The sequence below is a fragment of the Anomaloglossus baeobatrachus genome, chromosome 6, assembly GCF_048569485.1.
Source record: "Anomaloglossus baeobatrachus isolate aAnoBae1 chromosome 6, aAnoBae1.hap1, whole genome shotgun sequence".
Taxonomy (NCBI): Eukaryota; Metazoa; Chordata; class Amphibia; order Anura; family Aromobatidae; genus Anomaloglossus; species Anomaloglossus baeobatrachus.
In genome coordinates this window covers 86,298,723-86,420,618 of record NC_134358.1, presented here as the reverse complement: position 1 = coordinate 86,420,618, position 121,896 = coordinate 86,298,723, and the positions used below count along the sequence as shown (strand labels likewise).

At 46.1% G+C, this 121,896-nt stretch overlaps 1 protein-coding gene across 2 annotated transcripts; it reads left to right on the top strand.

Annotated features, from left to right (window-relative positions):
• Nucleotides 1–526: 526 nt before the first annotated feature.
• Nucleotides 527–94,488, top strand: ERICH5 (glutamate rich 5). 2 transcript variants are annotated; one of them, XM_075316254.1, is made up of 4 exons: nucleotides 527–856; nucleotides 78,673–78,909; nucleotides 83,748–83,861; nucleotides 90,464–94,488. In XM_075316254.1, the coding sequence occupies exons 1-4, from the start codon at nucleotides 766–768 to the stop codon at nucleotides 90,484–90,486; spliced, it is 465 nt and encodes a 154-aa protein (XP_075172369.1). In that variant the 5' UTR covers nucleotides 527–765; the 3' UTR covers nucleotides 90,487–94,488. The 2 variants fall into 2 exon arrangements, with proteins under 2 accessions (XP_075172369.1, XP_075172368.1); XM_075316253.1 differs by having other exon boundaries at nucleotides 529–856; nucleotides 78,622–78,909.
• Nucleotides 94,489–121,896: the final 27,408 nt, after the last annotated feature.

Here is a 121,896-nt window from a genome sequence, read left to right as displayed (position 1 = left end):
ACCGCGAGACAAAATAAAGTTTGTGATTTAAAAAAAAAAAAAGGGCATGCGCAGTGAAATCCTGAGGATCCCGCTGCTCAAAAAACGTTACATGCTGCGTTCCTCCCGCTGGGCGGAAGCAATAGAGCGTCGCTCAGCGGTAGCAACGCAGGTCCTTTTGGCACAATGCGTCATCCATACAAGTCTATGGGAAACAGCGGAATCCGTTAACGGATTCCGCTGTTTTCCAAAAGGGCGGATTGTAACGGAAGGAAAACAACGCAAGTGTGAAAGCACCCTTAAAAAACTGTTAATATGTCAAGAATGGCTGAAAACTGTAAGAAAAAGTAAATGGCAAAATTGTTTGAATTTACAAGCACGGAGGGATTATTTAGTGAATTTATCTTTGTTCTGTAAATGCTGCTCCTGAATGCACTGGAGTACGTGTGTGCACAGAGTGACGGATCATACTGAGGTGCTGACACTAGGTGAGGGCAGGCTGTCTCCAGGTTAGAGCCCTGGCTGCAGACGCATGCGCACTGCTCGCCCCGTCCTGCGTGTACAGCAGCTGGAGGACGAGTCTGCTCTTTGCTGTTGTTCATATGGCGACCGCTGTGTGAAAGAAAACACCGAGCTGCGGAGCCGGGGCAAAACAAACTTCTGCCCCTGGGGCTGCTGCAGCGCCTCTTGTGCGCTCCTCTAAAGCCCTCCTCATCTGCTGCTGGATGTGAGCTCCGCAGCCGGAGACATACTTCTCCCATTAACCCTGTCTGCGCCGGAGGAGCCATGGGCTGTTCTAGCAGCACCCTCACTCACACTCAGGGGAGTAACCGGCCGCCTGCAAAGGGAGTGGAGACTAACGGACCCAAGAAAAGTGGTGAGTGATGAGAGGGGTCCAGACAGCTGTAGGGTGTATATTTTTTTTGAGCAGTATATATATTTATATATACATATTTATATATATATATATATTTAGATATACATCCATAAACATATACATAGACAAACAAATATGCAACAATCCATCATATATATATATATATATATATATATATATATATATATATATATATATATATATAAAAACACACACGCACCTGTATGTACAAAGATATACTATGATGTGTGTGTGTATATATATATATATATATATATATATATATACACACAATGTATTAGTGTTCCCTTTATTTTTTATTTTTTTTGAGCAGTATATATAGCATGGTGGTTTGTGTGTGTATATATATATATATATATATTATGTATATATATAGAGAGAGAGAGAGAAATGTGTATTTATGAATATGTGTGTGCGTGTGTGTGTGTATATGTGTATATATATATATATATATATATATATATATATATGTATAATGAATAGACATATGAATTGGATATGTTTATATACGGATGTGTGTATGGATGGATGTATTATATGGATAAACACTTGTATTTATGCATAAATACAATAAAATAAGTATATATATTTATATACACACACACACACACACACACACACACACACACACACACACACACACACACACAATAAATATATATATATATATATATATATATATAAAGAACAATATAATAATATATAAACAATATAGAAATAAATATATATATTTGATGACAATATTTCTATATGGATGTATTTATGGATACATGGATGTATGGATATGCTCCATGTATACAGGACTGTTCACACTTAGCCATGTTTACTACTGTGCAGCCATCAATCTCTGATTTTATGACAATTGCTGACTATATGCTGTACATCGTCGCCCTGATGTACTGTATACAGACCAGATACACTGTATAGCCACACAGTGCGGCCGTGCAGGGGTCTTTCCTGTACATCTGAGACATCAGGGGGGATAAAAAGTCACCGTGATTAAGACGCTGTTTATTTTAGATGCAGATTTACAGTGTGATGCAGCACCAAATACAGGTTTGAACATTTTGTGACTCTGCAGCACAATCTGCATGTTATTAGTTGGGTTTTACTGGATTTGACGCACATTACGTTTTTGAAGTGTTCAAAAATGACAAAGTTTTCAGTCGAAAACTATTTTATGAAATTGGCCATTTTTCCTGAGTGTTAGGCCAGGTTCACACGGCCGTATTTCCTGTCTCACTGCTGTCCGTGAAACAATGGGCAGCACAGTGACCCGGACCAATGTTATACAATGGGACAGTGAAGATGAACAATATTTTTCCAGACCGAATCTGCATGTGAAAATAATCACATCGTGCATTAGTTTCTTCTATTTGTCGGATCAGACTCGCCCATTCAAGTCTATATATGTGCAGAAAACATTATACAGATACATTGAAATTCTTTAACATGGTAGACTGTAAGGCTATGAGCGCACGTTCCAGAAAATTTGGTCACAAAAAAAATGGCACCTTGTGGCAGAAAACGCAACAAAGAAAGCATGCGTTTTTGCACGTTTTTCCATGCATTTTTTTATTAGTGAAATCATTGGCTGGAAGGGCTAAAAAACGCAGGGCAAAAACACGCTTATTGCGTTGGTGCATTTTTTCCATATGTGCTTTTTCCTGCTTTCTGTGCTTTTTAAAGTTATGGCGATTGCGAAGGTTCAGGCATTGTACCCCCATGATCACCACCGGGTCTCCGGCTTATGTTACAGCCGGGAATCAGCTCTCTCTACTCGGAGTGGTGCCTGCGCCGCCTCTGGCAAGTTTATACCTCCTAAATGCTGCGATAAGTGTGATCACAGCATTCATAAGGCCGGGAGAGGAATTGTACCGCCCCTGCAGCAGTCGAACTGCTCGGATCCGAGGTTGCTGTGCCTCGAGGATCTCTGGACCCAGGGGGGGTTTGCGGCCACTCGAATGTAAAGGGAGTATTTACAGGGGATAAATGTTCATGACGCCATCTGCGGGTTGCGGTAAGGGGAGTATCGCCGCTGCCAAAGGGAGTACCAGGGCAGATGGTGTGGGGGGCAGCAAGGTGTCAGTCCCTCCGTAGGTAGGGAAGGCCCCGGATGGTGGGGGAAAGCAGGGTTGGTGATCGGGTGGCTCGGCCTTGGGAAAGCAGGGCGCAGGCGTCAGGTTACTCAATGCAGTAGTCTTGGTGCTGGATTAGGTGGAATAAGCAGACACTCGCACACATGGTAAACCAAAGACTCTAGGTACCACAGTCTCTGCGGGGGAGCTCGTCCAGGTCCCGCTCACACCGTGTACACTGTCACTTGGTAAGTCTGGAGCCCTGCCTCCATGCACAAATTGATTGGCTGTTGTTGCCCCTCGGCTTGAAGCTTTCGGGGTCCCGCTACCCATGTGTATGGCAGATGTGCTCTTGGTGGCTGCACTTGGGATTTTAGTGGGTTGTGTGCTTTGGAGAACCCTATCCCCCGCGTTGTACTGATGCCTTTAATCTCTGAGCTCTTGGGGAAAGTTCATAAAGAGACTATCCTCCACAGGTTAATTATCAAGGCCCCTGAAGCTCTTCCCTGATCTAGGGTCCTGTACCCCGCCGGTAAGGTAATTGGGCTTTCTGATGCCAACAGTCCTCCTAGATTGCGTCTGTCACACCCCTGTCCAGTGTTCCTGATACCGGTACCTGACTCCTGTGGTCCTGGACCACCGTCTGTGACCCAACCTGTCGCCTCCCTGGAAGCTACAACTGCCCAGCTCCTTACTCTTTGAGGGCTAACTCTGTTCTCTCTCGTCCCCCCTCCCACCAGTCTACCTGACCCCTAGGTGGGTGGCCGTGCTCCAACTTGACCAACCCACTGGTATGTCTGTACAGGTCGTGGTGTGAGGTGTGGTTGGGATTTGTAGTGCGGATGTTTGTGACACCGTTGTTAGGAACCTGTAACCATGGGGGGTAGGCCCTGCACCCTGGGTGACAGGATGGAGTTCCCTGTAGCACCCTGATGTATTCACTTACCTCTCCCTGGCAATTGGGTCCCTGGAATGCGATCACAGGGACCCAATCGCTGCCATAGTAACACTGGGTAGTCACCATGAAGACTCTAGGTTACTGAGCTACGGAGAGCCTCACACATTACCTCCTGTGACTCCTCTCTACCACCTCTGATAAGCTACATTTGGATTATAAGGTGCACCCCTTATTTTCTTTCCAAATTTTTGGGAGCTAAAATGCGTCTTATAATCCGAAAAATATAGTAATATGCAGTTTTTTGTTTTTTGACCAGGCGTTTTTCAAAAGCTATTCAGAAAAATCCCTAAAGTCATGTGCACACATTCAGTATATGTAAGTCAAAACCAGGAGTGGGTGAATAATGCAGAGGGTCCTATTATACTCCGTGTGCACATGGCCTAAAAAAACCTGGTGAACAGGTGATCTCCCGTATAAATGAGAAGGAAGGGTCTTTTATGCGTTCTTGAAGTTTTGAGGACTGTAGAATGGATCTGCTCTATGTGAACAGGTTATCCATATCATACAAAAACTAAATAATAAACATTTCTCATTTCTTCTTTCTTCGGTGTTCCAGAGCTGACATTCCGGATGTTCCCCAGTCACTGTTTCTAACTGACCAGCATGTGACCGCTGCAGCCAGTCAGTGGCCATGATAGTCATGTGTTGCATCTTACTCACTTCACCGTTCAGCGTAGAGCCATGATGCTAATAGTATGGCACATGACCCCAGTGTCCACTGATTGATAGCATAGGCCACTTGCTGGCCAATTAGAAACAAAGACCGGAAGGTTTGCTGGAGTGTCAGCACTAGAAAAAGAAGAGGTGAGTTGTGTTTATTTTGTTATTTCACAGCATTTGTTGCTATTTTTCTTTTTTTTTCTTTCTTTCTCAGAAATTCTATAATTCTTTAATGAGGGTTTTAAGTTGAAAATTAGTAAATTATCTAACGTTTGTCGCTGCACTTTTTTCTGACCATATGGCAAAACTGCTCAAACTGGGGAAATTTTTTTTTTTTTCTCCATAAAGTTGTTTTACTATGAGTATTAGAATAAAAAGTTTCATGTCCAGTTCAAATTTTCCTATTTATAATTATTAAAATAAAGCAAAAAATAAATTTACTTTACTATTTTTTTTCCTATAGCATTTCCCACATCCAGTCAATAACCTTGTCCTGTAAAAGTTCAGTTTAGATTATTGGGGTGTGATTGGGGGTCACAATCTGTACATTTAGCTTCGTCACCTATTTGTAGATATTCATCTTTTGTAAAACTATAACACCTAACGTGTGCAGACAGTGTTATGACGGCACCACAGCACTGACTGTGACTGTAAATTCATCATCTTCCAGGCTGCATCTATTATGGAAGATGCTCTCGGCTTTCATTACTTGGTCCAGGCTGGAGATCATTATTACACTACAGCTGGGATAACCCATTGTGGTGTGATCCATGAGTCCATTATTACGTTGATCGTCTGATTGTCATCTATTCTCTGAGGCCCCCTTCACACATCCGTGAAAAAAGTTTGTGTTTTGCACGGCCGCGTTGAAGGTGCGTATGGCCCATCCGTGTGCCGTGATTTTGGGAACGTGCTGTCTGCTGTCCCTGTGCTATCCGTGGGACATCCAGAGAGCACACGGACAGCATAAACTTCTATACTTACCTGTCCCTAGCGCTGCTGTCTCCAGTGTTGCTGCTTCCGGTTCCATGATGCAGTGAATATTCATGGGCATAATGATCAAGACCCAGAAGCAAGTGACAGCAGCGCCAAAAACAGCAGAGACATGTGAGTATAGAAAATCATTTTATTTTAAAGATATGGGTTTCCTCCGGTACCTGTCACACTGATGTCACACAGATCACATCAGTGTGTGGTCCATGTGACTTCAGTGCTGCCGGAAAAAAACAGACTTGTCTCTGTGTGGAACACACAGACACGCATGTGTTCCATAAAGACACACGGTCCTTGTGAAAACACTGATGTGTGTCCAGACCGATTGATTTTAATGGGTCCGCGTATGTCCGTGTCTCCAGTATGTATGAAAACGGACGTCGTACGTACCGGAATCACTGACGTGTGAAGGGGGCCTTATAGGGAAAATGGTCTCAATTGCAACAAAGTAAACTTCCTTGCAATGTTTTTCAGTAATCCCCATGTACATGTAATGATGATGGCAGGAAAAAGCTTTATGCAAGTCAGATAAATCCCATCCCCCACGCAAAAAAAAATCAATAACGTCTTATTAGCAAATAGTATCTCATTTGGTCACACGTTCAGTCATTGTTTCATTCCTTATAGTGCCGGCTCTGGGATCCAGTGCAGAACCGCACTTTTGCTCTGTGGGTTGTGATCGGAGGGTGCATAGTTCTGGGAAACAGTCCAGTAATGATTTATCCGTGGCCTCACATACTCCGCTGCTCTGACTGGACTATTATTGATTACATGTTTTGGTTGTGATTAGATTTGAGTGAGTACCTAACTATTCGTACTCGCTATATTCATAGAATGGTAGGGTTGTAAGAGACCTCAAGGGCCATCGGGTCCAACCCCCTGCGAGTGCAGGCTTTCCTAAATCATTCCTGCATTATGTTTATCGAGTTTCCGCATGATATCCATTGATGGAGAGCTCACCACCTCCCATGGTCGCCTGTTCCACTCCCTGACTGCCCTCACTGTCAGACAGTTTTTCCTAATGTCTAATCTGAATCTCCTTCCTTTTAGGCTAGTTTCACACTTGCGTTGAACGGCATCCGTCACATTGCGTTGTGTAACGCATGTGACGGATGCCTTGCAAAAAGTGTGATAATAAAGGCCACGGATTCCAGTGAAATAACGCATTGCGTTAAGTTTTCTTTGGGCCGAGAGAGAGAGCACCCATCATCCCCGCACACAGCCCGACATCCCCGCATACAGCCCGACATCCCCGCACACATCCCCGCACACATCCCGACATCCCCGCACACAGCCCGACATCACCGCACACAGCCCGACATCCCTGCACACAGCCCGACATCACCGCACACAGCCCGACATCCCCGCACACAGCCCGACATCCCCGCACACAGCCCGACATCCCCGCACACAGCCCGACATCCCCGCACACAGCCCGACATCCCCGCACACAGCCCGACATCCCCGCACACAGCCCGACATCCCCGCACACAGCCCGACATCCCCGCACACAGCCCGACATCCCCGCACACAGCCCGACATCACCGCACACAGTCCGACATCACCGCACACAGCCCGACATCCCCGCACACAGCCCGACATCACCGCACACAGCCCGACATCACCGCACACAGCCCGACATCCCCGCAGCCAGCCCGACATCCCCGCACACAGCCCGACATCCCCGCACACAGCCCGACATCCCCGCACACAGCCCGACATCCCCGCACACAGCCCGACATCCCCGCACACAGCCCGACATCCCCGCACACAGCCCGACATCCCCGCACACAGCCCGACATCCCCGCACACAGCCCGACATCACTGCACACAGCCCGACATCCCCGCACACAGCCCGACATCACCGCACACAGCCCGACATCCCCGCACACAGCCCGACATCCCCGCACACATCCCGACATCCCCGCACACAGCCTTACATCCCCGCACACAGCCCGACATCCCCGCACACAGCTCGACATCCCCGCACACATCCCGACACTACCGCACCCATCATCACCGCACACACACACCGGCATTACCTCAGTGACGTCCCCGCTGACAGCGCCATTCACTTCAGTTGCTGCGTGGAGCTCACAGGAGCGGCGGTGTTCTACTGCCACTCCTGTCAGCTTCATGTAGCAGAGCTGGATGTGTTGCGGGACCTCTGGATTACGTCGGATCTGGAGGGGTATTTGGGGATTTTAATACAGTGGTAAAAGAGGGTGTTTTTTTTGTCTTTTATTCCAAATAAAGGATTTTTTCGGGTGTGTGTGTTTATTTTCTTTAACTTACAGGTTAATCATGGAGGGTATCTCGGGGAGACGCCTGACATGATTAATCTAGGATTTAGTGGCAGCTATGGGCTGCCATTAACTCCTTATTACCCCGATTTGCCAACACACCAGGGCAAATCGGGAAGAGCCGGGTACAGTCCCAGAACTGTCGCATCTAATGGATGCGACTATTCTGGGCGGCTGCTGGCTGATATTGTTAGGCTGGGGGGCTCCCCATAATGTGGGGCTCCCCATCCTGAGAATACCAGCCTTCAGCCATATGGCTTTATCTGGCTGGTATTAAAATTGGGGGGGACCGCACGCCGGTTTTTTTAATTATTTATTTATTTATTGTACTGCACGATATAGACACGCCCACCGGCGGCTGTGATTGGGTGCAGTGAGACACCTGTCAGTCAGCGTGGGGGCGGGTCTGGCTGCAACCAATCATAGGCGCCGGTGGGCGGGGAAAGCAGGGAATATGAGATTGAATAATGGGCGGCCGGCTTTTTCAAAAGAGGAAAAGCCGCCGGAGCAGTGTGACAGCTGTGCAGCGTCGCGCCCGTGATCGGTGAGTATGAGAGAGGAGGGGAGAGAGGAGGGAGAGGGGGGACAGAGACCAGGAGTGATTTTAAACGATTTCGATCGTTCTGCTGGACATGCTGAGCATGTGCAGTAGAACGTGACGAAATCCGTCAGCGGATTCCGCCGCTTAGCGCATAGCCACCATAGACAATCATTAGACACCGTGGCGGATTCCAACGGAATCCGTCATGGTGCGCTATTTTAACGCTCCAAAAAACGTTACATGCTGCGTTCAATCCGCTAGACGCAGCGTCAAAATAACGCCGCTGCGTCGTCCAGCGGATGCACACAGTTGCGTTACAGTGCGTCGTCCATACAACTCTATGGAGAATAGCGCGGTCCGTTAACGGACTGCGCTATTCTCCATAGTGACGGAATGCGCTGAACGCAAGTGTGAAACTAGCCTAAGTTTCATCCCATTGCTTCTTGTACTTCCTTGTGCTAATGAGAATGAGGTAGTTCCCTCTGCACTGTGACCTCCTTTCAGATATTTGTAGACCACTATTAAGTCTCCTCTCAGCCTTCTTTTTTTCAAACTAAACATCCCTGGTTCTTTTAGCCGTTCTTCATATGACATAGTTTTCAAACCTTCTACCATCTTGGTTGCTCTTCTCTGGACTTGCTCCAATATATCGAGTAAGTAACGAGTAACGAATAGTTAGGAATTTGGGTAAAGGCCCCGTCACACACAGAGATAAATCTTTGGCAGGTCTGTGGTTGCAGTGATATCATGGACATATTGTTCCATTTGTACACAGCCACAAACCTGGCACTGATTGTCCACAATTTCACTGCAACCACAGATCTGCCGCAGATTTATCTCTATGTGTGACAGGGCCTTTACTCATTACATTGCGAGTATTTCCCATTGACTTGCATTGCACATGCTATTCGGAACAAATACGTGAGTATTAGACAGGGCTGTGGAGTCGGAGTCGGAGCTCATTTTGGTGGAGTCGGAGTCGGTATAAAATGCACATGCTACACGAAGGGATTTGGGTGTTTGGTTTGAAATGATAGTTCGTGACGTCACCCACGGGTTGTGGTGATGGTAGACACCACCGCTGCGGTGAAGGTATGGGGACCCCTGGGAGCGGTGTAGTAGCACAGCTAGGTGTTGACCCCTCCGTGGGTAGGGGATGGTGGTCCCGGGGTCCGGCGGGCCGGGGCACGGGTGCAGGGTGTAGTGTTGCGGTGCAGCGTGGTGCCGGGTGGCACTGGTGTACTCACTCTGACACAAGACACTGGAGTCACTGGTAAACCAAACGGAGTGATGAACGGGGCCCGCAGCTGACTGCATCTTTTCCCAGGATAGGTTGATGGTGACCGCTTTTCTCCTGCACCTCTGTGTGTGAATCTTGACTCCTGTGCCTAGACACTGGTAGTCCGCTCCCCAACGTATATCTGTCATAGGAGCCCGTTTGCCCGCAGACGCTGGCCCTTTGGATCTTTTGCCCTTGGCGGTGGCACTTATCCGGAATGGTGGGCTGTTGCCTTCAATCGGGACTTAGGTGGGAATGAACCCCTGAGGTCCAGACCGCAATCAGTTAATTTGACTATGGTGGTGGCTTCTAGCCTAGTTCAAAGTCTGAGTACCCTGCCTGGTGCTCCGGTATCCAGTTGGCTCCCCGGTTCGGTTCCGGCGGGCCACTACCCTGTCCCGGTCCTTTACAGTTCCACCGGTCTTCTTCCCGGTCTCCTGCAGGCGGCCACTACCGTCTGCCTCCTTGCCAATGGTGACTGGGCTCCGACCCAGCCACCGGATAGTCTCTGGGCAGCCTGGACACAGGACTGCCCATGAACTTGTCTGCTCTCACTCTGATCTCAACTCTCTCCTTTCCTGAGCTCGACTCTACTCTGTTTTCCCGCCTCCAGGCCTGTGAACTCCTCGGTGGGTGGAGCTAACTGCCTGGCTCCACCCCCCTGGTGTGGACATCAAAACTGGAGGGTGGCGACAAGGCTTTAAGTTTGACTGATGTTACCTAACTGGGAATGGGTGTGTAGTGTTGTTGTGTCTACCTGGGACGACCTGGATAGTCCAGGGCGCCACATTCCCCCTTGGTTTAATGCACACCGTCCGCGGGCTGCCCGTCCATCACCGGTTTATTTTTGTTGTAAAACTGCAAAAAGATAAGAAACACATGAACATTTATACTTTCTCAAGATTATGTGGATTTTTCTTTTTCTTCCCTTACGGGAGGCACATCACTTTTAACGTTACGAACATTTTTAACAACGGGTCCATGTCCTTCCACTTTCCCACCCAAGCAACCTAGCCTTGATGTGGGCAGCACCCCTTTTCCCCAGTCCGGATCAGGAACTTGGCCAGGCAACCCAAGCGGGAACGGGTATGGTGCTTCGCACCCGGCAGTCACTCAGAGGTCCCACGTCCAGGGGACCCCTGACCCGGAGGATGGTCACCGGTTCCTGTGGTGACCGGACCCCAGCCTGCTCTGCTGCGGGTCCTCCCTCCAACCAGCCTCTCCGGAGACCGGCAGTTGCGGGAAGGGCAATAAGGGCACTATTTACAAGCCCCAAAGTTATTGGGTGGCTTGCTAGTTCTCAGCCGTGTTCGTGATTTCTCATGTTACAAAAGGGGGCAACAAAAGGCCCAACAGGGACGGGCGCTTCAGTAGCTGGTCCGCTACCATAAACAATATAGATCCCAACGGGGACTGAAGATGGGTCCCAACGGGGACTGTCCTTGTGGCAACGGGGATCCGCTACCACACTCTTCAGCACTTTCATCCTCCACTTCTTACTCCGCCTCCACGGTGACTCCGGGGCTGTACGGTGGGGGAGGGGTCTGGGAGCGCTCCGGGCCTTCATGCCGTGCCCTTCTTTGCACGCTCAGGGCAAACCAGCCCCTCTCTCCACAGTGGCGGGTGTATGTGACCAGCTCTCCGGGAATCAGATCACGGTCCGGGTGGCCCATAGGCAGGTAGGGGTACACGTCCTGACGGGACACAAACACTTATTTCTCCAAGCCGGGCTCAAACAGGAATCCCCACCCCCTGTCGGGGTCAAAGCGTCGGACCTGGCCCTCGTATCTCGGGCCTCGCACAAGGAAGGTGGCACACCGCAGGTTCTCTTTTTCTTTAATCGTGCGGGCTAGGACCTCGGCTCTCCTCTTCTCCCGGGCCTCAATTTCCCAGCCCAGCTGGCTCTGCTGCTGCTCCCAATACGGGGCGTCTACGTGACCCTCGGAAACGCGGGTCGGGCCCAGCCGGGGTTCCCCTGTGCCAACTACGATCGGCACCTTGTTTTGGGAACCCCGCTGTGTCGTGGCCTGGGGTGCTGCCCTGCAGCGACAACCCTGCGCCACCTCAGCCGAGGCCTGGGTGTGGGGATTGGCCAGCTTTACCTGCCGGGCGGGCCGCTGGGTATCTGGCACCTCCGTCTTGGCCGGACGGACTGCCGGGGCCGGGACCTCTTCGGGTGTGGTTGCTTCCAGGAGTAGTGGGGCCTCCTCGGGAACGGGCTTCCTCCGAGAACCCTTCTTCCACGGAAGCGGGACGGGTGCGGGCCGTGCATACGATCGCCCGCGGGCTGCCTCTACGGGCGGGTCCTTCTGAGCAACTGGGACGGGCTCCGCCGCCGGTGTCGGGGACGGCAGACCAAACGGGGAAGTGGTAGTGACTGATACGGGCAGCGGAGGGGGCGACAGGAGAATTGGGGGCAGACCGGGTCTCTCAGCCGCAGCGGCCGGTCCCTCAAGGACATAGGGGCGTGGGGCGTTTGCCCTCTCCTCCAAATTTCCCCCCATCTCGCGTGCCCGCACGGCCGCGGCTATCTCCCCCATCTCGGCCGCCTATTGCTCCATCAAGTACCTCACCTGGACCTGCAGCCGGCAGCACATGAGGGTCGTCCGGGGCTCCAGCCACGCCGATGTTCCAGGCGCGGGCTCCGGGAATTCGGGCCTCTCGGACGGGGCAGACATGTTGTATGCTCGGGTTCCAGGAACAAGACGGGTCGCAGGGTCCTGGCATCCCTGCCCTTTATCCATGCTGTCACATGGCAAACAGTCCTCACCCGCCCCCCTTGGTCTTTTCCGAGCACCTCGCTTGCTTTCTGCTCCGCTCCGCTCTCGGGGGGCGGGGCCTCCCTCGCTTTCGCTCCTTTTCTGCCCAGGGAAGACGGCTCGGGCGGGAACTCTTCGCGCTAAAGATGGCGGATTCTCAAATTTTTCAGCGGGACGCCGCTGACGGGGACGTCAAGGTGCACTGCCACTGGTAAGTGGACTGGTTCAATCCTGTTCGTAGACGCCAGAAGAGTGGATGTGTACCGCCCCGCGGACTCGGCTGCGACCACCGGGCCTCTCGGATCCGTGCTCATACTGCGGGTGGTGGCTCGAGCCTCTCACAGACCCGGGGGTCACGTCGCTCTGCAAGGGAGTTGGCGCTACACGCGGGGATTTGGGTGTTTGGTTTGAAATGATAGTTCGTGACGCCACCCACGGGTTGTGGTGATGGTAGACACCACCGCTGCGGTGAAGGTATGGGGACCCCTGGGAGCGGTGTAGTAGCACAGCTAGGTGTTGACCCCTCCGTGGGTAGGGGATGGTGGTCCCGGGGTCCGGCGGGCCGGGACACGGGTGCAGGGTGTAGTGTTGCGGTGCAGCGCGGCGCGGTGCCGGATGGCACTGGTGTACTCACTCTGACACAAGACACTGGAGTCACTGGTAAACCAAATGGAGTGATGAACGGGGCCCGCAGCCGGCTGCAGCTTTTCCCAGGATAGGTTGATGGTGACTGCTTTTCTCCTGCACCTCTGTGTGTGAATCTTGACTCCTGTGCCTAGACACCGGTAGTCCGTTCCCCGACATATATCTGTCGTAGGAGCCCATTTGCCCGCAGATGTTGGCCCTTTGGATCTCTTGCCCTTGGCGGTGGCACTTATCCGGAATGGTTGGGCTGTTGCCTTCAATCGGGACTTAGGTGGGAATGAATCCCTGAGGTCCAGACCGCAATCAGTTAATTTGACTATGGTGGTGACTTCTAGCCTAGTTTGGGGTCTGAGTATCCTGCCTCGTGCTCCGGTATCTAGTTGGCTCCCCCGATCGGTTCCGGCGGGACACTACCCTGTCCCGGTCCCTTACGGTTCCACCGGTCGTCTTCCCGGTCTCCTGCAGGCGGCCACTACCGTCTGCCTCCTTGCCAATGGTGAGAAACACTGTGGAAAGAGAGCGCAATAGGGTCTTACCCTACAAACAAATAGGGTGAAAATCACATAGGTTACTCACCAAGTGGAGTTGTGAAAGTCACAACCACTATAAGGGCATATACAATGGGTCAGCGGCAGCAGTTACCCCTTGGATGAATTGGTGTTCTTTGAAAGGAGAAGGGTATTTAGGTACCGCGCCAACGACCACTCATGCAGGGGATGAATTTAACGTAACTTTATTCCATGCTCAGGTCTACGCGTTTCAGGAGGCTCTGCTCCCTTCCTCAGGACAATACAGGCACAAGCAACATCAAAATCAACAGACACAGAATGGGCTGAAAACATATACCTTCCAGTGTGACGTCATTGATCCGCCCACTTCAACGAGAAAAAAATCGGCGGGAATTCTATACATTCACTAAGTGACGTAGTGACATGATTTGAATGCAAAATCCACTTATCTTTATCATAGACATATCTGTTAAAGTAACCATCAAAAATTCTAGTGTAATAAAAGGAAAAAAAGAAAAATTGAATGCCGTGTATTTGTAAACAGTGGCAAAAAAAAAAATATATATATATATATATATATATATATATATGGAAAAGGATAGTGGTGATACTATGTGGACCGGCAGAATGGGTCAGAATCGAACCCACAGAATCATAGAATCAGTATGTGAAGCAAGTGTGATAGAGGAAAAGACCCTTGAACCAAACGGTGCAGACAGCGGTGAACATAGAGAAAGAACTTTTAATTCCTCAAGGGAGCCTCATCTTATACAATGTAAAAATCGGGTTTATGCTCCATGGCCTATCTAGGCATATGACCATGGTTCATGACAAAAAGTTCAGCCTAAAAGTGACTCCTATTGAGCAGATACCCCCACATACCCCTAATCGTAATGAATTATTAAACAAAAAAGAAACATATTGGATTTACAAGCTTAACACGCTTAAACCGTTGGGGCTGAATGAGGTAACCGATCTTTTTCACTAGTGGGTTTCAGATTAATGATTGATGAGATGTAATTCTATGAGTACAAAAATTTTTTTTTCTCACATCCATTTTTTATATATACATTTTTTTACATAATTTTTATATATATAATAAATTTTATACTTTTTATCCTGATAATTCAGGGTTTTTAGCCTTTTGGGATCCACTAATTCTTAAAGATTTTTTATTGATGTATATGTGTAATTGCTAATTGTTTTGGTTTTATGCCTTTTTTCTGGCTTAATGGTTTTATTACAGCATATTATCAGGTCTTACCCTATATCTTAACATGGCACATACTTTATATTTATATATTTTTTTATATCATTGTATTTTTTGTTTGTATCCATTTTTTCTTTTGTATAATCACTAACATGACACAAATTTTATATTTTTATATCTAACATCAATGTATTTTTGTCTGTATCCACCTTTCTTGTGTTTAATCCTTGCACATAGTTTTTATTCAAGGATTTCACGTATATGTGTGTGTGTTATATTCACGCACGTATGTGTGAGATGGGTTCCACAGGTATATGCATATGTATGCCTTTATTTTAAATTATTTCAATTATCTTTGCCTTGGAACACCTTGCGGTGTGTTGCCGTCCTATTTCACCTTTTTAGTTCACCATTTGATTTTTGGTGTCTACAAATAGGTTGTTTTCCATCACTTTGATTTAATGCCTGCATTTTCGTCCAGGGAAACAGATAATTAGATAAATTGTTCCCCTTGGACAGTATCAAGGCATGGCACAGGCCGTACAACCTCTTGAAATTCTATCACACTTGCTTCACATACTGATTCTATGATTCTGTGGGTTCGATTCTGACCCATTCTGCCGGTCCACATAGTATCACCACTATCCTTTTCCATATATATATATATATATATATATATATATATATTTTTTTTTGCCACTGTTTACAAATACACGGCATTCAATTTTTCTTTTTTTCCTTTTATTACACTAGAATTTTTGATGGTTACTTTAACAGATATGTCTATGATAAAGATAGCATTTTGCATTCAAATCATGTCACTACGTCACTTAGTGAATGTATAGAATTCCCGCCGATTTTTTTCTCGTTGAAGTGGGCGGATCAATGACGTCACACTGGAAGGTATATGTTTTCAGCCCATTCTGTGTCTGTTGATTTTGATGTTGCTTGTGCCTGTATTGTCCTGAGGAAGGGAGCAGAGCCTCCTGAAACGCGTAGACCTGAGCATGGAATAAAGTTACGTTAAATTCATCCCCTGCATGAGTGGTCGTTGGCGCGGTACCTAAATACCCTTCTCCTTTCAAAGAACACCAATCCTTGCCAATGGTGACTGGGCTCCGACCCAGCCACCGGGTAGTCTCTGGGCAGCCTGGACACAGGATTGCCCGTGAACTTGTCTGCTCTCACTCCGACCTCAACTCTTTCCTTTCCTGAGCTCGACTCTACTCTGTTTTCCCGCCTCTAGGCCTGTGAACTCCTCGGTGGGTGGAGCCAACTGCCTGGCTCCACCCCCCCTGGTGTGGACATCAAACCTGGAGGGTGGTGACAAGGCTCTAAGTTTGACTGATGTTACCTAACTGGGAAGGGGTGTGTAGTGTTGTTGTGTCTACCTGGGACGACCTGGATAATCCAGGGCATCACATGTGCTCTACCGCTGCACTACAATCCGTCTCCACTTATATATTGTATTATATTTCCAATAGAAATTTTCTTGCTACATAAATAGGGAGATGATATTCAAGATGTTTGGAAGCTAAGTACCTTATTGACTAGCACCCACCTTTCCCACAATCAGATGTAGTAGACTACATCTGGGTGTCCACTTCCAGTAAGTATATACTCCCAAAAATGGTGCACGACAAAGCACACAGTGACTCCGTCTGCACCATTATTATAAATAGCACCTTCGGCGCATACATCCCAAACCCGTTTTGCGGGGAATTCGGACGGAAGCCCCGATGGGACCACTGAACGTGGAAAGCAGCTTTAATCTGTATAACATTTTTTGTTCTGCACTTTCAGAGGAATTTGTCATAACCGCCTGATCTAAACTGCTGGATTTTTCAATTATTAACCATAAAGTTAATGAACTGCACAGTCAGGTTGTGCAATCAGGAGTTTTCTTAAAGAGGAAAACCCATTGTCAATGAGTTAATGGTAAGGAATAGATATTCTCCTGTTCATGACAACCCTCATATAGTTAAAACCAGAGGTTTACATACACTCTAAAAAGACACATCTGCATGTTTTTCTCACTATTTGGGGCCTCTTTCACACGTCCTTGTCTCCGGTACGTGTTTGGTCCTTTTCCTAATATACCGGAGACACGGGCACATGTAAACCCATTAAAATCAATGGGTCTGCGCTCACGTGCGTGTTCTGCCATGGACCGTGTGTACGTGTGGAGCATAAGTGTGTCCATGTGCTCCACACGTCAACATGTCCGTTTTTCTCCGGCATCACGGGTGTCATACGGAACAAAAACGGACCACACGGAGGTGTTCCGTGTGACACGTGCCGGAGAAAACACGTGTTTGAGAAAATAAAAAAAAAACTTTACTCACCTTCTCCAGCCCTGCTGTCTCTGCCGCTGCTGTCACTTGCTTCTGACCGCCGCTTATTATGCTCATTGAATATTCACTTCACTGCGGCCGGAAGCTGCAGCAGCGGGGAGTCGGCAGGACCGGAGACCGAAGATCAGCACCACAGACAGTGACGCCAGGGACAGGTGAGCAGAAAGTTCCCGTTCTCCGTGTGTTATCACGGATAACACACGGAGAACACATTTAGGCCATAAACACGGCTCATGGAGGGCAAAACGCACCTCTGACACGTCCGTGAAAAACGTGCGTGGTTTTTCACGAACGTGTGAAAGAGGCCTGACATAAATCAAAATAAATGTTTCCCGTTTTAGGTCAACTAGGAACCAAAATTATTTATATTTGCCAAATGCCAGAATAATGACAGAGAATGTTTTAAGTAATTTTTATTATTTTCTGCAGTCAAAAGTTTACATACATTTCATTAGTGTTTGGTAACATTGTTCTTAAACTGTATGACATGGGTCAAAAGTTTTGGATATCCTTCCACAAGCTTCTCACAATAGTTGGTAGGAATTTGGGCCCATTCCTCCTGACAGAACTGGTGTAGCTGAGCCATGTTTGTAGGTCACCTTGCTCACACTGGCCTTTTCAGCTTTGCCCATACATTTTTAATAGGATTGAGATCAGGGCTATGTGATGGCCACTCCAAAATATTGACTTTGTTAGCCTTAAGCTACTTTGCAACCAGTTTGGCAGTATGCTTCGGGTCATTGTCCATTTGGATGACTCCTTTCCCCCCCAAGCTATAAGTTCCTGGATGATGTCTTGAGATGTTGCTTCAGTATTGCCACGTAAATCTTCTTTCCTCATGATACCATTTATTTTGTGAAGTGCACCAGTCCCTCCTGTAAAACAACCCCACAATATGATGCTGCCACCCATGTGTATCACAGTTGGGATCGTGTTCTTAAGCTTCAAAGCTTCTCCCCATTTTTCCTCCAAATGTAACAATGGTCATTATGACCAAACAGTTCAATTTTAGTTTCGGCAGACCATAGGACATGTCTCCAAAAATGAAGGTCTTTGTTCCTATGTGCATTTGCAAGCATTAATCTGGCTTTTTTATGTTTCTTTTGGAGCAATGGCTTTTCTTGGCAGAGTGGCTTTTCATCCCATGTTGATACAGCCCTTGTCTCACTGTGGATAATGACACAATCTTACTAGCTTCCCCCAGTATCTTCACAAGGTCTTTTGCATTTGTTCTTGGGTTGATATGCACATGTCTGACCAAAGCACGTTCATTTCTGGTACACAGAATCCATCAACTTCATGAGCAGTATGATGGCTGGACATTCCCATCTTGTTTGCACTTGTGTATAATTGTTTGTAAAGATGAACGAGGCACCTTGAGGTATCTGGAAATTGCACCCAAGGATGAAACAGACTGGTGCAAGTTCACAATTCTCTTCCTGAGAACTTGGCTGATTTCTTTTGACTTTCCCATGATGCTACACAAAGAAGCAGTGTTTCAAGTGTGCATTAAAATACATCCACAGGTTTGTCTCTAATTACTCAGATGTTGCCAATAAACCGATCAGAAGCTTTGGTGTTATGATCCGGAAGCATGGAAGATCACAATGTATCATTGGCAAAAAGGTGACAAGAGCATTGGCAACTAATCTGGCCGCCATCCCCTTACTAACCACCAACACTAGAAGTAGCTGAGGAGTTAACTAACATCCTATGCACCGCAAACCCAGCCGGAGAAACTAGCTATCCTAAAGGAAGGAAGGATGAATAACTCTCTGCCTCAGAGTAGACCCCCAAAGGTATAGTAAGCCCCCCACATTCAAAGACTGCAATGATATAGGAAAATACAATACACAGATGGAGGATAGGATTAGCAAAGGTGAGGCCCCACTAACTAAATAGGAAAGGAAAGGGGCTGATGGTGGCCAGAGAAAAACCCTACAAAAACCCAAATACCTGATAGTACAAAAAGGTCCTCAGATCGCACGATCTGTACTCTGTCCTATATCAGGCGCTCTTGTCAAACCAATGAACAGAAAAACAGGAACAATTACAAATTCAAGAAGAAACAAACAGATGGACTTATAGGAGCAAAACTACAAACATAGCTGCGGGGAGCTTCCCAGCTAAGCAACAAAGAGGGAAGGTTCCTGAATGCACATAAACTGACAATAACCACAGTAAATGACAAACCCAGAAAAGAACAAAAAGAACAAAACAACTAACAAAGAACCAAGCACTTATCTAGGGTAGATATAGTCAGAAGCAAGATGAAAGGGTAGGTAAGCCACAGGACAATGATAACCGGCTCAGACAGCCAGGAGGCCAAGGCTTAAATAGGCAGAAAGTTAGTAATGGAAACGCCCATTGCTCAAGAACACCTGGTCTCTGTCAAAACCATTCTTGGCCAAAAAGGGAGCCTCACAGCAGCAACAGCATAACTGACATTCACAACAGTACCCCCCCCTTGAGGAGGGGTCACCGAAGCCTCACCAACACCACCGGGTCGCTCAGGATGGGCATGATGGAAGGCACGAACCAACCTGTCTGGATGAATGTCAGAAGCAAGATGAAAAGGCAGGTGAGCCACAGGACAATGATAACCGGCTCAGACAGCCAGGAGGCCAAAGCTTAAATAGATAGTTAGCAATGTAAAAGCCCATTGCTCAAAAACACCTTGTCTCTGTCAAGACCATTCCTGGCCACAAGAGGGTGCCTCACAGCAGCAACAGCATAACTGACATTCACAACACTTTGGGTCCATTCCTCCTGACAGAACTAGTGTAACTGAGCCATGTTTTTAGGTCGCCTTGCCCGCAACGGCTTTTCAGCTCTGCCCATACATTTTCAATAAGATTGAGATCAGGGCTTTCTGATGGCCACTCCAAAACATTGAGTCATATGTAATTAACTCAGATGTTGCCAATAAACCTATCATAAGCTTACAAAGACATTACATCATCATATGGACTATCTAATATTGTTTAAAGACATAGTACTCTTAGTGTTTGTAAACTTTTGACTTTGCAGAAAGTAATAAAAATGCCTTTAAACATTCTCTCTCTCATTATTCTGGTATTTGGCAAATATACCGTAAATAATTTTGGTTCCTAATTGACCTAAAACGGGAAAGGTTTATTCTGATTTCATGTCAGATAGTGAGAAAAACATGGAAATATGTCTTTTTAGATAAAGTATGTAAACTTCTGGTTTCAACTGTATATTACTCAGAATGGTTAGACCATGAATCTAATTTTTTAGGGTTTGGCCAGTCTTTGTACTATATAATATCAGTGGGAGCTGTGTAATATATAATCTCCCCTGTGGTGGCGCTGCAGAGTAATTGAACGCTTGCTGAGGGTCTCGCTTAGGCCCCTTTCACGTTGCGTTTTTCTCTACGTCCACAGGTCCCGTCGGGGCATCCGTCCGAACCGCCCCTCCCCCACTCTGCAAAACGTGCTCCGGACGCATGCGCCCGACAGGGCCATTCACTGTTATGGAGCGCACTGCGTTAGCGTGTGCTCTGTTTTGTGCAATTTTGTGCATATATACGTTTCTGCAGACGGACACCCGAACGTTGGGCCTTACTTTTTTCAACCGATTGCTGTATAGAAATTTAAAAAAAAAGAGATTTTTTTCAATGCAAGGGAGCAAAGGGAATGTGCTCAGCAAGGTCGAGACCTCCCTCTCCCCAAGGGCCAAATAGCAGCTGCATTGGCAAACTTAAGAAATAGTTATTATATGATATTTGCGTCACTATACTTACTAAATGCACATATCAGAAACCTTGTCATACTGTTACTACTCAACCCGAGTACTTGTGCTCTGCTTTCTGCATTGCTGTGCATATGTTACTGTAATCTGCAGGTCTGGGATTTCTTATAGGACAATGGAAATTATTTGTATTTTTATTAGAAATAACAAGAGGTTCCCAGGATAGGTTACACGTATCAATCTCTGGAGTCCCATAGCTGGGGCTTCTTACTGATCATGAGATCAGAGGTCCTATACCCCTCTCATGAAGGGAGCAGGGGTTGAACACTTGTCTATGATGTTAAAGGAAAAAGCTGAGCGCTGTTCTCCATGTCAGTCCCACAGAAAATAAATGGCGTGGCAGCAACACGTGTGAGCACGAGCACTGCTCTATATAAGACCCATTCCATTACTTAATACAAATATTATAGTTCTAGCTAAAATTCTTTAAGATTGAGTCGAGTACTGTCATCATTAATACATCCCGACCGAACTGGATTCATTCCAGGTAAAATGACAGACATTACATTCAATGATTATTCTTACATATAGCAGCTTCACGCAATGATCCCTCTCCCGGTTTTGTTATGTCCCTCGATGTATGTGAAGTCTTTGACTCATGGCAATATTTGCATTCAATACTAGGACGATGCTCCATAGACTTACATAGTAAGGGTAGGATTGAGAGACTCGCGCATATCTCACATTACATTACCCAGGATGTCCTGCCTCTTTCCTGACGGGAGCATCTCAGCTGCATAGAAATACATGCAGCAGAGCCGTTCCTGTCGGGAAAGAGGCAGGCTGTTCCGGGAGATGTGTTGCGAGATACGGGCAAGTCTCTTGCAAGTGGAATCCTACCCTAAAAGTAACTTCTGGCTATTCAGGTTCACTGGGTCTGGCCAGACTATTTACCAAGTTTCTGCACGGCTGTCATACTGCTGCCGAGTTCACTCATCAAAGCTTATGAATATTCTCTTCTTCCCCTGCTCACCCTCTGTGACAGCATCTGTAACTAGTTGCAGTCAGACTGCACCCCCATCCTCTGTGCCGCCATCTGTGATTGGTTGCCCTCACACTGGCTTTCTAAGTCCCCAAAGTGGAGTGTAAAAATAAATAAAAACAAATAAATAATTGGAAAAAAGGGCATAGGGTCCCCCAGTTATGATAAAGCATACCTTTGGAGGCTGCAACCCCCAGATGTGTGTTTTATCTTGGCTGTGTATCAAAATATGAGGGACCCCATGCAGGTTGTTTTTTTTTTTTTAAATTACTTAAATAAATAATTTAAAAAAAAACAACATGGGGTCCCCCCAATTTTGATACCCAGCCAAGATAAAGCAGACAACTGGGGCTGGTATTCTTGCGGAGGCCCACGGCTATTAGACCCTCCCCAGACTAAAAATAGCAGCCTTCAGCCACCACAGAATTTGTGCATCCATTAGATTCTGTTTACCCAGCTCATCCCGATTGTCCTGATGTAGTGGCAATCGGGTTGATATATGGGGTTAAGCTGTGATTTCTCAAAAAATAACAGCTGCCACAAAGCCCTGGATTAGTAATGGGTTGGGGTCTATGAGACTCCCCCCATTACTAATTGTGTAAGTAAAAAGAAATAACACAAAAGAGAGAAAAATCATTTGTTTTAAAAAAGGAACAAAAAAACACTCTCTTTCTCCAATTTATTACACCATCCCAAAACACCCAAGCAAGTCCGACGTAATCCACATCATGACATGCCATGATGATTCTGGCTCTGCTACATCTGAGGTCGCAGTGCACGGTCACATTAGAAAACATGGCCAATCACTGCGAACACACTGATGGAGCCACTGTAGTGAGAGAGGTGACATCAGTGAGTTCACCTGAGGTCACAGCGGTTTGTTCCCACGGGACCCCAGCTGTGACGTCAAGTGAACTAACTGAGTTTAACTGAGGTGAGTTCACTTTAGGTCAGAGCTAGTGGTTCCAAGGGTATCCCAGCTGTGACATCAGGTGAACTTACCTGAGGTGAACTCATTGTACTCAGTGAACTCACCACAGGTGAACTCATTGAATTCAGTGCTGGATTACTAGATTACGGTATGTGCACACATTGAGTATTTGGATTCAGAAATTTCTACACCAAATCTGCATCTCCTGGTTGAAAAAACGCTTAAAAAATTAGTAAAAAATGCATCCCCCTAAAGCAGTGTTGTATTATCACTTATATTGTTATTTATTTTATTTATTTTATTTACTTTTTTTCAGCATGTCAGGCTTCCATGCATTAAGAATTCCCCTTTATGTTCCATGTCCTACTTGTTGTTGTGTACACATCTAAACACCATCTCTAGTTACATGATCTCCTTCCCATGTGTATATGTACATTGACCTTGTCATGTTGCCACTAAGGGTATATTTACACAGACAGGATTCTGCCATGAACCTTTAGTGAAATCAGAGATAAACATTTGCCAATTTCGCAACTTTTGTGAATTCCTTCCATGCAATTTTTGCATGATATGGTCACAGTACAATCATATGATTACACAGTATTTCCTAATGAGCTTTGTTTTTTAACTAAATGGTTAAAAAAATCTGTAATGATCAAGTTCTAAAAATACCTTGATAGTGGTCTCAGCTTAGTTTTTTCAATTACAGCTCTCCATACTATTTAGACATAGATTTTAAATACAACATTTTGGCTACCTGCGGTTCACCACTAGGTGGAGCTTAGGAGCTTGCAGTATACTGTTCTAGAAGCAAAGTATAGAGTAAGCTCCCTCTAATGGTGGATGTAGGCAGCCATCATATTATCTTTTATAGCAATTTTAGGGGATTTGGAGCTTTATCAGAAAAACTAAGCTATGACCAATTTAAAAATAAATGAATTAGCACATAATTGAAGCCTAACAAGATCAGGATTATAAAAAAATGAAGATCTACTTTTACTTTAAATAAGCTTTTATTTCTCTCTCACTGTCCATCATTGTACATAGGAGTGTGAGTGGTCATGTATACAAAGTAGACATTTGAAAAAAAAAAAAACGTTTTTATTTTGTTTATTAAAGTAAGGTAAATTGCCATATTGTACCAGAAACTCGTCCAGGTAATAGTGGAAATATATAGTATTGGATCAGTGCATGTGGCTAATTCAAGAGTTTTTTGTCTTAATAATTGTTGAGCAAAAATATGATAAATCACAATATTAGAGGCCATTTTAAAGGTGTAAAAGTATAAAATGCGTGCCACAAAAACAGGAAATTACATTAATTTGCGGAGAAGTCTAAGCAAAATGTGTTTCCTTTGGTCGATCGCAATTCTTTGTCAAATGCCTACTATAGTTACAAACTAAAGGGAACCTGTCAGGTGCAATATGCACTCAGAACCACAAGCAGTTCTGGGTACATATTGCTAATCCCTGCCTAACTGTCTCAGCGCCTAGTAGCATATATAAAGAAATCTTTATAAAAAGTATTTCTAAAGATCCTTCATGATATGCTAATGAGCGCAGGGACTAGTCACAAGGGTGTTAATTCCTGCACTCATTCCATCCTCCTAGCATGTTAGTACGCCCACAGGGGCCTGCTAACATGCTATTCAATGCCCAGCATCATCAGCTGTTATCTGTGTACCTGTGTCCGTTGTCACGACATCAGATGCCGGGCAGTGTGCATGTTCAGAAGTCCTGGCACTTCCGGTCATATGCATTATGAAGCCGGGTGTACACGTCCTGGCTTCAAAGAGGTTTAGTGCGCGTGACCGGACGTGCCGGGCATTCAGATTAGCGGTCTCAGCGGACACATGTATGTGCCTCACCGCTGATGCTTTACTTTAGGCATCACGTCACTATAGACATAAACTGAATCACCACCATGCTTCACACAAGACATCCCCAAGCCACCACCATACATCACTGTGGGTATTACTGAGCCACTATGCTTCATTTTAGGCATCACCTAGTGACCACTATGCTTCACTTTAGGCATCACCGAGCCAATGACATGCTTCACTTTAGGCATCATCGAATTACTGCCAGGCTTCACTGTAGACATCACTGAGTCACCACTATGCTTCACTGTAGACATCAACAAACTACCACCATGCTTCATTGTTGGCATTATTGAGCCATCGCTATGCTTCACTGTATGCATCATGAAGTCACCGTCATGTGTCACTGTAGGCTTTACTGAACTACCATCATGCTTCATTATAGGCATCACCAAATTATAGCTATGCTACATTGTAGACATCACTGAGCCACCACTAAGCTTTACTGTAGTCATCACCGTGTTACCACTCTGCCTCAGTATAGGCATCACTGAGCTACTGTCATGCTTCATTACAGGCATCATCAAATTACCACTATGCTTCATTGTAGGCATCACCGAGCCACCACCATGCTTCACTTTAGGCGTTACCAAGCCACCTCCATGTTTCTCTGTAGACATCACCAAACCACCGCCATGTTTCATTGAAGGCACCACCAAGCCACCGTCATGCTTTACTGTAGGCATCACCAAGCCACTGTCATGCGTCAGTGTTGGCATCACCAAGTTACCACTATGCTTCATTGTAGGCATCACCGAGTTACCACTCTGCCTCAATATAGACATCATCGAGCCACTGCCATGCTTCATTGTAGGCATCACTGAGCTACCACCATGCTTCATTATAGGCATCACCGAATTGCCATTATGCTTCACTCTAGGCATCACTAAGCCATCTTCATGCTTCAGTGTAAACTTCACCAAACCACCACCATGTTTCTTTGTATACCACTCCTCCCTTGATAAATCATCTTGCAAAACACGCATTAGGCTGCGTGTGGGGACTTCCATATGGGTGAGTTGTGCACTATATGGTCGCATTAGGTTATAATTATATGGATTTATTGTGCCTGATATATTATATTGATTACTTGTATTTAAACATCTATTCAATCACTTGCTAATGCATTTGACCTGCATTGTATGTACTTTGAAATGAATCACCATTGTCATTTGGTTGTTCTCCCGCTTGGGGTGTACTTTTGTACTCCTTGTGACCTCTATTATATTTATTTGTATGTCATGTGTTTTTTTTAATTTAGGCTAAGTTCACATTTCCGCTAAAATGTATCAGTCACAATCCGCTGCTCTTGTAAACAACAGAATCCGTTTAGCGGATTCCGTTGCTCCCATAGACTTGTATGAGCAGCGGATTGTGACTGATGATGCTGCGTTGCACCCTCTGCCCGACTGATCAGTCGTGGAACGACTGACCGCCGGGTAGGAGGAACGCAGCATGTAACGTTTTTTGAGCAGCGCGATCCGTCGGATTTCGCTGCGCATGCTCTCTGGCTCCCTGCACACGTCACCAGCTTTGGTTGGTTACCCGATATTTACCCTGGTTACGGTGCAAGGAGCCAGGGCTAAGCGGTGTAGGCCCGTAACCAAGGTAAATATCGGGTAACCAAGGTAAACATCGGGTGCTTTGCTGTTACCCGATATTTAGGCTGGTTACGTGTGCAGGGAGGCCGACACTTCCCCGCTCGGCCCCGCCCCCTCCCGCACTCCGCACATGTATGTACACACACACACACACCTGTCCCCAGCCATGCAGACAAGCACTGCCACTGACACCCTCGTCTGGCCCCACCCCCCGCTCGGCTCCGCCCCCTCCCGCACTCCGCATGTACACACACACACACACTCACACATACACTCACCTGTCCCCAGCCATGCAGACCGCAGCACTGCCACTGACATCCTCAGCGCCTGGCCCCGCCCCCCACTCGGCTCCGCCCCCTCCCGCATTCAGCATGTGTATACACACACTCACACACTCACACACACACACACACACACACACTCACCTGTCCTGCAGTCCCTGCGGCACTGATGTCCTCAGTGCCGCAGCCCCGCTCGGCTCCCCCCCCGAACTCCGCCCTCCGCACACAACGGAATCCGACAAAGAATTCTGTTCTTTGTCATCCGTTGTACAGTGTTGTACAGCGCATCAGTCACATGCGTCAAGCGACGCATGTGACTGATACAAAACAACGGAAATGTGAACTTAGCCTAACCAACCAAAGCTGGTGACGTGTGCAGGGAGCCAGAGAGCATGTGCAGCGAAATCCGACGGATCACGCTGCTCAAAAAACATTACATGCTGCGTTCCTCCCGCCCGGCGGTCAGTCGTTCCACAACTGATCAGTCGGGCGGAGGGTGCAACGCAGCATCATCAGTCACAATCCGCTGCTCATACAAGTCTATGGGAGCAACGGAATCCGCTAAACGGATTCCGTTGTTTACAAGAGCAGCGGATTGTGACTGATACATTTTAGCGGAAATGTGAACTTAGCCTTACCCGATATTTACCCTGGTTACGGTGCAAGGAGCCAGCGCTAAGCGGTGTAGGCCCGTAACCAAGGTAAATATCGGGTAACCAAGGTAAACATCGGGTGCTTTGCTGTTACCCGATAATTTAGGCTGGTTACGTGTGCAGGGAGGCCGACACATCCCCGCTCGGCCCCGCCCCCTCCCGCACTCCGCACATGTATGTACACACACCTGTCCCCAGCCATGCAGACAAGCACTGCCACTGACACCCTCGTCTGGCCCCGCCCCCCGCTCGGCTCCGCCCCCTCCCGCACTCCGCACGTATACACACACACACACACACACACACACACACACACACACATACACACACACACACACACATACACACACTCACACATACACTCACCTGTTCCCAGCCATGCAGACCGCAGCACTGCCACTGACATCCTCAGCGCCTGGCCCCATCCCCCGCTCGGCTCCGCCCCCTCCCGCATTCAGCATGTGTATACACACACTCACACACACACACTCACCTGTCCTGCAGTCCCTGCGGCACTGACGTCCTCAGTGCCGCGGCCCCGCTCGGCTCCCCCCCGAACTCCGCCCCCCGCACACAACGGAATCCGACAAAGATTTCTGTTCTTTGTCATCCGTTGTACAGCGTTGTACAGCGCATCAGTCACATGCGTCAAGCGACGCATGTGACTGATACAAAACAACGGAAATGTGAACTTAGCCTTATCTCAATAAAAATCTTGATATATTTTATTCCTTTTTGGGCTATTTGATCTAGTTGCTCTGGCCGCATATATTGTTTTCTAGTTATTTCTTTGAGCATTATAGCAGTTAGTATGGGGGGGGGTCATCTCTTTTTGAGCTGGTCTCTGACACCACTAATTTATACGTGCATCATGAATCTTGAATTGCATGTTTCTTTGCAGCTATCACCGAGCCACTGCTATGCTTCACTGTAGGCATCACTGAGCCACTACCATGCTTCATTATAGGCATCAACGAATTCCCACTATGATTCACAGTAGGCATCACCAAGCCATCTCCATGCTTAAATGTAGACTTCACTAAACCACCATCATGTTTCACTGTAGGCATCACCGAGTTACTGCTGTGCTTCACTGTAGCCTTCACCATGCTATCGCCATTCTTCTTTGTAGACATCACTGAGCCCCCACAATGCTTCACTTTAGACATCCCCAAGCCACCACCATGCTGCACTCTGAGTATTACTGAGCCACCGCCATACTTCCCTTTTAGGCCTCACCAAGTCACCGCCATGCTTCACATTTGGCATCACAGAGTAACCACTATGGTTAACTTTAGGCATCACTAAGCCAATGCCATGCTTCACTTTAGGCATCATCGAGCTACCATGCTTCACTTTGGGAATCACCAAGCCACTACCCTGATTCACTTTAGGCATCATTGTGCCACTGCCATGCTTCACTTTAGGTGTCATCGAGCCACTACCATGCTTCACTTTAGGCATTACCTAGCAACCACCCTGCTTCACTTTAGGCATCACTGAGCCACTGCCATGCTTCACTTTAGGCATCATTGAGCCACTACCATGCTTCACTTTGGGAATTACCGAGCCTCTGTCATGCTTCACTTTAGGCATCATTGAGCCACTACCAGGCTTCACTTTGGGAACTACCGAGCCAATGACATGCTTCACTTTAGGCATTGCCAAGCCACCGCCATGCTTCACTTTAGGCATCACTGACCCACTGCCATTCTTCACTTTAGGGATCATACAGTCACTACCATACTTCACTTTTGGAATCAGTGAGCCATTGCCATGTTTCACTGTAGACATCACCAAGCCACCACCATGTTTCAGTATGGGCATCACTCAGCCACTACCTTGCTTCTCTGTAGGGTGTTCTTTTCAGCGTATGATTAATACGTCTTTCTCCAGACATAACTCTGCTCCATAGGACCAACATTTGCTGTTTTCTTTCTCAAAACTCAAGGGTTTTGACCACTGACCTCCTAATAAACCTATTTGCAGTGGAGTTTGAATAAATTTGCTTGCAACATGTATCAGTTTATGTAAAGTGATTGGACAGGGTCCGATTGTGTAGGGAAATGCCCAATTGACAAGGGAATGGTAACACCCAGATGTCACTGTATTCATTTACTACCAGTAGAAATAAAAGAGAAACCACACAATGCAGATTTCTAGACTCCAATATTTTGTGTGGCATACAAGCATTTGCTAACCAGATATTTCAGGAGTGGTAACAGGTCTTCTATAGTTGTGATACATATTACTGATTTTTTTTCTCCATGATATTTTGCATATTAAACATAGAGAAGTCATCATGTTAATTGTAACCCCTCTGTACTGCTAGAGGAATCCCTAGGTGTTAGCTATTAGGCTAATTGGCTTCCCTGTACATACATATTTGTTATGTGGCAGACATAACTCTTCATGTAGATTTAGTGCTAGTTATTTTAGGCTGATGCAATTATCATGTTGCGAATACAAACAGTGTGTTATTTGGAGATGCCTTTATTTAGACACAGTGACTAAGTATTATTAGTGACACCGAGCACGCTATGGCACCAAGAAAGTAAAGGACTCCCTTAGCTAGTCCTATCTGTAATGGCTTTGTTTTGGAATTTCCAGTTTTCATTCCATCATGAAAGGTGAAATACATGTAAAGTTTTAACGACATCCAAGAGAAAATCTACATTTATTAATTGCAGATTTTACAGCAGATTTCTGCCCGTTTTTACAGTGGGATATATATGTGGACGCGTTAATATAAAATGTACTGGTTACTATGGGAAACTTTTCAGAATGTTTTTTTTGTGCGTGTTAATGAAAAATACATCATATGACTTATATTTTGAATTTATCACCAGTTTTGCCCCTGGAAGCTCTGGCTCAAATTTGTAATTGTCCCTTGTAGAGACAAGCTGCTACGATGTCTCCCATACACAGTACACACAGACATCAGGGAAGTAAAATCAGCATAAAAACATAAACACCAGTACTGAGCAGTGTAGCTGTGAATCCAGCTTTCAGGTGTCTTCATAGAAAGATGCAGCATGATTGTGAGCAAACTCACAACTCCTAATGGCTCTACATGATGTGATTGCTGGAAGCTGATGAGTTATCATGACAGCCGGTTGCTTGCTCAAGTTTGTAGTAGATGTGTTTGCAAAACCTTTACACAGTGTATACACTTACAGATTTTCCTCAGTCTATACTCAGTCAGCAGTGGCGTAACCAGAGTCCCAGATGGGCACCGGTGCAAGATTTGGACCTGGCCTCCCTCCTGCATGTTGGTCAAATGTATGGGCCTTTGTAGGATTCTAAATCCTATAAAGACATACTTGTTGTCCCTCCCCTTTATTTTGTAGCAATCTCTCCCGTTCTATTCCCCTTACAGGTATATATACACACCATCCAGGTATAAGTGTCCCTCATACTGGGCCCTTCGGGTATTTATGTCCCCGCTCCTGGGCCTCTTCCTGGTATACATGTCTCCCATCCTGGGCCCCTTCCAGGTATTTATGCCCCTAATATTTGGCCCCTTATGTGTATATATGGCCCCTTTCTGGGCCTCTTTTGGGTATATATGTTCCCATCTTGGGCCCCTTCAAGTTATTTTTTTTCCACCATCCCAAGCTCCTTCCTGGTATATATGTCCTCCATCCTGAGGTTGGCAGCTGACATGGGCAATACATGACATCACTGCTGTGTGTCTGTGACTAACAAGACAAAACAATCACTGATCTCGGGGAGATCAGCCAGAGAAAACACTGCCGGCAGCCAACGAGGGCGTTCAACACAGTGAAATCCTAGGTGCATTGCCCCCTGGGAAATAGGCAAATCAAAAAAGTCCGTGGAGCGTCTGTTAGGAACACCAATAATTAGAGGATAAAATGCATACCACACAAGATTACTAATAAATATGAAATGAAAATCATTAATATGATATTAAATCCAAGACGAGAAAAGCGGCAGCTCACTCCATCAAGTGCACAAAATTCCTTTATTCCGCGTTTATTCATATTTATTCCATCGTCTTTGAATTCCCTTTCACTATACCCCTTGCCTCATTATTACATTACATTATTGTTATGATCCCCATACGCTATGCAGGTTTTTTACGCCTTTTTCCAGTCAACAGCCGTGTGTTTTATTATGTGTATAATTTTATTATGTATTAATAAAGATTTAATATTCAAGTGACCTTCTAGTTCGGTTTTCTTCCTTTTTTGGTATAGCATCTGTTAGGAGTCTCGACACAGAAACTAGCCAGATATCCCTCTGGGACGGACCTAGCCAAGGAGTGGCTCTTTTTAGGAGACCACCATAACCACCATATTAAGTGGCCCTTTTAGTCAATATCCAACTCTTTGACAAGTTTAAAGATATGACAAGGGAAATACCAAGGCCAGGTATCATCCACAGACAGCTGTTTCGGGGTATGCAAAGGTAAAATTGTTTGAAAAGTAAGTAGTGATTTTTATATACTTCCGATCACTGAACTCAGTGAAAAAATTCCATCTCGTACAGTTTTTTCATGAACACTGACTCCAATAGCTTTTTCTTGCATCATACTTTGGGGTACTTTGCACGTTGCGACATCGCTACTGCGATGTCGTCGGGGTCAAATCGAAAGTGACGCACATCCGGCGCCGGTAACGACGTCGCAACGTGTAAAGCCTAGATGCACCGATAAACGATCGCAAAAGCGTTGTAAATTGGTGATCTGTGTAGTGTCGGTGATTTTCATAATTTCGCTGCAGCGACAGTTACGATGTTGTTCCTCGTTCCTGCGGCAGCACACATCGCTGTGTATGAAGCCGCAGGAGCGAGGAACTTCTCCTTACCTGCCTCCACCGGCTATGCGGAAGGAAGGAGGTGGGCGGGATGCCCCTCCGCTTCTATTGGCCGCCTGCCGTGTGACGTCACTGTGACGCCGCACAACCCGCCCCCTTAAGAAGGAGGCGGGTCACCGGCCAGAGCGATGTCACAAGGCAGGTAAGTGCGTGTGAAGCTGCTGTAGCGATAATGTTCGCTACGACAGCTATCACAAGATATCGCATGTGCGACGGGGGCGGGTACTATCGCGCTCTGCATCGCTACAATCGGCTAGCGATGTCGCAGCGTGCAAAGTACCCCTTTGACCCATTTGCGTGACCTTTTGTGGATGATTTTGGTGTCATTAGATTGGTTAGAAATGAATGGACACTGTGCTGTGATTCGCTGCCGTGGACAGAGATTATCTTAACCCAGCTTCCAAAGTGTGGTGGTGTCCATAGCATCCAATCATAGCATATCTGTCATTTTACCTCAGCATTATAAGAAATGAAAGCTGGGCTGTGATTGCTTATTATCGGCAGTTATGTCAGATTTTTTAGACACAATTCATAATTGCCGAAATAGGACTCATCATTGGACCACAAAAAGTTGGCAAACGAGAACATCTTTGCAACCTTGACTCTAGAACATAGTTGTGGAAAGTTTAGTTGATTCCACTAAGGTTCTCCTGCCACCACTCCACATTGAGTTTGGACAAATTAAGCAGTTTGTGAAGGATCTATCAAAAGAAGGAGAGACTTTTTAAGTACCTGCATTCCAAGTTTCAGGGACTGTCCGAAGCAAAACTGAAGGAAGGCATTTTTGTTGTTCCAAATATTTGGAAACTCATAAAGGGTGACGTGTTTGAAACAAAAAGAAGAGCTGATCAGAAAAAGGTGTGGGATTCTTTTAAAGAAGTCGTGAAGAAATTTCTAAGTAACAACAAAGAATCAAAATATAAGTTCACCATGGAGAACATGCTGAAACATTTAAAACCCTTGGGTTGTCTGATGATTTTGAAGTTACATTTTTTTACATTCCCATTAGGACTACTTTCCTATAAACCTTGGTGCTGTTAGCAAAGAGCAAGGAGAAATAGTTAATCAATATATCAAGGAGAGGACACCACAATACCAAGGTAGATGGAACATGAACATGATGGGAACGACTGCTGGATACTTCACAGAGAAGATCCGCAGGCCTCTATAAGAGAAAAGGGATCAAGAGAAGCTTTGAAGAGAAAAGAAAAAGGCACAAGAATACATTTCCATAAGAGTTCAAGACTGAATGTTCAATAAAATCTTAGTCATAGCCAAAATTGTTGGCACCCTTGAAATTGTTTCAGAAAATGAAGTATTTCTTCAAGAAAATTATTGAAATTATATTTTTTGTTATACACATGTTTATTTCCTTTGTATTGAAATAACAACAAAAAAAACAACAGAGGAAAAAAAAGTCAAATTGGTCATATTTTCACACAAACCCCCCAAAATGGGCACTTTTCCAAAATTATGGGTAAACAACTTTTTGAGCATTGCATGCTTGGAAATCAAACTCACCTGTGGGAAATAATAGGTGTGGGCAAGATGAAAATTACACCTGAAATCAGATAAAAAGGGAAGAATTTGACTTAATCTTTGCATTGTGTATCTGTGTGCACACTAAGCATGGAGAACAGAAAGAGGAGAAGAAAGCTGTGAGGACTTGAGAACCAAAATTGTGGAGAAATATAAAAAATCTCATGGTAAAAGGCCATCTCCAGAGATCTTGATGTTCCTTTGTCCATGGTGCACAACATAATCAAGAAGTTTACAACCCATGGCACTGTAGCTAATCTCCCTGGATGTGGATGACAGAGAAAAATTGATGAAAGGTTGCAACAGAGTGTAACCGGATGGTGGATAAGTAGCTCCAATCACATTCCAAAGAAATTCAAGCTGTCCTGCAGGCTCAGGAAGCAACAGTGTCAGTGCAAACTATCCGTTGTTAGGTTGACCTAACGGTCACAGCTGTTGCCAGCGATGTCCGAATGCAGAGAGGGTACCGGTGACCCCCCTCTGCCCTCCCTTTAGCCTTCAATGAAAACAGGCAGACACCGTTATACACGTAAAGGCTAGGAGACGTGCGGCTCCCAAAAAGAAAAAACTGTATTATTTTGTTTACATTTCAAAGTTATACAAAGTTGATTAGGGCGTAACTATGCAACATACATATTCATTAATCTACATTCATTAAGGCGTGGATTGCATATTCCCAGCAAGAGAAATTAATATAATGACTTATACTCCAATAACAAGATGTTTTTCAGTCGTCTCTAAGTCAAAACATTCTGCGTCCTTGAGGTTGGTCTCACAGTTTATTACGCAAATAAGTCTGGTTCGGTCTTGCCAGGGAGAATGAATTTCTATTATTTTTCTAAGGCAGTGAAAAAGGTTAACTCTTTCCTCACAATCCCCCCTATTGGCGTGATTGATGGACAGGGGGCCATCGAGAAGCTGTGGACTATAGAGCGAGCAGGCTAGTCTCCAGATACTTTCTGAGTCGCGGGTTTGCTCAGGGAGTGTCGTCTCACATCCGTCACCCAGGACTGCCTGCATGCCTCTCGATAGGAGTCTCATCATGATACGCCAAGGTGATTTCTAGAGGAAAGAGTAGAGAAGAGAAAAAAGGCATATTAGTGATTTCATATGGGTGCTGAATAATCATTGCATCTACATTGCTTCAAGCAGCGGGAAAACAAAGCCATTAGCAACTTGAACACTACATAAGCAACTAGTAAACAGAGTAACACTTGGAACACTGATAGTCTGTTGTAACAGCCTCCCCATTGAAACACTTTGTTTATTGGGACTGGTATGGCTAAGTATGGCATGGAAGAGGCTGTCACAAGTGCGTGTGTACATATCCAGCAGTCTGTGATCTCAAGTTTTTCAGCTAACACTTCATGATGGGTCTCAAATTAATTCTGCCGTCGTGTAGAAGGCCCCAAAAAGGGAGGACACATAGAAATACTTATCAGCAGTATTAGGCCTTCTTGCAGTGGCTGGCATGGACCCATGTCGATCTCCCCTCAAGTTTGACGGAGGTTGGAGTGGTCAGCTGGACAGTCAAAGGCCCTTCGAATCGTGGCTCAAGGGTCTTTCTCACGTGCTTCTTTAGGTAGACCCGGTCACCAGGCTTTAGAGAGTGGGTTCCTGGAACGGCATCAGGATCAGGTAGAGAAGAGTAGACCCTTTGGTGGGTTTCAGTTAGTCTCTTCTGCAGGGAAAGGACATAAGACGTTAGGCTATCACATTGCAGGTGTAACTCCTGCGGGAAGTAGCATCCTAATGTGGGTGCACTACCAAAGAGTATTTCAAATGGTGAGAGCCTGTGCTTTCCCTGCGGGGTAGTCCTTATAGAGTAAAGAGCTATGGGGAGACATTCTGTCCATGGTCTACCAGTCTCCTCCACTGCCTTGGCTAGTTTGAGCTTTAGCGTTCCATTTAACCTTTCCACTTTCCCTGATGACTGTGGGTGGTAAGGCGTGTGTAAGGCTGACTGAATGCCTAACAGGGCACAGGTGTTCTGGAAAACTTGTCCAGTGAAATGAGTACCTCGGTCTGACTCTATGACTTCAGGGAGTCCAAACCGAGGCACCAGCTCACAGGCCAATTTCTTTGCTGTAATTCAGGCCATGGCTGAGCTTACAGGATAGGCCTCTGGCCATCCTGAGAAGAGGTCTACACAGACAAGTACAAACTCGTAGATGCCATGTTTTGGCAACTGTATATAGTCTATTTGTACTCTTTGAAATGGGGCAAACGTCTTTGGCATGTGTCTTTGCGGGGTTTTAGTTAGCTGGCCTGGATTGTGTTGTTGACAGATGTGACAAGCTTTCATTCTCTGGGAGGCGTATTGTCTGAAGCCGGGGGCTATCCAATATGGTTGCATCTGGTTCATGATTGAGTTTGTGCTACTGTGTGTGGGATAGTGGAGTACTTGGAAAATGGCAGGGAACCAACTGCGTGGCAGGATGGGAAGTCCGTTTAGGCGCCAAATCCCCTCCACCTTTTCTGCCCCCTTGGCCCGCCATCCGGCCTTTTCTTCCTCAGAGGCGTTTTCTTGTGTCTCAAAGAGGTTCTGCATTTCTTCCTCCGTCGTTGACACTGTTTCCGTCTCCTTCAAAGGGATTAAGGCTGCTTGTTTTGCTGTTTGATCGGCCAAGCGATTTCCCCTTGCCTCGGGTGTTTGAGCCTTGGTGTGGGCAGCAACCTTTATGATTGCTAGCTGTTTTGGTATCAAGGCTACTTCCATTAGTTTCTTCACTGAGGCTCCATGCCTGATGGGATTTCCTGTTGCTGTGAGGAATCCTCTTGTCTGCCAGATAGTGCCAAAATCGTGCACAATGCCGTGTGCATAGGCTGAGTCCGTGTAGATGTTCGCTGTTCGTTCTTCCAGAAACTCAATTGCCCAGATGAGAGCAAGAAGTTCTGCTTCTTGAGCAGATATGCGTGGAGGTAGCGGTTGCTTGGCTAAGACTGCATATAGAGTCACTACTGCAAATCCGGTGTGGAACTTGCCTGCTTCATCAGCGTATCTGCTACATCCACAAAAAGTTCAAAGTCTGGATTTGTAAGCGGTGTTGCCTGTATATTGTGCAGGGGCTTTGCCTCATGTTCAATGAGTTCCTGACAATCATGATCAAATGGTGCACTGGTACGTTTGTCACTCTCTTCTGTCCTCTCTTTTGTCACTCTCTTCTGTCCCCCCTTCTAAACTTGTAAAGATCAGCAGATCAGCAAGGTTTAGACTTATAACTTGAGCAAATGAGATGTTTGGAGGTAGCAACACCGTGCACTGAAGTCTGACTTGTCTTGCCATGGAGAGATGTTTCAACTGCACTTGATTGAGAACAGCATAGATGTCTTGGCTGGTAAGGATGGTAGTCGGGAAATCGAGTGAGATTTCAGATGCTTTCTGCAGTATATTTGAAACTGCTGTAACGGCACGGACACAGGTTGGTGCTGCTCTGGTGACGTTGTCGAGTTGAGAGGAGTAGTACCCGATTATGTGATGTTTGTCCGTCTTCTGGGTGAGTACTCCTACGGCAAATCCTTGAAGCTCTGCTACGAACAGATTGAAGGTGAGATCATAGTTTGGTAGTGCCAGAGCAGGTGCATCAATCACTAGTTCCTTGAGCTTTTGAAAATTTTGTCGAGCTTCTTCTGTGAGGGAGAAAGGAACATTCTTTGTGCAATCATACAGCGGTTGTATGAGTAGCGATGCATTGGGAATCCACTGTCTGCAAAATGATATTAGCCCTAAAAATCCTCTGAGTTGTTTGAGATTTCTAGGAATGCTTGCTTTCCTGATAACTTCTTGTCTGTCCGGGCTGAGGTGTTTTTGTCCCGCAGAAAGGCAATGACCCAGGAAAGTGACCCTCATTTTGCAGAACTGCAACTTATCTCTGCTCGCTTTGCATCCTACTTCTGCCAGAAAGGTAAGAAGACTTATTGAAGCCGTTTTGCATTTTTCTTCACTAGGGCAACACAGTAGTAAATCATCCACGTACTGATAGATGTACTGCGAGAGGTAGCGGGAGGGGGGATTGTCTCAGCTGCGGTGGCGTAATTCCAGGCTTGACTGAAACTTTTACTGTGGGCACGGGTAGTGTGCCGAGGTCAGTTTTTGATGTGGACCAGAGTTTTGCAGGAACTTGTAGAAGTATTGGGTCCGTGTTTACTTCATGTGCAACTTCAGATTCTGGTTGGTCTTCTATCATCTGGAGAGTGCACAGGATTTCTTCTGGGATATCTTCTGGAATTTGCAGGATAGCAGATCCATCTTCATTGTAGACAATCTGAGCTTGTAGTCTTGATAGTAGATCTTCTCCCACTAGGGCATCTCCACCCAGGGGGGACACTAAGAATTTAGACACGAACATGTATGGTCCCAGTTTCACCTTCAGTGGATGTATTATTGAGATTATCTGGGCTTGTCCATCAACTCCGGATACTACAGTAGCTTCAGAGGAGATGGATCCTTCAGGCACCAGATTCTTGGGGAGTACGGAGCGAGAGGCTCCTGAGTCCACTAAAGCTCTTATTTCCTTGTTGCCAATGTGAAGGGGGACATGTATAAATGGACCTCTGGCATCCCTATCCCGTGCTGCCGCAAGTCAGGCAGTCTTCTCCTCCTGACTCTCGGGTTGGTTTTGAGTGTCCCTCTTCTTCTTTCTACAGTCTCTGATCACGTCCTCTGACTCCACAATAGTAGCAGGTCGGTGCCTTCCTCCTTGTACCTTCTGGCTGACCGTCCACTGCTGCTATGACAACTTTCTTGTTGCTCCTTTTATCCTTTGCGTCGGTTTCTAAGCCACTTGCTTTGTTGACTAGAAGATCTATGTCTTCCATGTTCCTCCATTCTGGGCAGCACGCTTTCAATCTTTCTGCCAGAGGTGCATGTATTCCATCCATGAAGGATCTTACCATCAGGCGACGTATTGCACCTGCTTGTAAGTCCAGCCCTTCATCTGCGAATGACTGCATCAATCTGTAGTAAAATGAGCTGACATTCTCCACAGGACCTTGATGCACTGGTCCCATTGTGCCCCTAATTCTTTGCTCCTGGGCGCAGAAGAGATTGAGTCTTATCATGAAATCTTGGCCCGATTCCACATTACAAGTATCGTCCGGAACATGTCCTGTCAGGTGGTCAGTGAGTTTGGCATACAGTTCGGGAGACATTTTAACTCTACACAAACCTTCCATGTCCAACCAAGTGCTTCTGTAGGAGACCTGTATTTGGTTCAGGTAACGTGAAAAACTGACTGGGTTTCTAGTCGGGTCTGGAGCATTTTGCAGGAAAGCCATCTGCTGGGCTGGAGTCCAGGGTACGTAGTCATCAAACGTACGAGGAACTGCATCTCTGGGAACATCTGGGTTTTGTGGATTAACAGGTGGTCTTATCAGGACTCTTCTTTCCACTACGGGATAAAGAGGCACTGGTGCTGTGGCTTGTAGCTTGTGCTGTGGGGCTCCACAGGCTAGGCATGTTTCACTCCAGTCCGGATTTTGTTGGCTACAGTTTGTGCAGGTCCATTCCGGGGATCCTGCTATTTTTGAAGCTGTTCCAGGAGTAGCTGACAGGTACGGAGGAAGCTGCTGTTCCTTATTAGCCTTCTTCCCAGCTTCTTCCCATGTGTCTGATTCTTCATGATATATCCAACCTTGATCGTGGGCTGTTTTTGCAATGTCAGAAAGAGTTCTGACTAGTTCAGTCCATGATTTATCTGCTATCACTCCTGCTCTAGTAGCTGATATTGTGTCCCATTTGTTGGGGTCCAATTGATCCTTCCCCTTCAATCCAAATGTCTTAAAAAATTTCCTTGGACTGACTGGCTGTTCTTTTGCCATGATAACACGTAATGAGATGTTGCAGGGTGCATCCAGCTCTTCTGTCTTTTGATATTCCTTGCCCCATTCTTCTTCTATCTTCTTCAGCTTTTAGACCCTTGAACGTCCTTTGGACTAAACCTACCTATCCTGGAGATACTCAGAGACTAACTCCTTTTGTATTCCTACCTAAGGTGAGGTCTAGAACCACCTTTCCTGGAGATACTCAGAGACTAACTCCTTTTGTATTCCTACTGAAAGGTGGTGTCTTAACTTCAGAGGGGGCTGAGAATGTTGAATGGCGCTGGGTTACCCTTCTTGTACCAGAGATACACTCTATATCCGATAGCAATGGCAAACAGGGCTATTCCCACTAACACTAGGGCAGTGAATATCACATCCATTTGACAGAGCAGGTACACTATTCCCTTTCAACACTCACTGATGTATGGGATCTATGACAACCAACAAGGACAACAGCACAGAAGTAAAGCGCAGGAGAGCAGACACGCGACACACGGAGAGGCAGAGAAACACAGAGAAACAAACAAACAAACAACCAAACAAGGCACAGAAAACATCTGCTGGCAAGGCTCTCTCAGAGTTCAGTGGAAACCCGCCAATAACCCAGTTTCTACTCACAGTGTACCATTTTGCGCGTTGAGGAGAGGGGAGATCAGATGTGGGGAGCATAAAGAGAAGAATAAGGTTCAACTCTTACCTGGCCAGGTGTTTCTGGTCCCCACGTCTGGTCCACTCCTCCTCTGAATGGCAAGACAGTCCACTGCGTCCTGGGATTAGAAACACGGGTCCCTGCTTTTCGGGCGCCAGATAATGTTAGGTTGACCTAACGGTCACAGCTGTTGCCAGCGATGTCCGAATGCAGAGAGGGTACCGGTGACCCCCCTCTGCCCTCCCTTTAGCCTTCAATGAAAACAGGCAGACACCGTTATACACGTAAAGGCTAGGAGACGTGCGGCTCCCAAAAAGAAAAAACTGTATTATTTTGTTTACATTTCAAAGTTATACAAAGTTGATTAGGGCGTAACTATGCAACATACATATTCATTAATCTACATTCATTAAGGCGTGGATTGCATATTCCCAGCAAGAGAAATTAATATAATGACTTATACTCCAATAACAAGATGTTTTTCAGTCGTCTCTAAGTCAAAACATTCTGCGTCCTTGAGGTTGGTCTCACAGTTTATTACGCAAATAAGTCTGGTTCGGTCTTGCCAGGGAGAATGAATTTCTATTATTTTTCTAAGGCAGTGAAAAAGGTTAACTCTTTCCTCACACCGTCCACATTTGAATTAAATTAAATGCTATGGCAGGAGACCCAGGACCCCACTGCTCACACAGAAACATGAGAAAGCTAGACTGCAGTTTGCCAAAATGTATGTGAGTAAGCCAAAATGCTTCTTGGAAATCATCTTGTGGACAGATGAGATCAAGATAGAGCTTTTTGGTAAAGCACATCCTTCTACTGTTTACCAAAAATGGAATGAGGCCTACAAAGAAAAGAACACAGGACATACCGTCAAATATAGCTGAGGCTCAAAGATATTTTGTGGTTGTTTTGCTACCTCTGGCCCCGGGTCCTTCACTGTGTGCAAGGCCTCATGAAATCTGAAGATTACCAAAGGATTTTGAGTGGTAATGTAGTGCCCAGTGTCAGAGAGCTGGGTATGCGTCCAAGGTCATGGGTCTTCTAGCAGGACAATGACCTCAAACATACTTCAGAAATGGAAACAAAGTTCTGGAGAATTCTAATGTGGCCAGCAATGAGTCCGGATCTAAATCCCATTGAACACCTCTGAAGAGATCTTAAAATTGCTGTTGGGAGAAGGCGCCTTCAAATATGAGAGACCTGGTGCAGTATGCAAAAGAAGAGTGCTCTAAAATTACAGTTGAGATGTAAGGCTATGTGCCCGCAGGAGCTCCCAGAAAACTGCAGCACAACTTTGTCTGTTTACATGCTGCGGTTTATTTGCGGAATGTCCGGGGGATTTGGTTTCAGCTTCGGCACTGCATCTTCAATGCAGAACAAGTGCTGAGTGATCGGGGCGTTCATACCTCCATCATGGAGCACTTCTCTCCCGTCTCCGGCCGTGTTTACACTGTGAAGGAGAAGGTGGGCGGGCCTGAACTAGCTCCGGCTGTCACATGACCGGAGCTCTTGCAGGCCCCGCCCACCTCCTCCTTCCTGCTCCTGTGCACCGAGGGAAAATGACCGGGTGTCTGCTATCAAGGTAGGTAAGTATGGGACCAAGGCAGGGGATTTCCGCAGGTAATGCCGCAGGAATAATTGACATGCAATTATGTGCGGCTGCAGGACATCCGCAGTATATTCTGCAACTGCACATTCCGCAGCGTGGACACAGACACTCCCCATGTCCCATAGGTTTTGTATGAATTTATGTTTAATTTGCCTTTTTTTCAATTTTTTTTGTGGTGTTCCCATACACACAAAGTAAATAAAAGTGTATAACAAAATGTGTAATTGCAATAATTTTCTGGGAGAAATACAGTTAGGTCCAGAAATATTTGGACAGTGACACAATTTTCGCGAGTTGGGCTCTGCATGCCACCACATTGGATTTGAAATGAAACCTCTACAACAGAATTCAAGTGCAGATTGTAACGTTTAATTTGAAGGTTTGAACAAAAATATCTGATAGAAATTGTAGGAATTGTACACATTTCTTTACAAACACTCCACATTTTAGGAGGTCAAAAGTAATTGGACAAATAAACCAAACCCAAACAAAATATTTTTATTTTCAATATTTTGTTGCGAATCCTTTGGAGGCAATCACTGCCTTAAGTCTGGAACCCATGGACATCACCAAACGCTGGGTTTCCTCCTTCTTAATGCTTTGCCAGGCCTTTACAGCCGCAGCCTTCAGGTCTTGCTTGTTTGTGGGTCTTTCCATCTTAAGTCTGAATTTGAGCAAGTGAAATGCATGCTCAATTGGGTTAAGATCTGGTGATTGACTTGGCCATTGCAGAATGTTCCACTTTTTAGCACTCATGAACTCCTGGGTAGCTTTATCTGTATGCTTGGGGTCATTGTCCATCTGTACTATGAAGCGCCGTCCGATCAACTTTGCGGCATTTGGCTGAATCTGGGCTGAAAGTATATCCCTGTACAATTCAGAATTCATCCGGCTACTCTTGTCTGCTGTTATGTCATCAATAAACACAAGTGACCCAGTGCCATTGAAAGCCATGCATGCCCATGCCATCACGTTGCCTCCACCATGTTTTACAGAGGATGTGGTGTGCCTTGGATCATGTGCCGTTCCCTTTCTTCTCCAAACGTTTTTCTTCCCATCATTCTGGTACAGGTTGGTCTTGGTTTCATCTGTCCATAGAATACTTTTCCAGAACTGAGCTGGCTTCATGAGGTGTTTTTCAGCAAATTTAACTCTGGCCTGTCTATTTTTGGAATTGATGAATGGTTTGCATCTAGATGTGAACCCTTTGTATTTACTTTCATGGAGTCTTCTCTTTACTGTTGACTTAGAGACAGATACACCTACTTCACTGAGAGTGTTCTGGACTTCAGTTGATGTTGTGAACGGGTTCTTCTTCACCAAAGAAAGTATGCGGCGAAAATCCACCACTGTTGTCATCCGTGGACGCCCAGGCCTTTTTGAGTTCCCAAGCTCACCAGTCAATTCCTTTTTTCTCAGAATGTACCCGACTGTTGATTTTGCTACTCCAAGCATGTCTGCTATCTCTCTGATGGATTTTTTCTTTTTTTTCAGCCTCAGGATGTTCTGCTTCACCTCAATTGAGAGTTCCTTAGACCGCATGTTGTCTGGTCACAGCAACAGCTTCCAAATGCAAAACCACACACCTGTAATCAACCCCAGACCTTTTAACTACTTCATTGATTACAGGTTAACGAGGGAGACGCCTTCAGAGTTAATTGCAGCCCTTAGAGTCCCTTGTCCAATTACTTTTGGTCCCTTGAAAAAGAGGAGGCTATGCATTACAGAGCTATGATTCCTAAACCCTTTCTCCGATTTGGATGTGAAAACTCTCATATTGCAGCTGGGAGTGTGCACTTTCAGCCCATATTATATATATAATTGTATTTCTGAACATGTTTTTGTAAACAGCTAAAATAACAAAACTTGTGTCACTGTCCAAATATTTCTGGCCCTGACTGTACTTCATTGTTTGGAACAATATCAAGGATGCCATCACTTTCGGCCATGACTGTATATAATATTGTGTGCATTTTTATTTACAATAAGGATGTTTCCTTTTCAACTTGTATGTAATTTCATACTCGTTTTCTCCAAAAACCATATGTGATGGTTAACAGTAGAAGTTGTTTTTTCTAAAATCGGGGCATAAAAAAACATAAGACTCAGTCATTCGATTTGAAGAAATTTTCATAAACCCAAATTTTGCATACCTATGTAATCAGTGCAGGCTGTGTACATTATTACATCACATGGTTTTAGTAATTGTTGCAGTCCACTGGTTCGTGTTGTAGTTGACGGTTTTATGTTTCAGTCTAGACTGCAACCCAGGAAACAAAGGATAATCTCCTGGATTACAAATGATTCGTTTAGTTAGACAAGTCTTTTAGTTGAGCATAGTAAAGGTGGCTTTACACACTGCAACATCGCAAACGACATCGCTGTAACATCACCGGTTTTGTGACGTTATAGCGACCTCCCCAGCGACATTGCAGTGTGTGAAACACATCAGCGACCTGGCCCCTGCTGTGAAGTTGCTGATCGCTACAAATCGTTCAGGACCATTCTTTGGTCCTTTGTTTCCCGCTGTGCAGCAAAGTCTCAGTGTGTAAAGGGGACTTTACAGCGACTTCGTTAGCGACTTCCCTTTCAAAAAGCTGCTTTAGGCCTGCAACACACATCCGTTTAAAACGTGCGGTTTGGTCCGTTTCCGTACATACCGGAGATACGACCAAACGTGCACATATGTTTTTTTATGTTTAAAGGCACACGTGCGTGTCATTTGATCTTCCGAGAAATGTCCGTGTGTGATGCAATATGTCGGTACGACATGTCGGAAGACAGAGTAGCGGGATGCGAATGAACTCGGGTGAACTTCACCCGACTTCATTGTCATGCCGCGGCTCTGTTTGTGTGTCGTGTACTGATTAGCGGTCACCTGTGAAGGATTCACCGGTGACCTCTAATTCCCCGAGTGACTGAAGTGTCCCCCCCTCTCTCATACTCACCGATCCCCGATCACCGGCGCTGCACGGCGTTCACACTGCTCCGGCGGCATTTTCTAATTTGAAAAAGCCGGCCGCTCATTCAACAATCTCATATTCCCTGCTTTCCCCGCCCACCGGCGCCTATGATTGGTCACTGAAGTTATCCGCGGCCACGGCTGCATCCACCGCTGGATCCAGGTAACCTCAGTGACAGCTCAGCCGATCACGCGGCTCTCTTCATTTGCTGCGTGGAGGTGACAGGAGCGGCGGTGTCTTCAGCAGCTCCGGTCACCTCCATGCAGCAGAGCTGGAAGCGACGCTGGACCATCCTGGATTACGCCGGACATGGAGGGCTTTTTGGGGCTGATTAAAGTGGTGAACCAGGGAATGTGTTTTGTGTTTTTTATTTCTAATAAAGGATTTTTCAGTTGTGTCTGTTTATTTACTGTAATTTACAGATTAATCATGGAAGGTATCTCGGGGAAACGCCTGACATGATTAATCTAGGACTTATTGGCAGCTATGGGCTGCCAATAACTCCTTATTACCCCGATTTGCCACGCACCAGGGCAAATCGGGAAGAGCCGGGTACTGTCCCAGAACAGTCGCATCTAATGTATGCGGCCATTCTGGGCGGCTGCTGACTGATATTGTTAGGCTGGGGGGCTCCCCATAACGTGGAGCTCCACATCCTGAGAATATCAGCCTTCAGCCGTATGGCTTTATCTGGCTGGTATTAAATTTGGGGGGAACCGCACGCCGGTTTTTTTAATTATTTATTTATTTATTTCTATACTCCATAGTGGCACGCCCACCGGCTGCTGTGATTGGGTGCAGTGAGACACCTGTCACTCAGCGTGGGGGCGTGTCTCACTGCAACCAATCATAGGCGCCGGTGGGCGGGGAAGGCAGGGAATACGAGATTGTTTAATGAGTGGCCGGCTTTTTCAAATTAGAAAAAGCCGCCAGAGCAGTGTGAACGCCGTGCAGCGCCGGTGATCGGGGATCGGTGAGTATGAGAGAGGGGGGGGGACACTTCAGTCACTCGGGGGATTAGCGGTCACCGGTGAATCCTTCACAGGTGACCGCTAATCAGTACACGGCACACAGACAGAGCCGCGGCATGACAATGAAGTCGGGTGAAGTTCACCCGAGTTCATTCTCATCGCGCTACTCTGTCTGCTGTCTGCCAACAGTTTTCACGGTGGTTTTCACGGTGGTTTTCACGGTTTTCACGGATGTGTGTTTTAGGTCTGACATCGTCCCCAATGACTAGCTAGGTCGTTCTGCAGGTCCGGATCGCTGTTGCGTCGTTGGCCAGGTCTGCCTGTTTGACAGCTCACCAGAGACTTTGTAGCGATCCCGGCCAGGTTGGGATCGCTGGTGGGATCGCTAGAAAGTCTCAGTGTGTAAAGGGGCCTTTAGGCTATGTGCGCAAGTGTGCGCTCTGCACCGCACCTAAAAGGTGCGCTTCAGAGCGCAGCTTAAAAGCTCCGTTCTCAAGCGAATGGTGCCGGCAGAGAACGTGCGCTCTGCATGCAGCTCCTGCCATAGACTGAGCAGGGGCTGCCGGCAAAGCGCACGGAAGAAGTGACATGTCACTTCTTAGAACGCGCGCTTCGGGCAGCAGCCGAAGCGCTGCGCTCTAAGACGCCACGTGCGCACGGCCCCTGCACAATCTCCATAGATTATGCAGGGGACGCAGGACGCATGCAGTTACGCTGCGCTACAAAGCGCAGCGTAACTGCATGTAATTACGCAACGTGCACACATAGCCTTAGAAACATTAGTAAAGCAAAGTAGCAAATTTGTGATGGCTTGTAACATGCACTCACTTGTGTCATCTGAAGTCGCTCCACGATTGTAAAATGGTTTCTTTGATTGGATTTGATGATTTGCCCTGGAAGCACTAGCGAGGAAATGTAAATTTCATTACAGAAAAGCCTCATATTGCCATCTTTTAGGTGTTTAAATAATTTGTCCACTTTTTGAACAATCCCTTCTAAAATACTGTATTCTCCACTGAAAAATAAAAATAACAGATGCAATGTTGGCGTCGGCTCATCGGGCACTCGGTAACATTTTTATGTCACGTGAGTGATGCAGCCAATTAGTTGATTGGATGCAGCACACATGTGGCATAAAAATGTTACGCAAGCATCCGAAGATTCGATACTAACATCTCTGGAATGGTGTCGGCGCAGGAAGTGAGTACAGTATTTAAAGGTGCACTCTGGGGGAAATGAAAAAAAATGTTCTCTATCCCTGCCGTCATAAGCTATAAATGAGATCCATAGTGGTGTTTCTGTACCTGTAATTCAGTGTGACTATGGAGCTGCTCCTTGCTCATCCCCCTTACTTCTGGGACTTTATATCACACATCGGTGGGTGTGGTTTGCTCCATGCTATTGGTAACAACCAGTCCCCTCATTATATCTGCTTCTGGTCAGTCCAAGAGCATGGGGGTGTGGTCACACACTCACTACACCCACTATTCCCAGATTGCAGAGAAGAAGCTATTATTAGGGGGCTGGCTGTTCCCATCAGCAATGGAGCAGGCCACGCCACCTGTTCTAAGACTGCAGAGAAGTAGCTATTATCAGGGGGCTGGCTATTCCCATCAGCATGGAGGAGGCCATGCCCTCACCACGCCACCTGTTCTAAGATTGCAGAGAAGTAGCTATTATCAGGGGGCTGGCTATTCCATCAGTATGGAGCAGGCCATGCCCTCACCACACCCTGTGTTCTCAGTCTGCAGAGAAGTAGCTATTATCAGAGGGCTGTCTTTTCCCATCAGCATGGAGCAGGCCATGCCCTCACCAATAGAGATAAGCAAACCTTAGGTTCGAGGCTTGGGGTTCGGGCTCGTAAAATGATGTAAAAATCTCCCTGGTGTGTATTGCACCATGCTTGTATCTGAGACATGCACAGCATTATGCGAGCTGCGGGATCGGCTCAAATTTGACTTACATTCTGGATTCTGAGATGTATTGTTCACGGAGAATTAAAACAAAACAAAACACCACCCAACCACCTCCGGAAATGTTTTGCTATAGGCCAAAAGCAAAACATCTTCGGAGGTGGGTGGTGTTTTTTTTTTTTAATAATTCTCCGTGAAGTGCTTGCTTCATTCTTATTCATGTGCTGCAGCTTGTAGCCATGGGCTTTATCTGTGCTGGGTATCATAATATGGGGGAACTCTATGCCAATTTTTTTATTTATTTACTTTTACTGCTCGGGTAGAGTCACACTGCAATGCGAGAAAATATCGCATTGCTTTGGGCCCCATGTAAGACAGTGCTGCAGTTCAAAAGGAAAAAAATCACAGACTGCTGTGATTGTCTGCGAGTTTCCTATCACTCACACCCATACAAGTCTATGGGTGCAAGAGAAACATTGGACTGCACTCGGATGAGGCGTGTATGACTGGAACCAATCACCCGGCACACGGTCGCAGCAGAGCCTGAGCCGAGGGTCATTAGCTTATCGCATCGGATGCCATACGCCAGTGTTACTCCTGCCATGATATAGACGCGCATAGCGCCCGTGATATGAAGCAGTCGGCTTACATGCTGACACTCAGTTTGGAGGCGTGTATGACTGGAACCAATCACAGGTGCCAGTGGGCGGGGATAGCAGTGCATAATAAGTGAATGTTAATTAGCTACTCCGGAAGTGAATGTGCGACCTGGAAGCAGCGGCCCACCATGACAGATCTTCAGTAAGTACATCGCGCGCAGCTCCTATCCTCCTATCCCTTCTACCAACATTTTTATTCTCCGGTTTCTGATCCCCATAGACTTATATGGGGACCGGATTCCGGACCGGAACTGTATTTTAAAAAAAAAAAAATAACTGGCACCTGCTCGTCCTGGTTATCTGCGAATCCGCTCATCTCTAATTTTAACGAAGATCTCCAGTGATTTTTGTTTTTAGATTTTTTTTTATTATTTCATTTACCTATAATATGGTTGTATTAATATATAAAAGCATCTGTTCCTAGTTTGAAGTTTTTATTTTCCATTCAGGAGAGAGACGTAGCACCATTCTCGGCCACATCTCGATGACAGAGAAGAGCATGGTGGGTAGAGTCCATGAGCAGGAACAGTGTCATATTCTCTCTGATCTATCCTTGTCCTTGTAGGAACATGTAAGTGGGTCAGACCTGGAGAAGCTGACCCCTTCATAGTAAGGCTAGTTTCACACTTGCGTTGGACGGCTTCCGTAGCATTGCGTTGTGTTACGGATGCAACGGATGCGTTGCATATAGTGGCACAACGGATGCTACGGATCGTACAAAACAACGGAAAGCTTTTTTTTTTTTTTTTTTTTTTCTTCTTTACAGTTTTACCGGCAGCAGACTATTGTGAACGATCAGCTGATCGCTCTCAATTGCCGGCGGCCGGTGGCTCAGTTGAGCGCTGTCACTTGCCGGCGGCCGAGCGCTCAGCTGAGCGCTCTCACTTGCCGGCGGCCGAGCATGCCGGCGGGCGAGCGCTCAGCTGAACGTTCGGCCACTGCGAGACAAAATAAAGTTTGTGATTTAAGAAAAAAAAAAAAAAAAGATCATGCGCAGTGAAATCCTGAGGATTCCGCTGCTCAAAACAACGTTACATGCTGCGTTCCTCCCGCTGGGCGGAAGCAACGGAGCGTCGCCCAGCGGAAGCAACGCAGGTCCTTTTGGCACAATCCGTCACCCATACAAGTCTATGGGAAACAGCGGAATCCGTTAACGGATTCCGCTGTTTTCCAAAAGGGCGGATTGTAACGGAAGGAAAACAACGCAAGTGTGAAAGTACCCTAAGGAGACAATGTGTGACCAAGCACAACACCATGGCTTCCAATTATAAACAGAAGCTATGAAGACCGAACAAAACCTTATCTGTAGATTTCATCTTATCCACACCTAGTCAGCCTGATACTGTGCGGTATAAAGTGGGGATTTGATTAATCTCATTTAATAGAACTCTTGTAAATGTTTAATGAATTGTCCAAGGCTGACATGACATCACTTGTGTGCACAGAGGAATCTTGTTTAGCAAGGATTTTGTTTCTCACAGAATTGTTGTAGATGTTTAACATGGGAAGTTAGATTCATTATTGGAAATGTGGAAAGTAGAATACCCAATTGTAATTATACTTAACCCCTTCAGCCCCCAGCCTGTTTTCACCTTAAAGACCCGGCCATTTTTTGCAATTTTGACCAGTGTCACTTTGACAGGTTATAACTCTGGAACACTTCAACGGATCCTGGCGATTCTGAGATTGTTTTTTCGTGACATATTGTGCTTCATGTCAGTAGTAAATTTAGGCCGATATGTTTTGCGTTAATTTGTGAAAATTTCGGAAATTTGGCGAAAATTTTGAAAATTTCGCAATTTTCAAAATTTGAAATTTTATGCCCATAAATCTGAGAGATAGGTCACACAAAATAGTTACTAAATAACATTTCCCACTTGTCTGCTTTACACCAGCGCAATTTTTGAAAAAAAAAAAAATTCCGTTAGGAAGTTAGAAGGGTTCAAAGTTCATCAGCAATTTCTCATTTTTCCAACAAAATTTACATAAAAAAAATTTTTAGGTACCACATCACATTTGGAGTGATTTGAGAAACCTAGGCGACAGAAAATACCCAAAAGTGACCCCATTCTAAAATCTGCACCCCTCACTCTGCTCAAAACCACATCCAAGAAGTTTATTAACCCTTTAGGAGCTTCACAGCAACCAAAGCAATGTAGACGAAAAAATGAAAATTTTACTTTTTTAACACAAAAATGTTACTTTAGCCATAAAAATTAGTATTTTCACAAGGGTATCAGGAAAAATGCATCATAAAATGTATTGTGCATTTTCTCCTGAGTACGCAGATACCTCATATGTGGTGGAAATCAAATGTTTGGGCACACGGCAGGACTCGGAAGGCAAGGAGCACCATTTGAATTTTTGAACGCAAAATTAGCTGCACTCATTAGCGGACGCCATGTCGGGTTTGAAGACTCCCTGAGGTGCCTAAACAATGTAGCTCCCCCACAAGTGACCCCATTTTGGAAACTAGACCCCTCAAATATTTTTTCTAGATGTTTGATGTGCACTTTGAACCCCTGGGGGCTTCACAGAAGTTTATAACGTTGAGCCGTGAAAAGAAAAAAAATTTTTTTTACCACAAAACTGTTGCTTCAACCAGGTAGCTTTTTTTATCACAACGGTATCAGGAAAAAATGCACCATAAAATGTATTGTGCATTTTCTCCTGAGTACGCAGATACGCCATATGTGGTGGAAATCAAATGTTTGGGCACACGGCAGGACTCGGAAGGCAAGGAGCGCCATTTGAATTTTTGAGTGCAAAATTAGCTGCACTCATTAGCGGACGCCATGTCGGGTTTGAAGACTCCCTGAGGTGCCTAAACAATGGACCTCCCCCACAAGTGACCCCATTTTGGAAACTAGACCCCTCAAATATTTTTTCTAGATGTTTGATGTGCACTTTGATCCCCTGGGGGCTTCACAGAAGTTTATAACGTTGAGCCGTGAAAAGAAAAAAAATTTTTTTTACCACAAAACTGTTGCTTCAACCAGGTAGCTTTTTTTATCACAACGGTATCAGGAAAAAATGCACCATAAAATGTATTGTGCATTTTCTCCTGAGTACGCAGATACCCCATATGTGGTGGAAATCAAATGTTTGGGCACACAGCAGGACTCGGCAGGCAAGGAGCGCCATTTCACAGCAAAATTGGTTGGAATTATTAGCGGACGCCATGTTGCATTTGGAGACCCCCCTGAAGTGCCTAAACAATGGAGCTCCCCCACATGTGATCCCATTTTGGAAACTAGACCCCTCATGGAATTTATCTAGCTATTTAGTGAGCACTTTGAACCCCTGGAGGCTTCACAAACGTTTGTAATGTTCAGCCGTGAAAATATTTTATTATTTTTTTTACCACAAAATTGTTTTTTCAAACAGGTAGCTTTTTTTCACAAGGGTATCAGGAAAAAATGCACCATAAAATGTATTGTGCAATTTCTCCTGAGTACACAGGTACCTCATATGTGGTGGAAATCAATTGTTTGGGCATACGGCGGGGCTCAGAAGAGAAGGAGCGCCATTTCACAGTAAAATTGGTTGGAATTATTAGCAGACGCCATGTTGCATTTGGAGACCCCCTGAGGTGCCTAAACAATGGAGCTCCCCCACATGTGATCCCATTTTGGAAACTAGACCCCCCCCCCCCATACAAAAAAATTAGTTTGGCGAAATAAAAAATACAGACATCAGTAAAAAAAAAAAAAAAATGAATAAAAAAAAAAAAAATATGAGCGCCTGCCACTAAGACCAGTGCCAAACGTGAGAGCAATGCACGAGTCTCGCATCGCATCATCCACTCCAGTCTGGAAGCAAGCAACTGCGCTGGATAATGCGATGCGAGAGGGCGGGGCGGCAGATGAGAAAGGGCGCAGCGGATGGAAGATGGGAAAGTGCGCAGCGGATGGAGGAGCGGCAGAGGATGGGAAAGGGCGCAGCGGATGGAAGATGGAAAATGGCGCAGCGGATGGAGGAGCGGCAGAGGATGGGAAAGGGCGCAACGGATGGATGATGGGAAATGGCGCAGCGGGTGGAGGAGCGGCAGAGGATGGGGGGGGGGGGAGGTGAGATGGGGATACCTACCTTACAGGATGGATCTAGGCAGCAGGATCACAGCAGACAGAAGAGGCAGCAGATGAAGGAGGCAACAGATTGAGGAGGGTGAGAGGGGGCAGTAGATGAAGAGGATGGGAGAGAGCAGGCAGCAGATCGGGGAGGGGGGCAGAGTCTGATGGGAGAGAGAGATGGCTCATGGAGGAGGGGGGGCCCCAGAACATGGAGGGGGGAGGGGGGAGGGTGGCTTGCAGCACATGTGGGGGGGGGAGGGTGGCTTGCAGCACATGTGGGGGGGGGAGGGTGGCTTGCAGCACATGTGGGGGGAGGGTGGCTTGCAGCACTGCAAGCCACCCTCCCCCCCCACATGTGCTGCAAGCCACCCTCCCCCCCCCACATGTGCTGCAAGCCACCCTCCCCCCCACATGTGGAGCACTGCAAGCCACCCTCCCCCCCACATGTGGAGCACTGCAAGCCATCCTCCCCCCACATGTGGAGCACTGCAAGCCATCCTCCCCCCACATGTGGAGCACTGCAAGCCACCCTCCCCCCACATGTGGAGCACTGCAAGCCACCCTCCCCCCACATGTGCTGCAAGCCACCCTCCCCCCCCACATGTGCTGCAAGCCACCCTCCCCCCCACATGTGGAGCACTGCAAGCCACCCTCCCCCCACATGTGGAGCACTGCAAGCCACCCTCCCCCCCACATGTGGAGCACTGCAAGCCACCCTCCCCCCACATGTGGAGCACTGCAAGCCACCCTCCCCCCACATGTGGAGCACTGCAAGCCACCCTCCCCCCACATGTGGAGCACTGCAAGCCACCCTCCCCCCACATGTGGATCGGAGCGGCGGCCGGGACAGCGGTGGATCGGAGCGGCGGCCGGGACAGCGGTGGATCGGAGCGGCGGCCGGGACAGCGGTGGATCGGAGCGGCGGCCGGGACAGCGGTGGATCGGAGCGGCGGCCGGGACAGCGGTGGATCGGAGCGGCGGCCGGGACAGCGGTGGATCGGAGCGGCGGCCGGGACAGCGGTGGATCGGAGCGGCGGCAGGGACAGCGGTGGATCGGAGCGGCGGCAGGGACAGCGGTGGATCGGAGCGGCGGCGGGGACAGCGGTGGATCGGAGCGGCGGCGGGGACAGCGGTGGATCGGAGCGGCGGCCGGGACAGCGGTGGATCGGAGCGGCGGCCGGGACAGCGGTGGATCGGAGCGGCGGCCGGGACAGCGGTGGATCGGAGCGGCGGCCGGGACAGCGGTGGATCGGAGCGGCGGCGGGGACAGCGGTAAATCGAGCGTGGCGGCGGGGCGATCGGAGACAGGGGCGAGCAGCTGGGACAGGGGCGGGCGAGCGGCTGGGACAGGGGCGGGCGAGCGGCTGGGACAGGGGCGGGCGAGCGGCTGGGACAGGGGCGGGCGGGCGAACGGCTGGGACAGGGGCGGGCGAGCGGCTGGGACGCGGGCGGGCGGGCGAGCGGCTGGGACAGGGGCGGGCGAGCGGGGGCAGCAACTTACCGATGGGCACCCGCAGAGCTTCGGCTTCCAGGGACGGTCACAGGCCGCAGATCCACATTGATTGGAGAGAGCGGTCACAAGACCGGTCTCTCCAATCAGAGCTGGGGGCGGGTGAAGCATCGATCACCCAGCTCCAGCCAATGGCCAGTGCTACAGCAGCACTGATCAGGGCTGGATTTCAATGTTCCAGCCATTTTCAATGGCTGGAACATTACAGTGGCTGTAATTGGCTGAGCGGCGTTCGTCAGCCAATCACAGCCTCTGTAGGTTCGGGGAGGAGGCACCACCCCTCCTGACGTCAGGCAGAGGTCCCCTCCTTCCCGAATCCACCGTTTAAGTAAATAAATTTCACTCCCCGGGGCTCCGGGACCGCGATTTCGCCAGGACGTACTGAGTACGTCATGGGTCCTTTAGCACCATGTCACCATGACGTACTCAGTACGTCCAAGGTCGTTAAGGGGTTAATATTGTGATATTTTGAGGTGATATCAAAATCCCCCCAAAAGTGGTTTCAGTTTCTCTCAGTAAGACAAAGGTCAGACAAGTGTATGAAAAATTATCTCTATAGCGGACCTATCGCCTCAACTCCCTAACCTAAAGGTGGTGTCACACATAGCGACGCAGCAGCGATCACGACCAGCGATCTGACCTTATCAGGATCGCTGCTGCGTCGTTACATTGTCGCTGGTGAGCTGTCAAACAGGCAGATCTCACCAGTGACCAGCCCCCAGCCAGCAGCGACGCGTGGAAGCGTAACTATCGGATAACCAAGGAAGGCACTTCTCTTGGTTACCCGATATTTACCTTAGTTACTAGCGTCCGCCGCTCTCACGCTGCCAGTGCCGGCTCCCTGCTCCCTGCACTCCTAGCCAGAGTACACATCAGGTTAATTACCCGATGTGTACTCCAGCTACGTGATCAGGGAGCAGGGAGCCGGCACTGGCAGCGTGAGAGGGGCGGACGCTAGTAACTAAGGTAAATATCGGGTAACCAAGGAAAGGGCTTCCCTTGGTTACCCAATGTTTACCGTGGTTACAGCTTACCGCAGCTGCCAGACACCGGATCCCTGCTCGCTTCAGTTCGTCGCTCTCTCGCTGTCACACACAGCGATGTGTGCTTCACAGCGGGTGAGCAACGTCCAAAAAATGAAGTAGGACATTCAGCAACGACCGGCGACCTCACAGCAGTGGCCAGGTCGTTGCTGGATGTCACACACAGCGACAGCGACGGGACGTCGCTGCTACATCACAGAAAATGGTGACTTAGCAGCAGCGACGTCGTTGTCGTCGTCGCTATGTGTGACACCACCTTTACTCTCCCATGTTCCTTCTTTCTAAATGTTAATCAAAATCTATTCCCTCCTGTTCATCTGTCCCCACATCCTCCATGCACGGTTAAAAGTGACATGCTCATTCTTTGAGACTCTTCTGGTCAGAAGCCGCATGTTCTCTATATTTAGCTGTATAGAGTGAGAGATGCCGCTGCAAGAATGACATGGAAGCCTCAGGAAAAGAGCTGCCAGCGTTTTCCTGAAATGGCTTTGACTAAGAAAACTTGTTGGCTGACACCTAAATGATGCTGTGTGCACATATCCTTAAGTATAGAGAACGAAGAGTTTCCGAAACCTAAAGCGGTTAAAAGAAGTGACATCAGACAGAAAATGTGCACAGCAATGTTGTTTTGATATTGCTCTACACTATGTTCATTTTATGTGATGCTTCTGCAACTCTTTTTCCGGCAGATTCCATATACAATCTGCTTAAAAAAGACATTTTGTGCCCATCCTGTGCCTTGAAATTGTATTCATACCTTGTGAACTTATCCACTTTTTTAACACTACACCCACAAATTGAAATGTATTTTATTGGAATTTTATATGATAAACCAACACTAGGTAGCAAGTATTTGTGATGTGTAAAGGAAATGATATATGTCTGTTTAAATATTTTAAAAATATTAATCTGAAAATCGTGATGTGCATTTGTGTTCAATCCCTTGAGTTAATAAATTGTAGGATCACCTTTTGCTGCAATTATTGCTGCAAGTCGTTTGGAATATGTCTTTGCCAGCTTTGGTTATCTAGAGCAGGGGTGGGCAATTCATTTTCCCATGGGGCCGCATGAGAAATTGGGATGGTTTTAGAGGGCCGGGCTAATATAATCACCTCAGTTCTACCAAATACTGTATGTAGTATATATACTATCCCTTCATAAACAAACAGTAACTTAAACAATACAAAGATGCAATGAAAGTATGGAGGTCAGTGGGGGAATAGACATTACTGGGGCCAGTGGGGGGCATAGACATTACTGGGGCCAGTGGGGGACATAGACATTACTGGGGTCAGTGGGGGAGAAACACATTACTGGAGTCAGTAGGGGGCATACACATTACTGGGGCCTGTGGAACATACATACTGGCCCTGGTGGCCTATGAAGCATACATACTGGCCCTGGTGGCCAGTGGAGCACACATACTTGCCCTGGTGGCTAGTGGAGCACACATACATGCCCTGGTGGCCAGTGGGGCATACATACTGAAAGTGGTGGCCTGTGGCGCATACATACTGGCCCTGGTGGCCAGTGGAGCATACATACTGGCCCTGGTGGCCAGTGGGGCATATATACTGACCGTGGTGGACAGTGAGACATACATACTGACAGTGGTGGCCAGTGGGGCATACATACTGACAGTGGTGGCCAGTGGGGCATACATACTGACAGTGGTGGCTAGTGTGGCATACATACTGGCTATGGTGGCCTATGGTGCATACATACTGACAGTCGTGGCTTGTTGGGCATACATACTGGCCCTGGTGGCCAGTGGGGCATACATACTGGCCCTGGTGGCCAGTGGGGCATACATACTGACAGTGGTGGCCAGTGGGGCATACATATTGACAGTGGTGGCCAGTGGGGCATGCATACTGACAGTGGTGGCCAGTGGGGCATGCATACTGACAGTGGCGGCCAGTGTGGGATGCATACTGACAGTGGTGGCTAGTGGGGCATGCATACTGACAGTGGTGGCCAGTGGGGCATGCATACTGACAGTGGCAGCCAGTGTGGGATGCATACTGACAGTGGTGGCTAGTGGGGCATGCATACTGACAGTGGTGGCCAGTGGGGCATGCATACTGACAGTGGCAGCCAGTGTGGGATGCATACTGACAGTAGTGGCTAGTGGAGCATGCATACTGACAGTGGTGGCCAGTGGAGCATGCATACTGGCCCTAGGGGTGCTGAGGGCACAGGCTAGTAGCACTGCAGCAGCAAAGCCTGAGGGCTCCTCTGGCTGCTTTCTCTGAGTCCCCTGTGTGTCTGCTTCTTCTATTGCAGGCACAGGGGGACATGAGAAGACACAAGTGCTGCTCCCCTGCTCTCTCCTCCTGCACTCACACTGCTCTCTCCCTGCTGCTACTGGTGCACTTACCTCAGTTGCAGAACTGACGTTTCTGAAGCAGCCGCTGTGGAGATGAGTCGGTCACATGTAAGGATACTGGGTAGAAGGGGCAGGCAGAGGGGGCGTGGCCAGCATCGGGAGAGCAGCAGGAGGGGACAAGGAAGGCATCCGAGGAGTGTGTGTGTCCAGCATTGAGAGGGGGCGTGGACGACAGCAAAATGGGCGTGGCTAGCAGCATAGATGCCATAGAAGGCATCCAGAGAGAGAGGGGGCATGACTGGCAGCAAGAGGGGGCGTGACCGGCAGAGTGGGGCACGTGGAGCTGCTTATCACTGCACTGCGGGATACATAGCTCCCGGCAGTGAGAGTGGGGCTGAGGCATAGATCAGGCCACGCCTCCAACTCTCAGCAAGACGGGCGGGGCCGGTCACAGACAGTAGGCGGGCGGATCCGGCCCGCGGGCCACCCCTTGCCCAGGTCTGATCTAGAGGCTTAAATGTTTGTCCATTCTTCTTTTCAAAATAACTCTAGCTCACTGTGATGGGTGGAGTCGTCTGTGAGGAGCAATTTTTCTGAAAGATCTCAATAGGATTAAGGTCTGGACTGTGGCCATTCAACTGGAGCCATCCATCTTCTCATCAACTCTAACCAGCTTCCTTTTCCCTGCTTGAGAAAAGCCTCCCCACAACATGATGCTGCCTCCACCATGTTTTGATGGTGGAGATTGTATGTTCTGTGAGATGTGCAGTGTTAGTTTTCTGCCACACATAGCGTTTTGCATTTAGCCCATAAAGTTCTACTTTGATCTCATCTGGCCAGAACACCTTCTTCCATATGCTAGGTGTGTCCCCTACATGGCTTTTTATAAACTGCAAATGGGACTTCTTCCAAAAATGTCTTTCTTGTTGCCACTCTTCCAAAGTGGCCAGATTTGTGGAGTTTACGACTAACAGTTCTGTAGGCCAAAAACACACTTCCGAATAAAAAACGGTCCGTTTTTCGGGTCCGTGTTCCGTTTTTTATGGGCGTTTCTCCGGTACGTATGACATCCGTGTGATGGTGTATGCTATCCGTGTGTGGGTGTGGAATGTCCGTGTGCGCGTGTGGAATGCCCATGTGTGTGTACGTGGACTGTCCGTGTGAAATGTCCGTGTGTGTGATGTAAAATGTCGGTGATACATAGCCGCTGACAGCAGACAGAGTCGCGCGATGAGAATGAACTCGGGTGAACTTGACCCGACTTCATTGTCATACCGCGGCTCTGTCTGTGTCGCGTACTGATTAGCGGTCACCCGTGAAGGACTCACCGGTGACCGCTAATACCCTGAGTGACTGAAGTGAGCAGCGCGATTAGCGCTGCCGTCACTCAGGTTACCTGCAGCTAGCTTGAGTCCACCCCCCGTGACCTCAACTCACCTGTGACTTCATCGCTGTCACTCGGGTGACTTGCTGTCACAGTTGGAGGATCCAGCGGTGGCCGCGAGTAACCTGAGTGACATCATCGCTGATCGCGTGGCTCACCTCAGTTGCTGCGTGGAGCTGTCAGGAGCGGCGGTGTTCTCCTGCAGCTCCTGTCACCTTCATGTAGCAGAGCTGGAAGCGACGCTGGACCTCCGTGGATTACGCCGGACATTGATGGGTTTTTGGGGGCTTAAAAAAGTGGTGAACGAGGGTATTTGTTATTGTTTATTATTTCAAATAAAGGATTTTTTCGTTGTGTGTGTTTATTAACTTTAACTTGTAGGTTAATCATTGGGGGTGTCTCATAGACGCCTGCAATGATTAATCTAGGACTTATTGGCAGCTATGGGCTGCTGCCAATAACTCCTTATTACCCCGATTGCCAACGCACCAGTGCAATTCGGGAACAGCTGGGTAGAGTCCCAGAACTGTTGCATCTATTGTATGCGGCAATTCTGGGCGGCTGCTGGCTGATATTGTTAGGCTGACGGACTCCCCATAACGTGGGGCTCCCCATCCTGAGAATACCAGCCTTCAGCCGTATGGCTTTATCATGGCTGGTATCAAAATTGGGGGGGACCGCACGCCGTTTTTTTAAAATTATTTAATTATTTATTTTACTGCACAGTATAGACCCGCCCACCGGCTGCTGTCATTGGGTGCAGTGAGACAGCTGCCACTCAACGTGGGGGCGTGTGTAACTGCAACCAATCATAGGCGCCTGTGGGCGGGGTAAGCAGGGAATACGAGATTGATTAATGAGCGGCTGGCATTTTCAAATGAATTGAAGCTGCGTATTTTTGGCACAGCTGTTCCTCGCCGCGCTGATGATCGGGGATTGGTAAGTATGAGCCGGGGGAAGATACAGACCAAGCGCCAATATAAGTATGACTGAGAACATCATAAAAAAGGGAAGTATACTGACTTTAATTAAAAAAAAATAAAATAAGACATCGCTCGTTTAAAAACGCGCACGAACGAAACGTGCTGAACATGGACATGCTCTGTGTGCCGTCCGTGCAGGCACGGACCCATAGACTTTAGCGGGTCCGTGCCTGCGTGCTGACCGCCAAAAACAGACATGTCGTCCGTGCAGGAAAACGCACACACGTACTTATCACACGGACACACGTTCCGTGTGATTTTACGCGTATGTGCCATCACCCATAGAGTAACATTAGTCAACGTGTCTCCATGTCTCCGGTACGTGCAAAAACGTACCAAACACGAACCGGAGGCACGGATGTGTGTTGCGGGCCATAAACAGATTCTCCCACCTCAGCTGTGGATCACTGCAGGTCCTTCAGAGTGACCATGGGCCTCTTGTCTGCTTCTCTAGTTATTGGTCTCCTTGCTTGGAATTGCAGTTTAGGTGGACGGTCATGTCTTGGTAGGTTTGCAGTTGTGACATACTTCTTTAATTTTTGGATTATGCATTGAACAGTGCTCCCTTAAATGTTCAGAGCTTGGTCAATTTTTTTATAACCTAACCCTGATTTACTCCTTTACAACTTTATCCCTTACCTGTCTGCTGTGTTCCTTGTTTTTTATTATGCTGTTTGATGGGTTTGTTGTGAAACAATGTGTAATGATATGAATACTTTTTCAAGGCACTACACAATAAGGCTAGTTTCACACTTGCGTTGGACGGAATCCGTACCATTGCGTTGTGTGACGCATGCAACGGATGCGTTGCATATAGTGGCACAACAGATGCTACGGATCGTACAAAATAACGAAATCCGTTATAGGGTTTTTTTCCTTGACTTTACACATCTGAGCATGCGCAGTTGTGTAAAGACGGATGCGTTAACGGAATCCGTCAAAATGACGGATTCTAACGGAATCCGCCACCATAGGAGTCCATTATAAAAACAACGGACACAGACGGAATCATGCAGGTTGTGTTTTTTTGATACTCCGCCAAGTGCAGAAAAACGCTACATGCAGCGTTCCCTCCGCCCAACGGTCACTGACGGTCAGCGTCAAAACAACTGATGCGCCGCGGGGCGGATGCAATGCAAGACCATCCGTTGCTATCCGAAGCTAATAGAAGTCTATGAGGAATATAACGGTTTCCTGCAATGGTTATCGTAATTCCTCAAGGCTGCGGATAGCAACGGAAGCCATCCAACGCAAGTGTGAAAGTACCCTTAGAAAGTTGCATACTGGTTTTTAGTAGATATATTAGATATAGTAGAATACAGGGATTCATAATATACATTATAAGAATTACAAAGTGACTAAGATCACCATATAGTACATTATTGAAAAAGATCTGCCTTAGTCAAGAATTTATAAATTATTAATAAAGGCTGAAATGCACACAGTTTTTGAGAAAATACAAAAAGTATTTATTATTATGCGTGACACATAAAGGATAGAGATGAGCGAACCGGTCCCGGTTCGGCTCGAGGCGGTTCGCCGAACGGGGGGTCTGGCTCGAGTTCGGCTCGTCGAACGTTCGACGAACCGAACTCGAGCCCATAGGAAACAATGGCAGGCAATCACAAACACAGTAAAACACCTAGAAAACACCCTCAAAGGTGTCCAAAAGGTGACAAACAACTCACAACACAACACAAACACATGGGAAAGTGACAAGGACATGTACTCATGCGAAAACAAAACAGCTGGACAAGGAAAAAGAGGAGGACACACAGATATAGGCATGGCACGCCCTTCTAAAGTCATGTAAAACACCGCAAGGTGACTCCAAGCGGAGTCTCCCTTTTTTCCAAAAATTGGGCCCCACACACCCACCCCTTCAGTGGCAGCAGTTGTGCCCCAGTTGTACACTTCACAGCTAGATTTGCATCAAGCACATTCAAAAATACGCCATTCTTATCCGTCCCCAGGATGACACCGGGGTAGGTAGCAAAGTCTTTGCTGACCCATGACTTGTTCATCTTGGCTTCTTTTAAAAACAATGTAAGCAAGGGTTACTCCAAGCGGAGTCTCCCTTTTTTCCAAAAATTGGGCCACACAGACACCCACCCCATCAGTGGCAGCACTTGGGCCCTAGTTGCAAACAGGATGTTTTGATTTGCATCAAGCACATTCAAAAATACGCTATTCTTAGCCGTCCCCAGGATGACACCGGGGTAGGTAGCAAAGTCTTTCCTGATCCCAGCTCTGTTCATCTTGGCTTCTTTTAAAAACACAGCAAGCAAGGGTTACTCCAAGCGGAGTCTCCCTTTTTTCCAAAAATTGGGCCACACAGACACCCACCACATCAGTGGCAGCACTTGGGCCCTAGTTGCAAACAGGATGTTTTGATTTGCATCAAGCACATTCAAAAATACGCTATTCTTAGCCGTCCCCAGGATGACACCGGGGTAGGTAGCAAAGTCTTTGCTGACCCATGACTTGTTCATCTTGGCTTCTTTTAAAAACAATGTAAGCAAGGGTTACTCCAAGCGGAGTCTCCCTTTTTTCCAAAAATTGGGCCACACAGACACCCACCCCATCAGTGGCAGCACTTGGGCCCTAGTTGCAAACAGGATGTTTTGATTTGCATCAAGCACATTCAAAAATACGCTATTCTTAGCCGTCCCCAGGATGACACCGGGGTAGGTAGCAAAGTCTTTCCTGATCCCAGCTCTGTTCATCTTGGCTTCTTTTAAAAACACAGCAAGCAAGGGTTACTCCAAGCGGAGTCTCCCTTTTTTCCAAAAATTGGGCCACACAGACACCCACCACATCAGTGGCAGCACTTGGGCCCTAGTTGCAAACAGGATGTTTTGATTTGCATCAAGCACATTCAAAAATACGCTATTCTTAGCCGTCCCCAGGATGACACCGGGGTAGGTAGCAAAGTCTTTGCTGACCCATGACTTGTTCATCTTGGCTTCTTTTAAAAACAATGTAAGCAAGGGTTACTCCAAGCGGAGTCTCCCTTTTTTCCAAAAATTGGGCCACACAGACACCCACCCCATCAGTGGCAGCACTTGGGCCCTAGTTGCAAACAGGATGTTTTGATTTGCATCAAGCACATTCAAAAATACGCTATTCTTAGCCGTCCCCAGGATGACACCGGGGTAGGTAGCAAAGTCTTTCCTGATCCCAGCTCTGTTCATCTTGGCTTCTTTTAAAAACACAGCAAGCAAGGGTTACTCCAAGCGGAGTCTCCCTTTTTTCCAAAAATTGGGCCACACAGACACCCACCCCATCAGTGGCAGCACTTGGGCCCTAGTTGCAAACAGGATGTTTTGATTTGCATCAAGCACATTCAAAAATACGCTATTCTTAGCCGTCCCCAGGATGACACTGGGGTAGGTAGCAAAGTCTTTGCTGACCCATGACTTGTTCATCTTGGCTTCTTTTAAAAACAATGTAAGCAAGGGTTACTCCAAGCGGAGTCTCCCCTTTTTTCCAAAAATTGGGCCCCACACACACCCACCCATTCAGTGGCAGCAGTTGTGCCCCAGTTGTACACTTCACAGCTAGATTTGCATCAAGCACATTCAAAAATACGCCATTCTTATCCGTCCCCAGGATGACACCGGGGTAGGTAGCAAAGTCTTTCCTGATCCCAGCTCTGTTCATCTTGGCTTCTTTTAAAAACACAGCAAGCAAGGGTTACTCCAAGCGGAGTCTCCCTTTTTTCCAAAAATTGGGCCACACAGACACCCACCACATCAGTGGCAGCACTTGGGCCCTAGTTGCAAACAGGATGTTTTGATTTGCATCAAGCACATTCAAAAATACGCCATTCTTAGCCGTCCCCAGGATGACACCGGGGTAGGTAGCAAAGTCTTTCCTGATCCCAGCTCTGTTCATCTTGGCTTCTTTTAAAAACACAGCAAGCAAGGGTTACTCCAAGCGGAGTCTCCCTTTTTTCCAAAAATTGGGCCCCACACACACCCACCCCTTCAGTGGCAGCAGTTGTGCCCCAGTTGTACACTTCACAGCTAGATTTGCATCAAGCACATTCAAAAATACGCTATTCTTAACCGTCCCCAGGATGACACCGGGGTAGGTAGCAAAGTCTTTCCTGATCCCAGCTCTGTTCATCTTGGCTTCTTTTAAAAACACAGCAAGCAAGGGTTACTCCAAGCGGAGTCTCCCTTTTTTCCAAAAATTGGGCCACACAGACACCCACCACATCAGTGGCAGCACTTGGGCCCTAGTTGCAAACAGGATGTTTTGATTTGCATCAAGCACATTCAAAAATACGCTATTCTTAGCCGTCCCCAGGATGACACCGGGGTAGGTAGCAAAGTCTTTCCTGATCCCAGCTCTGTTCATCTTGGCTTCTTTTAAAAACACAGCAAGCAAGGGTTACTCCAAGCGGAGTCTCCCTTTTTTCCAAAAATTGGGCCCCACACACACCCACCCCTTCAGTGGCAGCAGTTGTGCCCCAGTTGTACACTTCACAGCTAGATTTGCATCAAGCACATTCAAAAATACGCTATTCTTAACCGTCCCCAGGATGACACCGGGGTAGGTAGCAAAGTCTTTCCTGATCCCAGCTCTGTTTATCTTGGCTTCTTTTAAAAACACAGCAAGCAAGGGTTACTCCAAGCGGAGTCTCCCTTTTTTCCAAAAATTGGGCCACACAGACACCCACCACATCAGTGGCAGCACTTGGGCCCTAGTTGCAAACAGGATGTTTTGATTTGCATCAAGCACATTCAAAAATACGCTATTCTTAGCCGTCCCCAGGATGACACCGGGGTAGGTAGCAAAGTCTTTCCTGATCCCAGCTCTGTTCATCTTGGCTTCTTTTAAAAACACAGCAAGCAAGGGTTACTCCAAGCGGAGTCTCCCTTTTTTCCAAAAATTGGGCCACACAGACACCCACCCCATCAGTGGCAGCACTTGGGCCCTAGTTGCAAACAGGATGTTTTGATTTGCATCAAGCACATTCCAAATCCACAAGCATTTACTCTCCCCAGGATGACACAGGGGTAGTAAATTCCTTCTGGATCCATGACTTGTTCATTTTGATGAACGTCAGTCTGTCCACATTGTCACTGGACAGACGCGTGCGCTTATCTGTCAGCACACACCCAGCAGCACTGAATACACGTTCAGAGACAACGCTGGCAGCTGGACACGACAAAATCTCCAAGGCGTAAGTTGCGAGCTCTGGCCATTTTTGTAGGTTTGAAGCCCAAAAGGAGCAAGGCTCCAGTTGCACAGTCATGGCATCGATGTTCATTTGGAGATACTCCTGTATCATCCTCTCCAGCCGTTGACTATGTGTCAGACTTGTTGTCTCTGGTGGCCTTGCAAAAGAGGGTCTAAAAAAATTATGAAAAGATTCCATAAAATTGCTGTTACCGGCACCAGAAAAGGTCCTACTGGTACGGGTAGACTGTTGAAGATGACGAGACCGTCCCATGTTTGTCAAGTTACAACTGGGAGATTCACTCCCTGCACCTGCACGGTTGTTTGGTGGAAAAGCCGAGCTAAGATCTAGTAACAGCTTCTGCTGATACTCCTGCATACGTGCGTCCCTTTCTATGGCTGGAATTATGTCACAAAATTTGGACTTGTACCGGGGATCTAATAGTGTGGCAATCCAGTAGTCATCATCACTTCTAATTTTGACAATACGACTGTCATGTTGGAGGTAGTGCAACAAAAAGGCACTCATGTGTCTTGCGCAGCCATGCGGACCAAGTCCATGCTGTGTTTGTGGCATAGAGGTGCTACCCGTTCTTTCTTCCTCTGACATCTGACCCCAACCTCTTTCAACTGAAATTTGACCAAGGTCTCCCTCATCCGCTGAGTCTTCCATGTCCATGGACAGTTCGTCCTCCATTTCTTCATGTTCTCCTGCACCTTGCTCAACATTTCGCCTGCTACTATGCGCCCTTGTCGATCCCTGTCCCCCATGGTCCCATGCCTGCTGCGTTGGTGATGATGAACGTCTGGACCTTCGTGATGTTGTTGTCCCTTGCGCATATGAATCCTCCTGTAGTTCCTCCCCTTCATGTTGTCCCACCCCCTGACTCCGAATAGTGTTTAGCGTGTGCTCCAGCATGTAAATGACTGGAATCGTCATGCTGATAATGGCATTGTCAGAGCTAAACATATTCGTCGCCATGTCGAAACTGTGCAGAAGGGTGCATAGGTCCTTGATCTGAGACCACTCCATCAGGGTGATCTGCCCCACCTCTGCATCTCGTTGGCCCAGGCTATACGTCATGACGTATTGCACCAGGGCTCTGCGGTGCTGCCACAGTCGCTGTAACATGTGGAGAGTTGAATTCCAGCGTGTCGCCACATCGCATTTCAGGCGATGAACCGGCAGGCCGAAAGACTTCTGGAGCGATGCAAGTCGCTCTGCTGCGGCGCTTGAACGGCGGAAGTGAGCTGACAGTTTTCGTGCCCTGTTCAGAAGGCCATCTAGGCCGGGATAGTGTGTTAAAAATTGCTGCACGACAAGGTTCAACACGTGAGCCATACAAGGTACGTGTGTCACCTTGCCCAGGCGAAGTGCCGCACCCAGGTTTGCAGCATTGTCGCACACGGCCTTACCAGGCTGCAGTTTGAGTGGAGACAACCATTTATTAAACTCGGACCGCAAAGCTGACCACAACTCCTCAGCTGTGTGACTCTTATTACCAAGACATGTCAAGCTAAAGACCGCCTGATGCCGTTGCGCTCTGCTGCCAGCATAGTAATGAGGGGTGCGTGATTCCTTCTGCGCAGTGAGAACGCTGGTGGCCTGACCAGGCAGGCTTGGGGCGGAGGTGGAGGACCCAGATGAGGTGGAGGATGCAGAAGCAGTGGCGGAACTTGGACAGACAGAGGATTGACACACAAGTCGTGGGGACGGCAAGACTTGTGCAGCAGACCCTTCACCATCTATCACCATAGTTACCCAGTGCCCAGTCAGCGACATGTAACGTCCCTGTCCATGCTTACTGGTCCAAGTATCGGTGGTGAAATGCACCCGTTCACACACAGAGTTTCTCAAGGAAGCGGTGATGTTGTGTGCGACATGCTGGTGTAGCGCGGGCACACCTTTCTTAGAGAAGTTGTGGCGACTAGGCATCTGGTACTGGGGCACAGCGACAGACATAAGGTCTCTAAAATCCTGTGTGTCCACTAGGCGGAAAGGCAGCATTTCGGTAGCCAACAGCTTACAGAGGGATAGAGTCAACCTCTTAGCTTTGTCATGGGTCGGAGGAAGTGGCCTTTTATTTGACCACATCTGAGGGACAGAGATCTGGCTGCTGTGTGTAGACGGTGTTGAGTAGGGTGTCCCTTGAAAAATGCAGGTTTGTGAGGAAAGTGCAGGCGGAGACATGATGTTGCCTTCATCCAACGTTGGTGCTATCGATGTCTGAGAGAGCTGTACACACTCACTTGTTTCCCCTTCCAAACCAACTGACGACCTTACAAGCAAACTGCCTGTTGCGGTTACAGTGGTGGAAGTTTTGCGTGGAAAAACAGGTGTGGCAGCTGTCCCCACAGTCCTAGAAGATGAAGAGCGCGCGGATGCAGTGGAAGGGGCGGGCGGTGGATGGTTCGCTCCGCTAGGCCGCATTGCAGCACGGTGAGCTTCCCACCGGGACTTATGATATTTATTCATGTGACGATTCATGGAAGAAGTTGTCAAACTGCTGAGCTTTTGACCTCTACTAAGAGAATCATGACAAATGTTACATATCACATGAGTTGGGCGATCTTTTTCGATGTGAAAAAAGGACCAGGCTAGGCAAGGCTTAGAGGCCATGCGACCTGTTGATCCACCCCGAATAATGCTCATAGGCAGAGTGGTGGCTGAGGATGCAGTTGTAGACGTGCTACCAGTGCTCCGACTCTGTCCAGGAAGGCGCAAGGTAACTTCGTCGTCGGTTGCATCCTCCTCCACCGCCTCTGTTGACCTCCTCGAGTGCCTGACTGGGGGTTGACAGTAGGTGGGATCTAGAACGTCATCATCAATTGTTGTGTTTGCACTCCCCTCCCCCTCAGACCGAGCCTCTTCTTGCCCTGACGGAATATTTAAGTTGTCATCCCAATCGGGTATCTGCGTCTCATCTTCATCAGTATGTTCCTCATTGTCTATAACCACAGGTGTTACAGTTTGTGACAAAGGGTCAACATTATGCTCAGAAACTTGGTCCTCACGGCCTGAATCTGAGTCACAAAGGTTCTGGGCATCACTGCAGACCATTTCCTGTTCTGTACTCACTGTAGCTTGGGAGCAGACCTCTGATTCCCAGGCTATAGTGTGACTGAACAGCTCTGCAGACTCAGCCATCTCAGTTCCACCATACTGTGCAGGGCTGATGGAGACTTCAGAGCTGGGAGAAAGCAAGTTTGATTGGGATGACAACTCAGAGGACTGGTGTTTTTTGGATGCGGTACTTGAAGTGGCAGAGAGGGCACTTGTTGGACCACTTGAGATCCATTCAAGCATTTTCCTTTTTTGCCCATCATCTACCTTTGTTCCTGTTGTTCGTGTCCGTAACAAAGGGAGCACATCGGATTGTCCACGGTAAGTAGTAGACATCTTACTTTTGCTGGTAGATGGTCTATCTTCAGCAGATGATAATGGAGCTTTGCCACCTTCCCCACGGACAAAACCTTTTTTGCCTTTTCCACCACGCCTCTTCCCCTTTCCACCAGCATCTGTCATTTTGCCACTCATGTTGATTGCGACAAGATTGTGGACTGAAAATGTGGTAGTAAAAATTGAGAGGTGGTGAAGATTGCAGTGGTGGTCTAGCTTTATTAACAGCAGAATAATAAAGAATAAATATCCCTGACAATGCAACTTAGTTATAATTAGTTGGAGTGTGCAACGCAGGCAGACGTGCTGCAAATGTCTTTGCACTAGTGGGACTATAGCAAAGTCCAATAGCCACGTATAGGATGCCACTAGGTACACTGAGTGTTTGCTAGTATAATGGCTTGGTTAGAATGAGTTGTAGTGTGCAACGCAGGCAGACGCGCTCTGCAAATGTCTTTGCACTAGTGGGACTATAGCAAAGTCCAATAGCCACGTATAGGATGCCACTAGGTACACTGAGTGTTTGCTAGTATAATGGCTTGGTTAGAATGAGTTGTAGTGTGCAACGCAGGCAGACGCGCTCTGCAAATGTCTTTGCACTAGTGGGACTATAGCAAAGTCCAATAGCCACGTATAGGATGCCACTAGGTACACTGAGTGTTTGCTAGTATAATGGCTTGGTTAGAATGAGTTGTAGTGTGCAACGCAGGCAGACGCGCTCTGCAAATGTCTTTGCACTAGTGGGACTATAGCAAAGTCCAATAGCCACGTATAGGATGCCACTAGGTACACTGAGTGTTTGCTAGTATAATGGCTTGGTTAGAATGAGTTGTAGTGTGCAACGCAGGCAGACGCGCTCTGCAAATGTCTTTGCACTAGTGGGACTATAGCAAAGTCCAATAGCCACGTATAGGATGCCACTAGGTACACTGAGTGTTTGCTAGTATAATGGCTTGGTTAGAATGAGTTGTAGTGTGCAACGCAGGCAGACGCGCTCTGCAAATGTCTTTGCACTAGTGTGACTATAGCAAAGTCCAATAGCCACGTATAGGATGCCACTAGGTACACTGAGTGTTTGCTAGTATAATGGCTTGGTTAGAATGAGTTGTAGTGTGCAACGCAGGCAGACGCGCTCTGCAAATGTCTTTGCACTAGTGGGACTATAGCAAAGTCCAATAGCCACGTATAGGATGCCACTAGGTACACTGAGTGTTTGCTAGTATAATGGCTTGGTTAGAATGAGTTGTAGTGTGCAACGCAGGCAGACGCGCTCTGCAAATGTCTTTGCACTAGTGGGACTATAGCAAAGTCCAATAGCCACGTATAGGATGCCACTAGGTACACTGAGTGTTTGCTAGTATAATGGCTTGGTTAGAATGAGTTGTAGTGTGCAACGCAGGCAGACGCGCTCTGCAAATGTCTTTGCACTAGTGTGACTATAGCAAAGTCCAATAGCCACGTATAGGATGCCACTAGGTACACTGAGTGTTTGCTAGTATAATGGCTTGGTTAGAATGAGTTGTAGTGTGCAACGCAGGCAGACGCGCTCTGCAAATGTCTTTGCACTAGTGTGACTATAGCAAAGTCCAATAGCCACGTATAGGATGCCACTAGGTACACTGAGTGTTTGCTAGTATAATGGCTTGGTTAGAATGAGTTGTAGTGTGCAACGCAGGCAGACGCGCTCTGCAAATGTCTTTGCACTAGTGGGACTATAGCAAAGTCCAATAGCCACGTATAGGATGCCACTAGGTACACTGAGTGTTTGCTAGTATAATGGCTTGGTTAGAATGAGTTGTAGTGTGCAACGCAGGCAGACGCGCTCTGCAAATGTCTTTGCACTAGTGTGACTATAGCAAAGTCCAATAGCCACGTATAGGATGCCACTAGGTACACTGAGTGTTTGCTAGTATAATGGCTTGGTTAGAATGAGTTGTAGTGTGCAACGCAGGCAGACGCGCTCTGCAAATGTCTTTGCACTAGTGGGACTATAGCAAAGTCCAATAGCCACGTATAGGATGCCACTAGGTACACTGAGTGTTTGCTAGTATAATGGCTTGGTTAGAATGAGTTGTAGTGTGCAACGCAGGCAGACGCGCTCTGCAAATGTCTTTGCACTAGTGGGACTATAGCAAAGTCCAATAGCCACGTATAGGATGCCACTAGGTACACTGAGTGTTTGCTAGTATAATGGCTTGGTTAGAATGAGTTGTAGTGTGCAACGCAGGCAGACGCGCTCTGCAAATGTCTTTGCACTAGTGGGACTATAGCAAAGTCCAATAGCCACGTATAGGATGCCACTAGGTACACTGAGTGTTTGCTAGTATAATGGCTTGGTTAGAATGAGTTGTAGTGTGCAACGCAGGCAGACGCGCTCTGCAAATGTCTTTGCACTAGTGTGACTATAGCAAAGTCCAATAGCCACGTATAGGATGCCACTAGGTACACTGAGTGTTTGCTAGTATAATGGCTTGGTTAGAATGAGTTGTAGTGTGCAACGCAGGCAGACGCGCTCTGCAAATGTCTTTGCACTAGTGGGACTATAGCAAAGTCCAATAGCCACGTATAGGATGCCACTAGGTACACTGAGTGTTTGCTAGTATAATGGCTTGGTTAGAATGAGTTGTAGTGTGCAACGCAGGCAGACGCGCTCTGCAAATGTCTTTGCACTAGTGGGACTATAGCAAAGTCCAATAGCCACGTATAGGATGCCACTAGGTACACTGAGTGTTTGCTAGTATAATGGCTTGGTTAGAATGAGTTGTAGTGTGCAACGCAGGCAGACGCGCTCTGCAAATGTCTTTGCACTAGTGTGACTATAGCAAAGTCCAATAGCCACGTATAGGATGCCACTAGGTACACTGAGTGTTTGCTAGTATAATGGCTTGGTTAGAATGAGTTGTAGTGTGCAACGCAGGCAGACGCGCTCTGCAAATGTCTTTGCACTAGTGTGACTATAGCAAAGTCCAATAGCCACGTATAGGATGCCACTAGGTACACTGAGTGTTTGCTAGTATAATGGCTTGGTTAGAATGAGTTGTAGTGTGCAACGCAGGCAGACGCGCTCTGCAAATGTCTTTGCACTAGTGGGACTATAGCAAAGTCCAATAGCCACGTATAGGATGCCACTAGGTACACTGAGTGTTTGCTAGTATAATGGCTTGGTTAGAATGAGTTGTAGTGTGCAACGCAGGCAGACGCGCTCTGCAAATGTCTTTGCACTAGTGGGACTATAGCAAAGTCCAATAGCCACGTATAGGATGCCACTAGGTACACTGAGTGTTTGCTAGTATAATGGCTTGGTTAGAATGAGTTGTAGTGTGCAACGCAGGCAGACGCGCTCTGCAAATGTCTTTGCACTAGTGGGACTATAGCAAAGTCCAATAGCCACGTATAGGATGCCACTAGGTACACTGAGTGTTTGCTAGTATAATGGCTTGGTTAGAATGAGTTGTAGTGTGCAACGCAGGCAGACGCGCTCTGCAAATGTCTTTGCACTAGTGGGACTATAGCAAAGTCCAATAGCCACGTATAGGATGCCACTAGGTACACTGAGTGTTTGCTAGTATAATGGCTTGGTTAGAATGAGTTGTAGTGTGCAACGCAGGCAGACGCGCTCTGCAAATGTCTTTGCACTAGTGGGACTATAGCAAAGTCCAATAGCCACGTATAGGATGCCACTAGGTACACTGAGTGTTTGCTAGTATAATGGCTTGGTTAGAATGAGTTGTAGTGTGCAACGCAGGCAGACGCGCTCTGCAAATGTCTTTGCACTAGTGGGACTATAGCAAAGTCCAATAGCCACGTATAGGATGCCACTAGGTACACTGAGTGTTTGCTAGTATAATGGCTTGGTTAGAATGAGTTGTAGTGTGCAACGCAGGCAGACGCGCTCTGCAAATGTCTTTGCACTAGTGGGACTATAGCAAAGTCCAATAGCCACGTATAGGATGCCACTAGGTACACTGAGTGTTTGCTAGTATAATGGCTTGGTTAGAATGAGTTGTAGTGTGCAACGCAGGCAGACGCGCTCTGCAAATGTCTTTGCACTAGTGTGACTATAGCAAAGTCCAATAGCCACGTATAGGATGCCACTAGGTACACTGAGTGTTTGCTAGTATAATGGCTTGGTTAGAATGAGTTGTAGTGTGCAACGCAGGCAGACGCGCTCTGCAAATGTCTTTGCACTAGTGTGACTATAGCAAAGTCCAATAGCCACGTATAGGATGCCACTAGGTACACTGAGTGTTTGCTAGTATAATGGCTTGGTTAGAATGAGTTGTAGTGTGCAACGCAGGCAGACGCGCTCTGCAAATGTCTTTGCACTAGTGGGACTATAGCAAAGTCCAATAGCCACGTATAGGATGCCACTAGGTACACTGAGTGTTTGCTAGTATAATGGCTTGGTTAGAATGAGTTGTAGTGTGCAACGCAGGCAGACGCGCTCTGCAAATGTCTTTGCACTAGTGTGACTATAGCAAAGTCCAATAGCCACGTATAGGATGCCACTAGGTACACTGAGTGTTTGCTAGTATAATGGCTTGGTTAGAATGAGTTGTAGTGTGCAACGCAGGCAGACGCGCTCTGCAAATGTCTTTGCACTAGTGGGACTATAGCAAAGTCCAATAGCCACGTATAGGATGCCACTAGGTACACTGAGTGTTTGCTAGTATAATGGCTTGGTTAGAATGAGTTGTAGTGTGCAACGCAGGCAGACGCGCTCTGCAAATGTCTTTGCACTAGTGGGACTATAGCAAAGTCCAATAGCCACGTATAGGATGCCACTAGGTACACTGAGTGTTTGCTAGTATAATGGCTTGGTTAGAATGAGTTGTAGTGTGCAACGCAGGCAGACGCGCTCTGCAAATGTCTTTGCACTAGTGGGACTATAGCAAAGTCCAATAGCCACGTATAGGATGCCACTAGGTACACTGAGTGTTTGCTAGTATAATGGCTTGGTTAGAATGAGTTGTAGTGTGCAACGCAGGCAGACGCGCTCTGCAAATGTCTTTGCACTAGTGTGACTATAGCAAAGTCCAATAGCCACGTATAGGATGCCACTAGGTACACTGAGTGTTTGCTAGTATAATGGCTTGGTTAGAATGAGTTGTAGTGTGCAACGCAGGCAGACGCGCTCTGCAAATGTCTTTGCACTAGTGGGACTATAGCAAAGTCCAATAGCCACGTATAGGATGCCACTAGGTACACTGAGTGTTTGCTAGTATAATGGCTTGGTTAGAATGAGTTGTAGTGTGCAACGCAGGCAGACGCGCTCTGCAAATGTCTTTGCACTAGTGGGACTATAGCAAAGTCCAATAGCCACGTATAGGATGCCACTAGGTACACTGAGTGTTTGCTAGTATAATGGCTTGGTTAGAATGAGTTGTAGTGTGCAACGCAGGCAGACGCGCTCTGCAAATGTCTTTGCACTAGTGTGACTATAGCAAAGTCCAATAGCCACGTATAGGATGCCACTAGGTACACTGAGTGTTTGCTAGTATAATGGCTTGGTTAGAATGAGTTGTAGTGTGCAACGCAGGCAGACGCGCTCTGCAAATGTCTTTGCACTAGTGTGACTATAGCAAAGTCCAATAGCCACGTATAGGATGCCACTAGGTACACTGAGTGTTTGCTAGTATAATGGCTTGGTTAGAATGAGTTGTAGTGTGCAACGCAGGCAGACGCGCTCTGCAAATGTCTTTGCACTAGTGGGACTATAGCAAAGTCCAATAGCCACGTATAGGATGCCACTAGGTACACTGAGTGTTTGCTAGTATAATGGCTTGGTTAGAATGAGTTGTAGTGTGCAACGCAGGCAGACGCGCTCTGCAAATGTCTTTGCACTAGTGGGACTATAGCAAAGTCCAATAGCCACGTATAGGATGCCACTAGGTACACTGAGTGTTTGCTAGTATAATGGCTTGGTTAGAATGAGTTGTAGTGTGCAACGCAGGCAGACGCGCTCTGCAAATGTCTTTGCACTAGTGGGACTATAGCAAAGTCCAATAGCCACGTATAGGATGCCACTAGGTACACTGAGTGTTTGCTAGTATAATGGCTTGGTTAGAATGAGTTGTAGTGTGCAACGCAGGCAGACGCGCTCTGCAAATGTCTTTGCACTAGTGGGACTATAGCAAAGTCCAATAGCCACGTATAGGATGCCACTAGGTACACTGAGTGTTTGCTAGTATAATGGCTTGGTTAGAATGAGTTGTAGTGTGCAACGCAGGCAGACGCGCTCTGCAAATGTCTTTGCACTAGTGGGACTATAGCAAAGTCCAATAGCCACGTATAGGATGCCACTAGGTACACTGAGTGTTTGCTAGTATAATGGCTTGGTTAGAATGAGTTGTAGTGTGCAACGCAGGCAGACGCGCTCTGCAAATGTCTTTGCACTAGTGGGACTATAGCAAAGTCCAATAGCCACGTATAGGATGCCACTAGGTACACTGAGTGTTTGCTAGTATAATGGCTTGGTTAGAATGAGTTGTAGTGTGCAACGCAGGCAGACGCGCTCTGCAAATGTCTTTGCACTAGTGGGACTATAGCAAAGTCCAATAGCCACGTATAGGATGCCACTAGGTACACTGAGTGTTTGCTAGTATAATGGCTTGGTTAGAATGAGTTGTAGTGTGCAACGCAGGCAGACGCGCTCTGCAAATGTCTTTGCACTAGTGGGACTATAGCAAAGTCCAATAGCCACGTATAGGATGCCACTAGGTACACTGAGTGTTTGCTAGTATAATGGCTTGGTTAGAATGAGTTGTAGTGTGCAACGCAGGCAGACGCGCTCTGCAAATGTCTTTGCACTAGTGGGACTATAGCAAAGTCCAATAGCCACGTATAGGATGCCACTAGGTACACTGAGTGTTTGCTAGTATAATGGCTTGGTTAGAATGAGTTGTAGTGTGCAACGCAGGCAGACGCGCTCTGCAAATGTCTTTGCACTAGTGTGACTATAGCAAAGTCCAATAGCCACGTATAGGATGCCACTAGGTACACTGAGTGTTTGCTAGTATAATGGCTTGGTTAGAATGAGTTGTAGTGTGCAACGCAGGCAGACGCGCTCTGCAAATGTCTTTGCACTAGTGGGACTATAGCAAAGTCCAATAGCCACGTATAGGATGCCACTAGGTACACTGAGTGTTTGCTAGTATAATGGCTTGGTTAGAATGAGTTGTAGTGTGCAACGCAGGCAGACGCGCTCTGCAAATGTCTTTGCACTAGTGGGACTATAGCAAAGTCCAATAGCCACGTATAGGATGCCACTAGGTACACTGAGTGTTTGCTAGTATAATGGCTTGGTTAGAATGAGTTGTAGTGTGCAACGCAGGCAGACGCGCTCTGCAAATGTCTTTGCACTAGTGGGACTATAGCAAAGTCCAATAGCCACGTATAGGATGCCACTAGGTACACTGAGTGTTTGCTAGTATAATGGCTTGGTTAGAATGAGTTGTAGTGTGCAACGCAGGCAGACGCGCTCTGCAAATGTCTTTGCACTAGTGGGACTATAGCAAAGTCCAATAGCCACGTATAGGATGCCACTAGGTACACTGAGTGTTTGCTAGTATAATGGCTTGGTTAGAATGAGTTGTAGTGTGCAATGCAGGCAGACGCGCTCTGCAAATGTCTTTGCACTAGTGGGACTATAGCAAAGTCCAATAGCCACGTATAGGATGCCACTAGGTACACTGAGTGTTTGCTAGTATAATGGCTTAGTTATCAGTTGGAGTGTGCAGAGGACAAGAGGGTACAGTGGCAGGATTGTGGTGCTCTGGGTAGAGGAATGGAAGACTGCCTTTCTATTCCCTCCTAATGGTGAAATGCAGGTAGGAAATCCCTGACCTGGGCTACACAGACGCTGTTGCTGTTTGCAGGACCTGTCACCTATGGCTCTCTGACCCTGCCGGTTGGAGCCCTTAAAAGGACTGCTATAAAGTGCTCTCCCTAAGCTGTCTAACGCTGTGTATGCAGCGCATACAGCTGTATCGGCTATAGGACTCAGGAAGACGGAGCTGCGACAGTGATGTCTGACACCAAAGACGCAGAAGGCAGATAATGGCGTCCGTGAAGAAAATGTCCGGTTTTATAATGCAGGGACATGTGACATGCAGATCCTATCACACATGCCGTTGCTTCTCTGGCTCAAAGTCCACTTAGCTGTGTGTGTGTCTGGGATTGGCTGACATGCTGGCCCGCCCCACAAGACGCGCGCGCTTAGGGAAGGAAGACAAGAAAAAAAAAAAAAAAAAATGGCGATCGCCATTATAGAAACAGCAGTGATCTGAAGGCGCTGTTCACGCACACTATACACTGAAATGTGATAATAGTTTGATTCACAGAGTGACTTACACTATTACAGCAGAAACCAAGCTATGATTTAGCTGTTTTTTGGCTGCTAGAACCGTTCTCGAACGTTTCTAGAACTACCGAGCTTTTGCAAAAAGCTCGAGTTCTAGTTCGATCTAGAACATGCCCCAAAATCACTCGAGCCGCGAACTGGAGAACCACGAACCACGAACCGCGCTCAACTCTAATAAAGGACATACACAGACAATGATGGTTTAAAATCAACACAGCAGAAAAAAATGGGTGGTGTGACAGAGGATGGAGCTAATAATATATTTGCAAGTTGCAGGTAAATATGAGCTCTATAAGTACAGCTATTGATATTAGCAATGGGGAGATAGAAAAATCACAGAGTAAAAAACCTTATAACCATGGCAATTCATCAATATATGCCCAATAATGGTAGTAGATCGGCACTGAACATTATTGAAAGAGTAATCAAGTCATATGATAAAGACTGCCACATAAGAATCAGTGTCAATTAATGTAGATCATTGCAGCCAAGCAAAGTGCAAAAACCCGCTTAGATATACAGTAGATTTTAGCCAGAGCCGCTGCAGACAATAAAGAAGGGTTAAAGACAAAATAGTCCAACTAACTACAGCAGCAATGACAATAAATGTTATTAAAGGGAACCTGTCAGCAGAAATGTCCCCTAAAACCTAACAGATTCCCCCTCTGCAGCTCCTGGGCTGCATTCTATAAAGGTCCCTGTTATGATTGTGCCCACTTTCTGACCGAAAAAAAGTGTTTATAAAGTTGTACCTTTTTGGCTTCTGATTCTGTAAATCCGTCACGGGGGCGGGCTGCCTGATGGCCGTTATTCTGCCCCCTGGTCCTGTATGCCGCCCCCATCGCTGATTTCAATACTTCTGGACGCCGCCCACTGCTCCAGCCATCCCCGCGCATGCCCAGTGCCCATCTCTCGGGGATGAGCACTGTGCCCAGCGTCACGTGCACGCAGGGTTAAGATTATGGGCGGTGCTGTGATGTTTATTCCTAAGCAACCGCCCATAATCGCGGGACCGCGCTTTCGGTGTAGTCACTGCTCCGCGCTCCTCCCATCTATTTCCTGCCTCGGGGCAAGATGGGAAGGAGGCGAAGCGCGCAGAAAGAAGCAGGCCGAGGGGGGAAAGCGCGGTCCCGCGATTATGGGCGGTTGCTTAGGAATAAACATCACAGCACCGCCCATAATCTTAACCCTGCGTGCACGTCACCAGCGGTGACGCTGGGCACAGTGCTCATCCCCGAGAGATGGGCACTGGGCATGCGCGGGGATGGCTGGAGCAGTGGGCGGCGTCCAGAAGTATTGAAATCAGCGATGGGGGCGGCATACAGGACCAGGGGGCAGAATAACGGCCATCAGGCAGCCCGCCCCCGTGACGGATTTACAGAATCAGAAGCCAAAAAGGTACAACTTTATAAACACTTTTTTTCGGTCAGAAAGTGGGCACAATCATAACAGGGACCTTTATAGAATGCAGCCCAGGAGCTGCAGAGGGGGAATCTGTTAGGTTTTAGGGGACATTTCTGCTGACAGGTTCCCTTTAAGCAGGTCCTTAGGGCATACATAGGCTGCAATGTAATCAAAGGCAGTACATAAAAATCAGCAATCACCACTGGTAACGGTTATATACCCAAATGTAAAAGAGCTCAATTGGGAAAATACCCACCGAGCTAGCAGCCCCACCAGAGCACACCGCCCACACCTGACGCGCGTTTCGCAACGGCTTCGTCGGAGGTGTTTAGTAGAGTTCAGAACTCCTTAAACCACAATGTTCAACAAGCTTACTTTAGTATATGTTCCCATAGAGCAAATTACTCTATCTGCAGCAATAAATACCTCTGCAGAGTTTGCTGTGGAAATAGCATAGATTTGCCAGACATTTTACCCTTTGAATATCAAAACCGTTTTGATCTCTGCAACACAAGTTCACTCATAGCATAATAATGGAAAGCAAATAAATTATATCCCATTATTTCATGTCTTACAATTATGGGAAATTCAGTAGATAATGGAATGATGAGATGTATAAGGGGCATCAGTAGATTATCCAGCTGATTTGGATCATTGTAATTATTGGTTCCATTGATAAACCATATAAATGTACAAATGTATTTACTTTCAGCATCATCAGAAGTCAGCGACCAAATCATAGACGATATTGAAACTATTCCAGATCAGACAAAACTGGTTCCATTGACTGATAATGAACCATCAACAAATGAATTTCCACCAGAAGACGACCAAACCGAAGCTGTGGCAGCCGTAGAGTTAGATGAAGAAGGAAGCACGGAGCCTGCGGCAGAAGACTGCGAATCCAGCTGTCCACCAGCAGAGGAGGAACCTGTGCACATTGAGGAGTCTACAGACCTGATCATGAGTCAGGACAGCTCCGTGGTTGAAAATCATGAAGGTAAGTGACATCTTGATTGCCGATATTGAGTGCCCTATATATGAGCAACCACTTATATACACAGCTACCACTTCTGAAATGATTATTAACGAAATTACCTACTTGGAAGTGTTGTGAATGTCATCCGAGTGGGTGATGGTTTGGAGCTCCCTCTGGTGGTCAGGACTGGGGGTGAAGCTGACTGTGCCTCAACAGGTGTGGGAGTTAATTGGGAGTTTGGGAAGCCCAATTGCAGATCAGCCCGGGTTATATAGAAGAGCAGTGTCTGCTGGCCGGGGCCGGTTATAGATTTTGTTCCTCTGTCTCTGAATTGACTTGGAGTTGTCCTTCCATTTATCCTGTGCCTGTCCCATTCCAGATAAGGAGGAACAACGAGTAAATATTCAAATATACGAAATTTTATTGATGGAAGTTGCACACGCAAGAGACAGCAAAAATTTGTTAAAAACAACTACCAATAAGGCCCCATTCACATTGCGTTTTACCTTCCGCTCACAGGTCCCGTCGGAGCATCTGGTGGACTACGTTCGGGTGTCCGTCTGCAGAAACGTATATGTGCAAAAAATGGCACAAAACAGAGCACACGCTAACGCAGTGCGCTCCATAGCAGTGAATGGCCCTGTCGGACGCATGCATCCGGAACACGCTTTGCAGACTGGGGGAGGGGCGGTTCGGACGGATGCTCCGACGGGACCTGTGGACGTAGAGAAAAACGCAATGTGAAAGGAGCCTAAGTCATGGGGGGCACATAGCATTGAGAAGCATGTAAAGGTTCAAATCAGTCACTACTAGCCGTGGGAGAGGTGAAAGCCAAGGACATACTGTCTCTGGTAGCCGTGAGAGAGGTGGAACTAAGAATTAATGAAGACGGCACAAGACTAGGACAAAAAAAAGTATAGTGACCTGGTTAAACAAGGCCACTGTGTGGTGGAAATGTTTAATTCCTTTCTGCCTACTCAGAATCAGGTAGTCATGTGAAAAATGTAATAGAAGAATTCTTTCAAAAAGTCATCATCTGAGAGGACAGAACCACAAAGGCAATTAAACCATGATCACTAACATATGTGATAAATGATAAGTATCTCAGAAAAGGTCATAAAATACATTATTGTCATGAAAAAAGCCCAGGTACAGGGATGTAGCTCAGCCGGAATACCCAGGTCAGTTTATGGCAGCGTAGGAAAAAATGACAATAAAGTTCAAGTGCATCAAACTAGACCAGGGTCCCGAAGGACTCATACATATAAAAACTGGCATCATATAAAGTATTACAATCAAGATGTTAACAAAGACAAATTCTGATAGCCAATAAATACAAAGTGCACATACCCAGAAGGAGCAGGATCGCCTACCAATGCGCGTTTCGTGAGGGTGCTATTGCTTTTTCAAGGAGGGAAATCCTACTGGTAGTGTATGCCCGGCAGGTATAAATAGCCCCATAGTGAATTAATATTACCATCAGGTGCGGAGGCCCAGGGAAAGGAAAGGGTGTGTCATGACTCATAAGAACGCCCATACATGATTTTAATAGGGTGTCTATTAAAGTAGGTGGGGCCAAGCGTCAGTGGTTAATGGTGCAAGATCGCTCAAAGGGTAAATCATAAAGGATCCACAAGATGACAAGATGTATACATATATCTAGGTATACACGTATTATAATGTTGCATTAGTATGCTAAAACGATATGGAGAGTGAAAAATGTAAGGAGTAACGTAATACAGGAAGAGCCCAACAGTCCTGGCGTCCTGCCCTCTGACCAGGCGGGGAAGGAACACGTGGCGTCAGGGACGCGTAACCCTGGCAACAACGTGATCCAACCCGGAACGGACCAAACAAGGCAGGAGACGTCACAGACGGGGGAGTTCCCGGAAGTCCCGCCCACGGCTGTACTAGCACGGCAAGAGATGGGCATCTCCATGACAGCCGACGGACCAATCAGAAAGGTTAGAACAAAATAGGGGTGTGACGAATGAGGGACTCACAAGGGGCCCAGCCCACTACCATTCAGAGAATAGAAACATGCAGCGCCGATAGCGCATCCACATAATAGCCGTTCCATTGTTACCAAGGGGCATATAAAGATCTAAAAATATATTTACATATACACGTGAAACGCGCGTTGGTAGGCGATCCTGCTCCTTCTGGGTATGTGCACTTTGTATTTATTGGCTATCAGAATTTGTCTTTGTTAACATCTTGATTGTAATACTTTATATGATGCCAGTTTTTATATGTATGAGTCCTTCGGGACCCTGGTCTAGTTTGATGCACTTGAACTTTATTGTCATTTTTTCCTACGCTGCCATAAACTGACCTGGGTATTCCCGCTGAGCTACATCCCTGCACCTGGGCTTTTTTCATGACAATCATGTATCTTATGACCTTTTCTGAGATATTTATCACATATGTTAGTGATCATGGTTTAATTGCCTTTGTGGTTCTGTCCTCTCAGATGACGACTTTTTGAAAGAATTCTATTACATTTTTCACATGACTACCTGATTCTGAGTAGGCAGAAAGGAATTAAACATTTCCACCATACAGTGGCCTTGTTTAACCATGTCACTATACTTTTTTGTCCTACTCTTGTGCCGTCTTCATTAATTCTTGGTTCCACCTCTCCCACGGCTAGTAGTGACTGATTTGAACCTTTACATGCTTCTCAATACTATGTACCCCCCATGACTTATTGGTAGTTGTTTTTAACCAATTTTTGCTGTCTCTTGCATGTGCAACTTCCATCAATAAAATTTCGTATATTTGCATATTTACTCGTTGTTCCTCCTGTTTTTGAATTGTATGTGAGTATTGCATGCACTCTGCTGGTATACATATGCCAACAGCATGTACACCACATGGCTCTTCCATTGAGAATTATTCTTATTATCCCATTCCAGATAAGTTGCAAGTTATTTGCTTTATTGCCTGATCCACACTTAAGGGTGTTTGTTTTTCTTTTTGTTTTGCTTAAAGTCTGTTTTCTTGCAGGAGAGGACTTGTCTTTCTGTTTTGATGAGCATGGGGGTTCCCCCTTTGCAGGTCCCATTGGAAGAAAAGGGAGATTCTCCCTGTTCTATTTGATTATTTGCACTTTTGTATTTCTTCAGATTTTTTTGGTATTTTGTTTCTCCCATTAATTATAAGAGTACCTGATATAGTGGGGTAGAGACCGTGTAGTCTCAGGGCCTTTTTGATATCAGGATATTGCGATCAGGGAAAGCCCTGCGGAAAAATACCAATCAGCTAACCTATATTTCCTTTCTGTGTATTGTGTTTTCTTACATCATCGTTGGCTTTATATGTTGGGGCCTGGCTATTCCTTTGGGGACTACTCTGAGACAAGATAGGTTACCTCATTTCTATCTGTAAGGTGTAGTAAGTTTCTCCGGCTGTGACGTGGCGTCTTGGTGTGTTTAGGAATGCTCCACGGCTACTTCTAGTGTGGTCTGACAGATAGGGGATTGCGGTCAGCTCAGGTTCCAACTACTCTTGTGTTTTTTCTGCTGATGGAATTTTTGTGATCATCCACGGTGACCAGATCTTAACAGTAAGTGTTGGTTTTCGACTGAGCGTAAACTCTTTGCCTCCTTATTGATTTTCAGGAAAGTACCATTCCTCTGGCTCTGGGCTTCCAACTTAACAGCATGGTGAGCTCCTGTTTAAGGCTGGAGTCAAACTTGAGTGTGATTCTCATGAGGATCTCATTGCCTGGACTGGCCACCGCTCTCCTGACTGGAGTGTGGCAGCTGCATAGAAATAGATAAAACTGACATAATCCTGTCAGGAGAGCCGCTGGTCGGTCCAGGCAATGCGAGTCACACGCAAGAGTGACTCCAACCTTAAGAACAGTTTGGACCATGATAGCATCACTGGCCTAAACTGTGCATTCTCCAATGCCGCAAGCAGAGACCGCTTTGCCTCTGCAGCTTCAAAGGAGCACTATTGCTTTGACGCTGTCCAGTGTCGGGATCTAAGACAATGTGCACACAATGCTTTTCAAGGAGATTTTGGAGCAGAAACTGAGCAAAACTCTCTTAATCTCAAAACTCCTCTAAAACTTGTGAGTTTCCACTCAACAAAAATGCTCTGTGTGCACATAGGCTGACTTTGCAATAGAGCAATCCTGTCTAGATTCAAAACAGTGCTTACAAGCTGCGTTGCAAAAAGATTGTAAGTGCTGCACTTCTGCCACCTCAGATACTCTGCAGCAATGGCTAGTAAACTGAGCAATGGGCAGTTAAAAAAATAAATTCCTCCTTTCTTGAAAAAGATTTTTTTATAAAAAATAAATTGCAAAGTTGCTTTTTTTGTCTTTACAAGCACTCTTCAATTTTACCCACTTCAAATGATGAGAATAACCCTTTATGCATGGCAATAGTGTTTTGATTTTTTTTTGTGCGTTTTTTTTTCCTAATGTCCTTACCATTATTGTGAGAACTTTAAGAAAATAAATGCACAAAAAATGTGTTTTTCCTAAAAACCTCTGTAATGAATAAAGCAAAATGTCATGTTATACATCAATAGCTATAATCTACTCTAAAAAATAGGATCTACCTTACCAATAAATGCATTGTTATTTATGAGAAAAATAAAGTAATATGCTTTCAGGTGTCCATAGTTCAGGCACATTTTAGATTCGGTATTTCAGCTATGATATACTGTTTAATTGAATGAACATAGATCTCATAGGGTTCGGATAGTTGGTCTGCTGAAGGTCCGGGTCGTGTAATCCTATTATACCCATCTGATAACGACCTTAGATCTTGTAATGACACTGTGCATATTCATCAGTACTAGACTAAGGTCTAACTCTACATATCCATGGTGATTGTGACCAGGTGAGGTAGAAGAAGCTGTGGAAGCCAAGATACAAGAAGAGGCTGTGAGCGAGGGACCCGAGACAAAGGAGGACGAAACAGGACACCAAGTGGATGAGGCGGAACCAGAGATGGGTACGTTGATAGGGGAGTGAATGTCCTCTTCTTTGTTACACTGGTGAGACAAACATTACAGTGCACGTAATGAGAAGATCCGTCATTGCCGCTCTTCTGTTACTTGGCTCAGCTCATGAGTTATGTAAGGAGATACTCCGACTTACACATATGTTCCGTGTGTACAGGAGAACTGGTGTGTTTGCAGACAATTACTACGGTATTATCAAAAGGAGCCTACGTGTGTGCACATCATCCGTGTATTGCGTTACTTTTTTTACTTTTTTCTTTCCTTTGCAAATCACCCTTGTCATGGCGGGGAATAAAAGCGGCTTCAATTACACACAGGTCAGGCCTGCTGTAAGCCTGTTACCAGTTCAGGGCTGAAATGCATTCAAAGCACATGCTAGCAGTACAAGCAAGTTATCCTAAGATCAGGAATACACTGACTGTCCATAATCATGTGGGTAGATAAGAAGCAAAACCATTAGGTCCAATTATTGCATTTGCACTCTTTTTGTCCAGTTTTTTGTGGGTTTCCATGCCTGCTTTTAATTTGTGGCTTATTCTTTTAATTTGCACCTTTTTAAAAATCTCATCCAAATAAAGTAGGGTTGAAACGCACGTCGGGGTCTGAAGTGGAGGCTCATATGGTGACAAAATTTACTAGTACTCTATTGGGTATGATTGAGCATAATATATCTTTATTTTTGTAGTATTGATTTTAATTTTTGTGAATTACATTGTACCAAATCTCTATATACAGTGTTTCCCCAAAAATAAGACAGGGGCTTATATTATTGTTTGCTTTAAAAAATGCACTAGGGCTTATTTTCAGCGGCCTGCTTATAATTGCCTGCTGTATTAGTGCCCTAGGATTGCCCCACAATCCTCGATATCTCTTCTGTCTTCTGAGCTTACAGTGACAGTTGCATAGAAATACACTGTGACTTTCAGATCAAGAGTGCCGCCGATGATTGCAGTGACCAGGCGCCAGCTAATTAAGTGAATGCATATTTACCCTCCTCCCCACCCAAAATCCCACCCACCGCTCTGAAGCCTGCACTCACATGCTATGCCTGTATCATCACCACAATCCTCGGTTGCTCTTCTGAGCTGAGAGTGACAGCTGCATAGACATACACGGTGTCACTCTACGATCAGGAGTGGTGCCGATGGTTGCAGTGAGCAAGCGCATGGCAAATTAAGTGAATGAATGTTCAGCCTTATCCCCCACCCTGCCTGCTGTATGACTGCTGACAGCGTGTATATCTATGCAGCTGTTCCACTCAGCTCAGGAGAGGTGCCGATTATTGCGATGCGATCCTTGGACTAGCAATACTGGTAACACAGCATGCAGAGTGTGGATGCCTGTGCATGACTCCGAGCAGTGAGCAGAACTACGGGAGAGGAGGCAGAATATTCATTCACTTAATTAGCCATGTCCTTGCGCATCGCAATCAACGGCGGCACTCCTGATTTGAGAATGAAATCGTGTATGTCTATGTAGCTGTCAATAAAAAGGAGAAAGAAAGAATGTGCCAGACAAGGAGGATCACCATGAAGAATACAAATTTTATGAATGAAAATTTAACATGTGGATAGTGAACATCACTATTAAAAACAATTAAAAAAGCACAATGGCTAAGGCTAGGTTCACATTTCCGTTGTTTTGCATCAGTCACATGCGTTGCTTGACTCTTGTGACTGATTCGTTGTACAACGGATGACAAGAATTGGAATTCATTGTCATGAGAAAGCAGATTCCGTTGTAAAACGAGAGAGAGAGACAACGATCAGCTGATCGTTCACAATAGCCGGCCGCCGGCTTTTGAGAGCGATCAGCTGATCTCCTGGCTGCCGGCTTTTGAGAGCGATCAGATGATCTCCCGGCGGCTGGCTATTGTGGACGATCAGCTGATCACTCTCATTAGCCGGCTCCCGGGAGATCAGCTGATTGCTCACAGATGCCGGCCGCCGGGTGATCAGCTGATCGCTCACAGAAGCCGGCCACCGAGTGATCAGCTGATCGCTCACAGAAGGCGGCTTCCGGGCGATCAGCTGATTATTCGGCCACCGAGAGAGAGCATGCGCAGCAAAATCAAAAGGATTCCGCTGCTCAAAAAACGTTACACTCTGCATTCCTGCCTCCCGACGGTCAGTCGTTCCATGACTGTTCAGTCGGGCGGCGGATGCAACGCAAGGGCATCAGTCACAATCCGCCGCTCATATAAGTCTATGGGAAACAACGTGATCCGCCAAATGGATTGCGTTGTTTATCAGAGCGGTGGATTGTGACTGATCATAAACAACGGAAATGTGAACCTAGCCTAAAATGTACAAAAAAGGTCCAAAAAACCCTCATAAGATGAAACCTGTACAATACAATACCGCCACCAATGCAGCAATATAAAATAAGTGCTCTCGCACCTGTAATCAGATCCAGCAGGCATAAACAGATAATGAACGGAGGTCACAGGAAAATGAATTGTAGGAAAGTAGTCCCTGATAAGTGTAGACTAAGGGGTGCTTCACACATAGCGACAGCGACAATGACGTCGCTGTTACGTCACCATTTTCTGTGACGTAACAGCGACCTGGTAAGTCGCTGTTATGATCGCTGCTTAGCTGTCAAACACAGCGACGCAGCAGCGATCATAACATCGCTACATGTGCAGAGAGCAGGGAGCCGCGCACACTGCTTAGCGCTGGCTCCTTGCTCTCCTAGCTACAGTACACATCGGGTTAATTAACCCGATGTGTACTGCAGCTACATGTGCAGAGAGCAGGGAGCCGCGCACACTGCTTAGCGCTGGCTCCTTGCTCTCCTAGCTACAGTACACATCGGGTTAATTAACCCGATGTGTACTGCAGCTACATGCGCAGAGAGCCGGCAGCACAGGCAGCGTGAGAGCTGCGGAGGCTGGTAACTAAGGTAAATATCGGGTAACCACCTTGGTTACCCGATGTTTACCCTGGTTACAGCTTACCGCAGCTGCCAGATGCCGGCTCCTGCTCCCTGCTCGCTTCATTTCGTCGCTCTCTCGCTGTCACACACAGCGATCTGTGTGTCACAGCGGGAGAGCGCCTTTGAAGAAAACGAACCAGGGCTGTGTGTAACGAGCAGCGATCTCGCAGCAGGGGCCAGATCGCTGCTCAGTGTCACACACAGCGAGATCGCTAATAAGGTCACTGTTGCGTCACCAAAACCGTGCCGTAGCAGCGATTTCGGTAGCGATCTCGCTATGTGTGAAGCACCCCTAATGAGTGCTCTCACCTGTAATCCGATCTACAAACAAAACAAAATGACAAGGATGAAAGAAAAACAATTGTAATTACGGAGGATTAGTCCTTAATAGTTTACATGCATAGCACAACCTGCAAGGATGGCATAAGGTGGCTTTACACACTGCAACATCGCAAACGACATCGCTGTAACGTCACCGGTTTTGTGACGTAATAGCGACCTCCCCAGCGACATTGCAGTGTGTGAAACACATCAGCGACCTGGCCCCCGCTGTGAGGTTGCTGATCACTACACATCTCTCAGGACCATTCTTTGGTCCTTTGTTTCCCGCTGTGCAGCATGATCGCTAGAAAGTCTCAGTGTGTAAACGGGCCTTTACAGCGACTTCGTTAGCGACTTCCCTTTCAAAAAGCTGCTTTACAACGTCCCCAATGACTAGCTAGGTCGTTCTGCAGGTCCGGATCGCTGTTGCGTCGTTTTCCAGGTATGCCTGTTTGACAGCTCACGAGCGACTCACCAGAGACTTTGTAGTGATCCCGGCCAGGTTGGGATCGCTGGTGGGATCGCTAGAAAGTCTCAGTGTGTAAAGGGGCCTATACAGTATATCAAACAGGGTTAACAAGATCAGGATAAATTTGTTATAGGAGTTGAGCAATTGAACAACAGATCCAAGCATAAAGACCTGCTAAAGATGGAAAGGCCTCCGGATAATGAGACACAGATCTCAATCAGTATTCAAGCCTGTAAGGATAAGATCATAGAAGCCTGCAAGTGGGGGGAGGGAAAGGAGCCAGCCCGATGCATATCGTCACCTCATGGGTGACTTTATCAAGGGCAAAAAAGGAAGTGACCCCCATTCATTATCTGTTTATGCGTGCTGGATCTGATTACAGGTGCGGGAGCACTTATCATTTTATATTGCTGCATTGGTGGGGGTATTGTATTGTACAGATTTCATCTTATGAGGGTTTTTTGGACCTTGTTTGTACATGTTAGCCGTTGTGCCTTTTTAATTGTTTTTAATTGTGCTGTTCACTTTCCACATGTTACATTTTCATTAATAAAATTTGTATTCTTCATGGTGATCCTCCTTGTCTGGCACATTCTTTCTTTCTCCTTTTTATTGAGCAATATTCATATTGTGTCAGGAGAGATCCCTTTTGAGTGAAGTGGTGCACTCTGCCTTTTTTTCCTCTATGTAGCGGTCACTCACAGTTCAGGAGAGCAAGCGGGGATTGCGAACAATCCTCATATAGTGATACAGTACAGCAGGCATAAAGTGTGAGTGCAGGGTTCAAAGCGGTAGGCATTATTCTGGGTGGGGAAGAGGGTGAATATTCATTTACTTAATTAGCCTGGGCTTAGAGCAAACACAAGCGGAAAAAAAAAATAACCCATATGATAAAAACCTTAAAGACAACAAACCTCAGACAATTTTTTTTTTATCTGTCACAACTCCTTACAACAATACACAATAAAAAGTGATCAAAACCTCATATCTACCCTAAAATAGTGTGTTTCTGCCTGCAGACAGAGCCAGTCATGTCTGCAATCTGCGGACATCACTGACTTGAGTTTTAGTACAATCGTCTGAACCCCGTCTCCATCAGAGCATCTGCATGTGTTGTTAATATTATTATATTATTGTAAAACCTACTGTCTTTTCTTTTTTTAAATCATAATGACAACCAAAAATATCCAAATGACCCTGATCAAAAGTTCACATACCCCAGTTCTTAATACCATGTATTGCTCCCTCTAACATCAATGACAGCTTGATGTCTTTTGAGGTAGTTGTGGATGAGGCGCTTTATTTTTTAAGATGGTAAAGCTGCCCATTCTTCTTAGCAAAAAGCCTCCAGTTCCTGTAAATTCCTGGGCTTTCTTGCATGAACTGCGAGCTTGAGTTGAGTTATCATTGAGCCCCAGAGTGGCTCAATGATATTGAGGTCAGGAGACTGAGATGGCCACTCCAGAACCTTCACTTTGTTCTGATGTAGCCAATGACAGGTCGAAGTGGCCTTGTGTTTTGGATTGTTCTCATGTTGGAACGTCCATGTATGTCCCATGTGCATCTTCCGGGCTGATGAGTGCAAATTTGTCTTCAGTATTTGCTGATAACATGCTGCATTCATCTTTCCTTCATCTTTGACCAAGTTTCCTGTGCCTTTGTAGCTCACACATCCCTACATCATCAGCAATCCACCTCCGTTTTTTACAGTAGGAATGGTGTTCCTTTCATCATAGGCCTGGTTGACACCTCTCCAAATGTAACGTTTATGGTTGTGCTCAAAAAGTTTGATTTTGGTCTCATCACTCCAAATTACCTTACTTCAGAAATTTGGAGGCTTGTCTCTGTGCTGTTTGGCATATTATAGGCAAGATACTTTGTGGCATTTGCGCAGTAATGGCTTTCTTCTGGCGACTCGACCATCCAGCCTATTTTTCTTCAAGTGCCTCCTTATCGTGCATCTTGAAACAGCCACACAGCTAGCTTTTCATGCATTCCGAACAATTTTCCTGGCAGTTGTGGTCGAAATTTTTGTTGTTCTACCTGATCGTGGTTTGGGTTTTACAGAGCCCCTGATTTTCCCATTTGTTAATCACAGTTTGAAAACTGCTGACTGCCATTATCAATTCCTTGGATATCTTTTTGTATCCCTTTCCTGTTTTATACAGTTCAACTATCTTTTCCCTTAGATCCGGTGACAATTCTTTTGCTTTCCCCATGACACACAATCCAGAAATGTCAGTGGCTAGATGAAAGATGCAAGAGTCTGTCTGGATTCCAGAAACTCACTCAGCTTTTATGCACACAAACTGATTAGAAGCAAACAGGTCACTGGTGAGGAGGTTACCTTTATTAGCCATTCAAACCCATTTGTGTCAACTTCTGTGCATGTTATCATCAAGCCCAAATTATCAGGGTGTGTGAACTTTTGATCAGGGTCATTTGGATGTTTTTGGTTGTCATTACGATTTAAAAAGACAAAACACAGTAGTTTGACAATAAATGGCTTCACCCAACCACTAACCAAGAGTGGAAAAAAAGATTTTGTGTTATCATTGATATTCTCTGAAAAAAGGCCAAGAAAGCAAATAAATGTTGTGGGATATGTAAACTTTTGAGCACAACTGAATAAGGCTGTAAGTCCAGATAAAGTGGCTGGCTGTCAATCTGACCATTGCAGCTGTATGTGGACCATGAGACATGACTGTCTGACCCCGGCCATACATATTTAACATTTCTGATAGTCTTGCAATTTCACAATGCCAGTCTGCTACTAGTTATTGAAGAATACGATTAAAGACTTTTTTTTAAAGTTATGCACAGCAGTATCATTAAGAATGACACACCCTCGGTTTTTGTTTTTAGATACAGCTGAAGTAGAAGAATAAGTTCTGAAGCCTTCAGGATCTGGACTTTTTTTGCATTGTTGCTGGAGGATTTCTGGAGCTTCTTTAGATGATGAAAGTGAGAGTTAAGTCCATCAGAACTCATAACATGCTGCCAAGACTTCAGCACGTAGTCGCAGGATTTCTACTACACCAAAGTTTGTGCCTTATATACATATAAATATATAAATATATAAACTGGATTCGGTTGAGTTATTGAACTTTCTTTGCCTGATCTCAATGTTCCTTTATATGGTGTCAAGAAGAAAGAAGACGAGGGAAATGTCGCCACATTGTGGTCTGAAGTAGTGATGGTCACAATATATTATGTAACAGCAGTTGTCTTTTTCCAGCATTAAATGATGTAAACTTTACTTATAAAATGTTGTGTTTTCTGTTCTTTACCTTAAATAGTTTTCAGTCTTTGCGTTGTTGGAACAAAGAAAAAAATTCAAATCAGTTTGATCACGGTCATTTGGAGAAGGCCCTTGCCTATACCCAGTGCTCAAAGCAAGATCCATAAACACATGGTTGGGTGAGTTTGTAGTGGAAGAAGATGACCGGCCATGCAAATCCTTGAACTTAGCTCCATTGAACACCTTTGGGATGATCTATACGGAAAATTGAGAGCCAAGATCTCTCCTCCAACATCAGTGTCTGATCTCACAAATAATCTTATGGATGAAAGGGTACAAATTCTCACAGACCTCTCTAAAATCTATTAGTAAGTGTGCCCAGCAGAGTGGAAGGTGCAAAGGGACCAACTCCAAATTAATGCCTATTGGTCTTGAATGGGATGTTGTAAAATCTAAAATCTATAGATATCCCAATACTTGGGTGCCAGCTTTGAAAATTAGGTACACTATATGGATAAATATCCTAATCTCAGACTTTGTGCTATAGTGTGGGCAGCTGTACTTCCCCCTCCCTGTCTGATGCACATGAGGTCTAGGCACATGATGAAGGGGTCTGGTTGTCTCTGCATCAGCCATAACAGAAAAAGTGTCTGCTTTGATTGTATGCTGACACATGGGGAGGGAGGACCCCGACTGGTGTCGGAAAAACCATGGAAGTGAAGCTGCTGGCACTGGGGTTATTTGGGTGTGTATAGAAGTTAGTAAGGAGCTCACTATTTCTTATTTATACCGTGGTACATCAAAATACAGTTATGACCAAAAGTGTTAGCACCCTTGAGATTGTTCAAGAAAATGAAGTGCTTTATTTTTAATTTTAGAAGATGCACCAGATTATAAGAGGCGATAGATTAAGAGAAAAATAAATAAATATGGGGTCCTTATAATCCGGTGGTGTCTTACCGGGGGGATAGGAGCGACAACTGTGGTGGAGCGAGGTCACAGGAGGCAGAGGCGATGCTGCAGGTGGTGGGGCGGGTGTCCCAGATGCTTGCTGTGGGCACTGTGAGGCAGGAGCATCCAGAAACTATTCGCAATGCGGGCTTTAAAACGGAGTCGGCGCATGCACAGATTGAGCTGCTGGCTCAAAGACGACTTGAGACCTCATCTGCACACACACCATTTTCGGGCACCATTTTCCTTAAGTTCACTCCTGGGCGAGCAATGGACCGAAGGCGGCGCGTGCGCAGATCAGATCTTGAGCCGAGAGCTCAATCTGCGCACACGCTGATTCTGCGTGTCATTACTTGAAGCCCACAATGCCAACATTTTCAGGATGGCCCCTGACTCACCCCCTGCAGCGAGTACCACCCCCAACATCAGCACCGCCCACAGAACAGCGCACAGCCCGCCGCATTTCCCCTACCTCTTGTGACCCTTCTCCACCATACTCCGGTAAGCTACATTTGAATTATAAGACACACCCACCATTTTCCTCCCAAATTTTGGGGAGGAAAAGTGCGTCTTATAATCCGAAAAATATGGTATTTCTACACGAATAATTGGAATACCAATTGACTGTACCCCGGAGATTTGTATTCTGTGAATTGTGGAGGCAGGGATGTGGTCACACTACGATAGAATATTTATCAGGAAAGTTACATTTATTGCCAGGAAAGCGATAACATAAAGATGGATGGGAAGGAAAAGGCCCATGGTTAGTCAATAGAAGAAACAAATGAATGATATAAATACCATATTAGAATAAAGTATATAGAAACAGAGCTTGCCCCCAGAAATTCCACGGAATTTAGGAGAAATGGTGGGATTCTCCGTTAACGCATTTATGCAATGGAATGGATTCTTCAACTGCGCGCTCTATACCCTGAGTGCTCCAGGATGTTACATTTATAGAATAGGAATCCTGATATTAATGGACCAAAGAGTGTATTTAATTATGGCATTACCCTAATGTGTGTTTCAATCTTCACTGCGGGACTACAGTCATGGCCAAAAGTTTTGAGAATGCTACAAATATTAATTTTTACAAAGTCTACTGCTTAAGTTTTTCTAATGGCAATTTTCATATACTCCAGAATGTCATAAAGAGTGATCAGCTTAACAGCAATTACTTGCAAAGTCAATATTGGCTAAGAAAATGAACTTTAACCCCCAAAACACATTTCAACATCATTGCATTCCTGCCTTAAAAGGAGCAGCTAACATTGTTTTAGTGATTGTTCCATTAACACAGGTGTGGGTGTTGATGAGGACAGGGCTGGCGATCAATCAGTCATGATTAAGTAAGAATGACACCACTGGACACTTTAAAAGGAGGCTAGTGCTTGGTATCATTGTTTCTCTTCAGTTAACCATGGTTATCTCTAAAGAAACATGTGCAGCCATCATTCCTCTGCACAAAAATGGCCTAACATGGAAGAGTATCGCAGCTACAAAGATTGCACCTCAGTCAACAATCTATCGCATCATCAAGAACTTCAAGGAGAGAGCTTCCATTGTTGCCAAAAAGGCTCCAGGGCGCCCAAGAAGGACCATCAAACGCCAGGACCGTATCTTAAAACGGTTTCAGCTGCGGGATCGGACTACCAGCAGTGCCGAGCTAGATCAGCAATGGCAGAAGGCTGGTGTGAGTGCTTCTGCACGCACTGTGAGGCGGAGACTGCTTGAGCAAGGCCTGGTTTCAAGGAGGGCAGCAAAGAAGCCACTTCTCTCTAGAAAAAACATCAGGGACCGACTGATATTCTGCAAAAAGTACAGGGAGTGGATTGCTGAGGACTGCTTATTAGGAGAAGAAGAGGTGAGTACTACCACCAGTCTTGTCTCATGCCAACTGTTAAGCATCTTGAAACGATTCATGTGTGGGGTTGCTTCTCAGCCAAGGGAATCAGCTCACTCACAGTCTTGCCTAAAAACACAGCCATGAATAAAGAATGGTACCAGAATGTCCTCCAAGAGCAACTTTTCCCAACTGTCCAAGAGCAGTTTGGCGCCCAACAATGCCTTTTCCAGCATGATGGAGCACCTTGCCATAAAGCAAAGGTGATCACTAAATGGCTCATGGAACAAAACATAGAGATTTTGGGTCCATGGCCTGGAAACTCCCTAAATCTTAATCCCATTGAGAACTTGTGGGCAATCATCAAGAGACGGGTGGACAAACAAAAACCAACAAATTCGGGGAACATGCAAGCATTGCTTGTGTAAGAATGGACAGCTATCAGTCAGGATTTGGTCCAGAAGTTGATTGAGAGCATGCCAGGGAGAATTGCAGAGGTCCTGAAGAAGGGTCAACACTGCAAATATTGACTTGCTGCATTAACTCATTCTAACTGTCAATATAACCTTTTGGTACTCATAATATGATTGCAATTATATTTCTGTATGTGATGTAAACATCAGACAAACACAATTAAAAACCAGAGGGCAACAGATCATGTGAAAATATAATTTTGGTGTCATTCTCAAAACTTTTGGCCATGACTGTAGTTACTATTGCAGAGTGCAGTGCTTCTTAAAGGAATATATCTGATTACATTACAAATTTTATTATTGAGAATGTAACGTAACATTTGTCTCTGAAATGACGACTGACAGTTTTTAATAATTTGAATTCGTTCTCTGTAACCTTTATCCTGTGGAATTTTTCAATAAAAAAAGTTTAAAAAAAAAAGAAGTGTTTCTCCAAGAAAATTATGACAATTGCACATGTTTTGGTATACGTATGTTTATTCCCTTTGTGTGTATTGGAACAACACAAAAAACTAAGAAGAGAAGGCAAATTGGATATAATTTCACACAATATCGCCAAAATGGGCCAGACAAAATTGTTGGCACCCTCAACTGAATATTTTGTTTCACACCGTTTGGTATAAATAACTGCAATCACTTCCTAACTCTATGAACAAGCTTGTTACACCTCTCAACTGGAATTTTTGACTCTTCTTTTGCAAACTGGTCTCTAAGGCTATGTGCCCATGGGAGCTTGCTTCTGCGGATTTTGCCGCGGAAAACCTGCGGATTTATCTGGATTTTCCAGATAAATCCGTAGTTTTCAGCAAGTACAGACACTCCCCATGTTATCCTATTGGACATGGGGAGTGTCTGTGTCCACGCTGCGGATGTCCCGCAGCTGCACATAACTGCATGTCAATTCTTCCTGCGGAATTACCTGTGGAAATCCCGGCCCTCCACTATGGAGATAGAGGCCGGGACGTCCGCAGGAAAATCGCATGAAAGTCCGCAGGTTTACTGCAGCTATTCCGCTGTACTACCGCAGCTAAAAATAGCTGCGGATGCCGGCGGGCAGCTGCGGTAAACCTGCGGACGTACCTGCGGATATATCCGCAGGTACGAGCTCCCGTGGGCACATAGCCTTATATTTGAAGGCGCCTTCTCCCAACAGCAATTTTATGATCTCTCCACAGGTTTTCAATTGGATTTAGATCCAGACTCATTGCTGACACTTCAGAGCGCTCCTGCCAGAGCCGGACAGGGACTAAAATTCAACCCTGGAATTTGGGGGTACACAGGTGTGATGCCCTGGCCTATCAGCTCATCACAGGGCATTGTGCAGTCTGCCCTTATGCACGGTATCCACCACCTGGGTTACGGGTCCCTAACCTTTTAGTGTTGCTAAGAGCCAAGCCAATCAAAAATCCTAGAAACACTCTGCACCACACCCACCAGACACACCAATGGGTAGTCTGCAGGGAATAGGGCTGCTCACTTGGGGGGTTGGTTTGGGAGGGTCAGGAATGTAGGAGACAGTCAGTTGTGGAGTGACTCTTGAGAGGAGAGGTCACAGGTTGGGAGCTGGGCTCCTCAGTACTAGGTGGCAGACGTTGGTCTGGGCCTGGTAGGAGCTGGAACCCCAGCCGCAGGGGATCGTGTCACGGGGCACGGAACTGCCGAGGAGGGCAGGCGGCTGCCTTGAGCCATCTCCGCAAATCAAAAGGGTCCATGGAGCCTCTGTTAGGAGTCTCAACACAGAAACCAGCCAGATATCCCAACGCGAAATGGCCCAGCCAAGGGGTGACTCTTTTTAGGAGACCACCATAACCACCATATTAAGTGGCCCTTTTAGTCAATATCCAACTTTTTGACAAGTTTAAAGATATGACAAGGGAAATACTAAGGCCAGGAATCCATCCACAGACAGCTGTTTCGGAGTATTGCCCCTCATCAGTGTGGAGTAGGATTCTGGCTGGGTGGGAGCAATGCCTAGTAGACCAACAAAACAAAACAATCACTGATCTCGGGGAGACCAGCCAGAGAAAACACTGCCGGCAGCCAGCGAGGGCGCTCAAGACAGTGAAATCCTAGGTACATTGCCCCCTGGGAAATATACAAATCAAAAAGGTCCGTGGAGCCTCTGTTAGGAGTCTCAACACAGAAACCAGCCAGATATCCCTCCGGATAAAGCAATGGAAACGCAGATGGAAATGCAAAGTGCGGTCGTAGCCTAAAGCTGGATTTGGTTACAAAAAGATTTCCACAACTTTAAACATCTCAAGCAGCACTGTGCAAGCGATCATATTGAAATGGAAGGAGTATCATACCACTGCAAATCTACCAAGACCCGGCCATCCCTCAAAACTTTCATCTCAAACAAGGAGAAGACTGATCAGAGATGCAGGCAAGAGGCCCATGATCACTCTGGATGATCTGCAGAGATCTACAGCTGTGGTGAGAGAGTCTGTCCATAGGACAACAATCAGTCGTACACTGCACAAATCTGGCCTTTATGAAAGAGTTTCAAGAAGAAAGCCATTTCTTAGGCCGGTTTCACATTTGCGTTGTGAGGCATCCGTCACAGTGCGTTGTGGGACGCATGTGACGGATGTGTTGCAAATAGTGTGCTAATAAAAGTAACGGCTTCCTTGAAAAGAACGTTTTGTGGGTTTTTTTTTTAATGTTTCGCCGAGAAAGGAGATTTGCGGTCGGGAGGAGGGAGAGAGATGACCGCAAATCCCCTGAGTGACTGCAGTGAGCCGCGCGATCAGCTGTACCGTCACTCAGGTGACCCGCGGCCACAGCTGTAGTCCTCCACCCGAGAGCTGTGTCCGCGGGTCACCTGAATGAGGGCACAGCTGATCGCGTGGCTCACTTCAGTTGCTGCGTGGAGCTGATAGAGAGCGGTCGTGTTTTACTGCCGCTTCTGTCAGCTTCATGTAGCAGAGCTGAAAGCGTCGCAGGACCTCGTGTGGATTACGCCGGACCTGGAGGGTTATTTGGGGATTAATAAAGTGATGAAAGATGGTGTTTTTTGTCTTTTATTCCAAATAAAGGATTTTTTAGGGTGTTTGTGTTTATTTATTTTCACTTACAGGTTAATCACGGAAGGTATCTCGGGGAGACGCCTGCCATGATTAACCTAGGACTTAGTGGCAGCTATAAGCTGCCATTGAACTTTTTATTACCCCGATTGCCACCGCATCAGGGCAATTCGGGATGAGCCGGGTAGAGTCCCGTGACTGTCACATCTAATGGAGGCGGCAATTCCTGGCAGCTCCTGGCTGATATTGTTAGGCTGGGGGGCTTCCCATAGTGTGGGGCTCCCTTTCCTGAGAATACCAGCCTTCAGCCATGTGGCTTTATCTTGGCTGGTATCAAAATTGGGGGGGGACCGCACGCCGGTTTTATTTCATTATTTATTTTACTGCACAATATTGACCCGCCCACCGGCGGCTGTGATTGGTTGCAGTGAGACAGCTGTCACTCAGCATGAGGGCGGGTCTGACTGCAACCAATCATGGGCGCCGGTGGGCAGGGAAAGCAGTGAATATGAGATGGATTAATGAGCGGCCGGCATTTTCAAAAGAGGAAAAGCCGCCGGAGCTTTGTGACAGTCGTGCAGCACCGCGCCAGTGATCGGTGAGTATGAGAGAGGGGGAGAGAGACCAGGAGTGATTTTAAATGATTTAGATCGTTCTGTTGGACATGCTGAGCATACTCAGTAGAACGTGATGGGAACCGTCAGCAGATTCCGCCATTTAGGCGGAATCCGTATGCCATAGACAATCATTGCACACCTTGGCGGATACTAACGGAATCCGTCAAGGTGCGCTATTTTAACGACACAAAAAACGCTACATGCAGTGTTCCTTCCGCCCGACGCAGCGTCAAAATAACGACGCTGCGTCATGCAGCAGATGCAACGCAGACACTTGCGTTCAGTGCGTCGTCCATACAAGTCTATGGAGAATAGCGCAGTGCATTAACGGACTGCGCTATTCTCCATAGCGGCGGATTGCGCTGAACGCAAGTGTGAAACCAGCCTTAAAGATATCCAGAAAAAGTGTCTTTTACAGTTTGCCACAAGCCACCTGGGAGACACACCAAACATGTGGAAGAAGGTGCTCTGGTCAGATGAAATCAAAATCGAACTTTTTGGGCACAATGCCAAACGATATGTTTGGAGTAAAAGCAACACAGCTCATCAACCTGAACACACCATCCCCACTGTCAAACATGGTGGTGGCAGCATCATGGTTTGGGCCTGCTTATCTTCAGCAGGGACAGGGAAGATGGTTAAAATTGATGGGAAGATGGATGGAGCCAAATAGAGGACCATTTTTGAAGAAGACCTGTTGGAGTCTGCAAAAGACCTGAGACTGGGAAGGAGATTTGTCTTTCAACAAGACAATGATCCAAAACATAAAGCAAAATCTACAATGGAATGGTTCACAAATAACCGTATCCAGGTGTTAGAATGGCCAAGTCACAGTCCAGACCTGAATCCAATCGAGAATCTGTGGAAAGAGCTGAAAACTGCTGTTCACAAACGCTCTCCATCCAACCTCACTCAGCTCCAGCTGTTTGCAAAGGAAGAATGGGCAAGAATTTCAGTCTCTTGATGTGCAAAACTGATAGACACATATCCCAAATGACTTGCAGCTGTAAACGCAGCAAAAGGTGGCACTACAAAGTATTAACTAAAAGGGGCCGAATAATATTGCACGCCCCAATTTTCAGTTATTTATTTTTTATAAAAGTTTAAAACAAGCAATAAATTTCGTTCAACTTCACAATTCTGTCCCACTTGTTGTGGTTTCTTCACTATAACATTAACATTTCTTATCTTTATGTTTGAAGCCTCAAATTGTGGGAAAAGGTTGAAAAATTCAAAGGGGCCGAATACTTTTGCAAGGCACTGTGTATATACAGTTAGGTCCAGAAATATTTGGACAGTGACACAAGTTTTGTTATTTTAGCTGTTTACAAAAACATGTTCAGAAATACAATTAAATATATAATATGGGCTGAAAGTGCACACTCCCAGCTGCAATATGAGAGTTTTCACATCCAAATCGGAGAAAGGGTTTAGGAATCATAGCTCTGTAATGCATAGCCTCCTCTTTTTCAAGGGATCAAAAGTAATTGGACAAGGGACTCTAAGGGCTGCAATTAACTTTGAAGGCGTCTCCCTCGTTAACCTGTAATCAATGAAGTAGTTAAAAGGTCTAGGGTTGATTACAGGTGTGTGGTTTTGCATTTGGAAGCTGTTGCTGTGACCAGACAACATGCAGTCTAAGGAACTCTCAATTGAGGTGAAGCAGAACATCCTGAGGCTGAAAAAAAAGAAAAAATCCATGAGAGAGATAGCAGACATGCTTGGAGTAGCAAAATCAACAGTCGGGTACATTCTGAGAAAAAAGGAATTGACTGGTGAGCTTGGGAACTCAAAAAGGCCTGGCCGTCCACGGATGACAACAGTGGTGGATGATCGCCGCATACTTTCTTTGGTGAAGAAGAACCCGTTCACAACATCAACTGAAGTCCAGAACACTCTCAGTGAAGTAGGTGTATCTGTCTCTAAGTCAACAGTAAAGAGAAGACTCCATGAAAGTAAATACAAAGGGTTCACATCTAGATGCAAACCATTCATCAATTCCAAAAATAGACAGGCCAGAGTTAAATTTGCTGAAAAACACCTCATGAAGCCAGCTCAGTTCTGGAAAAGTATTCTATGGACAGATGAGACAAAGATCAACCTGTACCAGAATGATGGGAAGAAAAAAGTTTGGAGAAGAAAGGGAACGGCACATGATCCAAGGCACACCACATCCTCTGTAAAACATGGTGGAGGCAACGTGATGGCATGGGCATGCATGGCTTTCAATGGCACTGGGTCACTTGTGTTTATTGATGACATAACAGCAGACAAGAGTAGCCGGATGAATTCTGAAGTGTACCGGGATATACTTTCAGCCCAGATTCAGCCAAATGCCGCAAAGTTGATCGGACGGCGCTTCATAGTAAAGATGGACAATGACCCCAAGCATACAGCCAAAGCTACCCAGGAGTTCATGAGTGCAAAAAAGTGGAACATTCTGCAATGGCCAAGTCAATCACCGGATCTTAACCCAATTGAGCATGCATTTCACTTGCTCAAATCCAGACTTAAGACGGAAAGACCCACAAACAAGCAAGACCTGAAGGCTGCGGCTGTAAAGGCCTGGCAAAGCATTAAGAAGGAGGAAACCCAGCGTTTGGTGATGTCCATGGGTTCCAGACTTAAGGCAGTGATTGCCTCCAAAGGATTCGCAACAAAATATTGAAAATAAAAATATTTTGTTTGGGTTTGGTTTATTTGTCCAATTACTTTTGACCTCCTAAAATGTGGAGTGTTTGTAAAGAAATGTGTACAATTCCTACAATTTCTATCAGATATTTTTGTTCAAACCTTCAAATTAAACGTTACAATCTGCACTTGAATTCTGTTGTAGAGATTTCATTTCAAATCCAATGTGGTGGCATGCAGAGCCCAACTCGCGAAAATTGTGTCACTGTCCACATATTTCTGGACCTAACTGTATATATATATATATATATATATATATATATATATATATATATATATATATATATATATATACAGTGCCTACAAGTAGTATTCAACCCCCTGCAGATTTAGCAGATTTGATAAGATGCAAATAAGTTAGAGCCTGCAAACTTCAAACAAGAGCAGGATTTATTAACAGATGCATAAATCTTACAAACCAACAAGTTATGTTGCTCAGTTAAATTTTAATAAATTTTCAACATAAAAGTGTGGGTCAATTATTATTCAACCCCTAGGTTTAATATTTTGTGGAATAACACTTGTTTGCAATTACAGCTAATAATCGTCTTTTATAAGACCTGATCAGGCCGGCACAGGTCTCTGGAGTTATCTTGCCCCACTCCTCCATGCAGATCTTCTCCAAGTTATCTAGGTTCTTTGGGTGTCTCATGTGGACTTTAATCTTGAGCTCCTTCCACAAGTTTTCAATTGGGTTAAGGTCAGGAGACTGACTAGGCCACTGCAACACCTTGATTTTTTCCCTCTTGAACCAGGCCTTGGTTTTGTTGGCTGTGTGCTTTGGGTCGTTGTCTTGTTGGAAGATGAAATGACGACCCATCTTAAGATCCTTGATGGAAAAGCGGAGGTTCTTGGCCAAAATCTCCAGGTAGGCCGTGCTATCCATCTTCCCATGGATGCGGACCAGATGGCCAGGCCCCTTGGCTGAGAAACAGCCCCACAGCATGATGCTGCCACCACCATGCTTGACTGTAGGGATGGTATTCTTGGGGTCGTATGCAGTGCCATCCAGTCTCCAAACGTCACGTGTGTGGTTGGCACCAAAGATCTCGATCTTGGTCTCATCAGACCGGAGAACCTTGAACTAGTCTGTCTCAGAGTCCTCCAAGTGATCATGAGCAAACTGTAGACGAGCCTTGACATGACGCTTTGAAAGTAAAGGTACCTTACGGGCTCGTCTGGAACGGAGACCATTGCGGTGGAGTACGTTACTTATGGTATTGACTGAAACCAATGTCCCCACTGCCATGAGATCTTCCCGGAGCTCCTTCCTTGTTGTCCTTGGGTTAGCCTTGACTCTTCGGACAAGCCTTGCCTCGGCACGGGTCGAAACTTTCAAAGGCTGTCCAGGCCGTGGAAGGCTAACAGTAGTTCCATAAGCCTTCCACTTCCGGATGGTGCTCCCAACAGTGGAGACAGGTAGGCCCAACTCCTTGGAAAGGGTTTTGTACCCCTTGCCAGCCTTGTGACCCTCCACGATCTTGTCTCTGATGGCCTTGGAATGCTCCTTTGTCTTTCCCATGTTGACCAAGTATGAGTGCTGTTCACAAGTTTGGGGAGGGTCTTAATTAGTCAGAAAAGATAAGTAATCCAAACATGTGAAGCTCATTGTTCTTTGTGCCTGAAATACTTCTTAATACTTTAGGGGAACCAAACAGAATTCTTGTGGTTTGAGGGGTTGAATAATAAATGACCCTCTGAATAAACTTTACACAATTCAAAAAAAAAAAATAAAAAAAGAAATAACATTCTTATTTGCTGCAGTGCATTTCACACTTCCAGGCTGATCTACAGTCCAAATGTCACAATGCCAAGTTAATTCCGAATGTGTAAACCTGCTAAATCTGCAGGGGGTTGAATACTACTTGTAGGCACTGTATATATATATATAGTCTCAATTGCGTAAAAATAAGTAATATATAACATTTGCAAAAATATGAAGAAAAGTGATTATCACAAAAATGTTTTGCTACTGAAAACATTCTTTAAAAATAAGTCTACAAAATAAGTCCACATAATTAGTATAGTTGTGTCCATAACAGCTAAGTTTATAAAACTATCCATTAAACTTATACATTAAATAAAAAAATAAAATCCAAAAAAATTAGGTTTTTTTTAATCATACTGACGTATGCAAAAAGTAATATAAGTAGTCAAAAAGTCATTATATATATATATATATATACACAAAATGTCTACTGGTGGACACGCAAAAGAGAAAAACTATAAGATTTTGACAAGGTGGTATCAATACCCGGTGAGGCTCCACAGGAATTTCCATCGGTTTCTGAGATGTGTTGGCGCTCTGAAACTGAACATGGTAAAATGTTACATGTGTGGTGGGACTGTTCTAAAATCAAACCGTTTTGGGAGGCAGTTTTTCAGACATATACGAAAATAACTGGAGAGGTGGTGCCACAGTCTCCTCAAATAATATTATTATCCATGCTTCCTGGGTCCTTCAGAGCCCAGAAGGGGGGCCTATTACAGTTTTGTCTAACGGCAGCAAGGGCAGTGATACCCAGACATTGGTGATCAATGGAGGTTCCATCCTTGGGGGAGTGGCAGCAGGAATTTGCATATATCCATCATATGGAGGATCTGTCAGCAGAAGCGGAGGGCAATACGGAAATGTTCCTGAAAATATGGACGCCATGGATATTATATAAGGATACCGTGTTTTTCCAAAAATAAGACACTGTCTTATATTTTTTTTGCCCCCCAAAAAAGCACTAGGGCTTATTTTTGGAGGAGGTCTTAATCTTGGAGAAACACGGTTGGGGGTAAGTTTACCCCCCAAAAAAGCAGACACCTCCCCCACTTCCCTGGAGACTCATACTCACCAGACCAGGACGTCTGCGTGGTTCCAAGGTCCTCCTGTGATCTCCGATGCTGCACGTCGTTCTCCCCTGCTGCTAGCTGACATGCTGACACACACAGCAGATCGCAGGCACACACAGCAGATCACTCACGCACACACACACACCAGATCGCTGATATACACAGCATATTGCAGGCACACACAGCCGATCGCAGATACACACAGCCAATCACAGACTCACACAGCAGATTGCAGATATACACAGCAGATCACACACAGCAGATCGCAGGCACTCACAGCCATCCCAGATACACACATCCGATCGCAGGCACACACAGCCGATCACAGATACACACATCCGATCGCAGGCACACACAGCCGATCACAGATACACACATCCGATCTCAGGCACACACAGCTGATCACAGATACACACATCCGAACGCAGACACACACAGCCGATCGCAAAAAAACAGCCGATTGCAGACACACACACAGCCGATTGCAGACACACACAGCCGATCACACACACTCACACACACATCACATCCAGCACGTACGTCAGCAGGGAATGAAGCAAGTCACGTGTCCGGCCGCAGGTCCTGTTCGTTGCGTTCCACTGCACTGCCTCTCAGGATTCTCCCGGCGAGAAGAGATCGGTGTCGCTGGATGAGGTGAGTGTGTATGCAATCCGATGTATGTGCGATCCGATGTTTGTGTGTGTGATTTGATGTTTGTGTGTGATCCGATGTTTTTGTGTGCGATCTGATTATGTGTGCGATCTGACTGTGTGTGCGATCCGATGTTTGTGTGTGTGTGATTTGATGTTTGCGTGTGATCCGATGTTTGTGTGTGCAATCTGATTATGTGTGCGATCTGTGTGTGCGATCCGATGTTTGTGTGTGAGATCTGGTGTGTGTGTGTGAGATCTGATTGTGTGTGTGTGTGTGTGTGTGTGTGTGTGTGAGCTGATGTGTGCGGGTATGTGATCACTGCAGGTCCTGCCGCTCAGTGTCGGGTGAGTGTAATTGCCGCGTGCCGCTGTGTATAATGAGGTGTCCTGCAGTATCTGTAACCTTTTTTAGCTGCATGGACACTTCATTATTGATCCGCGACTAGGGCTTATTTTCGGGGGAGGGCTTATATTTAAGCCTTTCTCCGAAAATGCTGAAAATCCCTGCTAGGGCTTATTTTTGGGGGAGGTCTTATTTTTGGAAAAACACGGTACTAATGATTATCGAACCCTTTTTGACACCCGCCACTCCTAGCTCTCCTTCCCTTCCCCTTGGCCCTTCTTGTGCACCCCTCTAATACTACCCTTCTTTTCTTCAGTTCTTACTCTTTCTTATCTCGTTCTTACTTTTTTTTTTTTCTTTTGATCAAAAAATTAAAGTTTGGAAGTGCATATAACCTCAGTGGGGTATTAGAATTTTTTCAATGTAGAGGTGTGGACACAGAAGAGATTCCCCACATGATGTGAAAAACTTATTTACAACAACTGATATATAAGTATTCCTTCTGTTTCAAATGTAAGAATATATAGTAGTTTTAGCTACAATAAGTTGTTAGTTAATATAGGGCATAATTGTAGCAATAATATGAGGAATACAGGATGAAAATCAATCTAAGTCTGTAACAAGATGTATACGTCATGTTGATGATACTGATGATCTTTTTCTCTTTCTGTTCTTTGTCTTTTTGTTGTGAATCTAATATATAAAGCTGAATGTGTGTGTGTATGTGTCTGTCTGTGTGTGTGTGTGTGTGTGTGTATGTCCGGGATTGGCATCCGCACCCTCGCAGCTACAGCCACAAAATTTTGCACACTCACACGTATGGACCCCGAGAGCGTCATAGGCTATGTTTCGAGGGGAAATTTTAACCCCACGCTTTACAGTTATTCACCCTCTGAGGAAGTCGCTACGAAACGTGCGTGCGTCGGGGCAGGCGGCGCATACCTGGAGGAGGCTGTGCTCTGTGGCCATAGGTGACTATATCGCTATCTAGTGCTTTACTTTGCCGATTCTGTCATTTTTATTGTGCCGATTCTGACACTCTTCTAATTTAACTTAACCTAAATTACATGTCTTTTCCCTACTGGCCGATACTATTTAGAGCCGTCCCCCCTCCTCCCTTTACATTTACCTGCGTTCTTTAGGCCATCGGCCTAGTGATTTGTGGAATTCAAGTAAGACGATTTTGCTGGGTGGCATCAGCTGAATCTTCTGCTGATTATATTCCATTACTGCGACATAACTGTTGCCACAACCCTTAGCACCTGACACCTTAGCTGTATTTATAATTATTTATTTATTTATTTACACTATTTATATTTTTATTTATTTTTATTCATTGTCTCTGAATTCCCTTACACTATCCTTTGCCCTAGTACACTACTGTTATGATTATGATTACTATTATTATATGATATGCAGGTTTTTGACGCCGTTTTTTCCAGTCAACAGCCCTGTGTTTTTTATGTATACAATTTTTTATACTAATAAAGATATATTATTAAGTGACCTTCTAGTTCGGTTTTTTTTCTTTTTTGGTTCAGTATTTAATCCGAATGGTCCCATTGATCCTATATCCCCACATTTTGATAATACTATTATTGATCATATATTATTGACCTTATATTTAATATTTACTAGTAATCTAATGTGGTATGGATTTTATCCTTTAATTATTGGTGTTAGACAGGGAAAGAGGCAGAGACAGACAGAGTAAGAAACAGACATAGACAGGGTAAGAGACAGACACAAAGAGACAGACTGACAGGGAAAGAGACAGACAGGGAAAGAGAGGGAAAGAGAGACAGGGAAAGACAGGGAAAGTGACAGACAGGGAAAGTGACAGACAGGGAAAGTGACAGGGAGAGTGACAGACAGGGAAAGTGACAGACAGGGAAAGAGATTGAGACAGACGGAGAAAGAGATTAAGACATACGGAGAAAGAGATAGATAGGGAAAGAGACAGACAGACAGACAAAGAGATAGAGACAGAGAGATATATACAGAGGGGGAGACAGACAGAGAATGGGAGAGAAACAGAGAGACAGTTACTATCCCGGGCAGCGCCGGGTGCTATGTTGTGAGGCAAAATTTTAACCCCGCGCGTTCCAATTTACCAATCAATTTTGTCCCTATCTACATAATGGGGAAAAAGTGAAACGAAAAGTGTTGGGGGCAAATTGACAGCTGCCAGATGTGAACAACGGGGACTTAAAGAATGAGTGCGATGGCGCCAAAGAGTATATACCATACAGTTGCTAAGGTGGGGCCCGACATGGGATACTCACCACACTAGGGGATATGAACACACACACAAAATGCGCCACACACTACCACGTGCTTGAACACATATACCACCCTCAGCACACATTTCACCACACATACACCAACCTCACCACATAATCGCCCTAAACACACACAAGTCTGGTATTATCCTTCACAAATAAAAATCTGATTAATAAGCAGCCAAACTACAAGAACAACAAATGTACCATATAGGAAATACGGCAGCTGTCAGTCACATGACCTGTCTATATGTGTATGTGTGAGCTAATATATACTGTCAGGGGGGAGGGCTTTCTGTTGCCTGGAGATTTATCAGGCTGCCAATAGCAACCAATCACAGCTTAGCTTCTATTTTGCTACAGTTAATTAATCTGAGCTCTGATTGGTTAATATAGGCAACAAAGGACATTCTCAGTATGTGTGAGGTCATAGGATGTTAAATCTGTGTGGAATATCTGTGGTGTTGAAATATATGTTGTGAAATGCTTCTATTAGCTTAGGTTTTGCCTTTTAATAATTACATTAATTTATATCTATTTGTTTTGTGGTTTTTGTGTGCAGAATAAATTTTTGTTAATACATTCTATTTTGTTACCAGCAGTTATTAACCCGGGCGAAGCTGGGTAGTACAGCTAGTTATTCAATAAAGAAAGATTATACATACATATATATATATATATATATATATATATATATATATATAGACACACTTTTTTTCCATATTTTCACAAATATTTTATATTATTTATTTTTACGCAATTGGGGCTATCAGGTTGTCAGCTATGATTTACTGCTAACACTTGCTGAGGATTTTGCTGCCTGATCTTGTGGACTGGCAAAATCATCACACTTAACTTTGTACAGCAATTTGAGGGAACACATTGCCTGCAGCGCTGTACATAAACGGTGATTGTCAAGAATGAATTAACGGCTATGTGCACACTGTTTTTCAGGTGTTCATAAACTACAATTTTTATTATTTTTTTTAGCAGAAAGCGCATTTGCAAATGCCCCTTTGTGGAGTCTATAAACGTCTTAGACCCGCAACGCGCATCCGTGTTATTTGTACGTGTGCGGTACGTATTTGCATGTACCGGAGACACGTACACACGGAGACCCATGTTATTCAATGGAAGATGGCACACGTACGTAAAATCACACGGAACGTGTGTCCGTGTCGTAAGTACATGTGTGCGCTTTTCTACACGGACGACATGTCCGTTTTTTGCCGGCAACACGCAGGCACGGACCCGCTTTAGTCTATGGGTCCGTGCCTGCACGGACCGCACACGGAGTATGTCCGTGTTCAGCACGTATCGTCCGTGTCCGTTTTTCATTACAAAATTTGAAACACTTGTTACCAATCTATCAGGTCAATTGTAGGCCATTAATTCTGGCGCCAAACATACATTTCCTGTCTCATTTGCACGCCAGACAGCAGCTGGGCACCTGTCCTCTCACTGCAGGGGAGCTTTGAGCACAGAGAACAACACAGGTACTGAGCATGGCGCCCAGAATCGATACAGAGAGGCTGATTGGAGAAGTAGAGAGGCATCCAGAGCTGTGGGACACACGTGTTGATGGCTACCATGACAGGTTAATGGTGGAACGAGCATGGATGGCTGTGGCAGAGATAGTCTACCCTAGGAATGGATGGTCTCAATGTACCCCTGGAAAGAAAAATAGATATGGTGAGTACAGATATTTGCATTGCTTCTGTCTTTACCTACATGTGCACATTCTGTAGGCAGAGTATAAACATATTTGTATAGTTTGTTTGGCATGTATTAATGGGCCTGACTCATTTTGAGATACACTGGAGACTCACAAACAGGAGAGTGTATTTATTTGGCCTTTTGAAGTATTCATTGCAGTTTACTAGTAATGTCAGCATGTGTATATATGGGCTGCAAAGCATTTTATGCATGTACAAAAGGCATTTCAGGGTGGTCAGGCCACTATTAAACATGTTTGGGTTTTTTTTTGGTTTGCATTTCTGTGCTTTTTCTATTGCAAATGTGCTGTGATTTCTCTATACATTTTGAGTTGTATTTCTATGTTTGGTTTATTATGCATGTTCCTTGGTGTCACCATGTCTGGAATGGTAACAGTAATGTGTAGTGTATAATGGAAAATATATGTGGAACATATGGCACTTCATGGGTTAGTAGTCATTTTCATTCTCATGGCTTTCTGTAGGTTTGTTTTTTTTTTGTAACAATTAAAAGGAAATGAATGATTATTCAGTGCTTTAAGATTTTTACTGGTGAACTTGTTTTCTTTCTCATGCTTATTGTGTTATTATGTCACTATATGAGTGTTATGGGTTGTTGTTTTCTCCCTTTCTCCCTCTCTTGCATTGGTTGCACCTGATAGGCAGGACAGATTGAGGGCGTCCTTAATAACACTAATATCTGCTACCCAACGTGAGCCAGAACCCATTTATTGTTTTGAAGTGATAGAACAATGGAGAGCCAATCCACGTGGCCCACACACAAACACAACTCAACAAACTGTGGAAACCCAAACAGAAGAACATTTCTCTAATTTTCAACTTAATCCTGTAGTGCAACAAACACATATACAGTGTCCATCTTCTTCTATGGTAACTGATGTACAAATTAGGCCAACAGTTGTCCCACACCAAACAGGTACATTAATGACACAAAGGCCATCTCAACAGCCAACATTTGTCCCACAAATACCCCAACAAACACCAATGCAAACATCTTTTAACTATTCTAGTATTGTTAGTAATGTTCATAGACTACCTCAAACTATTCAACAACCAACAGCCTACCATGTTCCTAATAATCTACAACAACAGTACTTTCAACAACAGACTTACCCAACTAACTTCACATACACACATACTCAGCCTCTTCCAACACATCAATATGTACCACCTACACTTGGTCTTCCATCTGCTCAAACAACTGCCTCATTATTTGTTCCAAGTACAACAACTGTTACTAGTGAAAACACTGATCAGTCACTCACTACAACATCTACTGTTGTGCAGCAAACATATTCTGTAGATGTCAATGCAATGGAGCCTACACAGGAAAACATCACTAGCCTAGAGGATTTAGTTGAATCATAGTGTGATATTGTATGTATTATTTTACATTTTGGTATGTTTTCTAGGGTATTGCTGGTGGGGAAACATATCAAAATGTAACACGTTACTTACTCTATATACGTGTGGTCATATTTTTTGTTTTCCTTTACAAAAATTCAATAGAAATTACTCTATCACTTCAAAAACAATACCTGCCTGTTAGAATGATGCCTTGCTCTGGACATGTTGTTTGGACCATCCATTAGAATAAACTGGGTTTAGGGAAAAAATGCATGCACATAAACTACTACACTAACATTCAGACACCTTTATTATTAAAAATCCAGCCACTATGCAGTATCTGCATATGGTCTGGTCCCATACTTGTATTCCAATAGTGTCAAACAAATTATGTTTGCGTGACATTATTGCATAATAAAGTATGGTGTTTTGTTTGGGCTAATGTCCCTGACAAAATTGTATTTAAAAAAAAAAAAAATACAGAGTGTCTTGCAAAAGATAACATACATACATAGGTAAAATAATAGTTCTGGACTAACTTTTTCAAATCAAATTTGCCATAATTTTATTAGTCATGTACATTCAGTAGTACTGTTTGTAGAATAACAAAAATTCCTGATGTTATAACAATATTGTTAGATCACAATAGCTTATGGGGACCACAAACACAACCAACCAACAAACAAACCTCAAATTATACCTATGTATGGTCATTTTCTCTTTTGTAATACATATGTGTTTGTGCTTATGTAACCAAGTGATACAAAACTATAACAATGCCAAAATTATACATGACTATGGCGATTTAAACTAAAATAATCTTTAAACTGATTCCTCACTTGTAGACCAGAAGTGGACACAGTGGTTCTGACACTACCATTCTCTACAAATGGTGCATTTAAAGCAGGCAACGCCTCAATGTCTTCGTCATTGCTTTCATGTAATCTACAGTAATTATGTAACACTACTGTCGATTTAATGACAGCCTTGACGGTGGTTGGCTGGAGTTGGATGGTGGTTTGATAAATGCGCCATCTTGAGGCCAAAATGCCAAAGGCACGTTCAACATAGCAACGTGCTCTTGCCAATTTGCTATTAAATAGGGCTTTTGATCTGTCCAGCCCCCTTCTGGGATATGGACGCATTAAATGCCTAGACAATGCAAACCCCTGATCTGCAACCATTACAAAAGGGACAATTGGGCCATTAGTACCAGGCAATGGTCTTGGTGCAGGCAAACTTAAACTATCAGACATTAATCGTCTTGCTAAACGTGAACTTCTGAAAATGCGTGCATCTGAGGCACTGCCATAGGCCCCAATATCAGCAAATAAAAAGCAGTAGTTTGTATCTACCATGGCCAAAATAACTACAGAAAAAAACTTATGATAATTAAAACATCTTGATGCAGAGTTTGGTGTTTTTTTCACTCTGTGTTTTCCGTCAATGGCACCAATACAATTTGGGAAAGCTGTTTTCTCCAAAAATTCATCTGCAATGTGCATCCATTCCTGTGTTGAAGGCAGCTGCATGACATGATGCCTAAGAGTCTCCCATAGCACAGTGCAGGTATGCAGGATAATCTTGCCAATTGTAGACCTTCCCAATAAGAATTCGAAATGTAGACTGCTGATGGATTGCCCAGTTGATAGGTAACTGAAATAGAATCAAAACATGACATTACTTTGACTATTCATGTAATTTGTATTTCACACCAAATATTTGTATCATCCAATGACTGGCAAGATACTGTGTATGTTTTTTTTATAATTTCTTTGGTTGGTAAAAGCATATGTGATCTTTACTTTCCATATTAGAAAAATATTTAATTTTGTGTTTAATAAACAAGCTTGTTTGAGTTAAGCCTCTTGTTTCTTCAATTTTGGTAGAGATAGAATGGTAGATGTGACTTCTCAGATCTTAATTTTAAATTGCACTGTGGTTAAGTGATCAATATAAGCTTTCTACAAAGACCATAATTTTAAATTACCGTATTTTTCGCTTTATAAGACGCACCGGAATATAAGACGCACCCCAAACTTAGACATAAAAAAGGTAAAAAAAAGAAAAATGGGGTCCGTCTTATACTCCGGTGTTCTCTTACCGGAGGGGGGCAGCAGTGGTGGTGAAGCGGGGTCACAGGAGGCACAGGTTGTGCTGGCAGGCGCGGCAGGTCAGTGGCAGCGGGGTCCGTGGTTGCAGGTGCCGTGGTTGCAGGCGCGGTGGCGTCCGCGGTGGCAGGATCCGTGGGGTCCGTGGTGGCGGCAGCAGCCGTGGCGTGTGAGCCGTGCAGCAGGCCGGTGCAGTGAGTGTCCGCGGTCCCGGTTCAGTGGTGGCAGCGGCGGCGGCAACTGCTCAGTGGTGGCAGCGGCAGGGACTGCTCAGTGGTGGCGTGTGTCCGCGGTCCCGGTTCAGTGGTGGCAGCGGCGGCGGCGGCTCAGTGGTGGGAGCGGCGGCAACTGCTCAGTGGTGGCAGCGGCAGGGACTGCTCAGTGGTGGCGTGTGTCCGCGGTCCCGGTTCAGTGGTGGCAGCGGCGGCTCAGTAGTGGGAGCGGCGGCGACGGCTCAGTGGTGGAGTGTGTCCGCGGTCCCGATTCAAGTAATGGCGCCCGGAGCGACGCATGCGCAGATGGAGCTCTCATCCAAGGGCTCCATCTGCGCACGCGCTGACTCCCGGAGCAGCGCGTGCGCAGATGGAGCTCTCATCCAAGAGCTCCACCGGCGCCATCATTTGAAAGTGGGACCGCGGACAACTGGTAAGCTGCACAGCCGCCCGCCCCGCATGCACAGAGTGGCAGCCAGCAGGCTGCCCGCCCACCCCGCGTACAAGCCGCCGGGTACCTGTGCTTGCGTGCGGTGGCAGCCGGGTACCCATGGCTGTGTGCGGGCGGCAGATGGGTGACTGTGTGAGGGCGGCAGCCGAGTACCTGCACGGGCACCCGACTGCCGCTCGCACACAGCACCCGGCTGCCGCCCGCACACAGCCATGGGTACCCGTCTGCCACCGCATGCAAGCACAGGTACCTGGCTGCCGACCCCACACAGCACCCGCTGCCGCCCGTACACAGCCACGGGTACCCGGCTGCCGCTGCATGCAAGTACAGGTACCCGGGCGCTTGCATGCAGCCACAGGCACCCGCCCGATCGCCTCAGACAGGACCCCCCCCCCCCCCCCCGCTACCGCTTTATAAGACGCACCCCCCATTTTCCTCCCAAAATTTGGGGAGGAAAAGTGCGTCTTATAAAGCGAAAAATACGGTACTTAATTTCTACAAAATGATGTCTTAGTGACTTAACATGTATTTTAATATAACCGATAAAGCATGAGTATACATGACAACACCTACCATAAAGTCACCAACAGTCGTTCCTCAGGGGAGATGCTAAGGCGCATAGAGGTGTCGTGATGCTTCAAACAATGGTACACAAGGCCAAGGATGTTGTCAAATGAATTCATGGTGAGATGGCAGTAGGCTTGGAATTTAGGTGGGAATTTCCGCATTTCGCCATATAAAATATTAAAATGCCCATGTGTTTTCCTGAGCTTCACAAGGGGGTGAATCGACATCCTTTTCTCCAGTGGTGGCTCTTCTTCAATCATATGTCGCCTAACCCCAAATCTCCTAGATATCAACCAGAGCAAATACATGGTTGCTTCATTGGAGAGAGACATTTTGGAGTGTGTCTAATGTGAGAATGAGTTCTGAAGCCATGTTTTTTAAGGTTTTTTAAGCAAAATAAACAAATTGGGTAGTTAATTGACCAATTTAACACACCAGGAGCACATTTAGATGGGCTAACAAGGTTATTTGTGTGAAAATACGTATCTGAAAAAACGGACGGCACACGGACTGCACACGTACGTATTTTATGTCAATACGGACATTCCACACGTGCACACGGCTCGCATACGCCATCACACGGATGCCATACGTACCGGAGAAACGCCCCAAAAAAACGGAACACGGACCCGAAAAACAGACCGTGTCATACGGACGTTTTTTTTTGCAGAAGTGTGTTTTAGGCCTTAGATAAATTGCACAAATGACATAGTAATGGAAAAAAAACCCAGGCATGTATGCTAGAAATTGTAGAATAAGGTGACATTGAATTAAGAACTGCAAAAACAAAAGCAATCTGAATGGTCTTCTTACAAGAAATGTGATAATGAGATCACCATATAACTTCCAAAACTGAAAATGCTTCCATCTCTAACAAGAATCCTAAGAACTAATTACAAAAGAAAGGTGTGCTTCATCAGTATGTGCTTGAATGTATCTAAGATATAGGATGTCTTGGCAAATTATCGTGCAATACCAGCGATTCTAAAAGAATTGTATTAGATCTGAGCACGGAGATCGGCTGGAAGGACAAAACAAATGATGTAAATATGAGAACCAGGGCAATGCTCGATCTGGAGAAGAGTTCCTGATCACCTAGTGTCAGTAAGGTAAGAGAGTCTGATAGAGCATGTCATCTGAATTAAATATCAAATGCCCATATCAAGCTTAGTTTAATTCCTACCCTTGGAGGAAATTCTGGATTGTAAGAAATTGGAGTCATAGGACCAGATATATTAGTCATTTTGTTTTTGCTTTATGATTCGATGGTCCCATAATTGAAGGGAGAGCCTGAGTGAAAAAGGGAAGGAGTGTTGTTGGGGGGGTCGAGATGTTTTAGATAAGAATTGTTTCACTTACGTTGCATCCATTCATACCGGTCTTTTATGTCAGGTCACAGTATCAGTAAATAGATTGCTTCATCACCTACCTGCTATCACTGTCTAAAGGGGACCTGTTCACATCCCCGACCACGAAACCACCACCATATCTTTACTGAACTCTTCACGTGCTTCGTAACAAGCCTTATTTCGTAGCTTATAGATGTTTGACTCGCCATAAAATCATTTGTTTGGGGGTAGGGGGCTTGTGATATGAAAATTAGTGGGTGACTAGTTGTACCTGTTGGGGGGGGCCTCGTTTTCTCCAGACTAATCTGCCCACTAATCATGTTGTCAAGTGACATGATTTGCAAGAGCGGCGTCACTGCACATGGTGGTGGCAGTGTCCTCATGTGGGGTTGCTTTGTCAGGAGCTACATTACATTAATGGATTCATAGATGTTCTGCTCTATAATGAAAGCAACCATACTGCCATCACTCTGTGCCCTTGGTAGACGTGCACTTTTCCAACATGAAAATCATCCCTGCCACGCCCCTCCACATGGTAATTCCTCCTGAGCGAGCTCCTTCAAAAGGAAGCCAGCTGCATCACCACAGTACTATTTTCATGTGACGGCTGTCACCTAAATCTTAACCTTTTCCATCACATGTGAGAACTTCTCTGCAACATGGCATCCTCTACTTTGTAATGCCCTCTGGTAGTCCCTGGAGAACTGCTCCTCCTCAGTGAAGCACATGTGCAGCTGGTGCTCCTCTATGAAGATGTTGTCCGTGTAGAAGTGGCCGCTGATACTTGATATCACTGATACTTAAGACCACCCGGCAATCAGGTACCAACTCTCACTCTCCTCGCGCTGTCCCTCTTCTACTCAAGTCTGGTACACCTCTGGCTAAATCCTCTATTTCTTCCAGGATTATGCTGCCACCTTCTGGCCATTTATCATTATTACTCCAATTCTCTTGTTTCTCTCTGGTTAATTTGCTGTGATTAGACACTATATAATATACTTTTTCATGTGTTGATTTTTTTTTTCAATTTAACCTTTTGTATAATGATTTAAGTGATGCGATAATACACAGTCTAGTGGTGTCTAGGTATAGTAAAGTAGCCATGCGCTACATAATGAAACCTCCTAAAGCGCCACCTGGTGGAAAACAATGGAGTTAGCATTTTTATCTCGAAAACGGAACGAGATAGAGAAAAAAAATGAATTACAAAGTTGTAGGACATCATCAATTCAATACGTATCGACACCTTGCATACATCTGATGAAGAGCCATAATTAGGAATTGAAAAGTCAAAATTGTTCTTAAAATTCATCAAAAGTCTTATTCCCCGTCCTTTTTGAGTGCTGAGTTTATTTTACATCAACAATAATACAAAACACATCTGCTACAGTTCTAAAGCAGAGTGCAAAAGGCTAGAATACAATATTATAAATAGCCAAATTTATCTAATATATAAAGGTAGGTGTGTGTGTGTGTGTGTGTGTGTGTGTGTGTGTGTGTGTGTGTCCGGGATTGGCATCTGCACCGTCGCAGCTACAGCCACAAAATTTTGCACACTCACACTTATGGACCCCGAGTGCGTCATAGGCTATGTTGTGAGGTGAAATTTTAACCCCGCACTTTACAGTTATTCACCAAAAAACCTGCCTCCATTAAAGCAAATGGAGCTGGGAGCCACAGTGCAGCCAGAACTTCAGAAGAATGCGCAGCCACGCCCTTAAATGGAATGTTGGCGTGTCACAATGCAGCCAGGGAAAGACAGACACAGACAGGGTAAGAAACAGACATAGACAGGGTAAGAGACAGACACAAAGAGACAGACAGACATAGGGAAACGGACAGAAAAAGAGACAGGGTAAGAGACAGACAGGGAAAGGGACAGACGGAGCACATTACTTGGCCAAATTAGTTACATCTGTGTGGAATATCTGTGGTGTTGAAATATATGTTGTGAAAGGCTTCTATTAGCTTAGTTTTTGCCTTTTAATAATTACATTTATATCTATTTGTTTTGTGGTTTTTGTGTGCAGAATACATTTTTGTTAATACATTTTATTTTGTTAACAGCAGTTATTAACCCGGGCGAAGCCGGGTAGTACAGCTAGTATTAATATATATATATATATATCTGTATATATAATTGCCTTATTCTGTCTGTCTGTCTGTCTGTCTGTCTGTCTTGCTCCAAAATTGTGTCTTTATGGTGACACAAAGCTGATTGGCCGCTGGGCTCGCCATGGCCCCGCCACCCCGCACGGATCGGCCGCTCGCCTCGCCTCAGCTCCGCCCCCCCACGGATTGGTCGCTCGCCTCGGCCTGGACCCACCATCCGCATGGATTGGCTGCTCGCCCCGGCCCTCCGCACGCATCGCCAGACATACCCTTGCGCTGCTGGGATCGTGACGGAGCTGGTGAACGCTGGTAACCATTATACACATCGGGTAACTAAGGTCCCTTGGTTACCCGATGTGTATCATAGTTACCAGTGTACACCGGCTCCGTCACGATCCCAGCAGCGCCAGACATACCCTTGCGATGCTGGGATCGTGACGGAGCCGGTGAACGCTGGTAACCATTATACACATCGGGTAACTAAGGTCCCTTGGTTACCCGATGTGTATCATAGTTACCAGTGTACACCGGCTCCGTCACGATCCCAGCAGCGCCAGACATAACCTTGCGATGCTGGGATCTTGACGGAGCCCGTGAACGCTGGTAACCATTATACACATCGGGTAACTAAGGTCCCTTAGTTACCCGATGTGTATCATAGTTACCAGCGTACACCGGCTCCCGGTACACATGTGCAGGGAGCCGGCATTATACTCCTCTCCCCCCAGGACTACTCCTCCTATTATAGTCCTCCTATTATACTCCTCTCTGAGTATAATAGGAGAACTATTATAGCATGGGGGATGTAGCACGATGGGGGGTGCGCAGCATGGGGGATGTAGCATGATGGGGAGTGCGCAGCATGGGGGATGTAGCACGATGGGAAGTGCGCAGCATGGGGGATGTAGCACGATGGGGAGTGCGCAGCATGGGGGATGTAGCACGATGGGGAGTGCGCAGAATGGCGGATGGAGCACGATGGGGGGTACGCAGCATGGGGGATGTAGCACGATGGGGAGTGCGCAGCATGGGGGATGTAGCACGATGGGGAGTGCGCAGCATGGGGGATGGAGCACGATGGGGAGTGTGCAGCATGGAGGATGGAGCACGATGGGGAGTGCGCAGCATGGGGGATGGAGCACGATGGGGAGTGCGCAGCATGGGGGATGGAGCACGATGGGGAGTGCGCAGCATGGGGGATGGAGCACGATGGGGGGTGTGCAGCATGGGGGATGGAGCACGATGGGGAATGCGCAGCATAGGGGATGGAGCACGATGGGGGGTGCGCAGCATGGGGGATGGGGCACGATGGGGGATGCACACCTCCCCCCAACACACACACACACCACACACACACTGGGAACCACAAACACCACCATACACAGACACCCACACACACAGACAACGCCGCACACACACAACACCCAACACACAAACACCGCGGCATACATAAATATATGCACATATCGCACAACACACACATTGCACAAAATATACCTCCCCCCAAAACACACCACACCCACACAAACCGCGCAACACACACACGCACAACGCTACAGACACACGGCGCTCCACAAACAACGCAACACACGCAACACACATACAACACCGCTCTCACCCCCCGCCACACCCAGACAACACCCAGAACATGTACAGCGCCCTACACAAACACTTGGTAACTACACACAACAACATCTATATATATATAACAAAAATCATACATGAACTACACAATACGTAAATTCTAGAATACCCGATGCGTAGAATCGGGCCACCTTCTAGTATATATATATATATATATATATATATATATAATATCTGCAGTGGAAACCAGCTGCATCTAGTAATTCCCTGTAGATTGAGGTTTCAGCAAATAGCTGATCGATAGTAGTTTGTAAAGTGATAGTTTGTATAATCCTTTGATATAGTTATTTTAAAACATGACAGCATGTAAGTGATGGTGGCATCATAAATATGGGGATCATGACACATAACATCGTATGACAGCGGAAGAACCTTAGAAGGAGTCTCTGGTGTTATTTTTGAAAAAGACAGACCTAAAAATGGGATTAACATATAACTGCACTTTCAGGTGACAGGAGGAATAACACACTCTTTCCATTATGATTTATAGTAAATGGAAAAACTATTCATAACCCGTGAATTTTTCCACATTGTTTTTACGTTGTACTCATAAATTTTAATGTATTTGATTTTGGATTTTATGTACGATAACTCTTAGCAAGTGTGACGCCCTGGGCAAGCCAGGGGTCACAGGTCATCACATCACCACACCCTACACCCCAGTTAGGAACACCAAGGCTAACCTAAAATCCTTGTTGCCTTCCTCCAGGGGCTGATGTTCACACCAGGGGGTGGGCCAGGCAGTTGGCTCCGCCCACCGAGGAGTTCACAGCCCTGGAGGCGGGAAAACCAGGCAGTTAGAGTTTGGACAGGAAGGAGAACAGAGTTAAGCTAGGGAAGTGAAGGAGTAAACACGGAGAGTAGAGGCAGAGAAAAGGAACAGTTAAGCGAGCCTGAAGTTGGTCCGGGTGTGTGCCCCGGACAGTGACAGCAAGGTCAGCAGACGGCGGTGATAGTCTGCAGGGGAACTGCTCGGAGGTTGCTGGAAGGACCGCGGACGGGTGGTGACTCGGCGGTCTGGAGCAGTATATGAAGAACAGTCAGCACCAGGGCAGGGGCCTTTCGGATCCCGGCAAGGCTAGGAGTCGCCATAATTTGCCAAATCCGTCAGTGAAGGGGACGTCTGTCTCCCAACAACCAAGTCCCGATTGAAGGCAACAGTCCAACCGCAACGGAGAGACACCGCCACCGCCAGGGCACCAGTTTCTCAGGGCCAGCGCCTGCGGGCAAACTAGGGCTCCTCTGGCCCATATCCAAGCCGGGGAGCGGGTTACCGGTGGGAACCCATCGCAACCATTATCATCATAGGTGCAGGACAGAGGGACCGTCACCGTCACCTACTGGGGAAAGCAAGTGCAGCCGTCCGTGGGAACCGTCTTTCCAGCCGTGTGTTTTACCGAGAACTGTGTCATCGTCTCAGGCTGAGTGAGTACCACAGTGCCGCAAGGCACAGCGCTGCCCCCGCGTCCCTGCGCCCACCAAGCCCTGCATCTCCCACTTCATCACTGGGCCCCGGGATCACCAACCCCTACCCATGGAGGGGCAACACAACAACTGGCTGCTCCATACCATCCCTCCCGGGATCCCCATACAGAGCAGCGGTGGTGTCAACAAATCACCACAACCGTGGGTGGCGTCACGGACAATAAACAATCCCCACACCCAAAAACCCCCTTTCACTCACGGGCGAGGAGCGCCGCTCGAGTCCCCGGGATCCAGCCCATTGCTCGAGCCACCGAGCAGCGGCAGGCCGCAGCAGCCGCGGCAGCCGGACCCGAGCAGTGGGAGAGCGCGGCGTCCCCTCCTCCGCCCGCGACACAAGTATTTGTGAAGTGTAAAGGAAATGATACAGAGTTTTCTAAATATTTAAAATTATAAATCTAAAAAAATTGCCAGGTGCATTTGTATTCAGCCCCCTGTAGTTTGATACCCCTATTTAAAATTCTAAGTGATTGCCTCTAGAAGTCACCTAATTAGTAGACTGAGTTCACCTGTGTGTAATTTATTATCAACTAGTCTGTGAAGGCTTCAGGTTTGTTTGAGAACATTAGGGATCAAACAGCATCATCAAAACCAAAGAACACACCAGACAGGTCAGGGATAAAGTTGTCGATGTAAGAAAAAAAAATAAATCTCATCGAACACTGTTCAATCAATCATCCAAAAATGGAAAAAGTATAGAATAACTGGAAACCTACCAAGACATGGCCGTCCACCTCAACTGACATGTCAAGTAAGGAGATCATTAATTAGAGACTCAGACAGGAGGCCCATGGTCACTCTGGAAAAGCTGCAGAGACCCACAGCTTGGGTGGGAGAATCTGTCCATCGGACAACTATTAAGGGTGACTCACACGAACGTATGACTCGCACAATTATCAGTTCGCTTTACCCGGCGTGTCTGGCTTCTCTCCTGATAGGACCGAGTCTGCTGCATGTATTTCTATGGAGCTAAAACGCACCTGTCCAGAAAGTGTGCGGCCGCATCGGGTGATGCCGATGCGAGAGTTACCGAGTCACTCACAAGTGTGACTCTGGCCTTAGTCATATACTCATATATACATGTAGCAGAAAACTAACAATGCACATCACCTTGAAAACAACATCCCCATCATCATACATGGTGGCAGCATGATGCTGTGAGAATGTTTTTCTTCAGAAGTGAAAGGGAAGCTGGTCAGAGAATCCCAGAGGAAAACCTGTGAGAGACAGCGAAAGATATGAGACTGGCGAGTGGGTTCACCTTCCAGAAGAACAAAGACTCTAAACATACTGCCAAAGCTACAATAGATGGTTTAGGTCAGGGCTGGGCAAAGTGCGGTCTACGGGCCACATCCGGCCCTCTGACTGTTCCAGTCTAGCATGTGGACAGCCAAACAACTAAAAACAGTGGACTGCTGGTCGCACCATGCCCTTCACCACTGCTCGCTTTCTGAGGTCACCATTATCTGCATCCACAGGATGTAAACAGCAGTGAACACATTGGTAGAAGATGGAGCCAGCGCCCCCTCAGTGAGGTACATCGCGTGTACTGTGCAGAGCATCAGTGCACCGGAAGACAGAGCAGAGGGGCCGGGAACAAGAGGGTGGTGTGTGTGGTGTTTTTTTACCATGTCTAAGGCCCTGTGCGCATACTGCGTTTTTACCCGCGTTTTTGCTGCAGAAATTTCTTGAGGAAATGGTTGTAACCTTTCTGCAGACATTCCCCAGCAAAGCCTATGGGAAAAAAAATACCTGTGCGCACACTGCGTTTTTTTTTCTCAAGAACATTCTTTCTGCAGAATTTCTTGAGAAAAAGAATGAGCATGTCACTTCTTTTCTGCAGGTACCTGCGTTTTTTACCATAGATAATGGAAAAAAAACGCAGGGACCAACCTGCTGAAAAAAACGCATAAAAAATGCATGCGTTTTTCGCTGCGTTATTGGTGCGTTTTTTGAACGCAAGTGCGCTAATCTTTCAGACTCAAGAAATTTGACAAAAATTCTTTTTCTAGTGCGCACAGGGCCTTAGGGTTTAGATAAAAGCATATTCATGTGTGTGAATGACCAGACACAGTCCAGACCTAAATCCTGATGCCCTGCTCTGTACAGCACAAGCGATCGGATGGTTTTCTAAGCAACGCTACAGCTCGTCCATGTGACGGACCTTTTCCCCTGTGCCTCTGCTGCATCCATCTGTGGCTGGTGTGTTTCTTCTGACATAGGGAGGCACGGCCAGACTCTGCGTGGAATTTTTACCCTTTATGACCACTAGAGTTCTGCCTCTCTGCTCAATCTTCTTCCAGCAGGCGCTTTATGAGACAATCCC

What these genes read in the sequence shown, in the direction of transcription:
- ERICH5 (XM_075316253.1), top strand. Translation starts at nt 766, where the DNA reads ATGGGCTGTTCTAGCAGCACCCTCACTCACACTCAGGGGAGTAACCGG. An exon ending in TAACGGACCCAAGAAAAGTG is followed by an intron (nt 857 to 78,621) that starts GTGAGTGATGAG and finishes ATTTACTTTCAG; the next exon opens with CATCATCAGAAGTCAGCGAC. An exon ending in TGAGGCGGAACCAGAGATGG is followed by an intron (nt 83,862 to 90,463) that starts GTACGTTGATAG and finishes TTTTGTTTTTAG; the next exon opens with ATACAGCTGAAGTAGAAGAA.